The 144,179-nt window shown below is 39.2% G+C and overlaps 2 protein-coding genes across 2 annotated transcripts; both read right to left on the bottom strand.

Moving 5' to 3' along the window:
• Nucleotides 1-65,949: 65,949 nt before the first annotated feature.
• On the bottom strand, nt 65,950-124,307 carry LOC139478260 (cornifelin homolog A-like). The gene is made up of 5 exons (XM_071260676.1): nt 124,236-124,307; nt 94,467-94,530; nt 93,315-93,462; nt 90,829-90,968; nt 65,950-67,529 (listed from the first exon to the last, which is right to left on the bottom strand). The coding sequence occupies exons 2-5, from the start codon at nt 94,515-94,517 to the stop codon at nt 67,428-67,430; spliced, it is 441 nt and encodes a 146-aa protein (XP_071116777.1). The 5' UTR covers nt 94,518-94,530; nt 124,236-124,307; the 3' UTR covers nt 65,950-67,427.
• A 7,339-nt stretch (nt 124,308-131,646) lies between these two features.
• On the bottom strand, nt 131,647-132,544 carry LOC139464673 (uncharacterized). Its single transcript, XM_071246198.1, has one exon. It carries the CDS (start codon nt 132,513-132,515, stop codon nt 131,853-131,855), a length of 663 nt encoding a protein of 220 aa, XP_071102299.1. The 5' UTR covers nt 132,516-132,544; the 3' UTR covers nt 131,647-131,852.
• Nucleotides 132,545-144,179: the final 11,635 nt, after the last annotated feature.

The following is a 144,179-nucleotide window of genomic DNA, read 5'->3' as shown; positions in this document are numbered from 1 at the left end:
TTTAAGGTGTGCGGTCCCTTGCTAATTCCCCGACAGCTAATTCCAGGAATAATAATTAGCCTTGACCAAACATAAACCTTTAAAGGTTATTATGGGTCATAAGGTTTATTATGATATTATTCACAAAAATTGTGAACATAAACAATGGTGAAAACTTGTCACAGATTGTTACTTAGACCAATAATTGGTAACTGATTATCATCATCAATCTTGGCTGCATTGAATTTCAAGCTTTTGAGTGAATGAAGATGGCAAAATATTTACTCATCATTGCAGTCACTGTTAAAAAAAAGTGCTGTTGTACTAGAGTGTCAATCAATAATTACATACCATTCAGGGTTCCAGTCACAAGTACACATCACACAAATCATGGAGATGAGAACACTTGGTTTCATACACAGAACATGAGTTTTTCACGAGCTGATAAGTCAACCAGGGAAACAGTTATAGTATCATTGTTTAAGCCGTTGGTGTTTAACTGTCTTGTTTGAGTCGGATTCGGATTTTGAGGGAGTCGATAAGTTCGTCCATCTGTGATTGTCAGGTAGTCTTCAATATTTGCTGATCGTGTGTTTTGATGAAGATGAGTCTATCATGGAACTGTTCTGGGTGAACAATACCTTCCAAATGGTTTTCTTGGGGAATTAGTCAGCAAAGAGCCAGAGTCACAGGAGACTAATCACAATTTTATTTAAAAGAACAATTAACAATTTACAATATACTTAGAAAATAACTGAGGGTGCCACAGAGAGTCGGTACACACTCTGGGCTGTGGGAGAGAGGTCTGCTTGGTAAGAGAGTCAAACCCCTTCTCTGCTTAAAACCTTACTTACTTATATTGGAGATTTAACGTGCGCTTTCCGACTGCAAGCGTATGTCGCACATGGGCCCGGCCAGGCCATTTAATGTGTTTCCAAAAAGGGGAAAAGTGAGTTTGTGCAACCCAGGAGGGGGCTTTAGGGGTTACTTATATAGTAATTTTGAAATTTTGAGATTTGGAAAGAATGCCAAGAGTGGGTGGGGGACGAACTAAGGGAGCTGTGTGTGTTGGGTGGTTATCAAATAAGGTAGTTTTGGTTTTAATATTTTATTTGGGGTTTAAATGCGACTAATTAGTCCTGTTTTTATTAGGTATATGCCTAAGGCTTTGAATTTTTCTAATTTATTTTGTGGATTTAGGATTGATTCTAGTGTAAGTCCGGTTTTAAGATTTAGGGTGGTCTGTAGTGTTGTTCGGTGTGTTTGGTAGTGTGTGCAGTGAATGAGTACGTGTTCTGGTGTTTCTTGTTGTTTGCAATGTGGGCAGTTTCCTGTTGTGTGTAGTTTAGCTATTTTACGGTGATTATTTAGTTTGGTGTGGCCTGTTTGTAGTTTGGTAATTATTCTGTCGATTTTTTGGATGGGTGTAGTATTTTGGGTTTATTTAGGTTTTTTTTGAGTACTTTCCTGATTTGGCTATTTAAGTTTTGGTATATATTTTGCCATTTTTTGTTGATTTTTTGTTTAGTGACACTTTTGATTTCTGATTTTGAGCTGGGTAAGTTTAAGCTTATTTCTGGGAGTTTAAGGGATAATTTTGCTGCTTTATCTGCCTTTTCATTTCCAAAGATTCCTACGTGGGCGGGGATCCAAATGAACTCTATCTGTTACCTACCTTAGTTAAGTTGTTTGAGCTATTGAGTATTTGATTTATTAGTTTGGGGCGGTTTTTAGTGTTTTTATTTTTGAGGGCCTGTAGTCCACTGAGGGAGTCGGTTAGGATGAGGATTTTTTGGTGTTTTTTAGATTGCTGATTGTGTAGTGCTGAGGCCATACCCATTAGTTCGGCCGTGAATATGGATTGGTTGTTTGGGAGTCGGTAAGATTGTGTGTCTTTGGTTGGTTGTGCGATGTGGACTCCGAAACCGGTGTGTTTTGAGATCGGATCTGAGGATCCGTCTGTGTATATGTGACACCAATTTGGCCAATTTTCATGTATGTATGCTAGTGTGGTGGTTTTAGCGATGTTAGGATCGGTCTGTTTATTTAGTGTATCGGCTAGTGTTGTGTCTATTTTTGGTATTTTAAGTTTTGGAGTGAAGATATTGGATGATTTATTGTTTTGTTTAAGATTATTTATTTTGTGTTCGTTTAGGTAATTGGTTATTCTTTGGGAAATTGGAGTAAGTAGTGGATGTTTCCGGGCTAGGGCTTGGTTTCTAGGACTAATATTTTGTTTTATTAAGTTTTCGATTAGTGGGTTTGATTGGGACGCGGCCCAGAAGTTTAGGGTAAGTTGTTCCCTACGTAGTTTAAGTGGCATTTCTCCTGTTAAGGCCTGGAGTGAGGTGGAAGAGGTGCCATGTTGAGTTCGTGTGATTAGTTTTAGGGCCTGATACTGGATTGAGTCTAGTTTTTTTAATGAGAGAGTTGTTTAAGGTGTCGTAAATGGCACTGCCATAGTCTAGTTTGGACCTAATTAGTGATATATAGAGTGAGAGGAGGGTGTTTTTAGAGGCCCCCCCAGTTGGAGCCGGTTTGGCATCTTAACGTGTTTAGGTCTTTGCTGCATCTGGTTACAAGGTTTTTAATGTGAGCATCCCAGGTGAGATGTTCATCGAAGATTAATCCTAAGAATTTGGTTTGTTTTTGGAATTTGATTGGTTTGTTGTTTAGTTGGAGGTTTAGGGTGGCGGGTTGCATATTTTTGTGTTTAAATACTATTCCTGTGGTTTTTTCTGATTTTGGGGAAAAGCCCCATTTGTCAGCCCATTTTTGTATTTTATTTAGAGATTTTTGTAGTAAGTTTTGGGTCATTTTAATGCTTTTAGTGCGGATCCAGAGGGCTCCATCATCCGCGAATTTTGATGTGTTTACTTTGGGGGATAGTCCCTCGAATAGATCGTTAATCATAATATTGAAGAGTGTTGGGCTTAGGATGCTGCCCTGGGGAGTGCCATTTTCTAGGGGACATTGGTCCGATAGCGTTTGGTCTATGCCCACGGTAATTTTGCGGTTTGTTAGGAAACTTTGGATGTAGTTAATTATTTGACCTTTAAGTCCTATTTTTTGTAGTTTTTGTATTAGCCCGTTATGCCAAACCATGTCGAATGCTTTGGAGAAGTCTAGAAAGATGCCTGTAGTATATTGTTTGTTAAGTTGGCCTGTTTTAATGTCCTGCTCTAGTCGGGCGAGGTTATCTAAGGTTGAGCATCCAGGAGTGAAACCGCTTTGGTCTGGATTTATTATGTTGTTTTGTTCTTAGTAGTGTTGTAACCTGTTTTTAGCCATTGATTCCATTACTTTGCATAAGTTAGAAGTTAGGGAGATTGGTCTGTATGAATTAGCCTGGTCAGCTGGTTTATTGGGTTTGGGGATTGGTATGATTGGCTTGTTTCCAAGGTGATGGGACCTGTCCGTTTAGATATATGAGGTTATAGAGTTTCAGAAGAGTTTGGAGTAGTTTGGGTGGTAGTTGTTTAATTATCTGGTATGAAGTAAGGTCTAAGCCTGGGGCTGTGCCCTTTTTCCTATTTGCTTAAAACCTGCCTACAGTATGTATTTAACAAAAACATTGAACAATAAAAAGGAATGTGATTGGTTGATACACGATTGGTTGTGTCCTAAGCTAAATGGATGGCTAGACAGAGGGGAATACTAAATCCTGTTTATCCTGTTGGACTGGCACTAATCTTGTTGACATATTTACTGGATGCTTTGAAAGAGATTAGGGTGTCACTATAGATGAGCTTGTGTGGGAGCTAATCCTTAATGCCCTATAGACGAGCTTGTATGGGGGCTAATCCTTAATGCACTATAGACGAGCTTGTATGGGGGCTAATCCTTAATGAGTCTTAATTGAAGTAATGTTATTCTAATATACCCCGGTAGGTGATGACAGATATACTTAAATAAATATCCTTTGTCTGGGAGATGGGATCTTGATACCTTAGGCTAGCAACCATCTAAAAAGCTATAACTGAAACTACTGATATTTTATATATGCATTTTACCTGATGATAATTATTACTTGCTAAACTATAATTATATGAAATGGTGTATAAATATTACACCATGATAACTCATAAAAGCACTTGATGTATATCTAATTATTATAAGATAACTTAGTATAAATGTTGTACCATGATAATATTAAAGTAACGCTTATCATTACGTTCTTCATAACTAGCAAAGATCATGTAAGATTATATTAGTTATTGGTAACACATGTAGTACGTGTCTTACCGAAGAGTTATTCTATTTATCTAAAATACATTGTCCTTAATTGCGCTATATCACGTGTATTATATTTTCAACCAATTGTAAAGTGTCTTCGTTTCATTGTTAAATGCATTTGTTTATTGTATGATATATCGTAAGATTTATACTGTAACTGTTAATTCATAATTTTCGGAATACTTCAATTGTCTTAGGTTGTACTTTGTTTATGTTTTATTGTGATATGTAAATGACTGATGAGACACACGGAATAAAGACTGGCCACTAATAGATGCTTCTCTTGGTTGTTTTAAGGTGTGCGGTCCCTTGCTAATTCCCCGACAGCTAATTCCAGGAATAATAATTAGCCTTGACCAAACATAAACCTTTAAAGGTTATTATGGGTCATAAGGTTTATTATGATATTATTCACAAAAATTGTGAACATAAACAATGGTGAAAACTTGTCACAGATTGTTACTTAGACCAATAATTGGTAACTGATTATCATCATCAATCTTGGCTGCATTGAATTTCAAGCTTTTGAGTGAATGAAGATGGCAAAATATTTACTCATCATTGCAGTCACTGTTAAAAAAAAGTGCTGTTGTACTAGAGTGTCAATCAATAATTACATACCATTCAGGGTTCCAGTCACAAGTACACATCACACAAATCATGGAGATGAGAACACTTGGTTTCATACACAGAACATGAGTTTTTCACGAGCTGATAAGTCAACCAGGGAAACAGTTATAGTATCATTGTTTAAGCCGTTGGTGTTTAACTGTCTTGTTTGAGTCGGATTCGGATTTTGAGGGAGTCGATAAGTTCGTCCATCTGTGATTGTCAGGTAGTCTTCAATATTTGCTGATCGTGTGTTTTGATGAAGATGAGTCTATCATGGAACTGTTCTGGGTGAACAATACCTTCCAAATGGTTTTCTTGGGGAATTAGTCAGCAAAGAGCCAGAGTCACAGGAGACTAATCACAATTTTATTTAAAAGAACAATTAACAATTTACAATATACTTAGAAAATAACTGAGGGTGCCACAGAGAGTCGGTACACACTCTGGGCTGTGGGAGAGAGGTCTGCTTGGTAAGAGAGTCAAACCCCTTCTCTGCTTAAAACCTTACTTACTTATATTGGAGATTTAACGTGCGCTTTCCGACTGCAAGCGTATGTCGCACATGGGCCCGGCCAGGCCATTTAATGTGTTTCCAAAAAGGGGAAAAGTGAGTTTGTGCAACCCAGGAGGGGGCTTTAGGGGTTACTTATATAGTAATTTTGAAATTTTGAGATTTGGAAAGAATGCCAAGAGTGGGTGGGGGACGAACTAAGGGAGCTGTGTGTGCTGGGTGGTTATCAAATAAGGTAGTTTTGGTTTTAATATTTTATTTGGGGTTTAAATGCGACTAATTAGTCCTGTTTTTATTAGGTATATGCCTAAGGCTTTGAATTTTTCTAATTTATTTTGTGGATTTAGGATTGATTCTAGTGTAAGTCCGGTTTTAAGATTTAGGGTGGTCTGTAGTGTTGTTCGGTGTGTTTGGTAGTGTGTGCAGTGAATGAGTACGTGTTCTGGTGTTTCTTGTTGTTTGCAATGTGGGCAGTTTCCTGTTGTGTGTAGTTTAGCTATTTTACGGTGATTATTTAGTTTGGTGTGGCCTGTTTGTAGTTTGGTAATTATTCTGTCGATTTTTTGGATGGGTGTAGTATTTTGGGTTTATTTAGGTTTTTTTTGAGTACTTTCCTGATTTGGCTATTTAAGTTTTGGTATATATTTTGCCATTTTTTGTTGATTTTTTGTTTAGTGACACTTTTGATTTCTGATTTTGAGCTGGGTAAGTTTAAGCTTATTTCTGGGAGTTTAAGGGATAATTTTGCTGCTTTATCTGCCTTTTCATTTCCAAAGATTCCTACGTGGGCGGGGATCCAAATGAACTCTATCTGTTACCTACCTTAGTTAAGTTGTTTGAGCTATTGAGTATTTGATTTATTAGTTTGGGGCGGTTTTTAGTGTTTTTATTTTTGAGGGCCTGTAGTCCACTGAGGGAGTCGGTTAGGATGAGGATTTTTTGGTGTTTTTTAGATTGCTGATTGTGTAGTGCTGAGGCCATACCCATTAGTTCGGCCGTGAATATGGATTGGTTGTTTGGGAGTCGGTAAGATTGTGTGTCTTTGGTTGGTTGTGCGATGTGGACTCCGAAACCGGTGTGTTTTGAGATCGGATCTGAGGATCCGTCTGTGTATATGTGACACCAATTTGGCCAATTTTCATGTATGTATGCTAGTGTGGTGGTTTTAGCGATGTTAGGATCGGTCTGTTTATTTAGTGTATCGGCTAGTGTTGTGTCTATTTTTGGTATTTTAAGTTTTGGAGTGAAGATATTGGATGATTTATTGTTTTGTTTAAGATTATTTATTTTGTGTTCGTTTAGGTAATTGGTTATTCTTTGGGAAATTGGAGTAAGTAGTGGATGTTTCCGGGCTAGGGCTTGGTTTCTAGGACTAATATTTTGTTTTATTAAGTTTTCGATTAGTGGGTTTGATTGGGACGCGGCCCAGAAGTTTAGGGTAAGTTGTTCCCTACGTAGTTTAAGTGGCATTTCTCCTGTTAAGGCCTGGAGTGAGGTGGAAGAGGTGCCATGTTGAGTTCGTGTGATTAGTTTTAGGGCCTGATACTGGATTGAGTCTAGTTTTTTTAATGAGAGAGTTGTTTAAGGTGTCGTAAATGGCACTGCCATAGTCTAGTTTGGACCTAATTAGTGATATATAGAGTGAGAGGAGGGTGTTTTTAGAGGCCCCCCCAGTTGGAGCCGGTTTGGCATCTTAACGTGTTTAGGTCTTTGCTGCATCTGGTTACAAGGTTTTTAATGTGAGCATCCCAGGTGAGATGTTCATCGAAGATTAATCCTAAGAATTTGGTTTGTTTTTGGAATTTGATAGGTTTGTTGTTTAGTTGGAGGTTTAGGGTGGCGGGTTGCATATTTTTGTGTTTAAATACTATTCCTGTGGTTTTTTCTGATTTTGGGGAAAAGCCCCATTTGTCAGCCCATTTTTGTATTTTATTTAGAGATTTTTGTAGTAAGTTTTGGGTCATTTTAATGCTTTTAGTGCGGATCCAGAGGGCTCCATCATCCGCGAATTTTGATGTGTTTACTTTGGGGGATAGTCCCTCGAATAGATCGTTAATCATAATATTGAAGAGTGTTGGGCTTAGGATGCTGCCCTGGGGAGTGCCATTTTCTAGGGGACATTGGTCCGATAGCGTTTGGTCTATGCCCACGGTAATTTTGCGGTTTGTTAGGAAACTTTGGATGTAGTTAATTATTTGACCTTTAAGTCCTATTTTTTGTAGTTTTTGTATTAGCCCGTTATGCCAAACCATGTTGAATGCTTTCGAGAAGTCTAGAAAGATGCCTGTAGTATATTGTTTGTTAAGTTGGCCTGTTTTAATGTCCTGCTCTAGTCGGGCGAGGTTATCTAAGGTTGAGCATCCAGGAGTGAAACCGCTTTGGTCTGGATTTATTATGTTGTTTTGTTCTTAGTAGTGTTGTAACCTGTTTTTAGCCATTGATTCCATTACTTTGCATAAGTTAGAAGTTAGGGAGATTGGTCTGTATGAATTAGCCTGGTCAGCTGGTTTATTGGGTTTGGGGATTGGTATGATTGGCTTGTTTCCAAGGTGATGGGACCTGTCCGTTTAGATATATGAGGTTATAGAGTTTCAGAAGAGTTTGGAGTAGTTTGGGTGGTAGTTGTTTAATTATCTGGTATGAAGTAAGGTCTAAGCCTGGGGCTGTGCCCTTTTTCCTATTTGCTTAAAACCTGCCTACAGTATGTATTTAACAAAAAAAATTGAACAATAAAAAGGAATGTGATTGGTTGATACACGATTGGTTGTGTCCTAAGCTAAATGGATGGCTAGACAGAGGGGAATACTAAATCCTGTTTATCCTGTTGGACTGGCACTAATCTTGTTGACATATTTACTGGATGCTTTGAAAGAGATTAGGGTGTCACTATAGATGAGCTTGTGTGGGAGCTAATCCTTAATGCCCTATAGACGAGCTTGTATGGGGGCTAATCCTTAATGCACTATAGACGAGCTTGTATGGGGGCTAATCCTTAATGAATCTTAATTGAAGTAATGTTATTCTAATATACCCCGGTAGGTGACTTAAATAAATATCCTTTGTCTGGGAGATGGAATCTTGATACCTTCGGCTAGCATTTATCTAAAAGCTTCAAATCAATTAAACTATGTAGACGTAACTCTTGTTTTATTGAATAGTATGTCTAGAAGATGTGCTCCCATTACCTTAGGCTAGCAACTATCTAAAAAGCTATAACTGAAACTACTGATATTTTATATATGCATTTTACCTGATGATAATTATTACTTGCTAAACTATAATTATATGAGATGATGTATAAATATTACACCATGATAACTCATAAAAGCACTTGATGTAGATCTAATTATTATAAGATAACTTAGTATAAATGTTGTACCATGATAAGTCCATCACTGGTCCACGTATCTATTATCTTACTCTCCATCTGTAGCTTTCGAGCTGTGGCAGCGATCTTTGATCTGTATTTAGACAAATCGTCATAGATGTATACTCTTCAAAAAAAAGAAACTCGACACTGACTTTCAAAATGTAATATATTGTTTCAAAATAGGACACAGAAACCATAATTGAAACACTGTTTGAAGATCAATGTACACAATGTTCAAAACATTAATCGTGTCACCTAGACAGACACACGTACACGATACAGTTAATGTCACAGGGGTACAAAAATGTCAGTATCGGTTGTGCCCACCACGTGCATCAATCACCGCTTGACACCGACGACCCATAGATGCAGTCAAGCTGTCAATAACACGCTGTTGGATGTGCTGCCATTCATGTTGAAGTGCATCAAGAAGCGCCGGAAGTGTTTGGGGCAGTGGATTCCTTCTGCGAACGCGTCGATCCAACTCGTCCCACAGATGCTCAATCGGGGACAAATCTGGTGACCGGGCTGGCCAAGGTAATGTCTGGATGTTGTCGTGCTGTAAGAAGTCCTGACAAACACATGCAATATGCGGTCGAGCGTTGTCCTGCTGGAACTCTCCGCCATGAACGTTGACGTGAGGAAGAACGTAAGGCTGTAGGATCAAGTCTCTGTAACGCACACCTGTCAATGCACCTGCCACATGCACGAGAGGCGTCCTACCACCGTGATGAATTCCGGCCCATACCATAACACCCCCGCCGCCAAATGGGACAACCTGCTGCACACAGTTGGGGGCGTAACGTTCATCCCGACGTCTGTAGACACGTGCGCGCCCATCAGCACGTGTGAGTAGGAAACGGGACTCGTCAGTAAACAGTTCATTTCTCCACCTTGAACGTGCCCATCTAACCCTCTGTTGGCACCAAATCAGACGGTCCGCAAGATGACGTGGGGTCAATACATGACGTCGAACAGGTCTTCGTGCAAAAAGTCCAGCTTCCCTCAGTCTGTTGCGTACCGTTTGAGGGGGCTGCATGCCCAAATGCAGGATCCTGTGCTGCACGTTTTTTACAGGCGGTTGCGTTTGGATAAAGCTGTAAAATTGATCCCCAAACCCTACTTTTATGTGCTTTGCATGTGTTTTCGCGAATTATAGACACATCATCTTTCTGTTTGACTTATTTGGTTCTCATTTAATGTAATTATGTTAGATATTTGGCAAAAAGTGGTTTTACATCTATGTCAAGTTTCCTTTTTTGAAGAGTATATATTTTCCCTTTGAGCTTGGATCGTTGCTTGATGAATTCCTTCTTGCTGTGGTAAGACAGGAACTTGACAACTATTGGCCTAGGTTACCTGTCAGAGTAGTAGGTAGGATCACCTGGCCTATGACTCCTCTCTTTATCTCTCAGGTCAAGTATTACCTCCATTTTTTAGCAAAATCCAGCACCAGGGATACCAAAGATGCAGACATTATTTCGTCTGCTATATTGTCTCATCTCATCAATCTCTATATCTTTGGATCTCAGCTTCAGATTCAACTCGGAGATGGCGCTTTCATTTGCTTTAATATCACACTGACACTCTGATATCTTATCCAGCACCTGATCAAATTTATTATCAAGCTTTTTGATAATCTGGTCTGTAAGCAAGTCTTGAACTTGCGGCGATTTCAGGGCCTCGATTAAGTCTGATTTAACTGACATTGTTTGACTTGGCGATAGTGCTAAGTCAAAGTCAAGTGTCACAATATCGGATAATGACCGATAACATTTAGTAGGTGAAGTTCATATTGCTCAAAATACAGGTGAACTGTCAGTTGTACTTCGTTGTCGTTTGGTGGAAAAGATGTTTCAGTCATAAATAATGTTTAAGTTCTATATTACAATATGGTGTTGATGGAAGTTTCAAAGTTGTGTATGAGATAATCCACCTTTATCAGTTAATATCCAAGATATTGGGTAAAAACACAGTTGGAAGTCTGTACACACAAACCGGTCAGCATGCATATGGCTGATCTTACCCTCGATTAGGCTGAATCACAATCCAGACTTTTAGTCACTCAAAAGTTGACATCCATCGTTTCTTTCTTCCCAAACTTGCATAGTTAATATTCAAATGAATTTAATTAAATATTATGTCAATATGAGAAAATAGAATTAATATCAACACAAAACCAGAAATTATGTGAACACCAAACTCACAATAAGTATATGTATCCTACTCACACACAGGACTCCCAAAGAGGGACAGGTCAGCCGAAAATTGCTTAGGCAGAAGGCGACCTCTTAAAGCCCCATCTGCGGTAGTAACTACCGCACTCTAGTGGGCGGAGCTTATACAAGTGATCTGACAGGTCAATATGACGTCATGATAACACATACATTTCATTGGTTAATGCGTAAACGGGTGACGTCATGTAAACACCCACCCACCTGGGTCGTTTGACAACAAGGACGTAAGTTTTAATGGTAATATAAATATCTACCAAACGATTCCAAGACTTTTCAACAAACGCGTACGTCTTTGGTTTCAAAACCTACCTGCCATGTCGTCTTCACATCTTCATAAAATGATACAGTGGAATGTCCACGATTTATCCAACACAGTCCAACACACAAATTATATTTCTAGATCTCTGGACGAGAACGAAATACGTTTGTCGTGATGCATATGAGCAGTGTTAATGAACAAGAAACATAATATGTGTTGGGGCACCAATCGTTATCCTGTGATGTACAGTATATCTGCAGTTCATAAATAGCATTTCTCACAATATATACGGCAATCAGTGATTTCAACAATGTTTTTCTTCGTTGTGTTCGTCTTGCCTTATCTGGAATCTGGATCACAACGATCGTGTAAAAAACCCTGGCAATGGTCAAACATATTTTCAAGTGATCAAAGTAGTTTTTTGTCGTTTCCGTGACATTTTTTCATTGCCAAGTAGATCTAGCAATGTATTTTGGCAAAGTCACATTTGTCCGATGAAGCCCTTATGCTGAAGTAACTCGATCCGTGAAACTTGGCGGGTCCCAGTGACCCACATCCCTGTTGATTGGCATGCCAAGTGTCATTTGCATAAGGCCATCCATATTGTTTGTATGTGTTTCTCCCCTCAAGCCTGAACTAACCAGAGAGCGGGCGGACGAAATAAAATATATTACTTATAAAAAAATCTCTTTCAATAATTGTGTAAGTTATTTTATGACATTTAAAAAAAGGGTTTAACACTTGGTACTAGAATCTAGTCTATGAATTAATTTATGATGTAGATCGATTCGCTTTGCTTCGGAAACGAATTTTTAATAAACAACGGAACAAAGATAAAGTTGACCTGGTTCTTTTATGAGGGTGCAATGGTAAATCTAGTAGTATTTCTTTTATTAGATCGGTGCGCAATTTTCCACAGCGGCAGCAAAATTGAGACACGAAGACATATTATTTCACGTCGGAATGGAGATATAAATAATAAAATACGGACAGCCTCACAGACTTCGAAACGATGTTCAGATAAATATTAGTTCACATTAATTCTGTCATGTGAAAATGGGTTTTAACATTATTTTCATCAAGCTTACGTTCAGGTCGCTGGCTACTTCGGCATTAACACACGTTTTGTCTCGAAGCTCAAAGCAACAATGTTTCTCTCAGATACATTTTTCTCTCCATTCATGACGAACATCTGTCAAAATGTCAATGCCTCAACAATCTTCCTGGGCAGTTGAATTCAACAATGTAATACACACGGCCTCATTCACGGCGTCATCGCAAAAATTCCTTCCAAATACCCACCACGTGATCAGGGTTACGACCTTTGGATAAATTAATAAATTAATTTGCATTTTTAGAAAAGATTTTTTTTTGTGAATATTATTATTAAAAAATATCATGTACATGGTAGTTTTGGATTGCACTGCGTATTTCTTTTATTACTTTCTAAAAAAAATTGTTTTCCCCTTTCTGACCACGCGATCTCCTAGCAACCACGCCCCATGAGCGCTTCGAGTTGCTGCTTACAACTGTCAAGAACTTTGCAATTTCGCTTGTCTTCAATATGAGCAACAAAACATTTTCATGTGAAGCCTAATTTGACGAAGAGTTGTTGAGATAATCAGGGAGCCTTTGGTCATTTCGATTATGACATTGGTGACTTTATCGTGGAGAAAGTTCCAATTCAAGATGACATCATTCCGATTCACAACTCGAATCGACAAGATGGCGCCTCTCTTCCCGCCCTTGGAAGTGCAACAGAAACTTTGATAAATTCAGTGCCGATTCTTGGGATTAGTGAATCAATGTGACAGCTAGATTTCATTGTGGAACCAGATGAAGCCGAATATGTATGTTCACACTTCTTTTGTCAACCATGCGTGACACGGCACAGGCAATCGCAGTTGGGGAATGGTGCGGCCACCATGTTGCAGAAATTCGTCGAATAAAGTCACCAATGTCATAATCGAAATGACCAAAGGCTCCCTGATTATCTCAACAAATCGTCGTCAAATTAGGCTTCACATGAAAATGTTTTGTTGCTCATATTGAAGACAAGCGAAATTGCAAAGTTCTTGACAGTTGTAAGCAGCAACTCGAAGCGCTCATGGGGCGTGGTTGCTAGGAGATCGCGTGGTCAGAAAGGGGAAAACAATTTTTTTTAGAAAGTAATAAAAGAAATACGCAGTGCAATCCAAAACTACCATGTACATGATATTTTTTAATAATAATATTCACAAAAAAAAATCTTTTCTAAAAATGCAAATTAATTTATTAATTTATCCAAAGGTCGTAACCCTGATCACGTGGCGGGTATTTGGAAGGAATTTTTGCGATGACGCCGTGAATGAGGCCGTGTGTATTACATTGTTGAATTCAACTGCCCAGGAAGATTGTTGAGGCATTGACATTTTGACAGATGTTCGTCATGAATGGAGAGAAAAATGTATCTGAGAGAAACATTGTTGCTTTGAGCTTCGAGACAAAACGTGTGTTAATGCCGAAGTAGCCAGCGACCTGAATGTAAGCTTGATGAAAATAATGTTAAAACCCATTTTCACATGACAGAATTAATGTGAACTAATATTTATCTGAACATCGTTTCGAAGTCTGTGAGGCTGTCCGTATTTTATTATTTATATCTCCATTCCGACGTGAAATAATATGTCTTCGTGTCTCAATTTTGCTGCCGCTGTGGAAAATTGCGCACCGATCTAATAAAAGAAATACTACTAGATTTACCATTGCACCCTCATAAAAGAACCAGGTCAACTTTATCTTTGTTCCGTTGTTTATTAAAAATTCGTTTCCGAAGCAAAGCGAATCGATCTACATCATAAATTAATTCATAGACTAGATTCTAGTACCAAGTGTTAAACCCTTTATTTAAATGTCATAAAATAACTTACACAATTATTGAAAGAGATTTTTTTATAAGTAATATATTTTATTTCGTCCGCCCGCTCTCTGGTTAGTTCAGGCTTGAGGGGAGAAACACATACAAACAATATGGATGGCCTTATGCAAATGACACTTGGCATGCCAATCAACAGGGATGTGGGTCACTGGGACCCGCCAAGTTTCACGGATCGAGTTACTTCAGCATAAGGGCTTCATCGGACAAATGTGACTTTGCCAAAATACATTGCTAGATCTACTTGGCAATGAAAAAATGTCACGGAAACGACAAAAAACTACTTTGATCACTTGTAAATATGTTTGACCATTGCCAGGGTTTTTTACACGATCGTTGTGATCCAGATTCCAGATAAGGCAAGACGAACACAACGAAGAAAAACATTGTTGAAATCATCACTGATTGCCGTATATATTGTGAGAAATGCTATTTATGAACTGCAGATATACTGTACATCACAGGATAACGATTGGTGCCCCAACACATATTATGTTTCTTGTTCATTTACACTGCTCATATGCATCACGACAAACGTATTTCGTTCTCGTCCAGAGATCTAGAAATATAATTTGTGTGTTGGACTGTGTTGGATAAATCGTGGACATTCCACTGTATCATTTTATGAAGATGTGAAGACGACATGGCAGGTAGGTTTTGAAACCAAAGACGTACGCGTTTGTTGAAAAGTCTTGGAATCGTTTGGTAGATATTTATATTACCATTAAAACTTACGTCCTTGTTGTCAAACGACCCAGGTGGGTGGGTGTTTACATGACGTCACCCGTTTACGCATTAACCAATGAAATGTATGTGTTATCATGACGTCATATTGACCTGTCAGATCACTTGTATAAGCTCCGCCCACTAGAGTGCGGTAGTTACTACCGCATATGGGGCTTTAAACACTTAAATGTACAGCAACATATAAACCTATCCATTTGAGTCACAGGTCCGGTACTGTACACAACCCTCCACGCCCACTAAGTTTGATTCGCTCACCAAGTTTAAACTGCAGGGTCGTCAATCTCCCAGGCCCCTGGGACTGACAAATATGAACTTGGAAACTTGAGACGGCGGACATATGTCCAGAAATTACAATTGTTGAGAGTCTGCCCAACTCTCAGGAGAACCAGCCCAGTTCTCAAAAGGGTCAGCCCAACCCAAATGAAGGGAATCCTTTCACTCTGGTCACCAGAAAAACTGCCCAAAAAAACAGCCAACATCACTTATAGTGAGTGAGTGAGTGAGTTAAATTTTACATCGCATCGGCAATATTGCAGCCATATCGCGATGAGAACAAGATAATAATTTCGATACACTTATAGTCAAGCCGCGCTAAATGTCCCGACCATTTTCACAACAGATTCACATTCTCCGGAACTAGAAACAAGGAAAATATCGATCCTCTAGCCCACCTAAGGCTAAAATAGTACAGACAAGTCAAAGAATGGTCTCATCAGAGTCGAAGACACAACAGAATAGAAGACCACAAACCAAATTGTAAAGAAAGTAGTCTTTAGTGCAGTCTTCTTCTAAGATCTTAATAAGATCCCAACAGCTCAAGATATTGGCAAAGAGCTGAAGCACAAAAATATTATTAGAATAAATAAATGTGGAAGAGGGTATGTTGTTGTCGGGGACAACCTCACAGAGTCAATTGACATGCCCAAAAGCATAAACGGGATCAAACTAAAATGGGATACACCAAAGTGGCTAAGTAGTATAGGTAATGATGGTTCTGCCGCAACCTCACTGGAGCCAGATTTATATACCTATACTGCTACTACAGATGGAATATTTTATGTAAAACGCATGATATGATTCAACGATTATCATGACTCTTATTAAAAGAATCATCAACATTAATTAATAATGGATAAAATTTTCTATAGCCCATGAGGATATTGGAAAGGTATAGGAGCAATACAAAAATTAGCCACCGCGGCTAAGGTATCTAAAGATGTGGCCAAGGATTGGTTAAAGAAACAAGCAATGTGGCAAATATACTTAACGGCACCGCGTTATATACCGAGGAAGAAGTTTGATATTTTTACAACGATGAAGTTCATCAGGCTGACCTCATGTTTCTTCCCCATGATAAGGTAAGATGCAAAACATATAAATACGTTTTAATCGTAGTGGATGTGGCTAGTCGATACAAAGAGCCTGAGGCATTAATATCGAAAGATTCAACCAAAGTAGCTAATGCACTGAGTTGCATATATAAAACGCAGACCGCTAAAATGGCCCAAGTTATTTCAAGTAGATCCCGGTCGAGAGTTTATTGGATCAGTAACTAAACTGTTAACAAAGCACGATGTCGAAATCAGGCATGGTGAAAAAGAGGCCCATCGCAGTCAAGTTATCGTTGAATGATTTAACCGGACATTAGCGGAACGTTTGTTTGGATATCAGTTTTGGATTGAAATGAAATTGGAACGATTGAGATCAAGCGAATGATGACACGATTATCAGCTGTTGTATCAGTGCTGAATAATGAAGTAATGAGATTAATCGGGAAGAAACCATCCGATGCGATTAAAATTAAATCTGTGACTTCCGAGGAGAGGCAAAGAACAAAACCTTGCTGATAGAGTCAGCGTAAGATATTTATACCAGCCGGTGAACTCGAAGGAGGTAAACGTCACGCAACCGATCCGTTTTGGTCCCTTAAGATTTATAACATTAGTCGACTGGTTATTAAAGTGTTCATCTAGTGTTTGAATGTTCTGGTTTGATATGCTTTTTTCAACATACTTCTTAACACCCTTAGCTTTGCTTATCTCTCCATTATCGGACTTCTTTATAGAATACATCTTAGGTATTAATCCGACATACTCCGCAATAGGGGTCCCAGCACATTCATCCTTCATCTTACCTAATACCTTTTTATTTATTATGCTGTGCAGTGGATTATCTTTTGGGTAATCGCTCATATCGTACATATCTATTTTTTCTGCCATATCTTTATACACATCCTTGGTTTGTATTTCCATCAACAAAGAACCTGTGTCAGTATATAACACCTCACATCTATCACTGTACTGCTTCTTAAGTTCGTTGTAATAAAAGTCATACACTGGTCTGTTGAATTGTATATTACTCTTCTGCATATGTAGTGCGGCTAAGTCGTTATCAAATATCTTGCTTCTGTTAAAAGCTGGCTATAAGTTTCCTAAGTCTTTCTTCCTCATTAGATCTGACCAATTTAACATCAACACACTTCCTCAGATTCTCCATAGTTTTACCAAATATTGACTTATTCATGAGCTAATATAGATTCTTTTCGAAATCGCTGGGAGCCATCTTTCGTAAATCTGTGTTCAACCTTATATAGGGCTCCATCCAAGGGCTTTGATCAAACTTTAGAACTCTGTGTATTTTCTTTAGTTTCATACCTAACAATAGATATAACTAGAGATTTCTGTTGTGAATTATATATTTTGTCTTATCCATCAAATTTGATATGTGTTATTCTACGTTAGCTAACCTAGTATTACCCATCAAGGAGTGTTGATATTCCAACATCCAATCCTTATTAACCATTAATCTTTCGGGAGCTAGCAGATATCTGTTATGGTCTTTATGTAACTCTGTTGGATATTCCAAATCAACTTCTAGTATGTACCCTTTATTCTCACTGATATCATTCACATCGACCCACTCAGAACCACCCGTGTGTAAAGGTTGACTCGTAGCCCATCCGTACAAATTGTTGGCGTTGAGATATAATATCTGCATATCAGGTTTACTCGGATCATATCCTTCCACAAATTTATTATTAGCCTTAGAATACCTTTTCCCTGCCATCGCTATACCACCTCTTAATCCTTTCTCAATAAACAAGTGCATATCGTAATCGGTGAGTACTTTTAGTTCTACACCGGTCTTTTTCAACAATGCATCCCACGATAGTCCAGGACTGGAAAAGTACCATGCCGGGTCAAAACCGTATTGTTTTAAACATGTCTTTCTAAATATCTCGAATATATCGGCAAGTAACAGAACATCGGTTTTTAAGTACAGATCGTGATAATCACCTAAATTCTTACAACCTAATTTATCCCATACCGTCAGAGCGTGTTCATAATCAGCATCGATTATTTTAGATTTTGTTAAGTTACTATAGAATGATTCAAGGGGTGGTAATTTAGTTTTGTCGAATCTAGACCAATCATCCATATATTCGTAAGGATATTCACCTTTTCTCAACAACAAATGACGAGTTAACTGATCAGTACATTGATTTGTTATTGCAAAGTCATCGGGATTGTTCGCATTAGCTAAATTGTCCATGGAAGATAACAGAAACTGTACAAAGTCTATGAATCTAAGCCCATTACTTTGCTTTATTCTAGCTTTCCGATCCTTGTCCGTATAATTTCTTGTTTTAGTCAACGAGAACGATATGTATTTTTCCATATTATTTATGAATACACGTTTAGCCGCCGTCGGTCTTTAAGAAAGATGAGAATCATATCCTCTAAGGTTGTGAAACACAACGGGGATGGGTATTGTTTGAGAATTCATTTTTAGTTTCAAGTTCCACTCTTTATGCCCGTGACCTGGCAATGATCTTTTATGGTATCCCCATTCAGGGGTTTATTAAAAAAAATGACAACTCTTATAGGCCCACCAATCATCCCCAGTCAAACACATGGGTTTCTTAAACAATAAATTTTCCCTTATCATTCTGTCTTCGTTTTGTAGATATTCTAGGAACTTTCCCGCTGCATCGGGACCTAGTATTTTCTATAGGTTTTATAAGTGCTTCGAAGTCAGCATAAATCATATGTATGGTACTGGCATTTGATTACAATAATGTTCAAATTTAAATATATTTTTTCCCTCTTTAGGCATATCGATCCTGATAGCAGTCTGTCCAACACCTCTGCCATCTTCTTTATGCGCTTCTAATAGATCTTGTCTGTGTACCCATGTAGGCATCTTTCGCAGAAATATTTCTTTCTCGCATGTTTTGTTTGATTGTATAATATAGCCTGTTTAAACTCTTTATCCACGTATAATGATATTTACCATCTATTGTGATCAGAAATGAATTGATTCTGGGAATATGTTCTGGAGCGGAGCTTATCCTGTGTGCAACAATTCCTCTAGAAGAATGTCCGAAAACATTTATGGCTAAATTATTTTGCTTTTCTGCCTTATCAATTTGTGAGATTGGTGTAGGCTCGTCTATACCATCAAGGTTGAGTCCGTCGTTTTGGGATAGCTAGAAGGCCTATTTGCAATTTTAGAAAGCCTTCTTAAGTTTCCTGTGTCCGTTGAATTGATGTATCTAATGATGTGTTTATCATATCGGATTCGGTTATAACTTCTTGATTGCTGTGGAAATAAGGTTCGGTATATTCAGAGTCATTTTTACTCAATGACATTTTAACCGTCAGCTGGTATTTAATACTATTTAAATCATCTAATTTCTCATTCAGTTTGCTCGATACGATGGGCTTAACATCATTAACATCCATGTTGGAATTAATATCCATCTTCCAACCTCTTAGTATTTACCAACGCCGTCTGTGGATACAAATCTTAACTCATCAACTGATCGATTATTATCTAGTAAATCAATCAATTCAGTTTTTCTCATTCGAGAATAACCTATCAGTCCACCTTTTTTTGCTAGAGCTTTGAGTTCTCTAATGGTCTGGGGTTTGTTGTATTCCAAACTGAATAACTAAACTGAATCAATTAAACTTTTCTCATTCTAGAATAACCATGTAGACCATGTTGTTTTGCCAAAGCTTTCAGCTCTCTGGCATAAGTCATTGTGTTATAAAACTTCATGTGAACTAATCTCTAATTGGTTTGAATTCTACCCAATCTATTTATCTCATTTCGGTAAGCCTTTTTCCTCTCATAAATAATCTGAAACCGTTTCTTGTCAGCACTGTGACTCTTACATAAACAATAACAAACTTTGACCCCAATCCCGCATACAGAACAAGTATAATTAATATGCCCTTTTCTAATTGCAATGGCATGGATTCCACAAAAATCTGCCACACAACTTTTTTCACAATTTTGTAATTGGCCCATGTGTATTAATTTACATCTTGATGTGCCCCTCGCCATTGTGATAAATATACACTTCTAGTATCATTTATCTAAATGCGTGTCAGCCTAGGTGTCATGAACAGTCAGCCAGTCTGCGCTATTTATAGCTGAGTAGTCAGGGTTATTATTGATAGCTGATATGCAATAGATCTTGGCTTATACATAATAACATAGCTAAATATGGACACACCAGTCAATCACAAAACTATAAACACTATCTCGGGGTCTTTCTGAGCCTCTGACGGTGTATAAAACTGAGAGAGTGTTGGCCTTGGTATTGGGTCAAGTTTCTTTCCATAAACAAGGAAGTATTCGTGCATGGTAGATTCAACATCCTTAAACGTTTGAATTGAATGTCCTTGTTTACGCAATTCATCATTAATCAAATCTAATCTTAACATCCTATTTCTGGCCCATTGTGACTGGGCTGCTTCGAATTGTTCTAATGCTTTATTATGTCTTTTCTGCTCATCTTCTCTCATGCTAGAAAATAAAAAATTACTCCCCGAAAAAGCTAGAGCATTAACAATAGCTCCACCGTCCATCATCGCAATTGATGCCATGATGTTATGTTTATCAGATATTCAAATGTTTAATTACTTCATTATGTCTTCTGGGATAAGCCCTTGTTTGATGAGCATATCTTTTGTTGACATTGCTAATCCTGTATCAAGAATCATCATACCGATATCATAACCATTAAAATCTAGCTTGGGTGGTGTGGCTTTAGTAATCATTTTGGCTATACGGGCATAGCCAATTGCCAAGCCACTGACCACTACTGAATGATAAGTTGCATTTACCAACATTTTACCGTCTGTAACTGGAATAGTCATGCTTTTATAACATTACATGAGGGTTTAACTCTAATTGAACTTGTGATGCAATTGCTTGTTGTGATTGTGTAATCGCTGGTGATGTTTTCTCTTCTCCGGTCTTATAAAAAAATACCACTGCTATACCAACAATCGAGGATTCTTAGTCACTCTGGCTTGTGATGCAAATGCTTGTTGTGCAATCTGAGTTTGTGGTGTTTCATCATTCACTTGTTGTGCAGTCGTGGTTTGTATGTCCGTCTCCATTATTAGTAAGTGGGCACGTATGTTTAAACTGACAATACCTAGCCGTTATTAAAGCGGTGGTCACCAGCACTAAGAACATTCCGTATCTATGAAAAAACTCATAACTTACTGAGCTTATAGCGTAATCTTGGGGTTGTAGAACTTCTCGGTATCTCTTGCAAATGCTTCAGAGGGGTCCACGAACACCATTAAAATACCCTTCAACGATCTATCGGGGGCGTTTAGATTGATATTCCACGTCGTATGTCTTTGATTCCTGGTGATCTTTCAGTGTCGAAGCACGAGATCATATAAAATGGCTAAACCTCCGGTAAACTGGTTGTCTGGCTAATTCAGGATCTGTTATCATATCATACTCCAGTGAGATATTGTCAATAGAATAGCTAGCATCTTCAGTAGCTTTGATTACTCTGCCGTAGTCATTAAAAGTGAGTTCGTATTCTAACCATTACCTAGGGATGCTTGATAAAAGGGCATGTGACTATCTAGTAGTCGAGCGGAATATAGAATCGGTTACCTAATGCATCAGCAATGGCCTTATCTCCGACGACGGTATTATCGCCACTATCAGCACCTACACGCAGTCTCAATGCGTTCCGATTACAAATACCTTGATACTGTAAGTTTTCCCGTTTAGCTGTTCTCCAGAGATCCATGTAACAGGAATATACATCGCTGTCGTCAATACTCAAAACTTCATTACCGCTAATTTTAATCGTGATATTCTTAACAATCGAACAACCTATGTTCTGAATGAGCTCTCTGCTAACGTTGGTAGAATTCAAACTAATTGTAAATGATAGTTGGGCAGTTCCCGGAACTAACACATCGTCTGCGCCGAGATTAGGAAAGCGAACCAGAATTGTTTGATTCTGATCAATGGTACTCAGGTTATTAGTTATAGTTACAGACTGGCGAATTGCTTTGACCCCTAATGGATCCTGAAGTCTACCTTGTGGGTTTAACTTGCCTCCATATTGTGAAGACATTGTTATATTGAAATTATGTAACCTGGTGTTTAATATAAAAATGGATGATATTAATCTCAATAACTTTGATAACCCGAGTACAATCGAAGAGGGTACTGATGAAACCAGCTTTATGAATCTTAAGGATGAACTTTTGAAATGATTATTATGATGCCTTAAAAGAAAATCCTATTGGTCGTGACTATTCAAAGTTTAGGATAGATAGTAAAGGAATATTGTTCTGCATGCTCTCCGCATATTGATCTTATGAATTCTCATACTCGTAAGCCCTAGCTTTGTCTACGATAGCTAGTAAACACGGCATCAACACTGTTCATAATGAATTAGGTTACTCATGAGAAAAACTTTCTGCGAAGACTGCTAAAGTTCTTCAGACTGTGCATACTGAACTCAGTGCCATAGATAATTATAATTTGGAAGAAAACTCAAAGCGGGCCTCGAATGGACTCGGAGAAATCTTGGATACCTACTATGATAATTCCATGTTACAGGTACCACCATCCTTTGAGTACAATATAAGGGGATTACGAGGTCTTGACAAACAATGCGTGAGAACTCATCAATAATATAGCCAAGCTATCTGAACTCGACAAGCATATAGATCAAGAGGAAAGAAAACTTGAACAGGTGGGCTATGAATTCGGTAGTAAAATATTTTCTGTTTCGTCATCAAGAAATGCATTCCAAGCATTTGCTGTATCATTTAGTTGCACAAATTTTGTAACAATATAAGCTAAACCACTTTTAAAACTCATAAGATCTCGTCTCCAATCGTTACTTGAAAGTTCCCAGCCATGATTAAGATTATGCAATCTTACAAAAAGATTGTTTTTCTGTAACAACTTAAATGGATCGAATGGTTGATGAGTTTTTTTAACTAAATGATCACTTTCTTCTTTAACAGTGTTTTGTCCGCTGTACGGAACACCCAGACCATGATTATCTCCTTTATACTGGAAGAAATATTAAATTCCTGATAAATACACTCATACATGAACCTATTATACCGTTTTTTTTGTGGAATTCCATGCTCGATCCTGCGGTAATGGGGCACTAATTTCTTTAAGTATACATCTAATCTGATAGTACAGGTGAAATGATAAAACAGACTTATTTAGTTCAAATCCTGGGGCATTAAGAGATACACCACATCCTGTTGTGGCACACCATATGGCAAAGTTTAACTGATTCTGCCAAAATTGCATTAGATTTTGAAACCAATCATGCACCATTTTTTCGCTAGTTGCCGTGACCATGTATTTTTCAGAGATATCAGGGAATTTAACACACACAAAAATAGCACAAGAGGCACTTACTAAAATAGACTGATTAGTAATGTAAGTTGATTTCATATCTAAGTAATGATATATAGTATCTTTGTATATTTAATATGTATGTTACACTCCTAGGAATAACAAATGGCTAGTCTATTCGACTGCTTCATACTACCGATAACTCGGCTGGTCAACTTGAAGTCGCTCTCTGCAATGTAATGTATTACCCGCGATGGACCAATATAAGTACTGCGAGAAGAAATAGTAGTTTTTTACTAAATAGATAACAACACACTATACCTGATGGGTATTACAGCCTATGCTCACTCAATGATGAAATTTTTAAGCCTTTGGGAGTAAGTCTCACACAAAATGAGTCTAATGGGATGCTGATTTCAAGCACTGGAGAAAAGGGTGTAATTCCTGCCCCAAACTTAGCAGAAACACTTGGACTTATTATTGGAGGAATAATAATAATACAACCCAACAAAACAGTGCATGGAATTATATTGCCCGATTTAGTTCCCTATAAAGAGTTGTGCATCCATCTTGATCAGATCAGTACGACGAATAATAATCAACTTGAAAGTCCTTCAACTCTGCTGAGAGTTATTACAGTGAAAGAAGAAAAATACATAGCTTTAGAAGGGAATCTTTCTCATCATTACAATACAAAAAGTTAAAGCGGGGTATTATTTCAGACCTCAAAATTTCTGTATTAGATGTAAAACATCAACCTGTACATATAGGATACTTGAGTGTAACACTCCATATTATAAATAATGGTTGATTCATCAGGGCCTGGAATGCATAACCTTAGACAATGTAATACAATAGCGCTTTCCGATCTTGGAGACACAGAAGGATTTGGTAAACCTGGTACCGATGGCAAGTTATACGCTTTACACTTACAAGATAATGTATACAAGCGGAAAGAAGTTACATTCACAGGTAATCTAGGAGATTTAAGCGATGTCGACGTTAGTAGACTCAATAAAAACACTTCGTACAATCTTACTCGCAATGATGATAATAAATGGACTATGGTTTAAGCAAAAATCGAGTGGCTATTGAATATCGTCATTACCCCACCATATGTGATGATGGGTAAGGGACATAATTTAACTAAGGTAATAAATAGTGGGGTCGTACTCTGGGCTAATATCCCAAATTTGGTTACTGAATTCAATGATATAAAAGATAACTTGAATGCTATACCTGATCTTTCTACAATTATTATTGAAGTCTTGTTTGGAGATGCACCAGAAGATGCATTCAAAATATTACCAGGTCTATCAATTAAATGGCTTCAGAAACACGAGCATCATCGTTGCAGTATTATTTACCGGTATATGGGAGTATATGGGTCCAAGTTGATAAAGGTGACAGCATTTCTCTTACTAAGAAATTTATGCTACATAATATACATTTGATAAGGGTGATGTATACTCTCAAAACATTGAAGCAAGACCAATTAAAGACTATTATATGATATATTAATATACACTATGGGTTTATATCCGGTGCTCGATGAAGCATCTGAAAAGATGGATAATGTTGATGTATTCGATTACATCAAATAAGCGACATAAAACATTGAATAGAGAAGGAGAGGGAGTTTAGACTTGGATTGCATAAAAAGTATCGCAGAGCTGTGAATGCTCTCGGCCGAGTTGACACCGCGCTTGTAACAGCTGGCATGGGACTACAACTGCCATGCCTATCGTACTTGGGATTGAAGTAGCTGCCGGAGTCTCAGGACTGGCAGGAATAGCGATAAAATTCATTTCTTGTAAGTTGCCAAAGAAAGCATTAAAACATGATAATATTTGGATACTCGCCTTAGCAAAGTTGAACAGCATTGAGGATCATATCTCAACAGCACTGGCTTATTGTAAGATATCCGAGGATGAGTTTCGTTTAGTGCTGTCGAACTCACCAAATAGAACATAATGAAGCAGGAGATTCGATCCAATTATCGTAAGACCAGTGGTATTAGCGAAAACGAGAGAAAAAAGTTAATAGAACAGGGGAGACAACAAGCGCATCAATTATTCTGTGCCAAAACCAAAGAACTAGTTGGAGATTAAAAATAGATTGTTTACTATGGTTGGATCACACCACAATAATTTAGACGAATGCTTACATAAGTATATGATAATGGAGAATTACAAGCCAATCAAATGGAGGGAATTACCACAGAGTATATATTATATCAATGATGTCAAACCAACCAAATACGGTTGTCAATTGTTTCTTTCCAATTTCAAAAAAGAGTATATAGTCTGGTCTCGTTGTAAAATGAACGAAGAACTTAGTAAAAATGTTGAATATCACTTTGTTCAAAATAGTGGTATGTGTATGAGTTAAAATAATAGAGAATATTTTCATTACAATTTAGTTTAATCTCATGACGATCATTATCTTCCCGAGGCAAGAGAGTTGACTGACTATAGAAGTCCAGTTTTCACCCTTGCCGAACTAGGCTGGTATTATGGAGTTACATTTTGGCTGGACTAACGGGTCTATGCACAGTCCAATCAAAATCACGCACCGAAATCGAAATCCGGTTCGTAAAGTGTCATGCAGATTTCGGTCGACTGCAGGATTTGCAACGCATGTGCACCGCTAACTCGTCATCAGATATTTTCTAAATCTTTTCCAGTTTTTCATCAAGGTGCTCACGTGATTTGATGCACTTCGCGATGTAAGACTCGTTTTATCACAATATAGATCTTGATTATCGATCAGATCGTCTTGACTGGGCGCCACCGTTTTGTTTGAAGCAAATGCCTGTGATATGAGAGGTTGAATCTGATTGGTCAATATGAGAGGCATAGAAAGGACATAACTCGTAATTGCCACTGGTGGCGCTATGATCGAGCCCAGGAATTCCAGCCTAGTTCGGCAAGGATGGAAACTGGACTTTTAAAGTCAGTTCACACTCTTGCCTCGGGAAAATGGACGATCGTTAAATCGCATCATCATTTTTGCATAAAAATTTCCATCTGTAGCAGCAGTATAGGTATATAAATCTGTCTCCAGTGGGGTAGCGGCAGAACCATCATTACCTTTACTACTGGCTAAGCAATGTCAGATGCGCAGATGTGTTGTGAACACTGTACAGTGTTGAGTTGCTGTGTTGTGAACACTGTACAGTGTTCAGTTGCTGTGTTGTGTACACTGTACAGTGTTGAGTTGCTGTGTTGTGAACACTGTACAGTGTTGAGTTGCTGTGTTGTGTAAACTGTACAGTGTTGAGTTGCTGTGTTGTGTACACTGTACAGTGTTGAGTTGCTGTGTTGTGTACACTGTACAGTGTTGAGTTGCTGCGTTGTGTACACTGTACAGTGTTGAGTTGCTGTGTTGTGTACACTGTACAGTGTTGAGTTGCTGTGTTGTGTAAACTGTACAGTGTTGAGTTGCTGTGTTGTGAACACTGTACAGTGTTGAGTTGCTGTGTTGTGTACACTGTACAGTGTTGAGTTGCTGTGTTGTGTACACTGTACAGTGTTGAGTTGCTGTGTTGTGTACACTGTACAGTGTTGAGTTGCTGTGTTGTGTACACTGTACAGTGTTGAGTTGCTGTGTTGTGTAAACTGTACAGTGTTGAGTTGCTGTGTTGTGTAAACTGTAGTGTTGAGTTGCTGTGTTGTGTACACTGTACAGTGTTGAGTTGCTGTGTTGTGTACACTGTACAGTGTTGAGTTGCTGTGTTGTGAACACTGTACAGTGTTGAGTTGCTGTGTTGTGAACACTGTACAGTGTTGAGTTGCTGTGTTGTGTAAACTGTACAGTGTTGAGTTGTTGTGTTGTGAACACTGTACAGTGTTGAGTTGCTGTGTTGTGAACACTGTACAGTGTTCAGTTGCTGTGTTGTGAACACTGTACAGTGTTGAGTTGCTGTGTTGTGTAAACTGTACAGTGTTGAGTTGCTGTGTTGTGAACACTGTACAGTGTTGAGTTGCTGTGTTGTGAACACTGTACTGTGTTGAGTTGCTGTGTTGTGTAAACTGTTCAGTGTTGAGTTGCTGTGTTGTGTAAACTGTACAGTGTTGAGTTGCTGTGTTGTGTAAACTGTACAGTGTTGAGTTGCTGTGTTGTGAACACTGTACAGTGTTGAGTTGCTGTGTTGTGAACACTGTACAGTGTTGAGTTGCTGTGTTGTGAACACTGTACAGTGTTGAGTTGCTGTGTTGTGGACACTGTACAGTGTTGAGTTGCTGTGTTGTGAACACTGTACTGTGTTGAGTTGTTGTGTTGTATACACAGTAGATCGTATGTATGTTGTATAGGCAGTAGATCGCATATCGTATGTTGTATACGCAGTAGATCGCATATCGTATGTTGTGTACACAGTAGATGATTGAGTTTCTGTGCTCTGCACACGGTAGATCGTATATGTGTACAAAGTTCATAAATTGATAGTCAGTCAGTCAGTTTCTTAGTTTTAACGACCCCTTCTAGCATAGCTAATTTCGGGGTCGGGTGGCCCCGTACTAGTAGATAGGGAGAATTTGAAAAATAAAGTCCTGATAATGACGTGAATAGTGGAGATATGCTAAGGTAGCCACCAAAACAAATGTAAGGTGTTATGGGGCAGGGGAATGGGGTGGAGGCCTGGGTGGTTGGTGTGTTGGGACGGGGCCTAGCTATAGTATGATTTATTTGGAGTATTTATAGTTGGTTATGCTTTGTGTGGTTTGTGGAAGAATTAGAAATTATTTGATAGTTTTCTTAAGTTGTTTTTGTCTCACGTGGGTTTTGTTAGGAAGGATAGTAGGCAGTGAGTAAATAACGATTTGGGATTTTAGGGTGTTTTTGTTTGTTTTTGTTTTTTTGTTTGTTTGTTTTGTTGTTTTTTGTGGGTTTTTTTAAATGTCTTGGGGGAAGTGCATTTGGTTTATATCCGTTAGGAAGTTGGATGGATGATTGTGTCGCTTTTATGGGTGGTGTTAGATTAGTTTTATGATATCTGTTTTTGTGATATAATTTATGATTTTTTTTTGTATTTGTGGGGGGATAGGAGTGTGTGGATAGTTTTTGTGTATTTTGCATCTAGTGTGTTGATGTACTGTATTCTGTGTGGTAAGTAGAGTGTGCACGTGTAGAATAGGTGTTGTATTGTTTGGGGAACTTGACATGTGGGACAGAGCCCAGTGGAATGGCGAAAATTTAATTTTGTGATGCCTACATATAGCCTGTTTAGTGCGGATTGTATATTACGTGAGTTGCTAGAAAGATTTACTTTATTGATTTGTTTATTTATTGTTTTGTATGTCCATGTGGCGGGGGAGGTGTGCAGTTGTTTGAAGTTTTCTTGGGTTATTAGTTTATTTATGATGGATTTATATTCCTGTTTGCTGTATGTCAGTGGGTAATTAATATGTTTATTTTTTGCTGCTTGTTTGGCCGCTTGATCTGCGTTTTCGTTTCCCGTGATCCCAATATGTGAGGGTACCCATACAATATTGATTTGTTTATTCTGTTCTGTTAATGTTTTCGTTAAGTGTAGTATTCGGTGTAGTAGATGTGGCCTGTTTGTGTAATTTCTGTTTTTAATTGATTGTATTGAGCTAAGTGAATCTGTGAGGATTAGAAGTTTGTTTTGTGTTATTGTCTCTGCCATTTTGAAGGCCATATAGATTGCTGTTTTTTCGGCGGTATGTATGGATAGGTGGTTTGGGATGCGTGCTGATGTGGTGGTTATGTTTGGTTTGGTTGTGTGTACTGCGAAGGCTGTTGTGTGGTCCGTCGGGTTGTGTGACCCGTCTGTGTAGATGTATGTCCAGTCTGGCCAGTGTTGTTGTATGTAATCCATTGCCATTATTTTTTGTTGGTGCTTGTTTGATGTTATTTTTGCGATGTTTGTTAGACCAGTGTCTGTATGAGGAGGTGGCAGGTGATATGAGTAGTCATGAATGACAGGGGTGAGTTTTATGTTTTTAAGTTTGTATGTTTTGAGAAGGTGGTTTAGCCGAATGGTGAATGGGAGTCTTCGTCTTTTTTTGATTAGTTTGACTTTCTGTCTTAGTGGTAGATTTTCTGTTGTTATTATCAGGCTGCTTAACAATGGGTTTGTGCATGCTGTAGCCCAGGAGTTTAGTGTGATTTGTTTGCGTTTAAGGGGGAGAGCTATTTCCCCAGTGAGCTTTAAGAGAGATGTGAGTGCGGTGCCTGATAGTGTACCTAGTGAGATTGAAAGTGCTTTGTATTGTATTGAGTCTAGTTTCTTGGAGTCTGTTTGTGTGAGTGCGTCGTATGCGGGTGCGGCGTATTCTAACTTGGGTCGGATGAGTGTTTTGTAGACAGTAAGTAGCGTGTGCTGGTCTGCTCCCCAGCTTGTTCCCCGTATGCTGCGCATTAAGTTAAGATCATGGTTGCATTTTGTGATGAGGTGTTTGATATGGGGTGTGTATGTTAGGTGTTGGTCGAGTATTAGGCCTAGAAATTTTGTTTGTGAGCTGTAGTTGATTTGGGAGTTATTTAGAGTTAAAGGTGGGGAGTAGTTTTGCATGTTAGGTGTTTTGAAGAGTATGGCTACTGTTTTGTCAGTATTGATTTTAAAACCCCATGCCTTTGCCCATGTTTCAATATCATTGAGTGCATGTATGATGTGTTCCTGTGCTGTACCTAGTGTTTTGTGTGAAGTCCAAAGTGATGCGTCATCTGCAAATTTAGCTGGTTTGATTGTGGAGCGGATGTCTGTGAATATGTCATCGATCATAAGATTGAAAAGTGTTGGAGAAAGGACACTGCCTTGAGGTGTACCGTTTTGGATGGGATGTGGGTCAGAAAGTGTGTTGTTTACTTTTACAGTTATGGTACGATTTTTGAGAAAGTTGTGTATGAAGTTTAGCATACGTCCTTTAATATTTTTGTTTGACAATTTAGTGATTAGGCCGTCATTCCAGATCATGTGAAAGGCTTTTGAGAAGTCGATGAATACAGCTAGGAGATAGTGTTTGTTAGCCTGGGCTACTCTGATGTCGTGTTCAATTCGAATGATGTGATCTAGGGTGGTTCTGTTTTGCATGAACCCGCTCTGGTCTGCATGTAAGAGATTGTTTGAGTCTATGTGGTGTTGAAGTCTTTTTTTTATTATTGTTTCCATGATTTTGCATATATTTGATGTGAGTGATATGGGTCTATACGATTCTGGGCTCTGTGGGGGTTTGTTTGGTTTTTTGATTGGGATTACCAGTGCTTGTTTCCATGTCGTAGGTATTTGAGCGGTATCCCAGACTGCATTGAGGAGTTTCAGTAGAAGAAGTTTTCGTGCATGCTGAGGTTTTTTAGTAATATATAAGTTATGTCATCTGCTCCTGGAGCAGACGACGTGGTTTTGCTTTGGAGAGCGTGTGTCAGCTCGTGTATTGTTAAGGGTGCGTTGTAGGGTATATGGGCTTGGGGTGGTTGTGTGATGTAATCAGGTGTAGTGAGTAGTTTCTGTTGGAGTGAAGTGGGGTGGTTTGTGTTACTACTTATATGTTGGTAGTGTTGAGCTAATGTTTGCGCTTTTAATTTGTTATCAGTAAGGTTGTCTATTTTGTGGATGTGTGATGATTTTTTGGTACCGTTTATTGCCTTTAGTTTGCTCCACATGGCCTTTGAATTGTTTTTTGTTGTGTTTAAGGTACTGCAGAATTTTTCCCAGTGTTCTTTTCTCGTGTTTTTTATTAACATGTGTGTACTGTTTCGTAGTTGTTTTGCGTGTGGGAGTTCATGTGGATGGGTTTTTGCGCGTCTAAATGCTCGTTTTCTTTGTCTTCTAGCCTCTTTTATTTCTGGGGTCCACCAGGGAACTTTATTTCGTTGGGGGTTGGGGGTTGTTTTGGGGATACACTTAGTGGCCAGAGTGATAATTTCTTTCGTTAATTTTTTGGAAAAGATTTCAGGGTCTGAATCTATAGTTTGTAGGTTGTCAATTTGGTAGGTTAAGGTTTTGTATTCCTCCCAGTCTGCTTTTTTGTAGTTAAATTTTGGATCTCGTGAAGTTTGTTCTGATATTTAACTTGAACCAGTTTTGATATTTATTGAGATTGGGAAGTGATTCTGCCCACGCATATAGTAGATTACCAAATTTGTCTGTGTGGTCTCTAGTAGTCCAGCTATGGTGGTGCGCGTTTAAATCTCCTAACAATATCGTATTTTTTGTGATGTGCTTTGCTAGGATTTCAAGGTCTGTGTTGTCAAAAGGGTTTGTGGTTTGATGGTATATGTTAATCAGTGTTATATTAGTGTTTTCTGTCGAGATTGTGTACGCTTGTGTTTCTAAGTGAGGAGTGTCAATTGGAACTTGTTGGTAACCAAGTGTGTCGTGTATCAGTAGTGTTAGGCCACCATGTGGAGCGCTTAGATTTTTTGATGTGCGGTATTTGTTTATTGTGGTGTAATTTGGTATAGTGAATTGTTTGTTCTTTGGTATCTTAGACTACTGAATGGCTATTATTTGTGGGTTGAGCTTATTTAGTTTTATTAGTGATTTAATTTCATGGGATTTGGATATGATGCCATTTGCATTCCATTGGATTATGTGCATGATGAGTAGTAGCAGTAGGAGTGTGTGTATTTGCGTGTGTTTGTGGTGTCCCATCATAGTTTGATTGATTTGACATTGTGTTTAAATTGCACTAGAGGGAGAGTGTATAGTGAGGTTTGGAGAAGAAGGAGAAGGGCTAGTGCAGTGATGAATTCTATGAGATTTTGTTGCATGTTTTGCAGTTTGATGATTGCGTCCTCGTCGTCATGTGAAGATTCGTAGGATGAAGGTGGGGGGTCAAAATCCCTGTCGTACCAGTTGTATATTTTGGAGTTAGGGTTCCTTGCAGGGGTAGGGAGGTCAGATGCTGTAAGGTGTTTATTTATTGATAGAATTTCGTTTTGGCGGACTGGGCAGGTGTTTGAAAAGGCGGTATGATCATATTGGTCACAGTTTATACAGTAGGGTTGTTGATTGCACTCAGTGCTGTTATGGAACTCGGAGCTGCATTTGGAACATCTGTCCAGGTTTTTACAATTTGATTGTGCGTGTCCAAAAAGGTGGCAGATGGTACATTGGACTGGGTTTTTTCTCGTTTTGTGCACTTTGCAATATATTGATCCAAAAGTAATTTTGTCAGGAAGTTTGGTTCCTTTGAAAGTCAGGATGATAGTTGAGGTGTTTGTTGGGGGACCTTGTGGGTTTCGTCTGGTGATCCTTAGAAGATTTGTGATTTGAGGCTGGGTTTGGAGTTTATTTGATTCAATTACGTAAGCTTTGAGGTCGTGGTCAGACTCTGAAGGGTCGGTGTAAATGACCCCTTTTGTTTCAGATAGCCAACGAGGAGTCTGCCACGACAGATTGATGCCATCTATTGATGTTTGTTTCATTGCCACATTGAGGTCATATTGTTGGTTAAAGTTTATTTTGAAGGCTCTGCCGCAACTGTTTATAAATTTGAATTTTAGATGGGCTTGCTTTAGTATAAGCCCAAATCTGTTTTTGGTGTACAGTGAAGTGAGTGGGGTGGGACCTGTATTGAATGCTAGAAGTACAAGATGTTGACTGTTGTTTGAGTTAGGTTGTGTACAACTCTGTCGTTTCTGTATCTTTGACTGTGTTTCAAGATCTTCGGGTGATTGTAGAGGGCGTTTTCCCCCAATGGCTGTGTCTGTGGCTAAGTTATTTAGTAGATTAGACTGAGAGTTGCGGGGAGTAGTCATTGAGATGCTGGGCGAAATTGGAGGGGATTTTCCGAAAGTGGGAGGGATGAGGTTAGTGGGATTACTTAGATCGAGTGGAGGGTACTGGGAACTAGTGGAGATTTTAGCGGGGGTTGAAGTGAGTGAAGGGGAAGGAGAAGTGGTGAAGGTAGATGATAGTAGCTTACAGTCTTTTCTTGAGGGACGTTTGTCTTTCTGTTTGTCTAGGGTTGAAGTTGATACTGATGCTTGGGGTGTGGACAGCGGGCGGTCATGTCGGTTTTCCTGCCGATTGAGTGATAGGGTCCGATTTGCCGCCATGTTTGAAGTTCGAATGGTTGGCCTCCTTCAGCTTGATTTCAGCTGAGGCGACCTGGTTGCGAGCGATAGCTCCGAGGGGAGGAGGGTTTCTTAAAGCAAAGCTGATTACTGCTTCTTGCTGATCTTGGTGTAAAATGTGGACACGATCTATGGGGAATCCAATGTCTGGAGCGATTGAGCACGAGCAACATGTAACCATGAGTGATTTGAATCGAATGCTAAATTGATAGTAAACAAGTGTCTACCTTTATTGTAAGAGGCAAATAAACAACTGTAAAAGGCGAGTTATTCCGTTCGCCATTTGCAAAAACATGTGATCAGCTGTTTCCTGTGACGTCACAAACGGTGACACTGTGATTGCTTCCTGTTGTTTAAAAAGCAACACGGTACACAAGGAAATGAGCATTGATAATAACGGGCCGATTGGTATTGTCATGTTGTTTACACAAACATTTTCAAGTTGTGGGTGCTTAGCGATCGTGTTGGGAGTAGGGGCTTAATTCCTTTGTTTTCGAGAGATTAGTTTAATAAACTGGAGAAGCCTGTGAGTAAGTGATGGTCATTCAATGTGTTCATAGTATGATAGTTTATTTAATTCAATTGGATTAACATACAATAGTGGTGTAAAGGGGGTTATAAAAGTTGGTATATTTTTACTGACCGAAACGCTATCGGACCAATGTCCCCTAGAAAATGGCACTCCCCAGGGCAGCATCCTAAGCCCAACACTCTTCAATATTATGATTAACGATCTATTCGAGGGACTATCACCCAAAGTAAACACATCAAAATTCGCGGATGATGGAGCCCTCTGGATCCGCACTAAAAGCATTAAAATGGCCCAAAACTTACTACAAAAATCTCTAAATAAAATACAAAAATGGGCTGACAAATGGGGCTTCTCCCTAAACTCAGAAAAAACCACAGGAATAGTATTTAAACACAAAAATATGCAACCCGCCACCCTAAACCTCCAACTAAACAACAAACCAATCAAATTCCAAAAACAAACCAAATTCTTAGGATAAATCTTCGATGAACATCTCACCTGGGATGCTCACATTAAAAACCTTGTAACCAGATGCAGCAAAGACCTAAACACGTTAAGATGCCTAACCGGCTCCAACTGGGGGGCCTCTAAAAACACCCTCCTCTCACTCTATATATCACTAATTAGGTCCAAACTAGACTATGGCAGTGCCATTTACGACACCTTAAACAACTCTCTCATTAAAAAACTAGACTCAATCCAGTATCAGGCCCTAAAACTAATCACACGAACTCAACATGGCACCTCTTCCACCTCACTCCAGGCCTTAACAGGAGAAATGCCACTTAAACTACGTAGGGAACAACTTACCCTAAACTTCTGGGCCGCGTCCCAATCAAACCCACTAATCGAAAACTTAATAAAACAAAATATTAGCCCTAGAAACCAAGCCCTAGCCCGGAAACATCCACTACTTACTCCAATTTCCCAAAGAATAACCAATTACCTAAACGAACACAAAATAAATAATCTTAAACAAAACAATAAATCATCCAATATCTTCACTCCAAAACTTAAAATACCAAAAATAGACACAACACTAGCCGATACACTAAATAAACAGACCGATCCTAACATCGCTAAAACCACCACACTAGCATACATACATGAACATTGGCCAAATTGGTGTCACATATACACAGACGGATCCTCAGATCCGATCTCAAAACACACAGGTTTCGGAGTCCACATCGCACAACCAACCAAAGACACACAATCTTACCGACTCCCAAACAACCAATCCATATTCACGGCCGAACTAATGGGCATGGCCTCAGCACTACACAATCAGCAATCTAAAAAACACCAAAAAATCCTCATCCTAACCGACTCTCTCAGTGGACTACAAGCCCTCAGAAATAAAAACACTAAAAACCGCCCCAAACTAATAAATCAAATACTCAATAGCTCAAACAACTTAACTAAGGTAGGTAAACAAATAGAGTTCATTTGGATCCCCGCCCACGTAGGAATCTTTGGAAATGAAAAGGCAGATAAAGCAGCAAAATTATCCCTTAAACTCCCAGAAATAAGCTTAAACTTACCCAGCTCAAAATCAGAAATCAAAAGTGTCACTAAACAAAAAATTAACAAAAAATGGCAAAATATATACCAAAACTCAAATAGCCAAATCAGGAAAGTACTCAAAAAACCCTTAAATAAACCCAAAATACTACACCCATCCAAAAAAATCGACAGAATAATTACCAAACTACAAACAGGCCACACCAAACTAAATAATCACCGTAAAATAGCTAAACTACACACAACAGGAAACTGCCCACATTGCAAACAACAAGAAACACCAGAACACGTACTCATTCACTGCACACACTACCAAACACACCGAACAACACTACAGACCACCCTAAATCTTAAAACCGGACTTACACTAGAATCAATCCTAAACCCACAAAATAAATTAGAAAAATTCAAAGCCTTAGGCATATACCTAATAAAAACAGGACTAAATAGTCGCATTTAAACCCCAAATAAAATATTAAAACCAAAACTACCTTATTTGATAACCACCCAACACACACAGCTCCCTTAGTTCGTCCACAACCCACTCTTGGCATTTCAAATCTCAAAATTTCAAAATTACTATATAAGTAACCCCTAAAGCCCCCTCCTGGGTTGCACAAACTCACTTTTCCCCTTTTTGGAAACACATTAAATGGCCTGGCCGGGCCCGTGTGCGACATACGCTTGCAGTCGGAAAGCGCACGTTAAATCTCCAATATAAGTAAGTAAGTAAGTACTGACCGATTTTTACTGATGGAGTCATCTGGATCCGCACTAAAAGCATGAAAATGGTCCAAAATTTACTCCAAAAATCTCTTAATAAAATACAATGGGCTGACAAATGGGGCTTCTCCCTTAACTCGGAAAAAACAACAGGAATAGTATTCAAACATGAAACCCGCCTCCCCGATCCTCCAGCTAAACAATCAAACAATCAAATTTCAAAAACAAACCAAATGCTTAGGACTTATTTTCGATGAACATCTCACCTGGGATGCTCACATCCAAAACCTAACAACTAAATGCAGTAAAGATCTAAACACCCTAAGATGCTTAACTGGTTCTAACTGGGGAGCCTCCAAAGATACCCTCCTCTCTCTTTACATATCACTAATTAGATCAAAACTAGACTACGGCTGCGCCATATACAACACCCTAAACAACTCTCTATCTAAAAAACTTGACTCAATACAATATCAGGCTCTCAAACTAATTACACGCACCCAACATGGCACCTCCTACACCTCACTTAACAGGCCTTAACAGGAGAAATGCCACTAAGTCTACGCAGGGAACAGCTAAGCTTAAATTTCTGGGCCGCGTCCCAATCAAACCCTCTCATCCAAAACTTAATAAACCAAAACATCAGCCCTAAAAACCAAGCTCTAGCTCGTAAACACCCCTTACTTACCCCAATATCCCAAAGAATAACAAACTACCTAAATGAACACCAAATTAAAAATCTTAAACAAAACTGCAAACAATTAAATAACTTCACCCCTAAACTTAAAATACCCAAAATAGACACAACACTAGCTAGCCAAATAAATAAACAAACCGACCCAAACATAGCTAAAACTACCACACTAGCATACATACACGAAGATTGGCCAAATTGGTGTCACATTTACACGGACGGATCCTCAGATCCGACCTCCAGACACACAGGTTTCAGAGTCCATACCACACAATCCTTCCGACTCCCAAACAACCAATCAATATTCAAGGCAGAACTAATGGGCATGGCCTCAGCCCTTCATAATCAAGAATCCAAAAGCCACAAAAAAAAATCCTAATACTTACCGACTCCCTAAGTGGACTGCAAGCCCTCCAAAACAAAAATACCAACAACCGACCTTAATTAATAAATAACGACCTAACTAAGGCAGGCAAAACATCCGCCCAAGTAGGAATATACGGTAATGAAAACGCCGATACAGCAGCTAAACTATCCTTCAAAATCCCAGAAATAAGCTTAAACTTACCCATCTCAAAATCAGAAATTAAAAGTGTAAACAAGCAAAAAATCACCAAAAAATGTCATAACCTATATCTAAACTCAAATAGCCAAATCAAAAAAGTACTCAGCAAACCACTAACCAAACCAAAATTTCTCCATCCATCAAAAAAAATCGACAGAGTAATCACTAAACTCCAGACAGGACACACCAACTTAAATAACCACCTAAAAAAAATTAAAAAACACACTACAGGTAACTGCCCACACTGCAAACAACCAGAAACCCCAGAACACGCACTCATCCACTGCACACACTACCTAACACATCGAACCGCATTACAAACCACCCTCAATCTAAACAAGGCTCTCACTCTAGAAGCAATACTAAACCCACAAAATAAACTAGAAAACTTCAAGGCCTTAGGCGTATTCTTAATCAAAACGGAACTAATAAAACGCATCTAAATACACAATAACCTACCAAATCAAAATCAAATAAACAAACAAACATCCACCATACCCAACTCCCTTAGTTCTCCTCCCCAACCCCATCGGCACCCATTCCATAGACCACTTTCGCCCCTTTCGGAAACACATTAAATGGCCTGGCCGGGCCCGTGTGCGAAATACGCATCAGTCGGAAAGCGCACGTTAAATCTCCAAAGTAAGTAAGTAAGTATCTGACTGGCATTCTCATCATGAGTTTGAAACGAAAACGCCATGCTTACGATGCTGAATTCAAACTGCGAGTCTTCGCTCTAGCTGATATATTTTCTCACGGGTTCATAATTCTATATACACCGATTCACAAAATGGCGCTTGTTGTTGATGGCAACATATAAATAACGATCATTATGAGATTAAAAAAAAACACGAGAAACAGCTTCCCACATTATGAAAGTGGATGACTGGTTTGTTAAATCTTTATTAGAAATAATAATGACTTTTTCAATATAATTAAAACTTTTTTCATCTTACATTTTTTAATATCTGCGAGTACCGGTACATGTCTTCCAGTCCAACTTCGCAGTGTTTTTTTGCCTTTCACTTCCTGGTTAGCACCTCGGCTTATCTACGGGGTCAGCTTATCCGCGGTCGCATACAGTAGTCTGTACACAGTTGAGTGTTAGGTTGATATGTGGTACACACAGCAGAGAATTGAGTTTATCCCAGGTCACAATTTCGGTTTCAGTCCTTTCCTTTTCTGTTTTTGTGAGAGAACAACATTATTAAAATACGTCTACAATACTCTAATTGAAAGGCCTGGTCTAGATTTTAGTTAAATAGTATTTCTGTTTTGTTGTCTAGCTCGATTCGGTGCCTATGCTTATCCAAGATGATGGGTCATTCCCTGAAAACGTCACCGTGGTCACTGCCTTCGGCAATGGCGGATCGTATCTATAGGGAACGGCTAAATTGAACGTCTCAATGGCCAACTATCTGGAATGGGTGGACCGTTCGCAGACATGGCGAGCCCAGTTGTTGTGTACACAGACACTGGTCTGTCCAGCAAGTGGTTCCAGCGTAGGAGGCAAGCTGCTATAACTAGGATAGTTCGACTTAGCAAGAATGGAACATGGCCTTCTAATATATTGACTCCATGAAAAGGCTCTACTCGGACCCAGGATATCCCAACACCTTGTACGCCACATACTCTTATTCCCAACATGCGAAATATGATTTCATGGATCAAGCAGTCCGCCACGATTATTTCAACACAGAACTGTTTTCCTGGGTGGACATAGGCTACTTTCGAGGCCTTGCGAAACAACAAAACAATTTATGAATAACAGGCCCACCAAATTTCAATTCCTCGAAAATGGCCTATAATGTGTTGAATTCATCATATTTCAATTTGAGTCTAGCAAATATTTTCCTCAGTGATATTATTCGTTACGTTGGAGTTTTTTTCTTGGCACCAAATATGTACTCCAAGAGTTTATAGGTCATTATAAGTTGCCATTTTAAGTGTTTCTCAAGAGGAGCGTAAGTAATACTGATCAGCAGGTGGTGTATTCAATGTATACACAGCTGCAGAGAGAAGCATCACCTCCGCCCGTGGATATACAGGAGTATGTGTCCGTGTACACATATGGGAAGACTGGTTCTATCTGGGATACCCGTGTCTGCGCGAACGCAATGAACATAGATTTTGCATAGATTTAGTTTGGACATGAGTTTGTAAATTTTTGCAATTTCATATTTAAAGTGGTAAAGTTTCTTTTGGGCATAAGTTTAGTTACACTGGTGTTTTCGATGTTAGATCAGGTGTTTGACGGGGATGTTTTGTCGCTGACGTTAGTTTCAATTTACATCAATGATTCGCACATGAAATCAACATTATACAGTCTGGCATTAATATTGACAGTTCCGTGTTAAATACATTGCTTTATGTTGACGATATTGGAACATTAATATTGACAGTTCCATGGTAAGTGTACTTCTTTCTGTTGGCGACATTGCAACATTAATATTGACAGTATGATTACATTTCTTTATGTTGGCGACATTGCAACATTTATGGTGGAAGTATGATTACATTTCTTTATTTTGGGTACATTGCAACATTTATGGTGGGAGTATCATTACATTTCTTTATGTTGGCGACATTGCAACATATATATTTGCAGTATGATTACATTCCTTTATGTTGGGTACATTGCAACATTTACTGTGGCAGTATGTTACATTGCAACATTTATGGTGGCAGTATGATTACTTTTCTTTATGTTGGCGTCATTGCAACATTTATATTGGCAGTATGATTACATTTCTATTTGTTGGGTACATTGCAACATTTATGGTGGCAGTATGATTACATTTCTTTATGTTGGCAACATTGCAACAATTATATTGGCAATATCATTACATTTCTTTATGTTTGGCGACATTGCAACATTTATGGTGGTAGTATGATTACATTTCTTTATGTTGGCAACATTGCAACATTAAAATTGACAGTATGATTACATTTCTTTATGTTGGTGACATTGCAACATTTACGGTGGAAGTATGATTACATTTTTTTATGCTGGCGACATTGCAACATTTATGGTGGCAGTATGATAACATTTCTTTATGTTGGAGACATTGCAACATTTATGGTGGCAGTATGATTACATTTCTTTATGTTGACGACATATGCAACATTGATATAGGCAGTATGATTACATTTCTTTATGTTGGCGACATTGCAAAATTTATGGTGGCAGAATGATTACTTTTCTTTATGTTGGCGACATTGCAACATTTATGATGGCAGTATGATTACTTTTCTTTATGTTGGCGACATTGCAACATTTATGGTGGCAGTATCATTACATTTTTTTATGTTGGCGACATTGCAACATTAAAATTGGCAGTATGATTACATTTCTTTATGTTGGTGACATTGCAACATTTATGGTAGAAGTATGATTACATTTCCTTATGTTGGCGACATTGCAACATTTATATAGGCAGTATGATTACATTTCTTTATGTTGGTGACATTGCAACATTTACGGTGGAAGTATGATTACATTTTTTTATGTTGGCGACATTGCAACATTTATGGTGGCAGTATCATAACATTTCTTTAAGTTGGAGACATTGCAACATTTATGGTGGCAGTATGATTACATTTCTTTATGTTGGCGACATATGCAACATTGATATAGGCAGTATGATTACATTTCTTTATGTTGGCGACATTGCAACATTTATGGTGGCAGTATGATTACTTTTCTTTATGTTGCCGAAATTGCAACATTTATGGTGGCAGTATGACTACATTTCTTTATGTTGGCGACATTGCAACATTTATATTGGCAGTATGATTACATTTCTTTATGTTGGCGACATTGCAACATTAAAATTGGCAGAATGATTACATTTCTTTATGTTGGCGTCATTGCAACATTTATATTGGCAGTATGATTACATTTCTTTATGTTGGCGACATTGCAACATTTATATTGGCAGTATGATTACATTTCTATTTGTTGGGTACATTGCAACATTTATGGTGGCAGTATGATTACATTTCTTTATGTTGGCAACATTGCAACATTAATATTGGCAATATCATTACATTTCTTTATGTTTGGCGACATTGCAACATTAATATAGGCAGTATGATTACATTTCTTTATGTTGGAGACATTGCAACATTTATGGTGGCAGTATGATTACATTTCTTTATGTTGGCGACATAGGCAACATTAATATAGGCAGTATGATTACATTTCTTTATGTTTGCGACATTGCAACATTTATGGTGACAGTATGATTACATTTCTTTATGTTGGCGACATTCCAACATTTATATTGGCAGTATGATTACATTTCTTTATGTTGGCGACATTGCAACATTTATGGTACATTTCTTTATGTTGGCGACATTGCAACATTTATAGTGGCAGTATGATTATGATTCTTTATGTTTGGCGACATTGCAACATTTATGGTGGCAGTATGATTACGTTTCTTTATGTTGGCGATATTGCAACATTTATGGTACATTTCTTTATGTTGGCGACATTGCAACATTTATGGTGGCAGTATGATTACATTTCTTTATGTTTGCGACATTGCAACATTAAAATTGGCAGTATGATTACATTTCTTTATGTTGGTGACATTGCAACATTTATGGTGGAAGTATGATTACATTTCTTTATGTTGGCGACATTGAAACATTTACGGTGGCAGTATGATAACATTTCTTTATGTTGGAGACATTGCAACATTTATGGTGGCAGTATGATTACATTTCTTTATGTTGATGACATGTGCAACATTAATATAGGCAGTATGATTACATTTCTTTATGTTTGCAACATTGCAAAATTTATGGTGGCAGTATGATTACTTTTCTTTATGTTGGCGACATTGCAACATTTATGGTGGCAGTATGATTACATTTCTTTATGTTGGCGACATTGCAACATTTATGGTGGCAGTATGATTATATTTCTTTATGTTGGCGACATTGCAACAATTATGGTGGAGCGACTGGATTAAAGTCTACCGTGATAAAGCTGAAATGGCATTGACTGAGGCGTCAAACAACGTTCACTCACAATAAAAGCAGATCTTTACATGACATAAGATAAGATACGATTTATCACCAGAGAGGTCTCATATGGATCATGTTGCCACTCACGCTACTGCAGAACAACCGAACACACCACCCACATAAAGGACTAAAAACAACCAAACACACCACCCACACAAAGGACTAAAAACAACCAAACACACCACCCACACAAAGGACTAAAAACAACCAATCACACCACCCACACAAAGAACTAAAAACAACCAATCACACCACCCACACAAAGGACTAAAAACAACCAATCACACCACCCACACAAAGGACTAAAAACAACCAATCACACCACCCACACGAAAGGGCTATATAACAACCAAACACACCACCCACACGAAAGGGCTATATAACAACCAAGTACACCACCCACACAAAGGACTAAAAACAACCAAACACACCACCCACACAAAGAACTAAAAACAACCAATCACACCACCCACACAAAGGACTAAAAACAACCAAACACACACCCCACACGAAAGGGCTATATAACAACCAAACACACCACCCACACGAAAGGGCTATATAACAACCAAACACACCACCCACATGAAAGGACTATATAACAACCAAACACACTACCCACGCAAAGGGCTATATAACAACCAAACACACCACCCACACGAAAGGGCTATATAACAACCAAACACACATCCCACACGAAAGGGCTATATAACAACTAAACACACACCACCCACACGAAAGGAATATATAACAACCAACACACCACCCACACGAAAGGGATATATAACAGCCAAACACACCACCTACACGAAATGACTATATAACAACCAAACACACCACCCACACGAAAGGGCTATAAACAACCAAACACACCACCCACACGAAAGGACTATATAACAACCAAACACACACCCCACACGAAAGGGATATATTACAGCCAAACACACCACCTACACGAAAGGACTATATAACAACCAAACACACCACCCACGCAAAGGGCTATATAACAACCAAACACACCACCCACACGAAAGGGCTATATAACAAACAAACATACCACCCATGCAAAGGGCTATATAACAACCAAACACACCACCCACACGAAAGGGCTATATAACAAACAAAAAAAACACCCACACGAAAGGACGATATAACAAAAAAAAACACCACCTACACGAAAGGACTTTATAACAACCAAACACACCATCCACACGAAAGGGCTATATAACAACCAAACACACCATCCACACGAAAGGAATATATAACAAACAAACACACCACCCACACGAAAGGGCTATATAACAACCAAACACACCACCCACACGAAAGGAATATATAACAAACAAACACACCATCCACACGAAAGGGCTATATAACAACCAAACACACCCTCCACACGAAAGGAATATCTAACAACCAAACACACCACCCACACGAAAGGGCTATATAACAACCAAAGACACCACCCACACGAAAGGGCTATATAACAACCAAACACACCACCCACGCAAAGGGCTATATAACAACCAAACACACAACCAACACAAAAGGGCTATAACAACCAAACACACCACACACACACGAGAGTATTATATAACAACCAAACACAGTATATTGTGAGCAAGTGGATGATGCCAGGCGGGTGCCGGTGTGACATTGAAAATGGACCCGCGTTGAAAAGTGACCCAGAAGTCAGTATTCAACATTGAAAACATACCCGGTCTCAGTTTTCAACAGAGCAGGGTCAGTTTTCAACAGTTGAAAATTGACCCTGTCAGCTTACCAAGTCGTTGAATAGTGACCCGGGCCTCGCGTTGAAAAGTGATTCCGATGAATTGTGACTTCTAGTGTAAATAAAAAGATCTAATGTTACAATCGATGAAATCTTTTTAGTGTCTTTATCCGGGTGTTTCTGAGTGCGTATCTGTCGGCTTGCATCAGTTGTTTTACGTACATGTATGTCTTTTTGAGTGCGGTAGAGGGAAGGGTGGGGGCGTTTAATGTTTTATTAAAACAGGAAAATCCAGATTCAAGATTTTCTGGCCAAAACTATACAACCAAAATCCAAGCTACATTTCAATCTTCATTTTTGTTAAGATTTAAGTAATAAACAACGTACTTTTACGAGCGGATATCAAAATGTTTTAAGCCTCACTCACTTAATGTTGAAATTCTTGTTAAACTTACAATTATATTTCAACATAGTCCCCTTCCAGTTTCACAGACATGTTCCATATGGTTTTCCAATCATTAATGTCCAATATAGAGAAGTCAAGAAGTCAATTGTTGTCGTCCTCAAATCTTCAACCCCGCAGGTGCTTTTTCAATTGAGGGGACAAGTTGAAATCACTGGGGGCTAGATCTGTAGGTCACAGGTCGAACCCACGTTCTCGAAAAGCATCCATCACAACCCAGCTGGCGTGTACTGGTGCGTTTTCTTGTTAGACAATCTAGAACAAGTACTAGTATTTGGGTATCCTCCATTGTATTGTATAGAGTCGCTTAATGTGGTAGAGAATGCTCGTCGTTATCTACTTATTACAAGTGTTTTAGGCTCAAAGCATTTGATAACGTCCACATTTCCCAAATTCATTGTGCATTTTTGAAATTCGGCGAAATTCACGGATGTTACTACAATTTACTGAAGTTTTTGAAATAGTGCTGGTTTTGTTTCTTTTCATTTCATTGCGCACACCACTTTCCACAATTAAAACAGTATTTTATAGGAATTGTGTAAAGTGTAACATCATTGTCAATTTTTTAAACGAGTTCAATCGCTTTGATTTTGTGTTTTTTCGAAAGAGTTGCCTTCATTGCCACACCCATACGGAAACAGTTCCCTGACTTAATAGAATATTGCCCTTTTGGTCAGGTTTTCAGCTTTCTTATCTTGAAATACTTATAGTATGCAGATGTGTCTTTGATCTTTACCTTTGTGTGATCTATTAAGTGTTTGACCTTTTCAGAAATAGTAAAAAAGTTTAATCTTTTGAAACCAAACTTGGTATTTTGCTGTTGGCGAGTCTGGTGCCGCCATCGCTCGGTCTGCACTTTTGTTTCAGGTTGCAAATGATGGTAGTGGTCAATGTAACATATGTGATCAGAAACTTCTAGGGTTTATAAACTTTCTTTTTTGCTTCACCCGCCTTGCATAAACCGTTGTTATTCCTAATCCTGATGATGATGTGATCCACCCTTCCAACAGAGATGCTAATTACCCAGTTAACACAGGGGGTCCAGGCAACGTTGCATTCGTAGGTTACTATTTGGTTACTATGTAGACTCCCAGTAATGTCACGAGAACGTTCCCGTGGAACCATGCAACGTCTGTGCAACGTTCGACTTATTGGCTGCTTTAATACGTTGTAGCAATATTACGACAACGTCACGTTGGATGCCACTTTGCTTAAACAAAGTAATGTTCTTACAACGTTGTGGGCACGTCCTTTTGTTAGCTGGTAACACTTCAGTCTGTCCTTTCAGACCTTTGTCATGCATTAGTTTAATTAATGGTTTCTTTTGAGTTCGACCGAAAACGTCCCCATGCATCGAATGCGAATGGTGCTTTTAATGTTAGTGTTTTTTAACTAATCTCATTGATACTAACTTCTCACAGAATTGTTTATTCGTTTGTGAAGTGGGATTTTACATTTTGAAATATAAAATGGGGTTGAAGATTGTATATAAATATACCAACTTGCGTGCCAACGCAATATATATTTGCATCAATATAATTATATCAGAATGACTTCAAATTACAACATTTATATATTCTTGTACTGAAATATACTTGACATCATGTTAACACTTCGAAAATATAATCATTAAACGATAACACCACCATGAACATGGGGACGTTTTAGGTTGAGAACGCTTTCGGTGTGCCTCTTTCTATTTACGGCTTCCAGATTGTAGGTGTCTCTCTCTCTCACACACACATACATACATACATACATATATAATACTACCCAGCACCCACATACTTGCTCTAACACACATGCACCCACCGGGCCACTTTCGTTCAGCCCGAAGACTGGTGCCCCATTGTAACCAGCGTGGCGTTAGGGTTGAAATACTACCCAAAGCCACATAAAACTCAATCAAACAAACATAACACACGTGCAAGCGTACGCACAGGCAGTCACTGGACAGCTGTACATGCACACACATTTTTGGACATTTCTAAAGTGAGTGAGTGAGTGAGTGAGTTAATGCTTTACGTCACATCGGCAATATTTCAGCCATATCGTGACGATCATTTCTAAAGCCAGGAACCATGGCAATTTGTATATGTATACGTTTACACATGCCTATAAATGTGTGTTACCTCCAACCCTCATTCCGAACACACTGATAAATATTTGCACCAATTTAGACATGCTATAAAGAGTCTTCTGGTAAGCAGAATAAACCACAAGTCATAATTCAACGGAGTCACTCTACAACGCGAGGCCCGGATCACTATTTGAAATTTGACCCTGCTCTGTTGAAAAGTGAGACCTGGTATGTTTTCAACCTTGAATACTGACTTCTGGGTCACTTTTCAACGCGGGTCCATTTTCAATGTCACACCGGCGCCATCTCTGAACTATGAATGCATTTGTAACCTTGATAAGCAAGGATACGGAAGCGTTGTTCATATGTAACAAACTCAATATTCACTAAAAACTATTAGCCATGTTGGATGATTAGCAGTGGTGACATTCTCTATTTGAAGGTAATATGACATTGATCAGTGATTACTCAACTGTAATCATTTCCCTTAATGTCTAAAGTTATGGCATATACAATGTGATTGGTGATGAGCTGTTTTCAGCTGAGTTCGTTAGTGAGCTCTTGGATCGGCACACAAATATGCCACTTGTGATGTGGCCCTGCTCTTAAAATAACATGGTTTCTGGTACTCCCCAACAAGCTGCCTGCACACTGATGTTACTCCGATAGAAAATTTTGAGCTGTCCTAAGGTCAATCCTGATTGCTACGAGCGAACCAGTAGGTGAGTGAGTGAGTGAGTGAGTCATAACGGTACTTCCTTTATGAGGCAGGTCGTTGATATGTTGACATCGAGCATGGATCAGCAGTGAGGGACGCAACACGGCGAACAGAGACCAATAGGCTTAGGCTATGTTCTGTCTCTGAATAGAAGTTGAAATAGGGAGCTCATGAAATGGGAAATGCATTTTCAATTTATTCAAAGTGTTTTTGTTTTTTTTATCGTTTGGTTTAATTATTTATTAAAAAATATCAAGTATAGTATTAAACGTGTTGAATTCCAGTATTTCTACAAGAATTTCTCTGCAATAGTGAGAGGTAGACATTATTTTCCAAGCAGCCACGTGTTGCCAGACGAATAGATTGTACGTATGCTTCAGCGACTATCATTGTACATATTTTTCAAGATCCTTTGACTCGTTATTTCGGGGCTGGCGTTATATTGTGTATCAATTTTGTATTTTCAATATCTCTCCTCGATGTCTCTACGGTTATTATTGAGTTTAAAAAGGCAGGGTTCGCGGTTTTGGAGCATAACGTGAAAGTGCCTTTTGCCATGTTCCCATAATGTACACTAAACTTAAAACAATGGTCTATGTATGTTTTATTGTTTGCGCGCCAACACATTTGGCAATTGGAGTTCATAAGTTGTTTAGTGTTAATTGTGAAACTTGTATACCCACCATACAACAGTCAGATTGATGCACTTTGCTGAAGAGGATTTATTTTTAAATGTACTGTTGGAGTTTCCAAGGCAACACGTCGGACACTTGTTCAGATGAGAGAAGGGTTCATTTCCAGAGCATTTAGGATTTGTATTTCAAAGGTAAATCGTTCAAATGTAGAAATGGTTCGTTTTAGGAACAGAACTCCTGTACATTGCACGGCACAGTGCGTTTCATAAAAAATGTAATCAGTCTTTTGCTGTTCAAAACTTACCATTTCAGTTTTTGCGCTTCCTAGTAGAAATTTCAACAAAGGGTAGGGTTGTGTCCAGTGCCAAATAATTTTGTACCTTTACATTGCGAGGACAGGTCTTAAAAGTATAAAAGTGTTGAAATATCAGAAATATTCCAGCTATATGACAGCGGTCTGTAAATTCTCGAGTCTGGACCAGACAATCCAGTGATTGACAGCGCGAGGATCGATCTACGCAATTGGGATACGATTACATGCATCAACCAAGTCAGCGAGCTTGACCACCCGATCACGTTAGTCGGCTCATTCGACAAGCACGGGTTGCTGAAGACCAATTCTAACCCGGAATCTTCTATGGACAAGTATACTCGCATGCAAAAGAAACGCAAGTGGTTTTAAGCAAATAGGTAACAAACACGGAACCATAAATTGATACGAGTTTTAGCATGTAGTGAAGCCTGATGGTGTTATCAATATATTTGGTTGCATTTTGGAAGCCCAAAGTAAAAACGCAACATAAAAACACGAATCGCCAAAACGCACCATTTCAATGAATATGTGGGTATCATGCACCAATTTCTTGCGAAATCGAAAATGCAAGAACTGTCACGAACTATTGTGGGTATAAAACTGTGGCTGATTCTTGGACCTACCACTCCTTGGTCAACAATGCCACGCCTAACTCAAATTCAGAGAAACCAGGCTATCGGACGTTTGGAAGCTGGAGAGTCTGTCCAAGATGTTGCCCGTCATTTCAACGTTAACATAACCACAATTTACCGTCTCCTGCATCGATACAATGCTACACAGGCAACAGATGACCTTCCTCGGAGCGGACGTCCTAGGGTCACCACACCTCGACAAGATCGGCAGATTACCCGTCAACACCAGCGACATCCGTTCCTAAATGCAAGTGAAAGTGTTTGAGAGACCATAGGAACACATAATCGACACATTAGCCGGGACACTGTGATCCGACGTCTCCGTTCCAACAACCTCAGATGTCGCCGACCAGCACGTCGTCCCAATCTCATTAAAATCAGATCTTAGTTCTCGCTACCGCTGTTTAATGAGATTGCACGTCGTCCTGTTCTCCAACCACGGCATCGACAAGCACGACTTCAGTGGGCACAGGGTCATCGCAATTGGCGTCATCGTGAGTGGAGGCGTGTCATCTTCTCTGATGAAAGTCGCTTTTGTGTCTCCCATGCGGACGGTCAGAATTTGGCGGCGTCGAGGTGATCGTTTCGCTGACAGAAACGTTGTGGAAAGGGATCCATGGGGTGGACCTAGCGTCATGATATGGGCAGGGATTGGACTTAATGCGAGACTTGGACCCATGTGCTTTCTGAATGTTGGTCAAGGTCGGGGACACGGCGTCACTGCTCAGCGGTATATCGACCAAATGATCACACCCCACGTTGTTCCATTTTTTGCACAACATCAACAACACATTTTCCAGCAGGACAACACTCGTCCCCTTGTTGCCAGAGCTACCTACATGGCCTTTCTGCAACAACACAACATCCGTGTTCTACCGTGGCCAGCCCCCAGCCCTGATCAGAACCCCATCAAACACTTGTGGGATGAGGTTCAAAGGCGTCTGCAAAATGTGCGCCCAGTCCCTACAACTGCCGACGAACTACGCACAGCTGCTCTGGATGTGTGCAGTAAGATCCCTGGGGCCTCCTCAAATCGTCTGATCCACTCAATGTACAGATCTGTGGCAGTGATCAACGCTAATGGTGGTCACACCTGGTATTGACTGACATTTTGAGAATTGACCCGAAACTGTGTAAGCCCTTAACATTTGGAGAAAAAACCCAATTATGTCATCTGCCTTTTAATCTATTAAACTGTCTTCAGTCAATTTTTGTCAATCTTGCCCTATTAGTATTTTTTGTCTTAACTGTTGAAAATAAATAACATGTATACTGCATACTCGACTTGGGTTTCTTTTGCGTGTGAGTATATATTGTAAGTGTAGGAGCATTTTATTTATTTATATATTTTTATTCAATTCAATATATGATGTAACATATTTTCACATAAAGTAACATGACACATAATATTATAGCTATTAGGTGTAGGTTCCATACCTGTACAGCAGAGAGCAAATTACAGTTGGCTAGTCAGGATACAGGTGTACAATATCATGTCAACAGGTGGTAAAAGAGCAAGCTGTTTGCCATACTTATTGGGGTCATCATTAACTAATACCCCGTTCACATGCCACCTGATACTCATGTGAGTATCTTTACATATGTGAGTAAATTTACTCCTGGTGTGCAAATGGGTCATGTGAACGCATTTACTTACATATGTAACATTGCTCCTGGAGTATATTTACATGACCTAAAGAGGTCATGCAAAAGTATATTTACTTATAAGGATATTCACATGGTATGTATTTTGTGACATGTGAACGCAAAATACTTTTGCTTAGGTACGCAAAACTGATTCATCATGACTAAAAATAGCAACAGGTGACAGGATATCTATGAACAGCTCGGATCAGGCGATCATTCAAAGCATGAACATAAGTCAAGTTGCTTACAAGCTGAACAGAGGTAAAATAACCATCAGAAAATATAAAAACGAGGTACTTCTTGGACTGATGAAGAAACCGAGGCTCTTCTCGGCGTTTGGAGTGATGAAAACATAGAAAACCATTTGGACGATCCAAAACTGATCAAAGGTGCAATATATGAACATTTGTCATCTGAATTGCAGAATCGGGGCTTTGAAAGCGAAGATTGATCGAATCTGATGAGATTGATAACTCTGATATTGGTAATGGTGATGATCTGGAGATGGAGACAGACATAGTAGATACTGAAGCAAGAGAGACCGGTACAGATTTAGTAATTGAATCCAGAGAAGACGAACAGAATGAAGGTCGTGGAGAGAATACTACAGAGGGTGGAGAAATAAAGGTTAAGGAAACTGAAAGGAGATTCCTTCTATATATCCTACACAGTTCGGATATCCCCATCCGATTCAAAGCCATCCAGCACTGCTTTCAGATCATCCTCCTTTGGAAATCTGACATAGTTCAACATCATCGTGTCATTAATTGCTTCACACACATCTCTCGGGCACTTCCAAACAGTTGATTTCCCAACTCCAAAGATTTCCCAAGTGTCCTGAACTCTGCAGAGGCTGCAACACTGTAAAACTTTGCCGTAAAATATACGGTAACATAACGTGAAAATGCAACGGTAGGATTCTGTTATGACACTTGTACGCTGGAATGCCGTGAACGTCAAATATTTTTACGGCGTTTCACTGCATCAAGCGATGTTTACGCGACGCTACCGTTTGGCCCCAAGGCATTGTGGGATACTGCCATCCAAGCTGCCGCCATTTCACGTTGACCTGAGAAGAATCGTTCCAGAATCTGATGTCACAAGACTCATCTGTTGGTAATTTGTACACATTCGATGTCTAGAGTATGCAAATCAAGGATTCACATGTTTATTATTTAGGTTTTCTATTGTGTGCTTCTGTATTTTTGTTCTTGACAAATGATATGACGTATCATTGCAAAGAATGTAATTTTGAGACCTGTATTTTACGGCAGTATGTCAGACATTATCGTTTACACAGACATGTACCAAATATTTTATTTCCCTGTTGCCAAGACCTTTGTGTAAGAAAATTTCGCACGTACAGTGCGTTTCGGGCACACATATTACGTGATCACAAGCTTAACACAAACATAAGTCAACCAAGGTCAATACACGGCCAGTCACATTTACGTATTGTGTGCAGGCAAAGCTTTTGTGAACATGAATTCTCTTCTATTGATGAGCTCTTGAAACATTTGCGACAACATTTAGAGAGACGAGATGCCATCATTTGTCCATTCAAATCATGCAATACCAAAATTCAAAATAAATCAACATTCTCATCTCACATAAGCAGAAAGCACAAGCATCATGCTATATCAGAGTTATCGGATTCAGTTCACAGGGCTAATATCACAAATACAAATCTAGATGATCGTCAGAATTGCATGTCTGCACAAACCGACAACAGGCCCACTGAAATTGATCATGATGAAAATGAAAATTAGGATGCTGATTTAGATGACACCACACAAAATCAGTTCCTGACAAATATTTCTCAGTTCTACTTAAAGCTGGAAGCAAAACACTTGCTACCCGTATCTTTGATTCAAGATATTATAACAGAATACCAAGCTCTTCATGAATTTAGCAATAACATTGTAGTGAGCCGAATCATAGAGAGGCTTAAGTCAAATGGGATTTCAGATGTCATCATTAATGACATCAGAGATGACATCAGAGCATCGGATGTCTTTTCTTCTTGCAATACAGGCCCTTTAAGATCAGCAAAGTGTAGGTCAACTTTCTACAAACAACATTTTCCATATGTACCCCCACAGGAAGTAGTTTTGGGTTTCAGTGAAGAAAGTGGGAAGGAACAAACATTTCAGTATGTCACCATTCTCAAAACATTGTCAAGCATATATATACTTACCAGAGATCACACATGGCAAACCATAATAACAGTGGTGTATCTTGTGGTGTATCTTGTGGAAACCATGTTTGTAGATACTGCCTTGTTGAAAGATCAGAATTGCTTCATGAATCCTTTGCTATTAGAGGTGAGAAAAGAACCCAAGAAAATTATCAAGAAAGTGTCCAAATAGTGCTCAGTGAAGGTCTTAACAACCACAAAGGAATAAAGCAAAGTTCTATCTTTAATGAGTTACAGCACTTTCATGTAGTAAGCGGACTGCCACCCTGTATAGGGCATGACCTATTTGAAGGAATTCTTGCCTATGATATGAAGTTGGTCACTGATTACTTTGTGATCACCAAAAGATGGTTTACCTACGACCAGCTAAACAATAGACTGATTGGGTTTCCCTACACAGGCTATGATGCCCTTGACAAACCCTGTGCTGTAAACCCCACCTCAGATAGAATGCCAGGACATGCAGTACAGAACTGGGTATTCATCAGACTGTTTTCCCTGTTTGTTGGAAAATATGTTGCTGACACAGAGGACAGGGTTTGGGCCTTTTTCCTTTTAATTAAAAAGTTGGTAGAAATTGTCTGCACACAAAGTTTTGAAGTTTGCCAAATTGCAATTTTGAATTCTGTCATAGAGGATTATTTGCATGAAAGGAAAGAGATTTTTAATGTTCAGATGCGTCCAAAGCACCATTATTTGGTACATTATCCAGAACTGATTTTGAAGTTTGGGCCTCTGATCCGCCTCTGGACACTTCGATTTGAAAGCAAACGCTCCTACTTCAAGAAATGTGCTAGGAAACTTCAGAATTATAAAAGTCTAGCAAAAACACTCTCCCAGAAACACCAGCTTTTGCAGGCTCTATACAATTCAGGTAGTCTGTTTCCAAATGAATTTGAAGTGGAAATACTATTACCCTTTCACCCTGAAATGTATTCAGAAAACATCAAAGCTGTTCTGTCGGGGTGTGGCTTAACTGGTTCAAACTCTATGAAGGCCACAAAGGTTTGCATAAGAGGTATAACATACAAATTGGGAAACACACTGGTGATCAGCCAACCAACTTCTTATGAAATGTTAGTTGGATGCATTCAAGACATATTTGTAGAAGGAAATACAGTGTATTTTTTGGTCCATGAAATTTTATGCACATATATTGATGCTATGGATCTTTATGCGTATGAAAGTTCACTTGATCATGATTATGATGTGCAGTGTCTAACTCTCTCTCAGTTTGCAGATTGTTATACAGTGGAGATCTATTTTGAATCAGGGACGAGCTACATTTCCCTGAAGCATTCATTGTCACAGTGACTGTCAATGCTGACAATGGCCAGTGGGATTTCTGAGGATGAGAAATGTCTCAAGAGACATGTACTTGATCTTATTGGTAACCTGGATGAGGACACTTTGAACAGTATTGTTGATGTTCTGAATACCTTAGGCGTCACACATGTGGATGACCTGAAGTGGGTGACACCGGATGATCTGGTAGGGAGAGTCAAACCTGTTCATGCAAAGAAGCTACTTAGCCATTCAGTGTGTGAGTAGTATTATATTTATTTCATAGCTAATGCATATTCACACAATTTAATGTTTCGTCTTTCAGCTTCTTATCATGGTTAACATTTATACTAAGTTATCTTATAATAATTAGATCTACATCAAGTGCTTTTATGAGTTATCATGGTGTAATATTTATACACCATTTCATATAATTATAGTTTAGCAAGTAATAATTATCATCAGGTAAAATGCATATATAAAATATCAGTAGTTTCAGTTATAGCTTTTTAGATGGTTGCTAGCCTAAGGTATCAAGATCCCATCTCCCAGACAAAGGATATTTATTTAAGTATATCTGTCATCACCTACCAGGGTATATTAGAATAACATTACTTCAATTAAGACTCATTAAGGATTAGCCCCCATACAAGCTCGTCTATAGTGCATTAAGGATTAGCCCCCATACAAGCTCGTCTATAGGGCATTAAGGATTAGCCCCACACAAGCTCATCTATAGTGACACCCTAATCTCTTTCAAAGCATCCAGTAAATATGTCAACAAGATTAGTGCCAGTCCAACAGGATTAACAGGATTTAGTATTCCCCTCTGTCCAGCCATCCATTTAGCATAGGACACAACCAATCGTGTATCAACCAATCACATTCCTTTCTATTGTTCAAACTTTCATTAAATACATACTGTAGCCAAGTTCTAACCAAAAAACTAGACTCAATCCAATACCAAGCTCTTAAAATAGTCACACGTTCCCAACATGGCACCTCTCTCACTTCACTTCAGGCCTTAACAGGAGAAATGCCACTAAACCTACGTAGGCAACACTTAACCCTTAATTTCTGGGCCTCGTCTCAATCAAACCCTCTCATCCAAAACCTCATAAACGAAAATATCCGCCCTCGTAACCAGGCTCTAACTAGGAAGCACCCTTTACTTACTCCAATATCTCAACAAATTTTCAACTACCTAAACGAAAACCAAATAGATAACCTCCAACAAAACTGCAAACCATCAAATATATTTACCCCAAAACTAAAAATCCCCAAAATAGACACATCTCTGGCAAACTCAATAAACAAACAAACCGATCCAAACATAGCTAAATCCACCACACTAGCTTACATACACGAAAACTGGCCAAATTGGTGCCACATCTACACAGACGGATCTTCCGATCCGATCACAAATCGCACTGGTTTCGGAGTCCACATAGCACAACCAAATAGGAACACTCAATCTTATCGACTCCCAAACAACCAATCCATCTTCACTGCAGAGTTAATGGGCATAGCATCCGCCCTCCATAACCAACATGCTAAAAAACATAAAAAAAATCCTAATACTCACAGACTCACTAAGTGGACTACAGGCCCTCCAAAATAAAAACACCAAAAACCGCCCTAAACTCATTAACCAAATACTCAAAAGCGCAAATAACTTAACAGAGGCAGGCAAACAAATAGCATTTATCTGGATCCCAGCCCACGTAGGAATATATGGAAACGAAAACGCCGATCAAGCCTCCAAAAAATCCCTCAAAATTCCTGAAATAAGCCTTAATCTACCAATATCTAAAGCAGAGATCAAAAGCATTAACAAACGTAAAATCACCCAAAAATGGCATAAGACATACCTAAAAACAAACACACAGATAATCAAAATCCTCAAAAAACCTCTAACCAAACCTAAAATCCTCCATCCATCCAAGAAAATTGATAGAATAATCACCAAACTCCAAACAGGTCACACTAAACTAAACAGTCAACTCCTAAAAATAAAAAAACACGCAACCGGGAAATGCCCACACTGCCCACACCTGGAAACAATAGAACATGCACTCTTACACTGCACGCACTACCAAACCCACCGAGCAACACTCCAAACAAATCTAAACCTAGATAAAGCCATAACCCTAGAATCAATCCTAAATCCACATAACAATATAGAAAAATTTAAAGCACTAGGCGTATACTTAACTAAAACCAATCTAATGATCCGCATCTAAAAACACTCAACCACACCACATAAACAAACAAACACACACCAACACACTCCCTTAGTACACTACCACACCCCTAGGCATGCATTCCAAATTTCAAAATCTCCAAAACTTATATAAGCAACCACTAAAACCCCCCTCTAGTTGCAACACCTTTATTTTCCCTTCAAAACCACGCTAAATGGCCCGACCGGGCCCGTGTGCGAAATACGCTCCAGTCGGAAAGCGCACGTTAAATCTCCAAACGTAAGTAAGTAAGTAAGTTCTAGCAGAGAAGGGGTTTGACTCTCTTACCAAGCAGACCTCTCTCCCACAACCCAGAGTGTATACCGACTCTCTGTGGCACCCTCTGTTATTATCTAAGTATAAATTGTAAATTGTTAATTGTTCTTGTAAATAAAATTGTAATTAGTCTCCTGTGACTCTGGCTCTTTGCTGACTAATTCCCCAAGAAAACCAGCACGTCATTTGGAAGGTATTGTTCACCCAGAACAGTTCCATGATATTCTTATGGTAAAAAGGGGGCACGGGTGGCCCAGTCGTCTAAGGCGCCGCGATTCGCTGTGCAGAGTTCCGTCCCTTGGTAACGCCAGAAACCTATGATTGTGGGTTCGAATCCAGGTTCGCCCCGATTATGTTTCTAGGTTTGTCAGCACCATACCTGTGCTCGTGGGTTTCACCGAAGTGGTAAACGTCTGAGACCTGCATCACTTCGGGCTTTCCTCCCACATTAAGCTGACACGCCGCGATATGACTGGAATACAGTTAAAAGAGGCGTTAAACCCAACTCACTCACTCACTCTTATGGTAAAAATGGTTATTCTTGAAAGTTGTTGAAGCTGAGTACATAGTGTTACATGCCATTACATTTTGTTGTGTTGTTGTCTGCCCTTCCACTAATAATTACATACCATGTAAGACATGGCTATTGGAAAACAAAATACAGTTCTAAGTCATTATGTATGATAAGGTCACAAAAAAACTTTTGTGGTTCTGATAACATGGCTGCTGTCAAAAATAGGGTAGCTGTGTAGGCAGTTTTGTTTTAATACAATTGTGGTAGGGGGTGGAGTGTATCTTATCCTGAATCAAGTAATTTTTAATTGTATTGATTCTCCTTCAGAAATGTTATGTAAATGCTAATAAAAAAGTTAGGGTAGTCACATATATTTGGGGTAGGTCAAGTAATTGGAATCACAACTATTTTTGCTAAGCCTTAAGGGTTATATGTTTGCAATAACTAATTTTCAGTATGATACTACTAAATTTGTCCATTTAAAAATAGTCTGTAATTTCAGCACAACCATCAAGTAGTGTCCCCTCACCTTCATCCAGTGTGGATTCATCCATGTCATTCTCACCGAAGAGTCCGGGTCCAATATTGATACACAACATAAACACTGATCCCAACTGGCCTGTCAAATTAGAACTCCCATGGAGAGATGTTAGTGCTGCTGTGAGAAATGATTTGGAAAGGGGGAAGAGACTACATCCAAGTGCTAGACAGGACCTTGTCAGATTGTTTGTTGATGCAGTCAGGAAGAAGACTCAACATGCATCGAGACCCCAAATGTCTGTCATCGCCCAGAGGATGACTGCACGGTATCCTGATAGTCTACAGGATAAACTGGATGGGTCTATAATTGGTTCGGGATATGACAGTATTCTAAATAAACTTGTCTCCAGGAACGAAAACCTAAACAGATCACTGAATGCAAGTAGGATGTGTCTTTCTCGCAAGAAAGACCACTCGCTAGTGATTCAGGTTCCAGTGATAACTCAGATAATCCTGAAGGTGATTGTGCTGCTGCAGCAGCTGAACGACAAGACTCTTATGGCTGTATCAACTGGATGCCAGTTCTCACAGGGGACACCGAATGCCAGGATATGGAACATCACAAGAATAATTTAAAGGCAATGTATGAGAATTCAGAAACAGATTATGAGAAGGTATCACGCTCCATGAAAGCTAGTTATGCTCGACAGCGCAAAGAGATTAATAGTGGAACTTCGATGGATGAACTGAAGAAAGAGTGGCCTTATCTGTTTGAGGTCAAGGGTCTTTTGGCTCATGCTAATGAGCTTTTGGGAATAGACATAAGGAACGCCTTAGGAACTGCTTATAGAGACAAAGCGGTGAGAATAAATAGATTCTTCAAAACTAAATCCAGTTCCAAGTGTGAGATGATCTACGAGGAAGCCAGAAGGCAGAGTGAGAAGGATAATGTCAAGGCTTGGTTGGTCGCAGTGATTCTGTGTGTTCTGAACCATTTTGGTGAAAAGGAAAAAGAGTCTTCTTTGTTGTTGATGCAAGATGTATGTTTAATACTACAATTACCATCACAAATCGTTCAAACTTGATTTCAAGATGAAAGTTTAAACTTGACTTGACATCTATTCATTGCTAATGTTTCTCTAATGTCTTCAGATTCAGTATGAGACTAATAACATTTCTGAAAAACATGCTGTTTCTTGAATATCATACAGACAGAATATTATATTTTTCACCATCTGTTGGAACAGGAAACAACAAGTGTTGGAGCAGCAGAGAAGTCCACAACAAAGGAATCACTACAGCTGATAGTTTTTGGTAAATGTTTTATTCAGTCATTCAAATGTAATATTGGGCTCTCTTGGTGCTATTTTTTTTGTAGAACATACTTGCACAGCAGAACAGTTTTTCATACATACTGTAACAGTCTTGCTAAATCTTATTGAAATTTAGTAGTAACATTATAAGTTTCACTGTGAATAGTTACGGATGGTTATATAATGTATTTTAGATTATCAGACACTAACTTCAGAATACATCACTATCCAGTCAGTTTATAATAGAATAGTATTCTTCACCCACTATATCTTTTACTTTTTGTTCCAATAAACAGGTGATTCAGTCCTTGCAGGCAAGACATACATGTTGATGTGTGACAGAATGGTCATTTCACCCATGGACAGAATCCCAAGTTTCATGGACGCCTTCTCTGCATTCTTTGCATCATTCTATGTGTTCAATCTGGAGTATCCCCCTGGGGCTTCAACAACCATGGAGTTTATTCAGAGGTATTCCACATTCAGGCTTTTTTGTAGTCAGAAGTTATGTGAGAAAGTTTGCTCAACTACAAATTGATTATGTCAGATTTTTTGTTTTGGATAACACTTTCTTAGTAAAGTACAGTTTCTTGTAAAAAAATTTAGCTGAGTCCCCCCTCCCCACCCACCCCCCCCAAAAAAGTAGAAGAATCTGTTCTTCACTAAGAAAGTGTTATCCAAAACATAGCATTAGTTATACTTGACCACTTTCTGATTGGCATTGTGTGCAGCGTTAGAAATTGGCACTAGTCCTGTAGTCCATACCAAACTGCCCAATAGTAAAGATATCCTAAGGAGTAGTAGAAATTGGCCCATTTTAAGGGTTTTGCTATGTTATCATTATAAGGAGTAGTGGACAAAAACTGTTAGTTTCTAACCCTGGTGTGTTTAAAGCTTTCGGCCATAGGAGCTGTGCCAATTTACACTGGTCAGAGGGGTACACAAAGTACATGCATTGATCTAGTTGTCAGACTTTAATTTTGTGGAATAATAAGGGTGAGTGACTCTGTGTGATGGCCATTAGGTGCCTCACTAGGGCAGTGTTGGTTTGAATCCCGAATGGAACTCTTCCCCCAAAAGTACTAGAATATGTACTTTACTAAGAAAGTGTTATATTGACCACTTTTTAAATGGCATTGTGTGTTCACACAAATTGATTGCTTGTTTTGAAATTCAATTTATTCTTGCCATGTTAGTCACATGTAGTACATTTAGTATTTAAATGTGAAGCTCAAGTATACAATGCACTCTGCACAAGCAAGGCAAGTTTTGTTCTGTGTTTAAAGATAAATAAAGAACTCTGGACAGTACAATATTCTTGAATAAAATAATCATACATGAAACACATCTCTAAGTGAATGTTTAGTTGTATTTTAATGTGATTCAGGTGTTTCATTGGCATCAACCCAATGATCGAAAGGGAGCCAAGGGAAGAGGAAGAAGACAAATATTAACCCCAAGGTTCTCAGCTTAATCAACGCTCTTGCGGATTTTGAGTGGCTGGAATCAGACATATAGCCTGTTCAATATGCAGCAGAGATTTTGTTAAAGTACACAGAGTGTAGGAGCAATTGATAGTCTGATTGTCTGATGGTGTCTATCTATCAGATAATGATCAATTTTGTTTCTTGTATGTAGTTGGTGCTGTTTGATTTTGTTTATATCAATATTGTGAACTGTTCATGGTATTCCATTGTCTTTTGAGAGTAAGACAGATAATTGAAAGTTTATTTTCTATAGAAGTTATTCATACCTTGTCAGTGTTCGTCAAGGATGTGAAGTAATAGGAGCAGTTCAAAATGTGTGTTTGATACTGTATGGTCCGAGATTGCTGATAAAGTTAAAAGTTCAATGGGCTTTTTCTGAGAAATTTAGCTGTCTTCATTAATAATACTCTGAAAATCCTAGTTTAGACATGCTTATTGCCTGTTCAAAATGCAGCAGATATTTTGTTAAACTTGAGGAAATATCAGTACTGCTTGTGAGTGTAGTATGCTTATTGATATTTCCACAAAGGAATTCCTTTCAGAATTGTGAGAGAGAGTTTTGTTAACTGAATGTTGTGATTTAAGTGGAGAATTTCACTGCAAACTGACATCATACCGGCTTTCAGATTGGAAATATTTGAACAGCGTGTAGGAGCAATAAATGAAAGGAACAAGTTTGTACAAAGAAGGTCCTGTTTTGTCAAACTCTTTCTGTTATTGCATGCTAGAGACTAGGTCATATTGATTGATTGTGTGTCATTTAGTAAAACATGATTCGACAATAATTGAAATTCATATTTCCAGGTTTCTCTGTCATAGCATATAGTAGTGTTATCACGATTGTTTCTTGTTGAAAGTTGTCAAAACTTAAATCTTCTGGGATTTTCAATTTGATGGGTTTTTTTCTGGATTAGTCTCCCTTTGTGGGTTTCTTTAAGACTTTACTTTTTTATCATTTAAGGTGACCATCATCCATGTTAGTGTAATTGGATTCTCTAGAAACACAGGACACTGGCTTAATTGGCTACATTTCGATCTGGGTTGTGTTCAGGTTGTATTGAGCAACTGTGCAAGAGGCATTCCATGTTTTGGTAATGTAACTCTGGTTGTGTTTGGAGTCATTCAAATAAGATTTTTTGTTCATGTTACACATGTCCTTCACATCCCAGTTTAGGCAAATTCAGATGGATTAGTCAGTTATATTGTGACAGACTTCATGATTATTAGTAAACAATTAAACATGTCTACTCAGATATTTCGGAATTTAAAAGAGATGGCCATATGTTACTGTTTACATACTTGAAGGTTCCAGAATATCAGGAAACGTCTCTTCTCATGTCAACCTACAGTTGCTATTCACACAATGTTGTGTTTTGTCATTTTCCTCCTTAAACTGACCAAAATACAAGAGGGTGTATCTACTATGATGTGAACTAATCTTTACATTGTAATACGAACTCTGTTGTAAAAAAGAATAGTTTCACACTACAAAAAATAAAACATGAATCATCTGGTTCAAGGATTCCAGTAACACAGTTGTGTCTTATTTTTTTAATAGAATGTGTTCGAAGCTTCATCACCATACATGATGAATCTTCAGAAAATGATTGTGGCTGTCGTAACAGCTTGTAAACAAGACCATATTTGGACAAAGCGATTCTAGGATTACAGCAGTTTTAAGTCCCCTGCTATAGCTGTGGCTTAAACTACTGGAGCCTTACAATTGCCAGAATTTTACCGTATTTGTCACAGTATAAATAATTACGGCATACCGTAAAGCTACTGGCTTTGTACCGGCAGCATGGCTGCCAAACTTTTACCATAATAATGCACGGGAAAGTTTTACAGTGAAGCCAGTAGACTGCTACAGCTACTTTATGGTCATGTCCAAACTTTCCCTAACTGGCATGGGCTCATTGGACAGGAATTCCTGCAGTTCCTGACAAAGGAAGTAGAATGTTTCCTTTGTCATCCGACCCGTGAAGATCCGTGGTGCGATAGGTCTTAAGCAACCCGTAACAGGCGACTATGCTTGTCGTAAGAGGGATCGGGTGGTCAGGCTTGCTGACTTGGTTGATGCATGTCATCGATCCCAATCGCGTGGATCGATGGTCATGGCGTCAATCACTGGATTATTTACAGACCGCCGTCATATAGCTGGAATATTGTTGAGTGCGGCGTTAAACAACAAACCAACCAAATCCTTTGTCATCCGAAAATTTTCCACCCAATCTTTGTCTGTCAACTTTCCTTTTACGATGTCATTCCATGTTTTACCTCTGTTGTATCCACCCTTTTCTATAATGAGAAAGACCCAGTACTAAACCAGTACATAGAAACATAGGAAAGTCTCGTCTTCTCTTCACAGTAAGTAGCCTGTTCATCTTGGTTTTAAGAGCGAGTGAGTGAATGAGTTGTAGAGACCGAATTACTCTGAAACTTACATTAGCAAATATATTTTGCACACGGCGCATTTTCTTCACGTGAACGCAAAATATTTTTACTTTTGCTTATATATGTGCAAATTTACTCTGTATGTAAAGATACTCATGTGTGTATATTTTGGCATGTGAACAGGGTATAAGTGTGAAGCTCAATCCTTACAGCACCTTAGTGGTAATTGTTCATGCTCAATATAGAGAGACATTATAACCAGACATATCATTTGCCAAATTTTCCATTTTCTGTCAAACTGTCTTATATCCGAAATATATCGATTAAAGTCTTCGGAAAGTTTTCAAGTGACAATTTGTTTTTCTTAATACATGTATATATTTTTGGTATGCCAGTATAATGTGATTTATCAGAATGTTAGAGTTGTACCCATGTAAAACAACATTTTTTTAACGTGAATTGTTTTGAAATTTTACATTCAGAAAACATTCTACTTTGGCCCCAAACTCTTTAACATGCTTGCAATCCCAATATACATGAAGTTAGTACTCAGTACCAGTTTCACAAAATGAGCACAGATCATCATTGAGAATTTTCATTCTCATCAGTTCTTTCTTTGTATTGATGATGCGATGAATCAATTTATATTGAAAAGCAAGTAATCTTTTGTACATTTTCTGTATCTGATATAAACATCCTTCCATGATATATCCAAGTCAAGCATGGTATCCAATTTTTCACAGACTGGAGCCTTTAGGCGCTACAAGTAAGTCTGTCGAAGTTGTATTTAAATGTTGATTATATAACATAATGTGGTTATTTCTAATAGCATCTTTCCAGGTTTTTGGTATGTTTGATAGAACCTGGTAATAGTTGATAATTGTGCCTTTAATTTGGTATTTACCTTTTAGTTCAATGAAGGGCATTACTTCTCAAAAGGCTGTGGAGTTAATTTTATGTCTTCTATAAAACGTTCCCCAAGCAGCCAAAACATCTCTCCAGTAAGGTTAGCTAAGTGTATAAAGTTTTCAGAATTGGCCCCAAGTAGGAATATATACTCTTTAAAAAAAGGAAACTTGACATAGATGTAAAACCACTTTTTGCCAAATATCTAAAATAATTACATTAAATGAGAACCAAATAAGTCAAACAGAAAGATGATGTGTCTATAATTCGCGAAAACACATGCAAAGCACATAATGGTAGCGTTTGGGGATCAATTTTACAGCTTCATCCAAACACAACCGCCTGTAAAAAACGTGCAGCACAGGATCCTGCATTCAGGCATGCAGGCCCCCCTGCTGAATTGGTATAAAAATCCACATCAACGGCTGTTCATACAGTCCTTCTAACGGCAGTAGAGGCGGTGACAGAATGCCAAGAGTGAATGCAGCTTGCAACCACCGTGATGAATTCTGGCCCATACCATGACACTCTGCTGCACACAGTTTTGGGTGTAACGTTCACCCCGACGTCTGTAGACACGTGCGCGCCCATCAGCACGTGTGAGCAGGAAACAGGACTCGTAAGTAAACAGTACATTTCTCCACCTTGCACGTGCCCATCTAACCCTCGGTTGGCACCAAAGCAGACGGTCCACCAGATGACGTGGTATCAATACATGACGTCGAACAGATCTTCGTGCAAAAAGTCCAGCCTCTCTTAGTCTGTTGCGTACCGTTTGATCTGTTATTCTGCGTACCCCAGGGATCTGTGTGGCTGTGGTAGTGCGGTCTTGGAGGTGTCGCAGCCGGATGTATCGATCTTGTGCTCGGGATGTCACCCTTGGTCTTCCTGACCTTGGTCTGTCGTCAACTTTGTTGGTGTTGTATAGGGTCCAAAGTGCAGAGATTGTCTGTCTGGATACGCCAAAGTGCCTGGCCACTTCTTGCCGAGTTGCTCCAGCTTGTAATCTCCCAATGGCGTTGTTCCGTTGAGCTGCATTCAGTCTTGGCATTCTGTCGACGCCTCTAGTGCCGTTTGGACTGTATGAACAGCCGTTGTTGTGTAATTGTTTATACCCATTCAGCTGGGGGGGCTGCATGCCTAAATGCAGGATCCTGTACTGCACGTTTTTTACAGGCGGTTGCATTTGCATGAAGCTGTAAAATTGATCCCCAAACGCTACCTTTATGTGCTTTGCATGTGTTTTCGCAAATTATAGACACATCATCTTTTTGTTTGACTTATTTGGTTCTCATTTAATGTAATTATTTTAGATATCTGGCAAAAAGTGTTTTTACATCTATGTTAAGTTTCTTCAAAAAAAGAGTATATATAGCTTGCGGAGTGTGGTGTCAAATGAACAAGCAATCAAATCCGTGCTGATGTCATTGAGATATTCCCGAGCCATAATGATCCGCATGAATGTCATGTTATTAATATGGGCTCGTATAATACGTTAGAGACCTATAACAAAAGTAAAATTAGTATTTTAATAAACCTTTGATCGGGAATGTTGATAGAGGACAACTGGTAGATATCACACTAAATGTAACTTAAATACATGGTCACTTTAAAATACAAGAGTGAGTGAGTATGGGTTTACACCCCTTTAGGGAAAATTCCAGCAATATCACGGCAGGGGACACCGGAAACGGGCTTCACAGACTGTCCCCATGTCGGGAATCTAACCCGGATCTTCGGCATGACAAGCGAACGCTTTAACCACCAGGCTACCCGACCGCCCCTTAAAATACAAGAAGAATGTCAGGCACCAATACTCGTTTGAAGTCCACATGCAAGGTGTGCAACCGAATGAAGACAGTGAAAGCGTCTCAGGCACCATATGTGGATTACACCCACACTGCAGTATGAACAGCATCGGGTCTGAAAAGCAAAAACTGTGAGTTCTTGGATAACAAACAACCTATATGAAGATGCCTTTAATGCAACGTAACAAAACAAGTTCTCAATATCATTTATTTTAAAAAGTCAAACCCATAAGAACATGTATGTACAAAAAATACTACATGCATCTGTATAACAACACTTATGTTTATCTCTCTGGTCGATTGGGCCAATATTCAATGTGTAAAAATTATAAAATTCTTATACTTCAGAAACGGACGGAGAAGTGAGCGTCTCCATAAGGTCAAGTCAGTTGTAGCATTGGGGTGATCTTGTTAGGAAATAAAGTTTGCTCTAAAATACAAGGTACAAGGCTATAGCATCACATACTTGACACAACACAATGCATGTACATGGCTATAGCATCACTTACAAGATGCAATGCAATGTACATGGCTATAGCATTAAGTACAAGACACAATGCAATGTACATAGCTATAGCATCACGAACAAGACACAATGCAATGTACATAGTTATAGCATCACGTACAAGACACAATGCAATGTACATGGCTACACCATCACTTACAAGATGCAATGCAATGTACATGGCTATAGCATTAAGTACAAGACACAATGCAATGTACATAGTTATAGCATCACGAACAAGACACAATGCAATGTACATAGTTATAGCATCACGTACAAGACACAATGCAATATACATGGCTACACCATCACTTACAAGACACAATGCAATGTACATGGCTATAGCATCACTTACAAGACACAATGTGTGTACATGGCTGCATCATCACGTACAAGACGCAATGCAATGTACATGGCTATGGCATCACGTACAAGACACAATGCATTGTACATGGCTATAGCATCACATACAAGACACAATACGTGTACATGGCTACAGCATCACATACAAGACACAATGCAATGAACATGGCTACACCATCACTTACAAGACACAATGCAATGTACATAGGGAAGTTGTTTTCGGAGGGATAGAGGGCTGCTCGTTAAATGGCAAATAAGTCACAGCATAATGTAGAACATAAAAGCATGTCTATCAATGATAAAAAGAGATAAACGTTTCAGTGAAACTATTAGTAGAGCATACACTGACCTTCTGTCTGAGCTATGTGTGAAGGCTCTTGGTTATAATGTAATGCTTGAATATATATCCTCTCCCAAAGTAAGAAATATCTATAAACAGGAAGTAAAGATAACAAAATCTCCCAAACCTAATATTAAAGTTTAAAATGGTCCATTTACTTATCAGATCTGCTATACATCTGGAGGACAGTTTAGAGTCCTGCTCAGTTGACTACAGATGGTAACTGAGTATTTACATTCATTTGACGTCACCGTTCCTTTCTCACAGCATGGACTGTTTCCATTCATATCAGCACTTTCACTGGTAACGTGGGTCATAATGTAGACAGGGGTACATATGATTGCATAAATGTTAAGTGATTTCAATGAGATTGTTTCTCTTAAAGATGAGCTGTAGGTCATTAGAAGGTCTTATCCTTCGTGAGTGGAGGGTCCTGTCTTCGAAACTTGACCTTGACCTCACTGTTGCATGTTCCGAATGTAGTCCATCTCACGTGACATCTGACACAAAGCACATGGGCCGCAAAACGTTGTCATGCAACAATCATCCATCACAGTTCCCTGCAGAAAGGATGAGCTTGGATTGTGAAATTCCTCTCATAGGAAGGAAAACAACATAAACAGTTTTTTTAGTTAAGATAACTTTGTATTCATGACACAATTCAATTGTATACATATCAACTTGTTCTTGTCCCTAGATGGCTGAAATAATGCTGATGCCACGTTAAATTTTAACACACTCACTGAGGTGGTTTGTTGCAAAAGCTGATTACTTATGCGTTTATATATACTCAACAACAAAAGTTCCTGTGACATCAATATTTTAGTGTATTTTTCAAACAAGTAAAGTTTGGTTTTCAGTATTGTAGTACATGTATGGAATCAAGTCACAAAAAATGCAACTGCTACAGAAAAGCATGCATTCCATGCAAAAGTTGACTTTTATGCAAGCCCCATGCATTTCACTACCCAAGAATGGGTATAAAAACGTGCGTTAACGGGATTCCATATGCATTGTTTAGCATCGTGCTGACAACAACCACCCAGAAAAACAACAAAATTACGCAATTATTCAACATTACGAAATGCCACACCTGTCCGAAAATGAGCGTCTGCAAGCCATTGGTATGCTTGAAGCAGGATCAAATCAACGGGATGTTGCAAGACAATTTAAAGTCCATAGAAACACCATTTGGTGTTTATGGCAAAGTTCGCAACAGACAAATGCAGTCAGAGACCATCCTCGGAGTGGCAGGCTACGAGTAGTATAGGTAATGATGGTTCTGCCGCAACTCCACTGGAGCCAGATTTATATACCTATACCACCACTACAGGGGGAATTTTTTATGCAAAAATGATGATGCGATTCAACGATAGTCATGAGATTAAACTTAATTGTAATGAAAATATTCTCTATTATTTTTACTAATACTGTACGTATACCATTATTTTTAACAAAGTGATATTCAACATTTTTACTAAGTTCTTCGTTCATTTTACTAGGAGACCAGACTATATACTCTTCTTGGTAATTGGAAAGAAACAATTGATGACCGATTTGGTTGGTTTGACATCACTGATATAATATATACCTTGTAATTCTCTCCATTTGATAATTTTGTCCCTGAGCATAAATGCTTCGATAGCTTTTTCGAGATCTTCCTTTGTTGGTTTGTAATTCTCCATTATTATATATTTACGTAAGCATTCTTCTAAATGAATGTATGATTATTTATGCTGTGTGATCTAATGATAGTAAGCAATCTATTTTTAATCTCCAACCAGTTCTTTGGTTTTGGCATGGAATAATTGACGCACTTGTTGTCTCCCCTGTTCTATGAACTTTTTTTTCTGGTCTTCGCTTATACCACTGGTCTTATGAGAATTATATCGAATCTCCTGCTTCATTGCATTGTATTTGGTGAGTTCCGACAACACTAAACGAAACTCCTCCTCGGATATCTTACAATCAGCCATTGCTGTTGAAATATGATCCTCAACGCTGTTCAACTTTGCTTTGGCGAGTATCCGAATATTATCGTGTTTTAATGCTTTCTTTTGCAACTTAAGAGAAATGAATTTGATTGCTATTCCTGCCAGTCCTGAGACTCCAGCTGCTATTTCCATGCCAAGTGCGATAGGCGTGGCGATTATAGTTGATAATAAGCCAACATGCCAGCCGTTACAAGTGCGGTGTCAACTCCGTCTAGAGCATTCACGGCTCTGCGATACTTTTTATACAATCCAAGTCTCAACTCCCTCTCCTTCTCTATTCGATGTTTTATGTCGTTTATTTGATGTAATTGAAATCTATCAACAGTATCCATCTTTTCAGATGCCTCATTGAGCGCCGGATATAAACTCATAGTGTATATTACGGTCATATAATAGTCTTTAATTGGTCTTGCTTCAATGTTTTGAGAGTATACATCAACCTTATCAATACGGCATGAATATCTTAGTAAGAGAAATGCTGCCACTTTTAATAATTTGGACCCCCTCAAGGGTTGCAACGGGTGATGCTCCAATATGAATAATACTGCAACGTTGACGTTGGTGTTTCTTTAGCCATTTAATCGATAAACCTGGTAATATTTCAAAGGCATCTTTCTGTGCATCTCCGAACAAGACTTCAATAATAAGCGTAGAAAGATTAGGTATTGCACTCAAGTTCTGTTTAATATCATTGAATTCAGTAACCAAATTTAAACTAACATTTTTTTATGCCGGACGACTAAATAACATATGACCTGGGTTTTCTCGCAGGGTAGAGACTAACACACTTTTTCGTTTTAACGGGATATAAGCCCCGAGTATGATCCCACTATCTATTATCTTAGTAAAATTATGTGCCTTACCCATCATCACATACGGTGGTGTAATGACGATATTCAGTAGCCACTCGATGTTTGCTTCAACCATGGTCCATTTATTATCATCGTTGAGAGTAAGATTGTACAAAGTGTTTTTAAGATTACCTGTGAATGTAACTTCTTTCCGCTTGTATACATTATCTTGTAAGTGTAAAGCGTATAACTTACCATCGGTACTGGGTTTACCGAATGCTTCTGTGTCTCCGAGATCGGAAAGCGCAATTGTATTACATTGTCTGAGTGTTCCAGGGCCTGATGAATCAACCATTATTTATAATATGGAGTGTTACACTCAAGTATCCTATATGTACAGGTTGGTGTTTTACATCTAATACAGAAATTTGGAGGTCTGAAATAATACCCCGCTTTAATTTTTTATATTGTAATGATGAGAAAGATTCCGTTCTACCGCTATTGGATTTTTCATCTTTGACTGGAACAGCTCTGAGTAGAGTTGAAGGACTTTCGAGTTGAATATTATCCGTTGTACTGATCTGATCAAGATGGATGCACAACTCTTTATAGGGAACTAAATCGGGTAATTTAACTCCATGCAATGTATAGTTGGGTGGTATTACTTCTCCGCATGCAAATCCAAGTGTAACTTCTAAGTATGGGAGAAGCTTTACTCCAGCCCTTTCTCCAGCTCTAAAAATCAGCATCCCATTCGACTCATTTTGTGTGAGACCATGTCCCAAAGGTTTAAAAATTTCATCATTGAGTGAGCATATGCTGTAATACCCATCAGGTATAATGTGCATGTCTACATCAAATATTAAAAACTCATAATTATGTCTCGCAGCACTTATATTGGTCCACCGCGGGTAATACGTTACATCGCAGAGAGCGACTTCAAGTTGTCCATCCGACTTATCGATAGTATGAAGCAGTTCAATAGACTGACCATTTGTTATTCTCGGGAGTGTAACATACATATTAAATATACAATGATACTATATCATAACTTAAATATGAAATCAACTTATATTACTAATCAGTCGATTTTAGTAAGTGCCTCTGATGCTTATTTTTTTGTTGAATTCCCGGATTTCTTTGAAAAATATAGGTTCATGGCAACTAGCGATAAAATGGTGCACGAATGGTTTCACAATCCGATGCAATTTTGGCAGAATCAGTTAAACTTTGCCATATGGTGTGCAACAACAGGATGTGGTGTATCTCTTTATGTCCCAGGATTTGAACTAAATAAGTCTGTTTTATCATTTCACGTGTACTATCAGATTAGACGTATACTTAAAGAAATTAGTGCCCAATTACCGCAGGATTGAGCATGTAATGCATCAAATAATCCGTACAATAGGTTCGCGTATGAACGTATTTGTCAGGAATTTAATATTGCTACGAGTAAAGATTGGCGTATTAAAGGAATTAACCATGGTCTAGGTGTTCCGTACAGTGGACAAAACACTGTTAAAGAAGAAAGCGATGATTTAGTTTATAAAACTAATCAACCATTCAATCCATTTAAGTTGTTACAGAAAAACAATTTTTTGTAAGATTACATAATCTTAATCATGGCTGGGAACTTTCGAGTAACGATTGGAGAGGTTCTCTTATGAGTTTAAAGGGTGGTTTGACTTATATTGTTACAAAATTTGTGCAACTGAATGATACCGCAAATGCTTGGAATGAATTTCTTAATGATAAAACAGAAAATAATTTTACTAATCCAGGAGTTGTAAGAGTTCATGAATCAATAAGAACTTATGTATGGGCAATTCTCAGTGCACAATCGCAAACACGAACATCCATTATCGGTTCTGGGACAGCACTCGATGGACAAAAACAGTTTGTCGCAAGCGTGGAGGATGCTATTTATTCACCAGTTGACATACCATCTTCTATAAAACCTTATCAAGATGTATTACAGTACGCTCAATCCAAAGTAGACTTCGTTTATGCGCCGGGACTATACATGCAGGGGTTGAAAAATACCATTGCCCGACGCCCGTGCCAAGAAAGGTTTAGATGTCGGGCGTGTATTATCTAGCATGCCCGTGGACAAGTACAGCACACAAAATGAACTGGGTCAAGTTTCACGCGAATGTAACCATGTGATCATGTTACGGTATTTGATTGGCTAATATTTTGTTAGTGTCCCAGACTGACAATGTAATTTGCATACAGCTACACCAGTCAATCAATGGGATTAATACATTTCTATGTCAGACAGGTCAACAACGAGAACCAGGCTTGTTTCATTGTTAAATCGTAGTAACATTTCCATATATGGCACATGCTTCTTGGAAATGGAAGGACAGACAGTTGACATTTCTTGGAAATTGTAACGCGAGGTTGAAACATTTTCCGACTTTATTCGCCAAAATTGATCTAAACTGTATTGAATGAAATTTTGAATAAAATTAATAAAATATGCTACAAACATATGTCAAGGTACACAACAAACATGTTGTTTTTTTATAACCAGATAGTGTAATAATAGGAATTAATTGCGGAATTTGTTGATTGGTATTTCCGGTGTTGCGTGCAGGTGGTAATGTTTTTGCGATGGGGAAATGACATTGTGTCAGTGACTTGAGTTTACTAAAAGTGTATATAAGTTTTGGGAACATTGTGCTACCGCACACAATAACCGAGTTAGCGCTATATTGAAGAGTGCAACAGCGAGTAAGTAAAAGTTTCAAATGAGTAAGCTAGTAAAGGAAAGAGTAGCCTCCCTTTGCCTCATTAGCACCCAGAGGGGTATCTGCAATAACAATTTTTATTGCCAGTACCGCACATGGCTGATCATGTCTCAGCGGTCTATTTTAAGTTTCTTTGGCGGTGGGGACGAACTTAAAAGGAAGGCAGAGGGAAATTCTGAAAGTTGTATATCGTCCAAGAATAAGAAGTATGACGAATGTAAACGAAAACGAACATTCATCGCTGGGTGGAAAGACCAGTTTCCTTGGGTTGCGTATGATGACACAGCCAAAGTCATGAAGTGCACCATTTGTTCAAAGTACCCAAACATACACGCTCGCAATCGTAAGAGACCTTTTATTATTGATGGATGTTCAAATTTCAGAATTGAGTATTTGAAAAGTCACGATACATTAGATGTACATTTGGAGGGTATGTCATATGAGAGAGACGCTCAACGCTGAAGTACAGCAAGTACCAGCGGCAGCTGCGATGTGACCACGCCCTTGTCTTGGCCCCCATGTAGCACTGACAATGTGAGTCCTATTGTGAAAGAAAATTATTCATTACTGCATTCCATGTTGCTTACCGGGGGAAACAGCTCAGTGATTTTGAGTTTAATTTGGACCTACTTGACTGTGTTGGTGTTGACATTGGGAACAAGTATAGGAACATTGCAGGTGCAAGCGAGTTTATCAAAGCCATTGCATGTTCTCTCCAGAAGGAATTTATTCCCGAACTGAAGAAAGCCAGATTTGTGACAATTGTAAGTGATGGAAGCACAGACGGTGTCAACTTGGAACAAGAAACTGTCTTTATGAGATATGTAAGCCATGGTCAACCAGTTTCCTTCCATGCAGGAACAGTACCTCTCGAACAATGTCATGCTGATGGTATGCTTGACGGAATTAGAAAAGCTGTTGAATCAGTTGACATTTGTTTTGATGATCTGTTGAGTACTACAGAAGCTAGTGGTCCTAGTTTAGTATCCGTGAATTTTGATGGTGCTTCAGTCATGCTTGGCAGCAAAGGTGGTGTAGCAGCAAAAATATGCAAACAAGCAAAACATGTTGTACCAGTGCATTGCGTAGCACATAAGCTTGAACTGGCTGTATTGGATGCTATCAAACATCTTCCTAGTCTGTCAAATTTTGAAGATGTCTTGAAACAAGTTTTCAAGTTCTACCATTATAGTCCAAAAATGAGAAGGGAACTCAAGTCGGTGTATGACATATTCAATACTGATCTTGCCAATCTGTCTAATGTGAAACAGGTGAGATGGCTTGCGAGCAAAATCCGAGCTGTTACAGCACTGAAGATAAGCTCAATCACTTAGAAAGTGTGGCCGCTGGTAGATCAGATCAAAGTGCCAAGTGTCAGGGATGGCTGAGGAAAATGAAGACAGTTTCATTTGTGAAAACTATGTGCATCCTTCTTGATGTCCTTCCTATCCTCACAGAGGTATCTCTTCTCTTCCAGAAGGAAGACCTTCTCATTATTGAAGTCCCTTCAGCAATTGAAGGTCTTGTTATGAAGCTCTTAAACTGTAAAATTGATCCTGTTGGAGCAGGAGAGAGTATGGAATACTTTTCAAAAATGTACAACCATGAGAAATCCTCTTTTGATGGTGCCCCCCTGTCATCTTTAAAGATGATACATTCCTCATATCACTTGTTGATGGCATCATCACCTACTTAGATAAGAGATTTTCATGCTTCAAACAGAAGCCTCTCAAGCATTTCTCTGTGTTTGACTTCACAGAATGGCCAACTCAAAGAGAGCCCCTGTCTGTGTATGGTAGCACCGACCTGACTGAGCTGACCTAAAAGGGCACCTGAAAGGCTGCACCAGACCAGTTCTTGATACATAACAGCGGCTGCTTGAAAATACACCTGACGAGTTCTAACATATCTGTAAACTTGTTGAACTCATGCTTGTGGTTAGTCAAGGAACGTCTATTTGTGAGAGAATGTTTTCAAGCATGAACCTAGTTAAAACTCACCACAGAACAGCTCTAAACCAAAAGATACTTTGTCATACACTGACAATTATGACACCTGGTTCAAAGAAACGTTCAGATTTTGATCAAAGACCTGCCATTATGGAATGGCTTCACAACAGACCAAGATCAAGGCATATCTTGTCTTTAGTGAAAGAGGCTAAACCTGAGCCTGTACCAATGCTTGGTCCATGCAGCAGCAAATGTGTTGATTACCGTATTTTCTTGAGTATAGTGCACACATTTTTTCGAAAAAACACAGCTGTGTAGAAGGGGGTGCGCATTAAACACGAATTATGAGTTTAGATGTTTTTTTCCCCCATGGAAAGACATTACCGTGAGCACGAAACACCGGAAATACCATGTCAACAAATCCATACTGAAGTACGCAAAATAATTATGTAATTACACTGTCTGGCTATAAAAAGTGTTCTTTGTATATCTGGACTTATGTTTGTAACTTACTTCATTAATCTTATTCGAAATTCCTTATAATATTGTTTTTATTAATTTCGGCGAAATCGTGTGTGACAATCACTGCACAACTCACCGTTATTAACAGCAACCACGGTCAGAACACCGTTATTGACGCCTTGAAACGAACTTTAGTTGACAGAGAATGGAATGGATACATATATCATAAATGACATACTTTGACTCGTTAAAAGTCATATTTGTTTTTGTTTGACGATTCTATGTTAACATGAAATTCTCGCGATCACGTGATCACGTGCGCGTGAGCCGTAACAGTGACTGGTCAGACATGTTCCATGTAAAAAATAATACCCGGGAACAGCGATCAGCTGCTTCGCTTAGGGTTATTATTATTTTAAATATGTTTAGTAAAGGCTGCATATAATTAAGAAAATAACGGAATATATTATTCCTGATAAATAAAATAGTTTCAGATATAATTGTTGCCGATCCTTGCATTAAAAATCCAATAAAGTTATATCATTGGGTGTGTCTTGACCGAATCACCGGTCGATTCCAAGAAAACGTGTGTACAGCTGATTGCTGTTTCCGGCTTAGTTTACGAGAAAATACACAAGGTAATCTTAATCCCTAGATATAAAACAATGCCTAGCAGAACAATAAATACTATTTAAACGGTAAATAAACATGTCTGGTGATTTTTTATCTCAAATTTCGAATTTGTACTGACGAAGTTTCTCAGCACCCGTTCGTTTGCTGGACTTCGCTGAAAGGGTATGGTGTAATTTTTTTCTGCGCATAATATTCAAATTTTTTTTTTTCCAAAAAATATTAATCCTGCTAGATGGGGGTGCGCATTATACATGGGTGCGCACTATACTCAAGAAAATACGGCAGACTGTCACTCACTGTGTACATGAGATGTAGAGTAAACATGGTAAATATATGAGACAAAAGGGTTAGTTTTAATCATTTATCACAGAAATCCAAGGACAGGTGTATCTCTTATTCTCAGTTCTGCAGCAGTAACATTTTACTGAATTTATTAGCTTGATTTTGGGCTAGTAGTAATAGGGCAAGTGAGAATGTTGGTCATACTTGCCCTTGGTCAAGTAACATTTTTAATAATTTTTCAACCCCTGACATGTCTCCGAGTAATATGGAACTTAAGATCGGTCAAGTGATAGGTTATAATAATAAAATTGTTATTGTAGCGATCAACAAAAACCAGGTATAAATTCAGATATTAACACCAAATTAATAACGCAAACAAACACAGGCGAAACGGGAATAGTCAAGCCACAGACTAACACATCTACTAACGCACAACCCCAAGTACCACCACATATTGTAGGTAAAAATCAACAACATATCGATGAAAAAACAGCGCTTGTAGAAGGTGGAGTCGCGGCTGGTTTACTCATGATTTGGATAAACAGTTCTTAGCGAACTGATTTGGTTAAATAGTTCTTAGCGGATACGTACAACAGCCCTGCAATTGCTATGATCAGTGCCCACCAGTTTTGACTAAGCCAAGTGGTGGTCTTAGCTAATAAATTCAAGAGCCAGGAAACTATACTCCCTATTATACCAGGAAGTGCAGACGCTGCTTTCCCAGTGCTGAACCTAATGCTTTTAAATGCTTTTTATCCATTCTTTTATACCATCCCTATCACTAGGCGGTGTACCACCCCCTGTACCACCGGTTAACGCGAGAGTCAAAGTCGATATAATAAATCCCAATGCGGTTAAAATACTGGCAATGGTTATTCCTTGTTCTCTGAACAATGTTTTAATTTTATCGGCCAGTGTAGTATCATCGTTGAGGACTTGATCGATAGTTTCTCGAATTCGACTGATTTTTGAAGGAAGTGCCTTTCTATTACTGGAAGCAGCCTCGAGGCGGGCGGATCTTTCGTCTTCTAAGTTACGCAATCTTTCTGTAATGCGGCGTCTACTGAATTCATCACCCGCTTGTTCAAGTTTTGTTTTCTCATAAGCTATATGCTTGTCGAGTTTGGATAGCTTGGCTATATTATTGATGAGTTGTCCCCGCATTGTTTGCATTGCCTTGTCAAGACCTCGTAATTCCCTAATACTGAAGTCTGAATATGGTGATACACTGACTGTGGAATTATCGTAGTAGGTATCCAAGATTTCTCCGAGTCCGAGGCCAGCTTCGAGCTTTCTTCCAAATTATCTATGGTACCTAGTTCATCAGGCACAGTCCGAAGAACCTTAGTAGTCTTCGCGGAAAGTTTTTCTCGTCGTGAGTAGTCTACAAAACCTAATTCATTACGAACAAAGTCGATGCCATGTTTAATGGCTATTGTAGACAAGGCTAGGGGCTTACGAGTATGATAATGCAGAAGGTCAATATCCGGAGAGCCACGCAGTCGCAATATTCCTTTACTATCTATCGTAAACTTTGAATAGTCACGACCAATAGGACTAACATCTTCAAAGGTATTGTAAAAATCATTAACGGTTGATTGTAAAAGTTCATCGTTAAGATTCATAAAGCTGGTTTCATCAGTACCCTCTTCGATTGTACTAGGGTTATCAAAATCATCTAGATTAAAATCTTCCATTTTAATATTAAACATAAGGTTACATAATTTCAATATAACAATGTCTTCGCAATACGGACGCAAGTTAAACCCACAACGTAGACTTCGAGATCCATTAGGGGGCAAAGCAATTCGTCAGTCTGTAACTATAACTAATAACCAGAGTACCATTGATCAGAATCAAACACTTCTGGTTCGCTTTCCTAATCTCGGCGCACACGATTAATTTGACTTCTGCCGACGTTAACAGGGAGCCTGTTCAGAACATAGGTCGTGCTATTCCCACATGCCCTTTTATCAAGCATCCCTAGAATATGAACTCACTTTTAATGACTACGGTAGAGTAATCAGAGCTGCTGAAGATGCTAGCTATTCCACTGAAAATATCTCGTTGGAGTATGATATGATAACAGATCACGAATTAGCCAGACAAATTCGTAACAAGTATACCGGAAGTTTAGCCATTTTGTACAATCGCGTGCTGCGACACTGAAAGATCACGAGGAGCAAAAGAGATACGACGTGGAATATCAATCTAAACGTCCCCATGAGGTCGTTGAAGGGTATTTTAATGTTGTTCGAGGACCCCTCCGATGCATTTAAAAGAAATACTGAGAAGTTCTACAATCCCAAGGTTACAAAAGCAGAATTGACTATCGAGGGCGTTCCTAATCAACTATATAGACAAGGAATGCTAGCGTATCAGTGGGATGAGATTAAAAAACTCCCTTCTATAAAACGAAGCCCAGAAGTTAACGCAGTCGTGAAAGATCTGTCTCTCGGGGATGTATCGATGGGTGCATACCTCACCACGAAGTACGCGCTATGGCTCAACACGGACGATGACCAACTACACGGCAGTGTGAGGAGAATAGAAAATGATTATCATTATGGATGCGCAACTTAATATACAGAATGGACGATTCGTGCAAGCAATCTATTAATAATCTTTTACCTAAAGAACCGCACTACGCTATCATCTGCAGGCAAACGGGTTGTGGAAAAACAGCTTTTATTCTAGATATTTTAGAAAGTCATTATCGGAATGTTTTCGCCCATATTATTATTCTGTGTCCGACCATAAGCGTTAATAAAACATACCTATCAAGAGATTGGGTAATGAATGATCCCGGGGTGTACAAAGTTGATCCAGGCGATCGGTTACAAGACTGTTTACGAGTATGTCACGAAAAATACAAAGGAGAATCAAAGCTTTTCATAATAGACGACTGCAGCGCAAGTAAAGAACTAACCAAAAAGAAAGATATGCTTTCATATTTAGCATTCTCCGGACGGCATACTCAACATAGCATTTGGGTACTTACCCAAAAATACAACTCTGTCCTCAAAGATATCAGAGAGCAGACCAAATGGGTTGCCTTGTTTCATTGCAAAGACCGAGATTCATTCGAGGAATGTTAACACGAAAATGATGTTATTTATACCAAGTCCGAACAAGATAAAGTCAGAAAACTGTTAGCAGCAACGAAGCACTACAGGTTCTACTACACCAAATCAGTACCAGTTTGGAGAGTGCGGTTTTTGTAGGGAGCCTTCAGTGCAGATCGAGAGATATCTGCAGGCTGTGATTGGAGGATATTCTGTAAGATTTTTATGTCTTTCAAATGTACATCCATCCAGTTATTAAAACTGACCATGTTTTTCTATATTTAGTACTGTCTTTTTCAACATGATGACTTATGCTGAATGTGACCACAGCTATTTTCAAGTCGGTGACATTTGGTGCGAAACTGGGGGTGGTGTGTTTAGCTTCCGGTACTCGGAAAAGGAGCTGGCTAAGCTAGTCATTTTTATTTTTTTTATTGCTGCTCTAAGGCCAAACTGTGCACACACGTACAGGTAATAGCTGTTGAATGCTTAGTTATTTTTAAAAAAATCATAACGTTACTATAGAAGTCTATGGGAAAACATTTGGTTGTGTGTAACCTGTAGGGTGAGTGCACATTTCAGTAATTCATACTTTACATGCTTTTCTGTTTATATTTCACCATGGATACACCATGGAGGCAAATTTAAAAATAATGACAGTGAAGTTGGGGACATTTTGGGTTGAATGGAGCATTTGGATGGGCTGGAAATGAATGTTGCTTCGTATTGTGGTCGAACTCAGCACGAACCCCCCAGGGTACCTCTGTCCAACAAACCCTCCTCCTGCCTTCTGAATTTGTTGAAACTGATGAATTTGACAACAAATTAGGATAAAGTCACCACTGCCACAACAATTTCTGCCTTGTGTCAATCGCTTGCCAGTCAAGTTACGCGATGCCGTTATCTTGAATATGAAGCATGTACACTGCTGACAGCAGAATATGTCAAACATCCCCTTATTTATAGTAAACAATGTAGCATACCAATATGTCTTTCTGTTAGGTGCTCTTGTGTGAATGAATGATGCTATTTTTCTATTACGTTTCTTAAAACAGACTTATTTTTCACTCATATAACTTTCAAATAATTATTTTGTCCCCTCAAGAACTGACTCCTGGCTGTTATATCCAAACTGGTTTGCCATTTGATATTGTCTGAACACTTTTTTCAGCTTTTCACATGCCTGATGTTGACTGGGGAGGTATATGTGCACTCATGCAGAAGAAGTAGGAGTTTCGACATCGAATTTGGCATTTGGAGAAGCTGATCCGAAGTCCGGTGTTGGCAGTGTGTGATCGACAACCCTTGTTTTGCCTCGCTGCGCTTTATTACCTTGTAGAAGTTGTGGAACTTGGACATGTAGGTACAGTAAGTACATTTAAGACCCCCAGTCCACTTGAGGCCCCTCTGTTGCTCACTATCAAGTGCCATAATAAGATCACCCTCATGCACTAGACATTTCTGACAGTGCTCCCTTTAAGGGCAAGTTCACACGGAAATGAACCATTTTTTCTTGTACTTTTTCCACATTAAAAGTGTTAACATAGAAGTGTCATAGACAAAAATATAAAAACATCATATTTAATTAACATATTTATTGCACTAAAACGATTTATATTTTTCACGTTTACCAAGTGTTCTATTTCCATAACAAAAACACCATGGCTTATGCCCCTTGCAATATGACGTCATTGGTGCCAATTGATAAACATTATGACGTCATCATGCTTTGTTAGAGCCGCTTCACGTGGTGTAGGTACAGTTTTGTGATTCTAGCATCTCAGATGCCAGCCAGAATTGTGTTATGCTGAGTCACCACTGCGCCGGAGTGTGTCGTAGACCATGTTGTTTTACCGCAAACTGGTCCTTGATATCATTTGTGTTGAGAATAGACAGGGACCCAGTTGAATTGGCACCAATTACGTCATAATCTAAGGGGGATAACTCAGGCCTATTTCGCTCGTAAAACGAAGGCCTCATAACGGCATATCATTTTCACACTATTGTGAGCTTCCTACTTTCACTGTGAAAAAAAATTAGTGTATATTTTCAAACACAGATACTAACTAATTCTAAAATTGCGTTTTGTTTAGAAAAAGAAAGAAAGTGATTTTTACGTGTACACTTCCCCTTTAATGCCTCACTGTGCAGTTTTTTAGTTTGCAAACATGAAGTAAGGGCTATACACCAGTCCCAGAACCTGCTTAGATGAAAATAATATCCACTGGCTCTTTTGGAATGTAACATTATGGTTCTGAAATCATCTGTAAAGAATGTGATAGTGTTCGACAAAACTAAATTATCTCCCCTGTGTAGCAAAATGCATTGTATCTTTCATTCCCCTATAATCCCATAAATTATTGGAGAGAAACACTATTTTAAGCTGGTATTGCATGACACTGTTAATTGTGAATAAAAAGAATTACATTTATGTCAGGATAAGCTGTACATTTTCAAAATTATATGGAATTTTAACTTTGTTTCATTGAAACTGGCAAATAACTGAAATAAGCAAGTTTAGCCACCTTGAAACATTAAACAGTAAGAATGTTTGATGTCCTGTGAGTATTTTAAAGTCTTAACTAAATAAATCAATAGAGTTAAGTGTAATTTCCTTCCATGTTGTGGTTTCAAAAAGCTTTTTTCTACTTGAGGGTCCATTTCAATTTCTCGGCTTTAATAGGCGGTATGGTTCACTGGTCAGTGTCTGAGATTGCTGTTAACAATGCACCCCTTTATTTCCTATTTTCTGGTAAAGTTCATTATCCAGCCTTACATATATGATGACTTTAAAGCTGCTAAATGTGTCCCTTGCTTATTGTTGGCCTGAATTCCATGCTCTCTGTCCAATTTTGAGATTTTTTTCTGATTCCTTTCCATGTGTACTTATGTCATCAGCCTATATCATAGAGGATTATACTTTTGATTTTTGGAGTATATGAAAGCACAAACATTTGTGATAGCCCCTCCATAGATGATTTACCAAATGCTGACAGCCATTTGAGTGTTTAATTATATAAACAATGGATGGTGTAAGTTCGAGCAATCTCAAACAATATCAATCGCATCATGTCATGAGTGTCAAAACCATATTCCATGAATGTTGCAGACTCTGCTATGTTCTGATGATGTCAGCAAAGGAAGGCAAACAACAGACCACTACTCAATTTTAAATATGTATTGTAACTGGTTTTGAGGTTTAAAGATTTGTTCAATTTTTTTAGTCGAAAAAATATTTTAGGGTGATATGATCTATGCAGCCTCAATCATTTATAGAATTGACCCCTGACCACCATATTTTATGAAATATAAATGAACTTCCATGGTCAGTGCATGAAGGTAAAAACTTCTTTATTAATACAGAAATACCTTTTGTAAAACATTGATGAAGTGTACATCATTAAACTCTCACAACTCTTTCTGTGCATCAAAACTATGTATTCTGGTGCCATATAGACATGCTGGATAGGAACAAGTAGTGAAGTTTAATCCAATTTCCATTTTTTTTCTGAGAAGCTACATATATATACAACATATAAATCACAGATTTGACAAGTGCAAATATATTCTGATTTGTCTACAGGTTCTACTACACCAAATCAGTACCAGTTTGGAGAGTGCGGTTTTCGTAGGGAGCCTTCAGTGCAGTCTTTCAAATGTACATCCATCCAGTTATTAAAACTGACCATGTTTTTCTATATTTAGTACTGTCTTTTTCAACATGATGACTTATGCTGAATGTGACCACAGCTATTTTCAAGTCGGTGACATTTGGTGCGAAACTGGGGGTGGTGTGTTTAGCTTCCGGTACTCGGAAAAGGAGCTGGCTAAGCTAGTCATTTTTATTTTTTTTATTGCTGCTCTAAGGCCAAACTGTGCACACACGTACAGGTAATAGCTGTTGAATGCTTAGTTATTTTTAAAAAAATCATAACGTTACTATAGAAGTCTATGGGAAAACATTTGGTTGTGTGTAACCTGTAAACTCGTATTAAAAAACGATCTACCAGCTGCTTATGCAATTGCTTAACAAAATATAGCAAAAAGATAGCAAAATTATAGCAAAAAATATGGCAAAATTACAGCAAATATAGAAAAATTATAGCAAATGTAGCAACTGTTAGCAAAAATATAGCAACTGCTAAGCAAAATTATAGCAAAAATATAGCAAAATATACCACCAAAAAATGCGATAAATTGAACATTAGCAGTTATTATGACATAATGTGGCTTGAAATCCTCATTCTTTCGCAACAGTTTATTATTACGGGCTGTATTGGATATGTCATATTTTATTATGTTAGACTTAAATATCTCCTTAGGTATTACATTATGGAATGCGACGAACTCATCGAACAAATGCTCAAAGAATCATGCTGAAGTAGTTACAGATAAATCTTTAGATAAACATAGAGAAAGACGCACCGCTTTGGCAGCCGGTGGAAAATGGTCCCAATATTTGGAGGAAAATTATACCATCAAAAAAATTGATAACATGACCGATGAAGAAATTTAAAAACTGTACACGCGTTACGAGTCTAGACTGGGAGCTACCATGACTAAAACAATAGGGTCGGCTATGTTTCAACTATACATAGTCAAAGCTAGTACCTTTCTTCCTATCTCGGCAGAACATCGCATGTATTTATGCGAATCTCTCGAGAAAGACCCATTCATCGAACACGCTATAAGCTCAGTAAGCTGTGAGTTTTATCATAGATACGGAATGTTCTCAGCTCCACTCACCACAGCTTTAATAATGGCTAGGTATTGTCAATTTAAACATACATCCCCACTTAATAATATTGGAGACTCAACAAGTGACACCACAACAAGTGAACAAGGAAATAACCCCGATTGCACAATCACAACAGATTGCGAATGAGGAAATACAATCACAACAGATTGTGAATGAGGAAGTCAGTGTGACTCAAAAGAACCTAAAAAAGAAATCGCAGCCAGAAGAAAGGGCGGGCTGGAGAGGAAAGCAAAACTAATGCATAATTCAAATATTGATCCGATTAAAACATGGGCACTAGTAGGAGTTGTTGCTATAGCGGTGGCATGGTTGTTTTATAAGACCAGAGAAGAGAAAACGTCACCCCCGATGTCACAACAGGTTCAATTAGAGGTCAGCCCCCATATAATGCTATATAAAGCATGACTACTCCAGTTACAGACGGCAAAATGTTGGTAAACGCAACATATCATTCAGCGGTGGTCAGCGGCTTGGCCATTGGTTATGCCCGTATGGCTAAAATGGTTACTAAAGCCACACCTCACCTCCCAGGCTAGATTTTAATGGTTATGATATCGGTATGATGATTCTCGATATTGGATTTGCTATGGCTACAAAAGATATACTCATCAAAAAAGGGCTTATCCCAGAAGATATAATGAAGTAATTAAACATTTGAATATATAATATTCATATAAACATGGCCACAATTGCGATGATGGTCGGTGGAGCTATTGTTAATGCTCTAGCTTTTTCGGGTAGTAATTTTTTATTTTCTATTTTGAGAGGTTCGGAGAGTAAACAAAATAATAAAGCATTAGAACAACTCGAAGCAGCCCAGTCACAATGGGCCAGGCGCAGAATGGAGAGATCAGATTTTATTAATGAAGAAATGCGTAGACAGGGACATTCAATTCAAACGTTTAAGGATGTTGAATCTGCCATGCACAAATACTTCCTCGTTTATGGGAAAAAACTTGACCCAATGCCAAAACCAACAATAAGTCAGTTTTATACACCGTCAGAGGAACAAAAAAACGGGAGGTCATATTCATCATGTTTGGCTTATCAGTCATCGCTATTTTTAGCTACACAATAACTACACATAAACCATGACCTAGTTAGGGCGGGAGAGCGGGCGAGCGAGTCACTCTGACTGCTAATCAATAAATCAGCAGTGGAGATGTGATTTGCATTTAGACAAATGATATGATAGATGTATAACCATGAATCTGTGCAGATTTACACTCATTGGGAAGCCGACTCAATGACACCGACGTTCTGTTGGTATTTACTGTGGTATCCACTCTTATTACATCAGGCGGGGAAATGTAAATTATACATGTACTGTATGTAGGATAGGGGTCAAAGGTCGTTATAGTTTATGTAAGAAACACAGTGCTGATAGGGTCAGGAACCAGATTATTTATGCTAGGAAGAGAGATTACATCAGTGAAAAGAATAGGTTGGGGAGAATACGTATTTAGATATATGAAAAACAACCAATTAGAGATTTGACTCATTTTGCATATACCATTAAACCACAATGGTTTTTGTGAGAGAGTTGAAGGCTTTAGCAAAACAATGTGGTCTACATGGATATTCTCGAATGAGAAAAGCTGAATTGATCGCTTTACTTGGTTTGGAATACAACAAACTCCAGACTGTTAGAGAACTCAAAGCTCAAGCAAAAAACAGTGGGCTGAGAGGTTTTTCTGGAATGAGAAAAGCTGAATTGATCGCTTTACTAGATAATGATAAAAAAAAAGATGACGTTGAAAAAACAACAAGAATTAAAATTTGTACCCACATCCGCCGGCGTTGTTAAATAGAGGTTCGGGTTGGGGTGTGGATAAAATCGATAGTTTATATTTAGATATAGCAAATTATATGCCCTTCAAAGGTGGATCTTATATAGATTTACCTCCGTATTATAAAAAGAAAAAAGCCATAATTAATGTAAAAAATAAATCCAATGACTGATTAAGAATGATGATAAGATCTGCATTGTTCCCCGTAGATTCTAAAATTGCAAATAGACCTTCGAGCTATCCACAAAACGATGGACTCAACTTTGATGGTATAAATGAACCTACACCAATATCACAAATTGATAGGTGGAAAAGCAAAATAATTTAGCTATAAATGTTTTCGGACATTCTTCTAAAGGAATTGTTGTACACAGGATAAGCTCAGCCCCAGAACATATTCCCGGAATCAATTCATTTCTAATCGAAAAAGATGGTAAATATCATTATACGTGGATAAAAAGTTTAAGCAGACTATTATATGATCAAACAAAACATGCGAGAAAGAAATATTTCTGTGAAAGATGCCTACATGGGTACAGCAGACAAGATCTATTAGAAGTGCAAAAAGAAGACAGCAGAGGTGTTGGACAGAATGCTATCAGGATCGATATGCCTAAAGAGGGGAAAAATATAATAAAATTTGAACATTATTGCGATCAAATGCCAGTACTGTACGTAAATTACGCCGACTTCGAAGCGCTTATCAAACCTATAGAAAATAATCAAGATAATAATCAAGATAGTAGTTTTACGTACAAAACTCAAGAACATATTCCTTGTGGGTTTGGATATATACTTGTAAGGTATGATGGTAAAACAAACCCGCCCGTGATTTACAGAGGTCCCGATGCAGCGGGAAAGTTCCTAGAATATCTACAAAATGAAGAGAGAATAATCTGGGAAAAATTATCGCGTAAGAAACCAATGTGGATGACGAGGGATGATTGGAGGGCTCATAAGAAGTCAAGGAGTTGTCATGTTTGTAATAAACCCTTGGATGGGGATTCTGTAAGATATCATTGCCACGTCACGGGTAATAATCGGGGAGCCGCGCATAACGAGTGTAACTTGAAACTAAAAATGAATTCTCAAACAATACCCATCCCTGTTGTGTTTCATAATCTTAGAGGATACGATTCTCATCTCATCATGCAAGCTATCTCAAAGACCGACGGTGGCTTAACATGTATTCCTAATAATATGGAAAAATATATATCATTCTCATTGACTAAAACTATACATTATACGGACAAGGATGGGAAAGCCAGAATAAAGCAAAGTAATGGACTTAGATTCATAGACTCCGTACAGTTTCTGTTATCTTCCCTGGACAATTTAGCTAATGCGAACAATCCCGATGACTTTGCAATAACAAATCAATATACCGATAGGTTAACGCGTCATTTGTTGTTGAGAAAAGGTGTATATCCTTACGAATATATGGATGATTGGTCTAGATTCGACAAAACTAAATTACCACCTCTTGAATCATTCTATAGTAACTTAACAGAATCTAAAATAACTGATGCCGATTATGAACACGCTCTGACGGTGTGTGATAAATTAGGTTGTTAGAATTTAGGTGATTATTACGATCTGTACTTAAAAACCGATGTACTGTTACTCGCCGATATATTCAAGATATTTAGAAAGACATGTTTAAAACAATACGGTTTGGACCCTGCATGGTACTATTCCAGTCCCGGACTATCGTGGGATGCATTGTTGAAGAAGACTGGCGTAGAACTAAAATTACTCACAGATTACGATATGCACTTGTTTATTGAGAAAGGATTAAGATGTGGTATATCGATGGTAGCGAAAAGGTATTCTAAGGCTAATAATAAATTAGTGAAAGGATATGATCCGAGTAAACCCAACACGCATATATTATATCTCGACGCCAACAATTTGTACGGATGGTCTATGAGTCAACTTTTACCCACGGGTGGTTTTGAGTGGGTCGATGATATCGATGTGGATGATATCCATTATATGAAGATGCTCATGATGTCAATTTTTTGATTGTCTGGTCCAGACTCGAATATTTTCAGTCCACCATCATATAGCTGGAATATTGTTAAACAACAAACCCAACAACCAACACCAGGTAGCACATGCACTACAGGCTGAGTGGGCTAACATTCTCCAAAGTGTGATCCAAAATCAGGAGGTGCCACTAGCTAGCACATGCACTACAGGAGCCCTATATAAGGTTGAACACAGATTTAAGAAAGATAGCTACCAGCGATTTCGAAAAGAATCTATATAAGCTCATGAATCACTCTGTGTTTGGTAAAACTATGGAGAATCTAAGGAAGCGTGTTGATGTTAAATTAGTCAGATCTAATGAGGAAGAAAGACTCAGGAAACTTATAGCCAGTCCGGCTTTTAACAGAAGCAAGATATTCGATAACGACTTAGCCGCGTTGCATATGCAAAAGAGTAATATAAAATTCAACAGACCAGTGTATGTCGGTATGAGTATTCTCGACTTGTCAAAACACTTAATGTATGACTTTTATTACAACGAACTTAAGAAACAATACTGCGATAGATGCGTGGTGCTTTATACCGACACAGATTCTTTGTTGATGGAAATGCAAACCGAGGATGTGTATAAAGATATGGCAGAAAAATTAGACACGAGCGATTACCCAAAAGTTAATCCACTGCACAACGCAGTAAATAAAAAGGGATTAGGTAAGATGAAGGATGAATGTGCTGGGACTCCTATAGCGGAGTATGTAGGATTAAGACCTAAGATGTATTCTATAAGGAAGTCCGATAATGGAGAGATAAGAAAAGCTAAGGGTGTTAAGAAGTATGTGGTAAAAAAGCATATCAAACACGAACAGTATAAAGAAGCATTATTCAATGGTCGAACGTTTAAACACAAGATGAACTCTTTAAGAAGTTACAATCATAGGATGTATGGATTAAGAATGAACAAGACATCATTATCCCCCTTAGATACAAAGAGATGGATTGATAAGGATGGTGTAACTACCTATGCTTATGGTTATGGTGGTAAAACTGTATTGTTGGGAACTATGAGCAACTCTTCTCATACAAATGCCCTGCCCGGTCCATCTTTAAGATAATAAAGAATAGGCTCTCCTTTTTTCATAACCAATCAACTAATGTTATATGTCTTAGGAGACCATATGGGATCGGTTGCGTGACGTAGGCCTCCTTCGAGTTCACTGGGCTGGTATAAATATCTTACCCTTACTCTATCCGGAAGTTTTTGTTCTTTGCATCTCCTCGGTGCTGAAGATTCGGAAGTCACGGATTTCATTTTAATCGCATCGGATGGTTTCTTCCCGATTAATCTTGTTACTTCATTATTCAGCGCTGATACAACCGCTGATAATCGTGTCACCCATTCGGTTGATCTCAATCATTCCGATTTCATTTCGATCCCATACTGATAGCCAAACAAACTTGCCGCTAATGTCCGGTTAAATCTTTCGACGATAGCTTGACTACGGTGGGCGTCTCTTACAACACGCCTGATTTCGACATCGCGCTTTGTTAACAGTTTAGTTATCGATCCCATAAACTCGCGACCGGGATCTACTTGAAATATTTCAGGCCATTTTAGTGGTCCGCGTTTATATATGCGGCTCAGTGCATTAGCTACTTCTGTTGAATCTTTCGAAGTTAATGGCTCAGCCTCTTTGTATAAACTAGCCACATCCACTACGGTTAAAGCGTATTTATACGTTTTGCGTCTTACCTTATCGTGGGGAAGAAACAAGAGGTCAGCCTGATGAACTTCATTTGTTGTAAAAATATCAAACTTCTTCCTCGGTATATAACGCGGTGACGGTAAATATATTTGCCACATCGCTTGTTTCTTTAACCAATCCTTGGCCACATCTTTAGATACCTTAGCCGCAGTGGTTAATTTTTTTATTGCTCCTACACCTTTCCAATATCCTCGTGGGCTATAGTAAATTTTATTCATTATTAATTAATATTGATGTTTCTTTTAATACATATTATGACTATCTATGAATCGCATCATCATTTTTGCATAAAAAATTCCCCCTGTAGTAGCAGTATAGGTATATAAATCCAGCTCCAGTGGAGTTGCGGCAGAACCATCATTACCTATACTACTCTACGAGTAACCAATGATCGACAAGACAACTGGATTTGAACAACACACCTACGAAATCGATTCCAGCCAGGAACAGTGACTGCAAGAAGCATCCCTGGCCTGCGCTGAATATCTTCACAAATCGTACGTCGTCGCCTCAGATGTGCCGGGATTGTCGCCAGAAGACCCACCAGACGTCCCATTTTGACAGGAAACAACAGTCAAGCAAGTCTACAGTGATGCAGACAGCGTCTGCAGTGGGGACAAGTTCTATTCACTGAAGAGTCTCGTTTTCACCTTAGCCACAGCGATGGACAGATTCGAGTGTACAGACGTCGAGGTGAACGTTACGTCAATCATTGTGTCATGGAAGATGATCGGTTTGGGGCGGCAGCATTATAGTATGGGATGGGATTACAGCAAGACAGAGGACCCGTTTGATAGTGGTAGAGAGAAATCTTAGTGGACAGTGCTACCGTGACGAGATCATCGCGCCCTGTTGTTCGACCGTTTTGGCGTCGTCATGGCCCAGGCATTACCTTATAACATGACAACGTCTGGCCTCATATTGCTCAACTTGTTCAGGATCCTCTTCAACAAAACAACGTGAATGTAATCCCCTGGCCGGATTGCTCCCCTGATCTCTCACCAATCGAGCACGTGTGGAATGAGATGGACTGACGCCTTCGACGTCAACCATTTGTTCAACAGACACTCCAGGAACTTCGAAACTTTCTCCAGCAGATATGGACAGATATCCCACAGGACTTTGTGCGATGCCTGGTCCATTCCATGAGATAAAGATGTGTTGCTTGCATCGCAACCAAAGGTGGACACACACACTATTGATTTGTAAATTGACATTTTGGCATGTTCATGTTTTTAATGAAATCACACATTTTCTGAAGTCAGTATGGCAAATGAAACCATTCGAACACTTACAGGAGTCTTTTATCTGTTGCAAACCGAAATTGTTTCAGATTTGGTTAAACAAGTGCAAAAGTGAGCGTGGCTCACTAATACCCCTGACCCGCCTTGTGTGTCAGTAGTTACAAATTAAATAGCTAGGATAGGTTAACTTAGGGTTTGAAAAATTAAATTAAACCATTTGAACACTTACAGGAGTCTTATATCTGTTGCAAACCGAAATTGTTTCAGATTTGGTAAAAACATAACTTTGCATTAAATCTTATTCAATGTCACAGAAACTTTTGTTGTTCAGTATATTTAACACTTAATCCAGTCATTTAAACATGTCGTCCCAATGACATACCTGTATGTTCTGCTCGATTCGTAGCTTGGTCCTAAGGACGACGAGTGCCCCAGGTACACAGCATGGGACGCAGGCGGACTCCCCCAGCTGCCCAGACACCTGGCAGGCCAGGGCTAGAGGACACACTGCCCCCAGCAAGCCTGTAGTGTAAGCAGATGCAGGTAAGCAGGTTCCACTACCGTTAAGGCTCGACTACACTATGCTACATGTTACAAGTTGGTATGTTTGTCCTATATGTACATAAGCTTCCCTACAATGACAAATAAAAAATCATGACTTAGTGTAATTGAAATGTTTGTTTTGTTTGTTTGTTGCCTTAAGGCGACATTTTTTTTATTTGTTGGTTTACGGATGCGCCGCTCTTTCAAAGTCCAAATGTTAAAAAAAAAAAAAAATGAAAATTACCCTTTTTTTTATTACCGCCGATCTTTTCGACAAAAAGTTCAAACAAAAAAAGATTTCTTTTCCTCGTCGAGCGTAAAGCAAAGGGAAGTCACTCTGATATTTCTTGCTGGGATCCTTCTTTATACCATCAAAGCTTGTCAACGCAAAGCGCAGTGGTGACCAGTTTAAGTATTTCAACACTGTTGGCCGTTCAAAGCCACAAGTCACACCGCACGGTAAACCGTCCAAGCCACGTCAAAATAGTTTATAATTATATTAACCTACTTGCCATATCATTCATTTATTAAATCTATCACATTTCACAATGTCTGAAATACCTATTCCATTTGATTTTATCATTTTTTTATCTATAGATTAAAAATATATTCACTTGACACTATTTCCCGCAATGTTATTGAAAATAAAATTCTCGGACACACTTCGACAACGGGTCCTCACGGGCTGAAACGTCTTTATTTACAAAGTAATAAAATCATCAAAAATGTATCTATAAAAGTTGCCAAACTGACATCTTAGTTATTATTTCCAACTTTTCGTGCGATCGCATATCGTAAGTCAAATGACATCTCGGCTTTCGTCGCCTGGATTTCTCGGCTCGGACACGATGTCTTAATGCCAAAATATATGCATAAGAAATCTTTGTCATAGCTTGTAACCTAGCTCTATGCATCCATAAAGTTCCATATTTTTAATATAGATCGCGATTTCATGCTAAAACGTTCAGAATAACATGATTTAACACAAACCTTTCGCCAAAGTCTGAAAATTATCTTTGCTGTAATTTGATTAGCTGCCTTAGGTCACGTGCTTAAATTTGACTAATCGCTAACCTTGTAGCAGATTTTGTCGGTGAAACAATATAAGTTTTTTTAATGTATACTGACATGGCAGGACGTATGTGTTATTCATACGAAGCTTTGAAAACCGAGGTATTTCCTCATGTTAGTGAGCGGACAGCCATCATCGGGAAATGGGTGATGACAGATATTATTTGTAATTCTTTTTAAAATAATGTTCAACGTAAACAAATGAAAATTAAAAACAAATAGGTAGATGAATTCTTATATTTGCCGAAAAAATCGTTAGATTTGCGCTAAATTTGGACGTTATGAATGTTTTAGCTTACATTATTATTTATTTAAAACGAACTTTATTTAGTTGTTCATGAATTATTTAAATAATGAAATACACATAACTTTCATATTTATAAACAATAGGATTAATTAGACCTTTCAAATAGTGTATGGCCAAACATGTAGTAGCAAAGATGTTAATTTCAGCAGATAATTCATTGATAAATGTTGGTTTCATTTATCACACAACAGTCTCTGGGAACTTGGTGTCACAGCAGTAATCTTCTGGTTGGCTGGTGTTGAAAGAGTTAAACGTTGCCCATGCATTTGCTGCCAAAATAGCAGCGTCTTTCATGCATTTCCACCCATGGCATGAATATTGTTATGTTGTCATCCCTGCACAAGCTGAGTGCAAGGGATATAATAAAATGTTCTTGAAAAATTGAGTTATTTTACTTTTATTACGACAGGATATTTCTTTTCATACCTACCTAACTTTTTAGGACAAAATTCAGGTAAAAAAAATGTGAGAGGCTTTTTTTTCTTTTTTTTTTAATTGGCCTGTCTCACTTTTGAAATGAGTTTGAAATCCGTAAACCAAGAAATAAAAAAAGTGTCGCCTAATGCTGCACTCAAAAATATTTCAGCTATGTAATGGTGGTCTGGACCAGACAATCCTGTGATTGACATTATGAGCATCAATCCACACAATTGGGATACGAATACATGCATCAACCAAGTCAGTGAGCCTGACCACCCGATCCCGTTAATCGACTCTTATGACAAGCATTGTCGCCTTTAAGGCTAGCATTGGTTTCTGAAGACCTATTCTACCCTGGATCTTCACGGGCTATAATTGGATCTTTGTGGGTCCTCAAAACGATTGTGCCCTTGTGTGTGACCAAGAACAAATAATTCTATGAACTGTATAAACTTTCTGGGCTTGAAATCATCAGGTTAAGTGTCACTGATGTCAAGATACACAGGGTTACAACTGATATCACTCACATGAGCCGATGTCATCGAAACATGAGCATAGGTCGGAGCTCCACACTCGAGGTCCCATGTCCCTCATCATGGTCCCGGGCTGCTGGACTATCACCGTGGTCTGGTTGATTGGGGGAGGGGGGCCGATAGGGTAGCCACCTTGAACAGGCTAGATGAACAGGCGGACAGCATCCATCAACCAGTCAATACAGTTATTGCACAAAAGGTCACATACATTGAGCCAATCTAAGTTACAGATTACGATCATTATTGAACAATAGGGACACAAACGAATAAAAACATACATATATGAATAACACTGCCCTTGGGACAACAAATTTTGGGAATCAATGGTAAAAAGGGTTACTTTCAGAGAATATTTAGATTAAATAGTCTGCAGAAACAGCGACAAGAACACATTACAGTGTTCTTTTCAAATTCATATTTCATGTTTGTGTCCATGGTAAGCGCCCCTTTTCCTTCTGTAAGAATATATGTTCGACAGGTCAGAGGAGGGATATGGTTCACTTTGTGAATGAATCTAGACACATGCTGAGCTGGGACTGAGACCATGTTATATGTAGGTCTAGATTGCCCAAAGCAATTAAATCCATATAAATATACATTCTCCTGGTCAGATATCTCCCATCTTCATAAGGTTCAATACTTCCATTGTCTTTAGGAAAAAGATTTCTCACTCACAGTTATATGTAAAAGAATATGTGAATATTAATTGTGTATGTAAGTTAGTATTTTATTTTTTTCAAGTATTCTAAATAGCAAACATTCCTCAAAAGCATAAGGGGGGCACGGGTGGCCCAGTCGTCTAAGGCGCCGCGATTCGCTGTGCAGAGTTGCGTCCCTAGGGCACGCCAGAAACCTATGATTGTGGGTTCGAATTCCGGTTCGCCCCAATTATGTTTCTAGGTTTGTCAGCACCAAACCTGTGCTCGTGGGTTTCACCGAAGTGGTAAACGTCTGAGGCCTGCATCCCTTCGGGCTTTCCTCCCACATTAAGCTGACACGCTGCGATATAACTGGAATACTGTTAAAAGCGGCGTAAAACCCAACTCACTCACTCACTCAAAAGCATAAGAAATGAATAATGAAAAGTAAGAAATTAATTGATGTAGTGAAGTATGATACACAATGCCTGTGATATGCCACATTTACCTGGGATGTAGTCACAGTCACTTGACCAGGGGAGGTAACTGGCTGCTCCATCGTGGTGTTCTCACTGAAAGAAAACGTAGCAATCACATTTTCAAACACAGTAAAATGACTTGGATGATTCAGTTTTGGTGATAACTGGCTCGTAGCTTGCAAAGAGACTCACGGGTATCTCAGCGCAGCAACACAAGCGCTTTAATGAAGCCCAATGTCCTTGAACGTTAGAAATAGCCTTTTAATTTTGTTTTGATAACCAGGCAATGAATCTTCTTTAAAAGGGTCACCACGTCAGCCTGGGGCTGCTAGTTGGTTGCATTGTTTTCCTGGATGACGTAAGTGTTTACATCAAGAGAGGCACAGGTGTCAACATATAATTCTCCTCTCCAAACACATCTGGCCTCATCAAGTCCTGGAGCCTGTTCTACGAGGCGAGGGTAGCACTACAAGTGTCGTAAGTCTATGTTAAAGCATGTAATGACCTATTCGAGGGAATACCCAATAAAATTCAAACTTCCAAATACGCGGATGATGGAGCCATCTGGGTCCGCACCAGAAGCATAAATATGGCTAAAAAGTTACTGCAAAATGCATTAAATAAAATTCAAATATGGGCAAATAAATGGGGTTTCTCACTAAATGCCGAAAAAACCACAGGGATAGTATTCAAACACAGAAATATGCGCGCAAACACCCCTTAACTACAACTGGATAAAAAAACCACACAATTCCAAAAAGAAACCAAATTCCTTGGACTAATCTTTGATCAACACCTCACCTGGGGCGCTCAAATTAAAAACCTAACAAATAGATGCACTAAAGACCTAAACACACTACGCTGCCTGACAGGTTTGATCTGGAGGGCCTCCGAGGAGACCCTACTATCACTTTACAAATCACTAATTAGATCAAAAATAGACTATGCCAAATATACAACACCTTAAACTCCTCATTAAGCGATAAACTAAACTCAATTCAATATCAAGCACTAAAGATAATCACAAGCAGTCAGCATGGCACACACCGCATGTCGCTACAGGCACTAAGTGAAATACCCCTGGATCTACGCTGAGAACAGCTAACAATAAATTACTGGGCCTCAACCCAACAAAACCTTAAAACTAACTATAGCCCCAGACTCCAAGCTCTAGCTCCCAAAAACCCTCAATTAACACCAATCTCTCAACTCATAATAAACAAGAAAGAAGTGAGCAAAGCTCACATACCCCCGTTATACAACAAATACTAAATAATATATATTTCTAACTGATTTTAACTTCAAAGTTTAAAAAACTAAGATTGAGTTCCAGTGACAATTGACACCCCCCCCCACCCCACCCCCCAAATCTCCCATGTTACCAGTGTTCACTAAGAGGAAGTAGATCACCATGAACACCTTTAAATAAAAATTTGATTGAGGAGTTACATAAGAAGAATTATCAGAAGTACCAAAAATTGTTGATATAAAACCACATAAAAATTGGAACAATATCATATAAGAAAATCAATAAATTAATAATTTCAATCTAGCCTTAACAGATATGGTAAAGAATTCATAAATTCAAACAAACACGAAGCACAGATACTTATGATGATCTACATGTGTGGAGACAATTTTGGAAAATATATTAGCTATACAAACCAGTCATCAAAATTTCTAAATTCCATCATGTTTCAATGAAAACAGCAAAAAAGAAAACTTTCAGAATCTTATAATAGATAAAAAACAATCATAGTGGTTAATGTAGCAAGTTTGCTGAAGCTAGGATACATAATACTGTAAACATGGATCGTACAAAAACTCTACCCAAAATTTATGTTTCACCATGATTCCATGGAAAACGGCAAAAATTAAAAAATTCAGAATCTTCAAACTAGCAAAAGGCACAAGTACTCATTGTGGTAAATGTGTGTAGCAAGTTTGGTGAAGCTAGGGTGCATGGTTAAAAAGTTATGGGCCGTACAAAAGCTCGTTCGGAAGGACGGACGGACAGAACGCTATATACCCCTGATTTACTTCGTAAACAGGGGTATAATTACCTAAATAATATACACAACCTAAATAATTTACAGTTAAACACTGCCCCAAATAACACCTTCACACCCAAACTCCAAACCCCCAAAATCGACATATCTCTCTCCACCAGACTAAATAAAGAAACTGATCCAAATACCACTAAATCAATCACATTAGCATATATTCACGAAAAATGGCCAAATTGGTGTCACATTTACACAGACGGGTCCTTTGACCCAGGCTCAAAACGCACAGGATTCGGTATCCATATCAACAAACCCCAAAAAGAAACACAATCATATAGGCTCCCAAATAATCAATTTTCACAGCCGAATTAATGGGGATAGTAGCAGCCCTGCACAGCGATAAAAAAAACCCAACAACACAAAAAAGCGCCCAAAACTAATAAAACAGATAATTAAAAGCGCCAACAATCTACGTAAACGAAGTAAAGACATAGAAATAGTTTGGATTACTGCCCACGTTTGAGTGTTTGGCAACGAACACGCAGACAAAGCAGCCAAATCAGCACTTAAATTAGAAGAAGTAAGCATCAACCTACCAATATCAAAAAACGAAATTAAAAGTATCAGAAAGGAAAAAATCTTCCAAAAGTGGCAAAATAACTATCAGAAATCTGATTGCAAACTCAAACACCTGCTACAAAAGCCACTCAAAAAAACAAAAATCCATTATAAAACCAAAAAAAATTGACAGAGTAATAACTAAACTACAAACAGGCGACACTAAGTTCAACTCCCACCTTCACCAAATTAAAAAACACCAAACTGGTAAATGCCCCCCACTGCAAGAAACGCCTGAACAAGTAACATTATATTGCACACATTACCAGCAACACAGAACAACACTCCAATCCACACTTAATTGCAACAATCAAATGACACTAGCAAGGGTTCTTAACCCCCTAAATGACTTAAAAACCTTTAAAGCACTAGGCATATATCTAATCAAAACAGGCCTACTTGGCCGCATTTAAAAATAAAAGTACAAAAAACAAGCTGCCAATAAACCCTAAAATTCTAAACCTATAAAAACACATAAACTCCCTTTAGTCCACACACACCCTCCACCTTTTGCATGGCATATCTCAAAATTCCAAATTTGTTCTCCAAATTAAGTAAGCAACCCTAAAAGCCCCACCTAGGTTGCCTCACCTTTTCGGACATACCCTTTTCGACCAAACACTAAATGGCCTGGCGGGCCTGTGCGCAAAACATGCATCTGTCGGAAAGCGCATGTTAAATTCCTAATTTGAGTAAGTAAGTTAAAGCATAGGAGTTACGATAATCTTAGCGCAACGATTGCTTTGTTGAACAGGGCCCTTCAGTCACAGTCTCCTTGAATCCGACATAGACGAAACGTGGACACTGTGATCTTTCCCTTCTTTATGTTACAAAATGAGCAAAGTAAGGTTAGGACACTATTTTATATACGTTGTTCCCTCATGAGGATTATATGGTGTGTTTTGCATTTCATGGTTAAAAACTGCTCACTGTAGCACTAACTTATTTACATTCTCCCCTAGTGCTCTTACCCATTCACGGTAAACTGTATTGCTTTTAAAATGCACATTCATTACTGTCTTGGCAAAAGTTATCATTCAGTGATAACAAGAGCCAGAAATAGCACAGGTGTGTTGTCTTTTCTGTTGTCAAGCCAGGACAACACCTTTCTCTCTGGGGCAGGTAACATACGACTTTGCTCCTCACACATTACACATGACACTGAATTCATGTGAGTCGTCTTAACCCACTGCCTTAAAAGAGGAAGAGTAATAGCAATGTACGAGCGGTTTGTTCTGGGCAGAATAAATCTGGGCAATCTACACCCTTTCTTGAAAGTGTAGTTTTTTAATTACCATTACCCCATATTAAAAATAACCAGAACCTATACTTGAATTGGGGTGTTCATAAATAACACGGGTTGTATTTTAGGAGGATTTATTCTCGATGGTCAGAACAATTGATCCACGCTTCCTACGCTGTTGCGTGAATGCCACTTATGGTATGTTGTACCTGCCACATATTGGGAGTTATCTCCCTTGGATAAACGTGCTTTAAGTCGGTAGCCATTAAAGTGAGTTGTCTGAGAGGGTTCCCTCCCATAACGTAGACCTCCCAAAAAGCAGTTAAAATTACAGCCCGTTTGATTCCAAATGAGAACGACGAATTGCAAAATAACTCAAAATCCAGAAAAGTGTGTGAAACATCAATACGGTACTTGACCACGAATACCCTGTACCCAACAAAATCTGAATTTTGTTTATTTTAAGACCCATGACGGATGAAGTTCTTTAAGAAACTATCATGTAATTTTGTATAGAAATGTGTACATGACACGTAGGGGGACAAACTGTGGAAGGCACAGCGCAAGCACGCATGAACTGCACGTTCTGTGGTAGGGGGAAATGACAGAGCGTTAGAGGGGCCGTCTCATGATAATTTCAGTCGCAATCTGACTCGCTCATGCCATAGATCTCGTCGTCGGAACTGCTGGTGCCTGAACCGACTGCCACTATTATAGGTTGGACTGTTGCTGGCCGTAGTCCATCTCGTGACCAATAACGTGGCTCTATCTCGTCAACTAATGTGGCCACACAACGCCTCCATGTTTCTACTGTTACCCGACCAAGGGATTCCTTTACGAGTTGTTCAACGTCTCGTAATTTGAATGTTGTGTTCGATCGTCCAACGTCACCCTTGACGATGCCCCATACCAACTCGATTGGATTCAGGTCGCAGTGATAAGGTGGCAGTCGTAAGACCGCGTGACCCAGACCCTTGATGTAACTGTCAACTTTATACACTGGGTCAGGTTTCATAGTTTTGATGATTTCATAGAGCTGTGGTTTCGTCGCTCGAGAAGGAAAGGTAATGTTCTTCCGTTGCAGCCAAGTAACCATGTCTCCTTTACGGTTATTAGAGGTTGGAGTCTTGCTTTCTGGATCCTGCACACTATGATACGGTGCATTGTCCATGACAATGAGAGACTTGGTAGGCAAAGCAGGGACTAATTTATCTTTCACCCACTCCAGAAATACATTGCCGTTCATTTCTGTGTGGTAGTCCCTGTTGTCTTTGGCCTTGGCTCTAAAGACGAGGTCACAGTCTGGGAGAAAACCCTGACTAGCAGAACCAGCATGGAGAACTATGAGTCTTTCACCCTTTCCCATTGGTAACTTTCTACCAGACTCCTTACAGTTACCACTGGGTACCCACTGACTGCTGGCTGTGTGTGACGCATTTACCTATGTCTCATCTAAGAAGACGGGCTCATATCCTTCTTCACGTTTCTGCTTGATGGTACGAAAGTAATGATTTCGGAGACGAACAATGTCAGACCGTTCACACAACACAGCCCTATTTTCTCCAGTTATCTTTTTGTATTTGTAACCAAATGTATGCAACAGCTGCCATAGTTTGTACTTTGTAACACGTAAATCATGGTCAGTTTCAAGGTGTTTCTTCAAAATTCTTAGGGACAGGTACTTATTTTCTGAGTGCAGTTTAACAATTGCATGTCTGACTTGATCCCTCTGAAAACTGTCTAATTTATCAACCTTGCGTGGTTTTGACATGTTCCCTACCTCCTTGGCCTGACTATTTGTATCTCGTCGACTAACAACATTTTTAAGTTTCTGAGGGGACATACCAAGAGCTTTTCAAGCTCGTTTCAAGAATTTATTAATTGCATAAAAAGGCTTTGCTCTTTCTGCTTCACTTCTAAAGAAATCATACACATTATTCAACATTAACTGTTTAACATCTGCTGAGTAGGGCATCTTGTCATTGAATGAACACAGTCACTGGGTAGCACGTGCAGACCGTGCTTGCGCTGTTCCTTCCACGGTTTGTCCCCCTAAGTGTCATGTACACATTTCTATACAAAATTACATGATAGTTTCTTAAAGAACTTCATCTGTTATGGGTCTTAAATTAAACAAAATTCAGATTTTGTTGGGTACAGGGTAATCATGGTCAAGTACCGTATTGATGTTTCATACTGCAGTCCGCAGATAAGATCTTCATGGATGGAACATTCTCTACCGGCCCTCCTCTGTGGAACCAAGTATACATTATTCACGCGATGTCAGGTTCCACCATGTACCCTCTGGTCTACACTCTCCTTCCAGATCGCCAGAGAGCTACATACATCAGACTCTTCAACCTCCTCAAGACCCTGGTTCAGCAGACCCTCGGCCGACCCCTAGCTCCATCTGTCCAAACAGACTTCGAACTTGCTGCATTTCCTGATGTAAAAGGCCGTCTATTCCATTTCTGTCAGGCAATATGGCGCTAAACACAACACCTAGGACTTGCAGTTGCATACAAAGAAGATGTGGAGATGTGGATACGACTAGTTGCAGGTCTGCCATTGCTGCCCCTTCTCGAGGTCCAAGATGCCTGGCTTGAAGCCATGAACCAGTGCCCTGATGTGCGCCAATCGTTATGACATGGGTGGATGACGATGCCCGGTTCCCACCTCGACTGTGGAATCACCATGCGACACAAGAGCCCCATACAAACAACAACCTAGAAGGTTTCCACTCCAGAATCAGCAAGTCCAGCACAAGCATCCAAACATCTTCAGATTTATCGAACTGATCCAGAAGGTAGAAATTTCGGAGAGAGCGAAACTAGCACAGATTCAATTTGGAGCAGCACCGCCACCCAGGAAGGTTGTCTACAGAGAGAAAGAACATCACCTTGTTCGACTCAAGGAACAGCTTCATCGCCGTGAAAAGACACCCCTTCAGTACCTGGATGCAGTTGGTCCAGTGATGATAAACAAGTGAAAATGACTGATAATCATAAATGACAATGAAATAACATTTGAATAAAAAATTGTGAACTCTACCCAGCTTTCTTTCTTGTTACATGGGTGATACCATTTTACTTAAGGGTACAGGGTACTAAATACTGATGCAACCAGCCATAACGAGTGTTGTTTTAACGGGTCTACGTTTTGGGAAGATACCTCTGAAAGACACACGTCTGTCTCGTGACTATATTGCATGGCATTGAGCATGTAACATGCCCTACCCAACAGCCAGTAGAAGTTAAATAAAAAGAAAACTCCAGGCAGAGATTAAGTAATTATTCTGCAGAAAGCAGCAGCTATACAGGTTTATTTAATGCAATACCGTAAAAGGTCAAAACATCATTTCATTACAAAACATTATATGTATACATATATGTAAAAGACATACATACAACACTGCCACAATCGTTTCTTGAGTGATTTGGGTATTTCACTTGCATCCCATCGTGCCCATTAATCATGTTAATGTGTAAGGTAAGCCTGAAATGACCCAGATTGTAGATGTCTACCTCTCTGGAAACAAACTTGAGCCAGGGTACATTGCTGACAAACCAATGTTCATCCTCAAGCATATCTGGGACTCAAACACACTTTCCAAAGTTAGAAATTGGCACCAGTCTTGTGGCCCTTGCCAAAGTGCACAATAATTAAGGTATCATAAGGACCAGTAGAAATTTGCCATTTTTAGGATTTGCTAAATGTATCATTATAAGGACCAGTGGACTAAAAATGTTAGTTTCTAACGCTGCCATCGCATATAGTTTGACAGGAAAAGGTCGCAACCTTTCGGCTAATTGCAGCATCTTAGACCATGGAGGCACCTGTATCACCTTCATTTCTTAGTCGATTCTCTCCATGGCCCATCTCCGCTGCAGCACTTACAAATTAAATCGTGTACTCCACTGCAGCCACAGAATTCTGCCTATACCCAGTACACATACATAACGCATGCAAAACAATTTGTCAGACTCGTAAACATACAGATGGATAAAGTGACAGCATAGTTGAATGTCTGTCACAACGTGTAGACATAGACTGACGATTTAGATGAATGTCTGTCACAACGTGTACCGTATATGACCACGGATAAGCCGACCCCGTAGATAAGCCGAGGTGCTAACTTGACCATTGAGAGAAAATGATATGACCCGCAGATAAGCCGAACCAGGAATTGAAAGGCAAAAAACCACTGCGAAGTCGGACTGCAAGACATGTGCTGGTACTCGCAGATATTCAATGATATAAGATGAAAAACGTTGTAATTATATTGAAAAAGTCTTTATTATTTCTAATAAAGATTTAACAAACCAGTCATCCACTTTCATAATGTGGGAAGCTGTTTCTCTTGGTTTTTTTTAATTTCATAATGATCGTTATATGTTGCCATCAACAACGAAGCGCCATTTTGTGAATCGGAGTATATAGAATTATGAACCCGTGAGAAAATATATCAGCTAGAGCAAAGACTCGCAGTTTAAATTCAGCATCATAAGCATGGTGTTTTCGTTTCAAACTCGTGATGAGATTGTCAGTCAGTAAAAATATACCAACTTTTATAACCCCCTTTACACCACTATTGTATGTTAATCCAATTGAATTAAATAAAAATCATACTATGAACACATTGAATGACCATCACTTACTCACAGGCTTCTGCAGTTTATTAACTAATCTCTCGAAAACAAAGGAATTAAGCCCCTACTCCCAACACGATCGCTAAGCACCCACAACTTGAAAATGTTTGTGTCAACAACATGACAATACCAATCGGCCCGTTATTATCAATGCTCATTTCCTTGTGTACTGGGTTGCTTTTTAAACAACAGGAAGCAATCACAGTGGTCACCGTTTGTGACGTCACAGGAAACAGCTGATCACATCTTTTTGCTAATGGCGAACGGAATAACTCGCCGATACAGTTGTTTATTTGCCTCTTACAAAAAAGGTAGACATTTGTTCACTATCAATTTATGAACTTTGCAAATCGTACGTAATAGCTATTGGCGATTTCATCTGGGGATTATATATTATAGCTGTGAATTACATATATTGTTACATCTAAAGATTGTTGAGTTTATGAAGAACGATAAACTTTGAGCATTCAGTTGAAAACTTATTATCGGAAGTAGTAACATGCATAACATTTTTTTAATAATGACAACATTGGTGTATAATAATAACTTTATTGATAATTTATAACAATAATGGCTCTAGTCCTGGCAACTTCCAAACTTTCGAGAAGTTGTAATCTATCTAATCATCGTCATTCAGGCGATGTTTCTGACAGATCACGATCTGAAAAATACTATCATGAAAGTGTATCCCGGGGACAAGCCGAGCCCTTTCTGCAGAATCTTTTTTCTGGTCCTCAAAATTCGGCTTATACGCGGTCATATACGGTACATGTTGACTGACGATTAAGATGAACATCTGTCACAATGTGTAGATATAGACTGAATGTCTGTCACAACGTGTAGATATAGACTGAATGTCTGTCATAACGTCTAGATATAGACTGAATGTCTGTCACAACGTCTAGATATAGACTGAATGTCTGTCACAACGTGTAGATATAGACTGAATGTCTGTCACAACGTGTAGATATAGACTGAATGCCTGTCACAACGTGTAGATATAGACTGAATGTCTGTCACAACGTGTAGATATAGACTGACGATTTAGATGAATGTCAACCTCCATGATTTCACTAAAAGAAAACTAACAGAAGCAGTCCACATTTGCTGCCACAAGCCATCAACAGAGATCAAGGCTCTTTCATCCCATCCGCCTACTATGAACTCATTAAGCAATAATCACTACACCTATACAAACTTGTCCTGTTTAATTGGCTTCATGTCCCATTGGCTTCCACCTATGTGTTCTCTGTCCATCACGTTGTGACAGTATTATCCTTCTGTTGTCATTACTTACTCAAGTTATCCCACTCATGTATGTAATTGTTGTTAACCTTAATCCTCTACTGTTAATCTTCCACCTACTATATATATTCTGTACAATGTCCCTCATTCATACATACACCACCCCAACCAAACCAGCTAACTCGCCACCACAAAACACCAAAAAACGCAAACTCGACACATCCACTCCACCTCCATCGCCAACACCCTCCCCGGCCGCCTTCCTCACCACCTTCGCCCTCTACTTCTTCTCAGCAGGCTCAGGCACCACTCTCTCACTAGAACTTTCGGCAGACAAAATAGGACTTTGGTTCAAAAGACAAAAAATAAATTACAACAATATTAAAAAAGCCAACAAAGGATACCAGATAATCTTTCCTAACCGAGAATCTTACAACGCAGCAAATAAAATAACTCAAATATTCCACGTCACGGTAATCAAACAAACACCTAATTGGCAACAATATACACGAGGCGTAATTAGGGTTAACCCAAGGGAAACAACTGAGGACTTACAATTATACTCTCTAGAAGCTAACATAAACCAAGACCAAAACCCTCAACCCCTAATCACCAGCACGCGCAGAATAACCTCAACTAGAAACGGAAAAACGGTCCCAACCTCCATTGTCATAATCAACTTTAAAAAAAACGCTAAATTCCCTGAAGCCCCCAAACACATATCCTTCGGAGCCCACACCAACTTAGAAGTCAAACCCTATATAAAGCAGGTTAAGCAATGTTCAAAGTGCCTCAAATACAACCACACTGCTTCCCAATGCACCTACCCTAAAACTAAATGTAAAAAATGCGCACAAACAGACTGCACAGGCACATGCACACCCTGGTGCATCCACTGCAAATCCACCCAACACACCTCACTTTCAAACCAATGCCCACACAGACACACACTCACCCAGCAGGCCAACAAACACATAAACATAGAAACGGCTAAAATCCAAACACGAAAATTTGCTACACCTGCATCTAAACCACTCCTCCCTACACCACACCCAAACACCATCCCACAAACAAACACCACACCCATAACCGACAGCTCTGTCTGGGACCCCTACCGAGAAACCGCACCCACCTCACACACACAAGCAGCCACTCAACCAACCACGAACCCTCCCAAAACATCAACCCCCGCATGCAAAACAAACCTCAAAATGACCACCACAACACGACCCTCATCCAAGCACCCTACAGCCCATATGGCAACAACACTCTCCCACAAGCAAGCACAACAACAAAACACAAACACTAAGAAAACATCAGCTACACCCATCCCGCCAACACCTTCACAACCCTCCACATCACATGCCTCCCCCATGGAAACTCAACCAGCTAAACCTAATCCAACCCATGACGAAGATTTCTCCACTACTGAGGAAACAATAGACACTACTCCAACTAAAACAAACCAAACTTCCCAACCAGCCAACACCCCAAACCTAAATAACCTCACCTTACTCCTAGCATATATGCATAGTCAAAACTCACCAAAAGCTAGTATGGAATCCTTCCACAAAGTAGCTTTCAATCTAAAATTAACCGATCTTCCCTTCTTCCTCTTTAACCTCCATCTAAAAGAACTCACCGAATAAAATAAAAACTAAAAACTAAATCACCAATCACCCGAAACCAATAATGGAAGGACTAAATATTTTTCAGTGGAACGCCAACGGACTCACCTCCCATGGCCATGAACTAAAAACTAAATTTAAACTAAATAAAGGCCCTCACATTGCTTGTATACAGGAAACCAAATTCTCAAAAAAATCGAAATTCACACTACCTAACTACAACTCAGTTAGAACTGACAGAGCTAAACCGAAAACAAGAAGAGCCGCAGGAGGACTAATCATATTTATCAGGGAAGATATAAATTACGAAGAAATAAAAATAGACACGCCAAACCTAGAAGCCAACGGCATTAAAATCACATTAAATAACCGAAACATAAACATCATAAATATTTACCACTGGGCGGAACAAAAAGTCCAACCTGAGGATCTAAACAAACTACTCAAAATAAGCGATAAATCTACTATATTCCTAGGAGACTTTAACGCTCACCATCCTACATGGAGCATAGATGATAAAATAGATAATCATGGCAAATTAATCTCCGAATGGATAGAAACAAACGACCTAGTACTCCTTAATAGCAACCAACCCACGAGGTACGATAAGATAAACAAAAAAATGTCGGCTATCGACCTAACCATATGCACCGCAGATCTAGCCCAAAGCACTCAATGGGAAGTACACGACGTCCCGCTAGGTAGCGACCACTTCCCCATAAACATAACCATAGGAAATACAAACGTACCAATCCAAACAGAAAACCAAGAACCAAAATTCCATTACAACAAAGCTAACTGGGACCAATTCCAAGATATCTGCAACGAAGCTAACTTAAACGAAATAGAAAATAATGATCCAGAAACCTATTGTAAAAACCTAACAGACTATATAATAAACGCAGCCAAAACCTCCATCCCCTTCAAAACATCTAAGACAGGCAAACCGACGGTACCATGGTGGAATGAGGAAATAGAACAGACTAGACGAAAACGCAAATCAGCCTTCAATAAAGCAAAACGCGACTACAAATATTTAAACATAGCCCACGAACTAAACCACCAGGTTCAAAAACTAGTCCAAATAGCCAAAAGTAGAGACTGGAAAAAATTCTGCGAAGGTATAAATAACCGTACAGATGCCAGAACGGTCTGGCGCAAAATCCACGCCATTAGAGGCTTAAAACGACATAAAAAAAACCCTAACATTAACAACTCAACCAACCCCGCCCAAAAAGCAAATAATCTCGCCAACCACTTTTCGGCCGTTAGCAGTAACAGCAACTTCAGCCAAAAATTCCAAGATAAACTTAAAACAGAAAACAAACCCACAAAAGAACCAAACAATAACAATCTAGAAATAAATCAACCCTACACAATGGAGGAGCTCCTCTACGTAATCCAAAACAGGAAAAAGGGCACAGCCCCAGGATTAGACCTAACCTCTTACCAAATAATTAAAAAACTCCCCCTAAAACTGCTCCAGGCACTACTCAAACTATACAATCTCATCTACCTAAACGGACAGGTTCCTACTCCCTGGAAACAGGCCCTAGTCATACCAATCCCTAAACCTAATAAACCAGCTAATCAAGCTAACTCATATAGACCAATATCCCTAACTTCAAACTTATGTAAAGTAATGGAATCAATGGCTAAAAATAGATTACAACATTACTTAACCCAAAATAACACCATAAACCCAGATCAAAGCGGTTTCACTCCTGGCCGCTCAACCCTAGATAACCTCGCCCGACTAGAACAAGATATTAAGACAGGACAACTAAATAAACAATATACCACAGGCATCTTCTTAGACTTCTCTAAAGCTTTCGACATGGTATGGCACGATGGGCTAATACAAAAACTTAAAAAAATAGGACTCAAAGGTCAGATAATAAACTACATCCAGGACTTCCTAAACAATCGTAAAATAACCGTGGGTATAGACCAAACTCTATCGGACCAATGTCCCCTAGAAAATGGCACTCCACAGGGCAGTATCCTCAGCCCCACCCTCTTCAATATAATGATAAACGATCTATTCGAGGGTCTATCCCCTAAAGTAAACACATCAAAATTCGCGGATGATGGAGCCCTCTGGATCCGCACTAAAAGCATGAAAATGGCCAAAAATCTACTCCAAAAATCTCTTAATAAAATACAACAATGGGCTGACAAATGGGGCTTCTCCCTTAACTCAGAAAAAACAACAGGAATAGTATTCAAACATAAAAACATGAAACCCGCCTCCCCAATCCTCCAGCTAAACAATCAAACAATCAAATTTCAAAAACAAACCAAATTCTTAGGACTTATTTTCGATGAACATCTCACCTGGGATGCTCACATCCAAAACCTAACAACTAAATGCAGTAAAGACCTAAACACCCTAAGATGCCTAACTGGCTCTAACTGGGGAGCCTCCAAAGATACTCTCCTCTCTCTCTACATATCCCTAATTAGATCAAAACTAGACTACGGCTGCGCCATATACAACACCCTAAACAACTCTCTATCTAAAAAACTTGACTCAATACAATATCAGGCTCTCAAACTCATTACACGCACCCAACATGGCACCTCCTACACCTCACTTCAGGCCTTCACAGGAGAAATGCCACTAAGTCTACGCAGGGAACAGCTAAGCTTAAATTTCTGGGCCGCGTCCCAATCAAACCCTCTCATCCAAAACTTAATAAACCAAAACATCAGCCCTAAAAACCAAGCTCTAGCTCGTAAACACCCCTTACTTACCCCAATATCCCAAAGAATAACAAACTACCTAAATGAACACCAAATTAAAAATCTTAAACAAAACTGCAAACAATCAAATATCTTCACCCCTAAACTTAAAATACCCAAAATAGACACAACACTAGCTAGCCAAATAAATAAGCAAACCGACCCAAACATAGCTAAAACTACCACACTAGCATACATACACAAAAATTGGCCAAATTGGTGTCACATTTACACGGACGGATCCTCAGATCCGACCTCCAAACACACGGGTTTCGGAGTCCATACCACACAACCAACTAAAACCACACAATCCTTCCGACTCCCAAATAACCAATCAATATTCACGGCCGAACTAATGGGCATGGCCTCAGCCCTCCACAATCAAGAATCCAAAAACAACCAAAAAATCCTAATACTTACTGACTCCCTAAGTGGACTACAAGCCCTCCAAAACAAAAATACCAAAAACCGACCTAAATTAATAAATCAAATACTTAAAAGCTCCAACGACCTAACAAAAGCAGGCAAACAAATAACCTTCTTGTGGATACCCGCCCACGTAGGAATATACGGTAATGAAAACGCCGATAAAGCAGCTAAATTATCCCTCAAAATCCCAGAAATAAGCTTAAACTTACCCATCTCAAAATCAGAAATTAAAAGTGTAAACAAACAAAAAATCACAAAAAAATGGCATAACCTATATCTAAACTCAAATAGCCAAATCAAAAGAGTGCTCAGCAAACCACTAACCAAACCAAAAATTCTCCATCCATCAAAAAAAATCGACAGAGTAATCACTAAACTCCAAACAGGACACACCAACCTAAATAACCACCTAAAAAAATTTAAAAAACACACTACAGGTAACTGCCCACACTGCAAACAACCAGAAACCCCAGAACACGCACTCATCCACTGCACACACTACCTAACACATCGAACCGCATTACAAACCACCCTCAATATAAACAAGGCTCTCACTCTAGAAGCAATACTAAACCCACAAAATAAACTAGAAAACTTCAAGGCCTTAGGCGTATTCTTAATAAAAACGGAACTAATAAAACGCATCTAAAACCATAATAACCTACCAAATCAAAATCACAAAAACAAACAATCATCCACCATACCCAGCTCCCTTAGTTCTCCTCCCCAACCCCATCGGCATCTATTCCAAATCTCAAAATTCCCAAATTCTATATAAGCAACCCCTAAAGCCCCCTCTTGGGTTGCACAGACCACCCCCGCCCCTTTCGGAAACACATTAAATGGCCTGGCCGGGCCCGTGTGCGAAATACGCGTCAGTCGGAAAGCGCACGTTAAATCTCCAAAGTAAGTAAGTAAGTAACCCTCATTCAACAACAAACAAACACCCCACACATCCCACAAACTCACACTCTCACCCTCCCCGCCTCTCACCCTACAATTACCACATCTACACCCGCAAGCAAAACCCAACGCACAACGACCACCACACAACCAGCACCAACACAAGCCATCACAGCCACAAGGGCAACAACACTCCCAAACCTACAGGCACCCCCCGAACACCCAGTCAACAGGGAAACTACAGAAACCACTCAGACTCTCGCACCCAAACCCAGCATGCAACCCATCACCGAACAGAGTGACCAAACTAAAGATAACTTAACCAAAGAGGACGAGTACACATCCTCAGAGGAAAGAAACGATCTTACCTTGTCAGCCCCAAAAACCAAAAGCTATAGAAAAAAACTCACCCAAAACGTAGCAAGCAAAAAACTAAACATCTTAGTCCTCCTACTAGCTTAATGTTAAAGCAGTCTAATGCAGAAGCCAGCTCCAAAGCTTTCTTTGGTGTAGCACATAAACTAAAACTCGTCACCACCTCTTTCGACCGTTTCAGCAGCAACCTTAATAACCTACTAAAGTAAATACCTAAACCAAACATAAATCCACCCAGTTTCCCAATGGAAGGCCTAAACATTTTTCAATGGACTGCCAATGGCCTCGCCGGCCATGGTTCTGAACTTAAAGCTAAATTCAAAATAGATAAAGGTCCCCATGTAGCTTGTATTCAAGAAACCAAATTCTCACATAAAACTAAATTCAACCTACCAAATTATAATGCAGTGAGAACGGACATGTCCAAAACCATGCCAGGCAGAACAGGGAGGTCTAATCATCTACGTTAAAGATGATATTAACTACGAGGAAGTTAAAGTAAACACTCCTAATCTAGAAGCTAATGGAATCCAAGTCACCATCAATAACTAAAAAATAAAAATCATTAACATCTATCAATCAACACTAAAACCAATTAAAGATACAGACCTAGATATCCTTTACCAATTAGGAAATAAATCAACCATCTTCCTAAGAGACTTCAATGCCCATCATCCTACCTGGGGCATTGCAGATAAACTAGACAACCATGGACAACTAATATCAGAGTGGATCGAAAAAAATGACCTAATACTATTAAACAATAACCAACCAACTAGATACGACAAAACCCACCACACCTTGTCGGCTATCGACTTAACAATATGTACGCCAGACTTAGCACAAAGTCTGATGTGGGACGTCCACCCAGTACCTCTAGGCAGCGACCACTTTCCCATAAATATAACCCTAGGAAATATAAAAATACCAAATCAAACCCCTAAACAGGAACCTAAATTTCAGTACAAAAACGCCAACTGGGACCAATTCCAAGAATTATGCAACGAAGCTAATCTAAACGATTTAGAAACAACAGACCCCGAAACATTCTGTCAAAACCTAACTAACTTCATAATCAACGCAGCCAAATCCGCAATCCCCTTCAAATCATCCAACCCAGGAAAACCCACTGTCCCTTGGTGGAATGAGGAAATAGAGCTAACTAGACTAAAACGCAAATCAGCTTTCAACAGAGCTAAACAAGACCCCTCTCATCTCAAAACAGCTCATGAACTTAACCATCAAGTCCAAAACCTAGTTAAAACTGCTAAATCCAAAAACTGGAAAAAATTCTGTGAGGAGCTAAACCACCACACCGACGCTAGGAAGGTGTGGCGCAAAATTCACGCCATCCGAGGCATCAAACGGCACAAAAAAAGCCCCAATATAAACAACTCAACTAACCCCACCCAAAAGGCCAACAACCTAGCCAAACACTTCTCTAAAGTTAGCAGCAACAGTAACTTCAGTAAGAAATTCCAAGATAAACTAAATAAAGAAACCAAATTCTCCAAAGAAAACAGACAAGACAACCTAGAAATAAATCAACCTTACACCATAGAAGAACTAAATCACGTACTAAACAATAGAAAAAAAGGAACAGCCCCTGGCCTAGACCTCACCTCTTACCAAATAATCAAACACTTACCTACCAAACTACTCCAAACTTAACTTAAACTATACAACCTAGTCTACCTAAACGGACAGGTCCCATCCTCATGGAAGGAAGCTCTAGTAATCCCAATACCTAAACCAAATAAACCAGCAGATCAGGCAAACTCCTATAGGCCCATCTCCCCAACCTCAAATCTCTGCAAAATAATGGAACTTATGACTAAAAATAGGCTACAGCACTACCTAGACCAAAACAACATCATAAATCCCGACCAAAGTGGCTTCACTCCTGGCCGATCAACTCTCGATAACCTTGCCCGACTAGAACAGGATATAAAAACAGGACAGCTAAACAAGCAATACACCATACAGTGATTTTGACACAAAAAGCTGTATACAGGTCAATGACCCAAGAAATGTAATAAGTCAGTGGCAAAAGTCAGTAAGTCACTTAAACTAAAGATGCCGGATGCAGTAAAATTTCGAAGTTAAATCAGTACTTTTAAAAAGTCGGGCATAGCTTCCGCACACCCAGCTACCCGCCATCCCCCAGACACAAGGACAACTGAGTCTCGATTGGCACTATACTTTATGAGAGCATTAAAATCGATGGCTACAAAATAATCCTTACTAATTACTATTTAATCATGAAATTATGACACGTGTGATGCCTTGCTTAGCATTTCTATCGGTCAAAAGTCCGACAACTTAAACAAACCATCAGTCAAATAGAAAGTTTATCGGTCTATGACCGGTGACCGAGGGCCATCTGAAACCCTGCCATAGGCATATTCCTCGACTTCTCTAAAGCTTTCGATATGGTATGGCACCACGGGCTAATACAAAAACTAAAAAAAATAGGATCCGCACTAAAAGCATTAAAATGGCAGAAAACTTAATCAAAAAATCTTTAAATAAAATACAACAATGGGCAGACAAATGGGGCTTCTCCCTTAACTCAGATAAAACAACAGGAGTAGTATTCAAACATAAAAACATGAAACCTGCCTACCCAATCCTCCAGCTAAACAACCAAATAATCAAATTCCAAAAACAAACCAAATTCTTAGGACTTATTTTCGATCAACACCTCACCTGGGAGGCTCACGTCCAAAACCTAAAAACTAGATGCAGCAAAGACCTTAACACATTAAGATGTCTCACCGGCTCTAACTGGGGAGCCTCCAAAGATACCCTCCTCTCACTATATACAACACTAATTAGATCAAACCTAGACTACGGCTGTGCCATATACAATACCCTAAACAACACTCTTTCTAAAAAACTTGACTCAATACAATATCAGGCTCTCGAACTAATTACATGCACCCAACATGGCACCTCCTACACCTCACTTCAGGCCCTTACAGGAGAAATGCCACTAAATCTACGCAGGGAACATCGAAGCCTTAATTTCTGGGCAGCGTCCCAAACAAACCCTCTCATCCAAAACCTTAGCCCAAGAAACCAAGCTCTAGCTCGCAAACACCCCTTACTCACCCCAATATCCCAAAGAATAACTAACTACCTCATTGAACACCAAACTCAAAATATTAAACAAAACTGCAAAAAATCAAATATCTTCACCCCTAAACTCAAAATACCCCAAATAGACACAACGCTAGCTAACCAAATAAATAAACAAACCGACCCAAACATAGCTAAAACCACCACACTTGCATACATACACGAAAATTGGCCAAATTGGTGTCACATATACACTGACGGATCTTCAGACCCGATCTCCAACCACACAGGCTTTGGAGTCCATACCACACAACCAGTTATATCCACACAATCTTACCGACTCCCTAACAACCAATCTATATTCACGGCCGAACTTATGGGCATGGCCTCAGCCCTGCATAACCAACAATCTAAAAACAACAAAAAAATCCTAATTCTCACTGACTCCCTTAGTGGACTACAAGCCCTCCAAAACAAAAATACCAAAAAACGACCTAAATTAATAAACCAAATACTTAAAAGCTCCAATGACCTAACAAAAGAAGGCAAACAAATAACCTTCTTGTGGATCCCCGCCCACGTAGGAATTGACGGCAACGAAAGCGCCGATAAAGCAGCTAAATTATCTCTCAAAATACCAGAAATAAGCCTAAACCTACCCATCTCAAAATCAGAAATTAAAAGTGTAAACAAACAAAAAATAACCAAAAAATGGCATAATCAATATCAAAACTCAAATAGCCAAATCCAAAAAGTGCTCAGAAAACCACTAGCCAAACCTAAAATCCTACACCCCTCTAAAAAAAGTGACAGATTAATTACAAAACTCCAAACAGGACACACGAACCTACATAACCACCTAAAACAACTTAAAAGACACACCACAGGCAACTGCCCCCACTGCAAACAACCCGAAACCACAGAACACGCACTCATCCACTGCACCCACTACCAAACACACAGAACCACTCTACAAACCACCCTCAATCTAAATAAGGTTCCTACTCTAGATGAAATACTAAACCCTCAAAATAAACTAGAAAACTTCATGGCCCTAGGCGTATTCCTAATCAAAACAGACCTAATTAAGCGCATCTAAAAATTAATTAATCTACCAATCCAAAATCCAATAAACATACAAACACCCACCTCACCCGGCTCCCTTAGTTCCCTCCTCCACCCACCTCGGCATTTATTCCAAATTTAAAAAATTCAAAAAATCAATATAAGCAACCCCTAAAAGCCCCCTCTTGGGTTGCACACACCACTTTCACCCTTTTCGGAATACACTAAATGGTCCGGCCAGGCCCGTGTGCGAAATACGCTGCAGTCGGAAAGCGCACGTTAAATCTTCTATATCAGTCAGTCAGCCCTCATTCATAGGTGATGAAGCTTCATGTCTTTCCAATACAGGAGACTAAACTCAGTGTAAAAGCCAAATTCACACTACCTGGGTACACCCAATATAGGAAAGACAGAAAAAGACTTATGCCTGGCAACAAGGGAGGAGGACTAATCACCCTTGTCCACGACAGCTGTACCTCCAAAAATATTGAAGCAAACGTAGGAAATCTTGAAACGCAAGTAATCTCCTTAAAACTGGCAAATGGCAACGAATTACGCATAGCTAACATATATCACAGGGTTACCCATGAAACGAACATGGAAGAGTTAACAAGACTAGCTCAAATAGTAGGCAAAAATGGGATAATCCTTGGTGACTTTAATGCCCACAGCCCTCTTTGGGAAGACAGGAATGATTCATGCAAATACGGCGAAATGGGTTGAGGACGACAATCTCATAACTCTGAACACCGGCAGTCACACACATTATGACCAAGTCCACAACACGTGGAGTTCAATTGATCTCACAATTGCCACCAAAAACCTTGCCTCACATTGCCAATGGCAAGTCCATGACGACACTTGGGGAAGCGATCACCTTCCTATACTCACCTACATAGGTAGCCCACCACAATTAGAGGAACAGCCCAATCCTCAGCCCACATGGGACTATGCAAAGGCTGACTGGCCTAAATTCAGGAAGGAATGTATATCATTCAAGTCCTCAGAAATTGCCTCAGATGATCCTGATCTTTTTTTGCCAAAATCTCACCTCAGCAATTATTGCCGCAGCTGAAAAATCAATTAAAAAAAAAAGACCACAAAACTGGCAAAACGCCGGTACCATGGCGGAACAGGGAAATAGCAAAAGCTAGGAGAGTGAGAAAGAAAGCCCTAAATAGGTCAAAAAGGGATAAATCAGCCTTCGCCCAAGTCCGAGCAGCCAGGTCAAAAGTAAGACAACTCATAGACGATTCTAAAAAGTCATGGCAGACCTGCTAATCCCTTAATGTGAAAACAAATGCTAAAACAGTCTGGAGCAAAATACACGCAATCAGGGGTTAGCGTAAACCCACAAAAATTCCTAAGTTAGCCAACGCCCGTACAGTCAAAGAAAAGGCCAACATTCTAGCTGAGCACTTCTCATCTGTCAGCAGCAACACAAATTGCAGCGAAGAATTCAAACACGAAAAAATGCTTATGCCTAAGATCTCAAAACGGCCGCAAAGCAAGCATCTGGTATACAATAAACCATTTACTGTGACAGAGTTTGATGATGCGATACAACATAGAAAAGGCACAGCACCTGGTCTTGACACAACCAGCTACGAAATATTGAAAAACCTACCTTATCAAACCAAAGGCTTACTCACTGGGTTGTATAACACGATATGGTCCAAAGGAGAAGTCCCAAAAGCATGGAAACATGCTGCGGTTATCCCGCTGCTAAAGCAAGGGAAAGACGAAGACCTACCAAACTCTTATCGACCGATCTCACTCACCTCAAACATGTGCAAAGCCATGGAAGCCATGGTTACAAAAAGGCTCATGCATCATCTTGAAACTGGCAACCACATAAAACCTTAGTAGTATTTCTGGACTTCAGCAAAGCCTTCGACATGGTATGGCATGACAGACTCCTCTCAAAACTAGCACAAAATGGAGTAGAAGGGAACATGGCAAACTTCATAGACAGCTTCCTGCAAGACAGGTCGCTATCAGTTAAAATAGGGAACAATCGATCGGATCCTATGGCACTTGACAATGGCATGCCACAAGGCAGCATTATAAGCCCAACCCTGTTTAATATCATGATCAATGATCTTTTTGACCATGTCAACTCTCCTACCCAAACTTCTAAGTTTGCTGATGACTGAGCAATATGGGTAAAGCACAGAGATATTTCACAAATCAGAAAAAAACTCCTGTCAGCCCTGGACGGAGTAGATCAATGGTGCAATAAATGGGGATTCACCCTTTCAAGTGAAAAAACTGTTGGAGTTCTATTCAAACACCGGGGAAAAGATGCTATGATACCCCGTGTCTCCATAAAAGGCAAACCTATCAAATTCGAAAAATCTGCAATATTTTTAAGGGGTGATCCTTGATCAACACCTCACTTGGCGCAAGCATATAGAATATGTCGAAAACAGATGTTAAAAAGACCTGAACGTATTACGGGCAATTTCAGGCACATCTTGGGGCACATCGAGGCTGGACCTCTACAAAGCTCTTATCAGATCAAAAATTGACTATGGTTGTGAGGCTTTTCATTCAGCATCAAATACTGTCTGGGGCGCCTTGACAGAATACAATAAAGAAGCCCTAATCACGCTAATTCTAGCCACAGGCGCAGCGACAGGCACCTCACTAGAAGCACTACAAGTAGAAACGGGAGAACTCCCATTGAAACTAAGAAGAGAGCAGACAATATTATCGTTCTGGGGACGAACATCAAACCCTTTGGTTAAAAAGATATGGCAAGACAAAAACACTCGAGATGAAGCCCTAGCTCGAAAAAATCCCTCACTAAAGACATCTGGGATATTAGTAAGTGAACTCATTCGAAGTCACAATTGCGATGACATTCAGCCTCCAGAAAGTCACTACAAAGGGTTACACCTTCCCTGGACTTTAAAAACTCCCAAAGTTGACACTGCTTTAACATCAGAAGTCACTAAAAGAGAAAACCCAACCCTACTACGATCAGTAGCTATCACTAAAATTCAAACTACCTGGGACAGCTGGGCCCATATATACACTGATGGATCCAAGAATCCTATCAACAACAGTGCTGGTTACAGGATCCATATCCACAGCTCCAAACCCCAAGCACATTCAGTTCGCTTGCCTGATGGTCAGTCAGTATTCACGGCTGAATTGGAGGCAATTCATCATGCACTCAAACTCATACCGGACCTCCCGGAAGCAAAGGCAGTCGTCCTATCAGACTCGCTAAGTGCACTTCAGGCCATCAGTGGCAGAAACTCAAACTCCAGGCCAAACACACTCAACAATATTCTATACGAATATACAAAACTATCGGACCAAGGGCAACAGGTGGAGCTGTGTTGGATCCCCTCTCACATAGATATTCATGGAAATTCCCTTTAGTAAACTAGAGATAAAAAGCAAAATCAAAGCCTCCATAGCAGAAAGATGGCAAATGGGACGCAAGTAAGATCGGCAGATGGCTATACAAAATTCAACCCAAGGTCCAACAAAAGCCAAACTCATACTCAAATGAAAAGAAAATTGAAATTGCTATCTCACGCCTCAGACTTGGTCACAGAAAGCACTGACAAGGTTTGTTCATCTTGCAATCAGGCTGAAACCATTGACCACCTGTTAGGCGACATTTTTTTTATTTGTTGGTTTACGGATGCGCCGCTCTTTCAAAGTCCAAATGTTAAAAAAAAATAAAAATGAAAATTACCCTTTTTTTTATTACCACCGATCTTTTCGACAAAAAGTTCAAACAAAAAAAGATTTCTTTTCCTCGTCGAGCGTAAAGCAAAGGGAAGTCACTCTGATATTTCTTGCTGGGATCCTTCTTTATACCATCAAAGCTTGTCAACGCAAAGCGCAGTGGTGACCAGTTTAAGTATTTCAACACTGTTGGCCGTTCAAAGCCACAAGTCACACCGCACGGTAAACCGTCCAAGCCACGTCAAAATAGTTTATAATTATATTAACCTACTTGCCATATCATTCATTTATTAAATCTATCACATTTCACAATGTCTGAAATACCTATTCCATTTGATTTTATCATTTTTTTATCTATAGATTAAAAATATATTCACTTGACACTATTTCCCGCAATGTTATTGAAAATAAAATTCTCGGACACACTTCGACAACGGGTCCTCACGGGCTGAAACGTCTTTATTTACAAAGTAATAAAATCATCAAAAATGTATCTATAAAAGTTGCCAAACTGACATCTTAGTTATTATTTCCAACTTTTCGTGCGATCGCATATCGTAAGTCAAATGACATCTCGGCTTTCGTCGCCTGGATTTCTCGGCTCGGACACGATGTCTTAATGCCAAAATATATGCATAAGAAATCTTTGTCATAGCTTGTAACCTAGCTCTATGCATCCATAAAGTTCCATATTTTTAATATAGATCGCGATTTCATGCTAAAACGTTCAGAATAACATGATTTAACACAAACCTTTCGCCAAAGTCTGAAAATTATCTTTGCTGTAATTTGATTAGCTGCCTTAGGTCACGTGCTTAAATTTGACTAATCGCTAACCTTGTAGCAGATTTTGTCGGTGAAACAATATAAGTTTTTTTAATGTATACTGACATGGCAGGACGTATGTGTTATTCATACGAAGCTTTGAAAACCGAGGTATTTCCTCATGTTAGTGAGCGGACAGCCATCATCGGGAAATGGGTGATGACAGATATTATTTGTAATTCTTTTTAAAATAATGTTCAACGTAAACAAATGAAAATTAAAAACAAATAGGTAGATGAATTCTTATATTTGCCGAAAAAATCGTTAGATTTGCGCTAAATTTGGACGTTATGAATGTTTTAGCTTACATTATTATTTATTTAAAACGAACTTTATTTAGTTGTTCATGAATTATTTAAATAATGAAATACACATAACTTTCATATTTATAAACAATAGGATTAATTAGACCTTTCAAATAGTGTATGGCCAAACATGTAGTAGCAAAGATGTTAATTTCAGCAGATAATTCATTGATAAATGTTGGTTTCATTTATCACACAACAGTCTCTGGGAACTTGGTGTCACAGCAGTAATCTTCTGGTTGGCTGGTGTTGAAAGAGTTAAACGTTGCCCATGCATTTGCTGCCAAAATAGCAGCGTCTTTCATGCATTTCCACCCATGGCATGAATATTGTTATGTTGTCATCCCTGCACAAGCTGAGTGCAAGGGATATAATAAAATGTTCTTGAAAAATTGAGTTATTTTACTTTTATTACGACAGGATATTTTTTTTCATACCTACCTAACTTTTTAGGACAAAATTCAGGTAAAAAAAATGTGAGGCTTTTTTTTCTTTTTTTTTTTTAATTGGCCTGCCTCACTTTTGAAATGAGTTTGAAATCCGTAAACCAAGAAATAAAAAAAGTGTCGCCTTACTAGAATGTCAAGACCATGCCCCAGCCCGGGCTAGGTTAAAACAAGAATTGCAGTTAGATCCGCTATCTGTCATAGATCTCCTAAAGCCAAGAGATGCAATAGCGAAGGCCAAACTAACTCTATTTCTGCGAGATGGACAGCTGCTCGAACGTATATAAAGAGCAGCCAAGGATAAAAATGAAATCATATCAATATAAGAAAATAGAAATCATATCAATGCAAAAACAGAAATTATGTGAACACCGAACTCACAATAGATATGTGAACCCTTCTCACACACAGGAGTCCCAAAGAGGGACAGGTCAGCTGAAATTGCCTAGGCAAAAGGCGACCTCTTAAACACCTAATGCACAAACAACAACAACCTCATTCAGTCTTGCTTGACAATGGTGTAAGGATCTATACCGAAACATCGCTTTTTACAGTATTAAAGAAGTTGTTATCCATAAATTGTGACTACTTAGTCAACCTTCAACTTCTAAGTAATGCCTATCAATTTATTTTAATTGGGTTATTACATTTTTCATTGTGTAACCAATATTTTTCCACTCATCTTGTCATCACTCTATTGGGTATTTCCCCAAATAAGTGAACATTTAAAGATTTTTTAAAAAAGAAATAACGTTTTAGATGTACATGTATATAACTGTTCTAATTTTATAGGCTTGACTCGGAAAGTAAATTTTCTCGTAATTGTATTTAGGAAATTAGCTCCTTTGTACCGGTATGCATGCTGAAAAATCTTCATTAGGTATTTATGCGTGCTGTTTTAATAATTTGAGTTTTTCATTTAATGCACGTGATTCTGTATGCAAGTTCTGTACCCAAGTAATTGGGTTTTGAAAATTCCGGGGGGTATTTTATGCAAATACGCTGCTTATCTGTATCACTGGGACTTTTTAAAGAGATTGTATATGGTGCATTTTGAACCGCTTTCTGTACATCAACCATTAAAATCCCTTTCTTACACATACAATATCGCTTTTCTTGTATACCATATGTATATCATGTAATACGATATATAAAATCGGTTTAGTTTCAATTCACACTTTATATAATACATTAAAAGTACCCAACATTTCGTGTACCTGAAGCGCCTGTCATGTATGTACACTATACACTTACTGTTGATAGATTACTATATTCCTATTGATCCAAACTAATAACATATTAACTAGTATTGGCTATATATCAGCCAATGGTTGCAATACTTAAACATCCCTATAAACAATTTAACAGTGTCTATAAATAAACACCATATACAAGTATAATGTGTGGCAGCAGGTTACTCGTCAGGTTCGCTAATCCACTCAGGCACTGGGCCGAAGTTATTTGATTATGCCATGACACTCAATTTAAAAGAGAAAATCGAAAACCTGTTATATTCTCCATCAATTCAACGATATTGCCGATTCGAAGTTAGTTTCTCTGTAAGTTCAATATTCCCCCGATACTGATCAATACTCTAGAAAACAGCTCCATTAGTACTTAAACGCGGTATATCATTCCGCTCACTTTGTATCAATGGTAACAAATACACACATCTAATGATCCCCTGAATGGAGACTGGCATTCTGTCAATGAAGTCACCTATTTCATTTACCCTGGTTTTGTGTAGCAGTTCTGTACATGTGGCATTTTGCGAGAGAATCTCCCTGGTTTTGTGTAGCACTTCTGTACATGCAGCATTTTGCGAGAGAATCTCCCTGGTTTTGTGAAGCAGTTCTGTACATGCAGCATTTTGCGAGAGAATCTCCCTGGTTTTGTGAAGCAGTTCTGTACATGCAGCATTTTGCGAGAGAATCTCCCTGGTTTTGTGAAGCAGTTCTGTACATGCAGCATTTTGCGAGAGAATCTCCCTGGTTTTGTGTAGCAGTTCTGTACATGTGGCATTTTGCGAGAGAATCTCCCTGGTTTTGTGTAGCAGTTCTGTACATGTGGCATTTTGCGAGAGAATCTCCCTGGTTTTGTGTAGCAGTTCTGTACATGTGGCATTTTGCGAGAGAATCTCCCTGGTTTTGTGTAGCAGTTCTGTACATGTGGCATTTTGCGAGAGAATCTCCCTGGTTTTGTGTAGCAGTTTTGTACATGAGGCATTTTGCGAGAGAATCTCCCTGGTTTTGTGAAGCAGTTCTGTACATGCAGCATTTTGCGAGAGAATCTCCCTGGTTTTGTGTAGCAGTTCTGTACATGCGGCATTTTGCGAGAGAATCTCCCTGGTATTGTGTAGCAGTTCTGTACATGCGGCATTTTGTGAGGGAATCTCCCTGGTATTGTGTAGCAGTATTGTACATGCAGCATTTTGCTAGAGAATCTCCTTCGCTTACTAACCCGTGAAAATTCCGGGGTAGAATAGGTCTTCAGCAACCCATGCTTGCCGTAAAAAGTGACTATGCTTGTCGCACGAGGCGACTAACGGGATCGGGTGGTCAGGCTCGCTGACTTGGTTGATGCATGTTATCGTTCCCAATTGCGTGGATCGATGCTCATGATATCAATCACTGGATTGTCTGGTCCAGACTCGATTATTTACAGACCGCCGTCATTTAGCTAGAATATTGCTGAGTGCGGCGTTAAACAACAAACCAAACAAAACCTTAGTTTACTAAGCTCTGACATAGCCTTTAATCATAGGTTGTTCAAGCAAAAAGTATGTTTGGCCAATATTGTCCAAATTCAAGGTTTTAGAGTGTCAGTTTCTATAGTTACATGTCCCATTGAGATACATCCCAACATATCTACATGCCTTCGTCTGGTGCGTTCTTCCTTCATGGTCCTCATTAGATGCGGCCATGATGTGGATGGAATATTGCTAAAAACAGCATCAAACTCCCACCACCCTCATGAATGGTAAATTCTCGACTTATTTCACATCAGCAAAACATAAACAATAAAAATGACCTGATGTATACAAACTGATTTGTAGTTACGCATATACAGTTCTAAAAAAGATTTTGCGAACTCACAGATCCATCATGACCATGAATAACGATAATGTTGACATATTACATCAAGGGATAGGTGATCAAGTCCCTGTGTGTGCAAGTTTGTCACGATATGCTCCACTGACCCTAAAACTGTAAAACCAGGTTCAGGTATGTAGGTCATATATCGCTATCCCCCCCATCTTTCCTGTAACCCTGTACCTGTAAGATAGATGCATATCCACCCATCTTCCCTGTAACTCTGTACCTATAAGGTTTGATACATATACTCCCCCCCCCAACGCAATCGTCCCTGTAACCCTGTACCTATAAGGTGCATACATAAGCAGTGTTTCTCTACACATTCATGTGATGCAATGGTTAAAAATATGGTCATAGATATGCAATTAAAGACAGAAACAAGGGTTTATTATTCCAAGGAGGAACTGAAATCAATTTAAAGAATAATGCAAATTATGATAATTTAATGTTCAACAGCACCACAAAAAGAGTGTCTTATGTTTGGGAATAATCAAGTTCACTGATGCATCTAACGAGCATTCGTGTCCAAATCTCAAGATAGAAATGCTCACATCAGTGTTCACATTACACCGTTCACATCACCGCAAATAAAGACTTTATACATTATATGTTATGCTGTAAACGTTCTCTATGCTGGTTCCATAGCCACGTACCCTTAATTTGTATTGAATGTTACATACGTGACAGTTGTGTGTTGGTCCTTGTTCAAATACCATAGATCTCCCATATATTGCCAACATCAACCATATCCAATCTTGACCGGTATAGTTACAAGGGGTACAGGCTAAAACGGCACCTTTGCAAAACATCACCGACTTCTCAGGCTAAAATGGCAACTCATTTGTTCGACGAAAGCGGCACCTCTATTTATAATAACAATAAGAATGATTAATGTAGAAGTATATATGCTTTATTTACATGTTATGTTGTAGAATATATGATTTATGTACATTGTCATTGTCTTGGACAGTTATTCACTGTTGAATATTGTCTTAAACACAGTTTCAGCTTGACATTGACTTAATTGAGTGAAGGTACTTGAAACTTCAAAGCATGTGATGTTTTCACAATACGTTTTGATGCCTCACGTTTAATTTGTAATTTTTCATTTGTCTTGTTTATACTTGTGGTCTGCATCGAGGAACTGCAGTTTGTCGATGGACGCACGTTTACAACTTCACAAACATAAACAGCCACAAAGTCAGTCGAGCTGAGCCAGCCGACGGGTATATAGCTCTATACCATGTTGGCTTCGTGTGTGAAACCTGTCTGTTGCACTTGTGACGTCATTTCGCAGTAAAGCGGGTGAATATAATTTTGTCACGTGTGATTTCAGTCACCATCATAAACTACACTATCTTCTTGACACTATAAACCTACTATGAAAATCATGATTGTCTTTACTGACCAAATTATGAAGAAAATAACCTACCGTTCTTCTTGTCGTTCTCGTCTTTATTATTCCTGGTCACGTGATCCGTGCTACGAAAGCGGCAAATTTTACAATTGAATCCGGATTAGCACAAACCGGTTTCATTGCATGACAAACAGGTATCCCAGAAAATGACGCGTTGAGTCTCGTATCGGGACTAAGAGGCTATCACTCATTAAAATCATACCTCATGATTCGTAATGAATACTTATTTATTAAGGGCAGAGCTTAAAAACTGATAATATACTCGGTTTTACATCCGAACTACAGCGAAATACACCTGTTAGCGAAAGGATTAGGGGGCTGCGTGTATGTGGGGATAATTATGCTATTTCTTCATTTTTGTTACCATATATACACCTCGCCCAATATACGGCAACTAAAGACACCATTAACTAATAGTATAACACGATAGATGAGAATGCTTAATCACATTCACTAAAGTCATACCGTCAGATACAGTAGTTATTCATGCATAATGAGCATGACTCAAAGGTTATTTCTATTTACGTCAGATGACCGGTGAAGCAAACTGTTGTGTATGTATTATGTTATTTGTCCGACCCGCACATTGGAGGAACATCAAGTCTTCAATACATAACAAAACCGCAGTTGGCTCAATCACTGTTTAATGGAGAACTGTCTTGCCTCACACAGCTGCCTAGGTTACAACAGCATAATGATGTCGCACCTAAAGTGACGTCACTGCATGTGCGCATTGGCGCACTTACAATATAAACATACCTAACATGTACAACATTTCTCCCCTTAAAAGAAATTACTTTCTACTTCTCTAACCAATACATTTACAATAGTCAGAACACAGTACTATGGGTTATTTTCTAAAGTTATAATCTAACAATGTAACAACTTTCAACCACAACTTTATTCAATGACTTAATTGTCAAAACTGTCAGTTTCTACATTGTGTTCTCACAGGGTTATTCTATCGGGAGGTTATCTCACTCTTTCTGAATGTCTCACGGTTTGTTTTGCTGATACATTTGCAATTGTCACCTCACTGTCTTCACGCTGGTGTTCATGACATTGCTGTGATGCACTTGATATTACGATAGGGTCGCCTTTGTTGACCCTGATACTTTCTTCAGTCCCTGCACTACAGTCACTTTGAACAATCATGTTATCGTTACCATGGTTACTAGTTGCATCTCTACACCTTAATTGATCAATATGACCCTTGACAGTTCTATTGCCGATGTCAACATCATAATGTCTTTCACCACATTTTGTCATCACCTTGCCAGCAGTCCAATTGTCTTCTCTGTTGTACTCACGCACCCACACCTTATCATTGTCATTTAGCTGTCTTGTGTCGCCAGGTTGACACAATGAAGAAGACTGTTTTGTAGCAACAACATCAGCATGATTAGGCTTGATTAAGTCAAGTCTACATCTTAGTTCTCTTCCAAGAAAAAGTTTTGGTGGAGTTTCTTGAGTTGGGCAATGGGGACTAGAACGATAGGCTAGCAGAAACCTATCAATCTTCTTCTGTAATGTTGCATCATCCCCTCTAGTTGATTTCATAGCTTGTTTGAAGGATTGAACAGCTCTCTCAGCAAGTCCGTTTGTAGCAGGATGATATGGAGCAGATAAGATGTGTTTTACACCATTACTTCTCAAGAATGTTTCAAACTCATTTGACACAAATTGTGGACCATTATCTGTAACAACTTGCAGTGGTAATCCATATTTCGCGAACAAACCTCTCATCACTTTCACTGTCCCATCAGCAGTAGTTGAATTCATAACAATCACCTCTAATCATTTGGAATGAGAATCTACAACAATGAGGTACATGTGACCCATGAAAGGACCAGCAAAGTCCAAATGAATGCGACACCATGGTTTTAATGGCCATGACCAATGATGAACAGCTTTTGTTGGATCATTTTGAGCTTTCTGGCATGTAATACACATTCTTGCAGTACTTTCAATATCAGCATCTACTCCAGGCCACCACACATAACTTCTAGCAACTGATTTCATTTTCACAATTCCCAAATGACCACCATGTAACTCATTTAGAACACCGTTTCTGAGTTTAGAAGGAATCACTACTCTCATTCCCCATACAATGCATCCTAATTGAATGGAAAGCTCATATCTTCTTGAGTGAAATGGTTTCATTATTTTGTTCTCACTGTGATCTTTATCCCGACCGTTCATCACTGCCATGTTCACTTGTGAAAGAACAGGATCTCGCCTTGTCTCATTTCTCACATCACCTGCTGTAATAGGCAGATGTTCAAACTGACTTGCATAGAACAAATCTACATCATCATTCACACATTTTGTTGTATCAGGTAGAGGTAAACGAGACAACACATCAGCATTTGCATTGGCAGAGAAAGATTTGAACTGAATTTTGTAATCATATGCACTGAGAATCAATGCCCATCTCTTTAGACGAGCAGCAACTAATGATGGTACTGACCGTCCCTTACCAAACAAGGCAGTGAGAGGTCGATGATCTGTCACGAGAGTGAAATGCCTACCATACACATACTGATGAAATCTTTTCACACCAAATATAATTGCTAGGGCTTCTCTGTCAATTTGTGAATATCTCTTTTCAGCCTTGTTCAGTGTTCTTGAAGCAAATGCAATCGGTCGTTCAGTACCATCACTCATCACATGAGACAACACAGTGAGTGAGTGAGTATGGTTTTACGCCGCTTTTAGCAATATTCCAGCAATATCACGGCGGGGGACACCAGAAATGGGCTTCACACATTCTACCCATGTCGGGAATCGAACCCGGGTCTTCGGCGTGACGAGCGAACGCTTTAACCACATCATTTGAACCGGTCACTAGAATATCATCTTGATGACATAATACTTTCTGCAAACCTTGAAGAATTTGGTCCATTGTAGCTTGAAAAATTGCAGGAGCTGAAGCAATGCCGAAAGCAAGTCTTGTGTACCTGTAGAGTCCTTTTAGAGTATTGATGGTGAGTAGTTTCTGTTAGTCTTCATCCACCTCCATTTGTTGATAAGCATGAGCAAGATCAATCTTTGAGAATTTCTGACCTCCGGCAAGTTGAGCGAACATGTCTTCAATCTTGTTTTGTGGATACTGGTTCACATTTAAAGCTGGGTTTACAGTAGATTTGAAATCGCCGCATATTCTGACAGATCTGTCAGGTTTGACCACTGGAACTATTGGTGTAGCCCACTCAGAATGTTCTACTTTGATAATCACGCCATTTTTCTCCATTCTTGAAATTTCGCCAAGGACTTTAATAGTCTTATGCCCCCTTTTTACTACGACCACGAATATCCCAAATCACCCCGAATTGGAAACTTTCGAAATTCGTGATGATTCGGCCAATAATGCAAACTTTCATGAAGAATCGGTAGGAGGTACGAAGCAGTTACGACAAACTTACGACGACATATTTACGAGTAGTTTGCGAAAATCGGTACTTTTCCTGACACTTTGGCATGTTCTTGGGTCCTGAAAGACTAAAAAGCCCCCGGTCGCTGGCCAACACATCATTTCCACCATTTCTTTGGAAATCGTGTTGTTCTGACTTAATTCTTACATGATTCCTAGTTGACTCGGGTCATTCGTGGCTCTTTCGGGATGTTTTCGGGTTGAGGACAAGAAATTTTGGGAGCCACGAATCGCTAAGAATAGCCAAGAATGCAAAAGAAACGATTATGAAGCTGTTACGGAACATAAGAATTAAGTACGAATGGATGACGAATGTTTTGGAATCAAATAAGATTCATTTAAGAACTTCAAGAAATGATTGAGATTTATCTACGAACATGAAACATTTCCTATTCGGGGTGATTCGGGATATGTGGTCGTAGTGAAATTGGGGCATTACGTGGATCAATGCCAACAGAAACATCAACTTTCTAATCAAATGAAATTAATACTGTCGTAACAAGAGAACTATATATGCTGCGAATCAATAATGTAAGTGGGTAATTTATGGATACGATGTATAAATTGATAATTTCGGGTTATACTGTTGAAAAAGGTATCATCCCCTCAGTCATACAGGCCATTTGTCATACAGCTTTTAACAACATAGCATATGCATGACTGGACCACTTATCCCCTGTCTTCTACCTATCCATATGGAATGTTCCACTTAACTGTGTTTATGTTTAAGTTTGAATTATAGGGAACACCAGGATTATAATTATGAATGATCTAATTCATTTGCAGATTTTAGGAAAACAAATTGAAAGGCAGAAAAGTAATTGATAAATTAGTATGATTTATTCAACATAATATCATAAAGATGAACCATGTTTAACAAGAATTAATAACATTCAACATTCAAAGCATCATAATTGCGGATAATGGCTATCCAAGCTTTAATAGGTGACCTGCAACATCAAAGAACTGGATTGGACTTTTCCTTCCTTGGATCAGTTGATCTTTCAGTCTCTGGAGTCTATTGTCAGCCTCACGGTAGACCCGTTTTCTACTTGGTTTAGGTGCACCGAGGTTGATCTGCGCCAATTTCACCATGTCAGCTTTCTCAATCATTCGGAAGACTTCTATCAGACAGTAGATGTTGGGGTGTTGGTGAGGAAGACTCAGCTTGTTTGTGGAAGCCTTCCAGGTTGTTGTTGGTCCTCAGGCCAGTGGTGTCATGGTGATTCCATAGGAGAATTGGAAAGCGAGCATCATAATCTACCCAAGTCAATACCATGTAGTCGTTGAAGGTCTCAGCTCTGGGTAGATCAGGTGTGTGCTGCATCGCTTCTAGCAAGGCGTCTTGGACTTCATCTTGATCTTCTTTATATAGGCTACAGCCAACCCATGGTCTTGTGTCTTCCTCCATATGGCTTGGTGTAGTGGAAGAAGCAGCCCTTGACCTTAGCGTTGGGGAACTCCAACTGGATGGCACGGATTGCTGCTTGTTCAAAATCTGTCTGCAGGCGAGAGGGGGCAAGTTCTCTGTTCAGGGTGTCTGCAACATGGGTCTTTAAAAGGCTGAACAGTCTTCTGTACGTTGTCATCTGGCGGTCGGGTGGCATAAACTACAGGATAGCTGACAGATCCAGTTCTGACGTCAAGTATGTACACTTGATCCTAAAGGGCAGGGCAGGCGGTAAAGGTACCATCCATGTATATCGTCTCAGCACCTTGTAGGATCTGTATCTGCTCATCTGTGGCAAAGGCAAGGACCTTATTTTCTTCTCCATCGCTGAATAGGAGGAAGCGGTCCCCATCTGATGTATGGCTCCAGGCATCATCTAGGTCCACTTGGGCTCTGGTTTGGGGCAGGACAGGTATGGCCTTCCTTCTGTGGCGGTAAAGGGCACAGCTCAAGCTGGGGAAGGCAGGGAGGGCTTGGGCATCATCTTCGTCGGCGACCTGTTGGTTGTGGAGCTGCTGTATCGGGGTTGTTTCCTCTCTTGCCCTCTTCCTCATGTTGCTGACAAAACGAACTCGGTTTGAATTCTGCGGGGGGTGGTTGTGCTCTGACACATTCCTCACAAAAATCACCAACAGTAGTGCACTTGCCGGAGCAAGATTTAATTACACAACACCAGTGTTATGCTGTCTGTCTTGTTGCATTCTTGTTGAACAAGTATCCTTCAAAGAAAACCTGGCGGGTACCGCGGGCTGACGTAACATATTCTACAAGTCGCAGAGCTATGATTGTGAATGATGTAAAAGCAATTGATACAGTATTTATACATATGTGTGTGATCACAAAATGCATCTCATCAGTTAAATAGTTTCTCATCTCAAACATCTCTAGTCTCCTTTCATAGGATTACATGAATTACATTCATAACCTCAAAGGGCAGAGTATTTATTAAAACAACATATTAATTATTTGTTAGTAAAAGAACTTATGGTGACTTTGATCATTTTAATACCCTCTTCTCACAAGATAACCAGCTCACAACAACTCACCCTTTATGAATTTAACATTGTTGTTGTAACAAATACCTTAACTCAGAATGTTGGGTCATACCATCACAGCTTAAGAGTGCTCTAATTTCCTCTACTCAACTGTATGACGATTGGCAATAAAACAAAAAATCAATTTTTAGGGAAATACAAGCAAGTCCCCAAAGTAATATGCTTGTCTGAAAGACAAACTCAGGATGGAAATACCACAGCTTTTCAACACCTAGCAAGCAAATGGGTGAGTGATGCTTAAAGGGTCAGTACGTCGGCTTTTCTGAAGCATTGTTATATCTGGCCAAATATGTGTAAACTGCGTAAAACGCCCAGTATCACCAAAAAATATATGTTTATCTAAATGTGTAGACCTGTCAAAAATGAAACAGAAAAAAATGGCCCGAGAAGGTTCCGGGTTTGAATAGGCTTTCAGCAACCCATGCTTGTCGTAAGAGATGACTGACGGGATCGGACGGTCAGGCTCGCTGACATGGTTGATGCATGTCATTGTATCTCACTACATAGATGGAATGCTCATGATGTCAATCACTTGATTGTCTGATTCAGACTCGATTCTTTACAGACTGTTGTCATGGAGCTGGAGTATTGATGAGTGCGGCGTAAAACAACTAACAAACAGATGAAAAACATGCAATATCTTGAAGGGACTGTGTAAGATGTGATGCCAGTCAGCAACATTCCTGTAACAGCCAGTTAAAAACAGGCCTGTCAGACAAACCAGTGGCTATTAGTATGAAAATCGCCCCACGCTGTCGGGGTACGACGAAACAGTCTGCCCTGTCACCTCATCCTCGTTAAATATCAGTCTTCCTAAACGCCACTACTGGCTACCTATCGTCCTGTACGGAAAGTCTGCTAACGTGCGCAGTAGTGTGTTTACAGTGCAGTCTACACCTTCGATTGGCTACAGATCACAAAACATTGTTTACATATAAATACCAATCTCTTCCCTCCAAATAGAGTGCTTTACTTCATCGAAAGTGAACTTTGTGAAAAGGGATCGAAAAGGAAATACAGTGGTGTTTTTGAGGGGGAAGCCGTCTTGCTTTCCAAAACCTTATCAGTCTGTGTCCTCGAAAAATTATGAATTAAAAGCATTTATTTTCACATGACCTATCCTCATAAATTGGTATCTTCCTAGAACCCAGACTGCTTGCATCAACGCCATGGGATTTAACGTTCAACTATTGAGAAAACACAATAGACTAATGACAAACTTTATAAAACATCTTTCATGAACAAACACATACCTCAGTCTAACATCAAGAGCAACGACAAACTAATACAGTGATGGGATTAACAGTTTGTGTTATTGCAAGATATAGGGATTAACATCATGTAAGCTATATGACTGTTCAAATATACCAGCTTATGTCTCTCAGCTGATTCTTGTCTTACATTGTTATTTAACTATCATGACTGCCCCATAATGACTTGACTGCAGAAATGAAAAAGAAATAAAGACAGCACAATGATTAGGCACAAGTTAGCTTTAATTTAAATAGAACAATATCATGTCAAACTTTAAAACAAGATCGCGAAAGAAACTTTGTCATTGTTAGTCATTAGTAGCTTACACGCGAATAATGAAATGCAGTAATTGAGAGATCATAATCATCTTACACAAACTGATCTAACGATTGAGCAGTTTTTTTACAATTTCGAAAATTGACATAGCCTGTACAAAACAACTACATTTCTTGTAGTGTTCTCGATATGAAACCAAGTCTTTGACGAAGAGCTTCTTTCTGATTTTTCAGTGTTTCCTCCAAACTGACTGCCTCTGAAATTAGTTGATCAAGCTGAGATACACAAAATGTCTCATAGTTTTCACTGTCCTCAAACGTTTCGGCAAATTGCATTGTAGCCATTCGAACTTCTGCAGACAACTCTATTATAAGTTTTGAAACTTTATCATGCTTTGTCGATTTGTCACCCATTCTCTCAGAATCTGAATCCGTGTATATTTCCACACAAGCGTTTTCTGTTACTTTTGCGTCCTCGGATGAAATCACCGTTTCACTTTCTTCGCGTCTCGTATTATTACTTTCTTCATTGGTTTCATCAAAATCGGGATTCTGTCGAACTGCATCTTCTGCAAGTATATCCTGATCATGGTTTATAAGCTTTTCAAATCCAAAAGGCTTTGAGGGGAGCCCATAGCGTATGGACGATTTGGGGATGTCTGGTGTTGTCGGATGGACAAATCCTTCTTCATCTACCTTTCGCTTTCTTGTTGAATTATTGTCTGTTTGATTCCCCTCTGCATCCGAAACTGACAACCCATTTGTAATTTCACCGTCTCCAGATGACAAATTGAAGTTGTTCTGATTTTCATTATCAAACTGGAACATGTTAGGCACGGGTGTGTAAGTTCCATCGAACGCAGACGACAGGAAGTTGTGGTTGGGAATAAGAGTCACTTCCCTTAGGTCAGTAAGCTCCAAGCTCTTCACAGCGATAGCTCGTTCGCGAAGCTCTCTATCTGCCAACAGTCACAGCGGAACACATGCATTATAGACACCAATCCGTTATATTGATGCTTCAAATACAGCCGCACGCGACAGGATCATTATTTGAAAAACAGGGCGATAAATCTCAAAATGAGCAGAACAAATTACCCCGCTGGCATTTGTATGGTTTAATGTGATTAAACTTTGAAAATGAATATCAAAGCCATGCATAAACGTCGAAAATGGGAATAAGATCGAAAAAGTACTCGAAAATAGGTTTCATCATGGCGTGCGACAATCTCATCAGTGACATCAATCCACATTTCAGCGAATACATTGTATTTTGTATCTACTTTAGAAATTAAACATTTCATTTACTTATGGAAGTATTTAATTCAAGCCGTTGAGTAGGGGACAAGCCCAGTCTGTCATACAGACACTGAAACAAATATATCCAATACAGCACATGTAAGTTTATAATGTTTGCCAAGTCTAGATCTGAAAATGAAGAAAAGTCTCTGAGCTCCTTTTTATTATATTCTATAACTATGAAACTGAAATCTCAGCAATGATATTCTAAAACATGAGGCCATTTACAAAATATCACTTTTGCGTATAACAAAGCCAATTCAGATGTGGCATTATGAAACTTGATACGGGTTATGGGGTTTACATTGGTGTATTTTTTGCTTGATCTGGGAGGAACATCTTAGATATTTACCACTTGGTGAAACCCACCAGCGTGGAAATGTTGCTGACAAACCAAGGAAAATAATCATGGCAATTATGGGATTTGAACCCATTGTCATAGATTTCTGGCATATGAAAGAGATGCAGCTTAGTCTCTGAAAATGTAAAATATTGATAAAAACAAATAACTTCATTTTATTTTAAAAGTAGACCCAGTGAGATGGGAAAATAATATGGTTCAAGGACTGTGAGACAGACAGGGATGCAACTCTGCCCAGCAAATTGAGGTGGCTTCTTGGATTACTGTATTACCTGTGCCTTCTATGGCCTTTAACTTTCACATACCTCGTTTTATGAAGATTGTTTGTGTTTTCAATATCTTCTCTGAAAATCATATTTTTAATAAGCTTAGATTTTGTATATTTGATCCCACTAACATGATGCCAATACAACTTCAAGCTGTCAAGACATGGCAACCATATTGAATATATACTTTTCACCCTTTAGAGAGCCACTTCTGCATTTACATTATGAAATTTGATATACAGTAAATATTTGGTAAACCCAACAACAGGGTCATATTTTGCAAGTTATTCTTATATTTGGAACTGCAACATTTTGTCTTCATGTGCTGCTGCAGCCGTGATGAATGTGTTCTTTTGACCCGTTTCATTACCAATTATTATCCCCCACAACATGTTTTGCGGGGGTATTAAAATGGACATGGTCAGTCCTTGCATTCATCCTTCTGTGTACGATTTTGAAAAAACGTTTACTATTTTCTTCACCAATCACGGTACATGGATAGGCCTAGCGGTGACCTGGTGCCTGTTGATAGTTTTGGATTTTTGTAAAATGTATCTTTTTAGTTTCCATGGCAACAACTTTGACTGAAAAAGGGGGGTAGTGTTCGTTCTTGGAACAGACCTAAACCCAATTACTTTCCATTAACTTGTGTACAGAAACGCATGCATTAAATGAAAAACTCAGATTATTAAAACAGCTCGCGTAAATGCCCAATGAAGCTTTTTCAGCATGCATACAAAGGAGCTAATTTCTAAAACACAATTACAAGCTAATTTACTTTCTGAGTCAAACCTATGTATTAAGAACATTATTTAATTTTTCTTAAATCTTAAAATGTTCACTAATTTTGGGAAAGACCCAAGAGAGTGATGAATAGATGAGTGAGAAAATATTGGTTACCCAATGGAAAAATGTAATAACCCAATTAAAATAGAAACCCTAGAGTAAAAACTGAATTGCTCAAAAAGTTATCTGGAGCTCTGTTACATGAGTCAGTTTAATGGCACCAATACAAAGGGCACATCTAGCCTCAATTAGGTTGAATCTGGTAAACTGTGATTATATGAGGTGACGACATTGCAGCCACATTGAATGTTATTTTGTCCAGGTACTCATGTATCATGGTGTTATTCATTTAACAGGCTCTGATACTATATTTCAATCTCCAATGTGCTATGTTTCAGTGATCATATGTTCTATTTGGTCATGCCATCATCTTTCACCTTTTTGTGTCCTAATAATGGAATGTACCAGTAAGGGTACTTTTTACCTGCAATATTTCCTATGAATCTTTTTTGGAAGTGAAGCTATGATTGGTTAAATATGTGTCTTATCATGCACTCCAACAATGGTATAAAATTGAATGGTCAAGAGGTACACGGTAAATCTATCCACGTAGATTACGGCGACGACTCGTCCAGATTGTACGAAACTTACTTAGACCTGTTTCGTAATGGCGGTGGACTGCGGCGAAATTGATTACGCGGTTTAACGGCCGAACAATTCCGTGGCGGTTTTACGCTGTACATTATCGATTTTAGTATCGATCTAGGCGCGGATGAAGGACATCACTACCCTAAACAATCGGGCAAAGTAGGAATCGAACTGTACTTTTCACAACCGCTAGCTCACCCTTTGACCATGATTACCTATTTGGAAATGAATATCTGTATTGAAGTGGACGTTATGATGACGTAAAGATGTTGTACACCTCGGATATAGACGCTTTCGTGCGAGGCGACTACGAGTTACAGGACATCTACAAAGGCACATTACCTATACTAGGGATTATTTACTACGTACGCATAAACGAGAGACTTTACCGGCAGCCTATATCGAGAACACTGCGCCAGCTTCCCATTCGGGATTACACTGGATTTGCTTTTACGTACCGAATAAGGATACCGTAGAAAGTTTTGATTCATTCGGTTTGAATAATTCGCTTATGTATGCGAAATCTATATGTATACGGTAGGCGCGTGTACAAATATTCTGGTAGAAAGCTTCAATGTTACGATAGCGTTGTTTGCGATTACTATTGTCTGTATTTTCTATATTATCCGTGTCGACACAACTCCATGAGTCGCATTTCAAACAGTTTCACCGATGATTGTACTATAAACGATGATATCGTACACTCTTGGTATTGGAATACGTATATGCTACTATTTTGTTGCTTATTCGGATATTAAAGCCACGTACCGCTATAGGTTAAACAGTTGATAATAAGTATGACATGTTCGTACATTCGATATAATCGGGTGTGAATAGCTCTCGTCAACAGTCTCTGGTGCGGTCAGCGCCAATGTCGCTCACGCACGGTGTCATAACTGTTGTTTAGAAGTGTCAGTTTCAAATTGTTCGCGGCTATCGAAGGTAATGAAAACGGTAACATATTTCTTAATATACTACTCAAAAGAAGTTAAAGGACACCAGATATATACTGAGTCAAATTAAAAACTTCACATTTTTAAAAGTAATCCCATATGATATACAACGGACAAATGTATCAGAAGGTAATTTTTAATCATTATAATGTCCCAAGAAGGATTTTAATTAACGGTGGTAACCTTTATTTGTTCCAAGCACCTACGGTATTCGGTAATAACATCAACAGTTTAAATCATAAGTCCCAAGCACGAGAATCTGATGGCACACAAGTTCAGTAGCATGTATGGCCACCATGTGCGTTGACAACTGCCACACAACGCCTCCGCATGGACCTTGTGATGCTTGTGAACACATGATTAGGAAGACGACGCCATTGCTGCTGCAAAATGGTGCCAAGATCTTGCAAATTCTGTGGTTGGTTCTGGAGAGTGCGCAGACTTCTGCCAAGAGCATCCCAGACGTGTTCGATGGGGTTGAGGTCGGGAGACCTTGACGGCCAGTCCATGACGTTGACTCCCGCATTCTGAAGAAAATTCCTTGTCAAAATTGCTGTGTGGGGTCTGGCATTGTCGTGTTGGAAGATCAAACCGGGTCCATGTGCTGCCATAAAAGGCAGAAGTTCTGGTGCCAGTACCTGGTCGCCGTAAGCAGCAGCGTTGAGGTTGCCACGGATGACAAGACGCCTGGAACGTGCATTGCCACAGAAAGCACCCCACACCATGATACTTCCGCCTCGAAATCTGTCAACTTCCTGTACACAACACTGGGCGTAACGTTCATGAAGGTGCCTCCACACCCTCGCCCTACCATCAGCAAATCGAAGATTAAATCGGGATTCATCACTGAAGACGACTTGATTCCAATTCCTCTGAGTCCATCGTAAGTGTCGCTGTGCCCACAATTGACGTTTACGTCTGTGTAATTGAGTCAGAATCGGCCCGCAGTATGGCCGTCATGCTTGAAGGTGAGCAGTTCTCAGACGGTTTCAAACAGTTTGCGCACTCAGTCTACCCCTAAACAGTTCATTTCTGGTTGATGTAGCCGTCAAAAATCGGTTACGGAGGTGACGTAAGACAATCTGACGATCCTCTGCATGTGACGTCACACGTGGTCGACCTGTCCGAGGGTGATCAGCGGTGGTACCCGTTTGCTGTAGACGCGTCTGTAAATCATAAACAGCCCGTCGACTACAACCCATCGTCCTTGCGACTTCAGCTACGGAGGTTCCCGTCTGCAACATGCCGATGGCACGTTCACGTTGCACATCTGAAAGGTGTGGCATGACAAATGGCCGTAAAGACTTTTATTTTCTTGTGTTTTTCTTTTTTTGTTAATGACTGCTAACAAGTATGGCTGCTGTGCACATGATTTTGATCGATTCACCTGCACAAAAACGGGTGTTATCTGAAGACAATAAGTGGCCATTACTGTTTAAATACACAATAAGGGCCCACAATGATAACTGGTCAAAATGTTAAAATTTTAGGATTGTGAAGTTTTTAATTTGGTTCAGTATATAATACACGATTTAGAAAATTGGTCATGGTATTATGTGTTATAACATTACTATCATCTAATGTTTGGCAACATGTTGCACCACGTCTGGGGTATTGCTGGTCCTCCTGACACTTTCTGGAAACACTTCTGGTAGTCGTGCAAATGAATTGAAAACATAAGCAAAACACAGGAATATTGTCGCCTAAACACAACGCTGCACCTGGCTTTAGCAACAACCAACACGATTTTCATGCTCAGCATATGAAAGTGGTGATGTTCATGGTGCACGTGCATGCTTTCCCTTTAAGAAGCCGATGACGATGATCGTGTTATCACACTTTCCAAAACCATGCCACAAGAGACGACATCTGACTGATGTTGATAGAGGACGAGCTATTGCTTGGCTCCAGGATGGCCTTTCTTTCACGCGAGGTGGGCAGAATATTGCAGGTGTCCCCCTCTGCCATTCACACCCTGTGGCATCGTTTTGCTGCCACTGGCAGAGTGCAAGAGCGACACCGTTCTGGACGGCCAAGGTGTACCTCACAACGTGATAACCGATACCTGGTTCTCCAAGCACTAAGGCAGCGAACATCAACAGCGAACATCAACAGCAAACAACCTCAGGTTACAGTTAAGGGTTGTCAATAACACTGTCGTTAGTGATCAGACGGTGCGAAACCGTTTACGAGCTGCGAACTTGAGAAGTCGACGACAAGCAGTGAGACATCCTTTACGTCCAGTTCACAGAACAGCACGTCTGGCTTGGTGTCGACATGTGCGTTGGAACAGACAGCAATGGTCTCGTGTACTGTTTACAGACGAGTCGCGATTCTGTTTGCAGCTCAATGATGGAAGAATACGGGTGTGGCGTCGTACTGGAGAGAGATTCACTGATGCCACAGAACGTCACTTTTGGTGGGGGATCAGTGATGGTATGGGGAGGATTCAGTTGGAATCACAGGACTCCTCTGTACCATATTGTCGGGAATCTGAATGCTGTCAGGTACCGTGATGAGATTCTTGAACCCCTGGTATTGCCCACACTTCGTCAGATTGGTCAAGGTGCTGTCCTTCAGGACGACAATGCAAGACCCCATCGCGCCCGGATTATCACTGACTATCACAGACAAAGGCAGATTACCGTTATGCAATGGCCTGCTTATTCGCCAGATCTGGCGCCCATCTTTGAACATCTTTGGGATGCCTTGGGAAGAGCCGTTCAAGCTAACCATCCACCTCCTGTTAATCTCCAGCAACTGTTAGGATTTCTTCATCAGGAATGGCAAGCAATTCCACAGGCATGATTGCAGCAGCTTGTCCGATCTATGCGCAGAAGATGTCAGGACTGTATTGCTTCCAGGGGTGGGCATACCCGATATTGAAGGAACAGGATTATCCTGAACTGTTGTGTGTGACTTTTGATTTATAGGGTACATGCAGTTCATATTGTTTTGCTCTGGTCAGCTGTATGCCAGCGTTTCTTTTGTCAATGAAATGTCATGATTAAAATACTTATCTTACCCAATCAGTGTTGTTCCTGTGTCCACGATTTATTTTTTGAGTGATTTTGATAACTTATTTGGGTGTTCTTTAACTTCTTTTGAGTAGTATACATAAACGTGCTTAAATACGACATTCGGAAAGCTTAAGTATAAAAACAGTATCTATTCACGACATATTATACGTAGTCTCGCCTATTATGGAAGGTCTACGCTTTCCAGTAGCGTTAAACAATCCGAGTTCAGTCTTTATCAAAGGTAGCAATTGTAGCATCGTTCTCCATTCTTCCATAGTCATAGCTATTCCTTTAATGGTCGCCTTACCGTCCAGAAACATTCTCACGTCCAAGACTGTACGGTTTTCAACTCGACATACGTTTTGTCTGGTCACTGCCGACAATTTGAACTGATTAAGCGAACACTTTTCGTCACGGGTATTCAGACTTTTTATAGTGTCAGATCTGGGTAGATATTTTAATGTCTGGAAAATAGCGTCAGAGGATTCGATCGGAGAATTATTAGTTGTCCTAGTGATCCATTCGGCTACCGAAGAACCGGTTAGAAGACACATCAGGATAGATGTATCTATAATCATTATACGTTTCTTTCCTTTAATGGTCAAATTTCTACCCAACAATCCGCAGTTGGCGGAAATAGTTAGTCGTTCGACGGTTTCGTGTATACTATTTAATTCCGCAAACCGGTGTTATATAAATATAAGTTACCGGGTTTGAGTGCGGGTCATTGACCCGGAACTGTCACGTGATTGTCCGGTGTGGGACGTTCATTGGTTATCCGGCTGGTCACGTGATTTTGATCGCCGGACTGTCATCGCGGATTTATCATTTGCAGCTCGAGCTGTTGGAGATATCGGACGTGAAATGGATTCTCCAGATTTAAGTGCGGATTGCAAACGCTAGTGTCGACTACGGATGTAAATGTTTGGATGCGGATAGCTGTCGGAGTTCGTTGACAGTGGGATCGGATAATATGGATATTCCCGATCATCCTTCCTGCAGGTATTTTAAAAATCGTTTTGATACCTACTACAAATTTCCTATTCAAATTAAGCAGACTCCTCTCGAGCTGGCCAGGTGCGGGTTATTCTACACGGGAATGAACGATTGCGTTCAGTGCTATATGTGCGGTATTAAACTGTACAAATGGAAATATAAAGACAAAATCTTACAAGAACATAGAAGACATTACCCCAACTGCGTCTACCTGAAGACCGTATTTGGCTCACCGCCCACGACGATCTAAGACGTCGTCAACATCCACGTGTACAGCGTACGCACAGGTTCCTTATGGAACCACCAACTCTCACAAAAGAAAACTTTTAACATTTCGCTGAGACGCTTTCAATAAAGATATCCTTCTCTATTTCTTTTTTCAGCTGGAGAATTTCACTTTGTAATCTAGAACTTCTTTTTTATTATTATTATTATTGTATACAGTAAGTCTAAAAAGCATTCACTAGGTTTAATTATTTTGCGGGCAGAAATCATCCAATCACAGGACAGGGTAAAATACACGACATCGTTACTCCGAGGTGGGGGAGGGGGACCCTGCGGGTAGAAATCAGCCAATGAGAGTGCTGCAATATATGACGGGCAGAAATCGGCCAATGAGAGGGCTGCAATTAAAAAACGGGCATAAGTGCTCTATATACTACTTGCGTCCCTTGTTCGGCGAGTGGTATAAAACCTTACGCTGTTCGCATAAAGGATCCGCACTAAAAGCATTAAAATGGCAGAAAACTTAATCCAAAAATCTCTAAATAAAATACAACAATGGGCAGACAAATGGGGCTTCTCCCTTAACTCAGATAAAACAACAGGAGTAGTATTCACACATAAAAAAAACATGAAACCTGCCTACCCAATCCCCCAGCTAAACAACCAAACAATCAAATTAAAAAAACCAAACCAAATTCTTAGGACTCATTTTCGATCAACACCTCACCTGGGAGGCTCACGTCCAAAACCTAAAAACTAGATGCAGCAAAATGGGCTGACAAATGGGGCTTCTCCCTTAACTCAGAAAAAACAACAGGAATAGTATTCAAACATAAAAACATGAAACCCGCCTCCCCAATCCTCCAGCTAAACAATCAAACAATCAAATTTCAAAAACAAACCAAATTCTTAGGACTTATTTTCGATGAACATCTCACCTGGGATGCTCACATCCAAAACCTAACAACTAAATGCAGTAAAGACCTAAACACCCTAAGATGCCTAATTGGCTCTAACTGGGGAGCCTCCAAAGATACTCTCCTCTCTCTCTACATATCCCTAATTAGATCAAAACTAGACTACGGCTGCGCCATATACAACACCCTAAACAACTCTCTATCTAAAAAACTTGACTCAATACAATATCAGGCTCTCAAACTCATTACACGCACCCAACATGGCACCTCCTACACCTCACTTCAGGCCTTAACAGGAGAAATGCCACTAAGTCTACGCAGGAAACAGCTAAGCTTAAATTTCTGGGCCCTCTCATCCAAAACTTAATAAACCAAAACATCAGCCCTAAAATCCAAGCTCTAGCTCGTAAACACCCCTTACTTACCCCAATATCCCAAAGAATAAAACAACTACCTAAATGAACACCAAATTAAAAATCTTAAACAAAACTGCAAACAATCAAATATCTTCACCCCTAAACTTAAAATACCCAAAATAGACACAACACTAGCTAGCCATATAAATAAACAAACCGACCCAAACATAGCTAAAACTACCACACTAGCATACATACACAAAAATTGGCCAAATTGTTGTCACATTTACACGGACGGATCCTCAGATCCGACCTCCAAACACACGGGTTTCGGAGTCCATACCACACAACCAACTAAAACCATACAATCCTTCCGACTCCCAAATAACCAATCAATATTCACGGCAAAACTAATGGGCATGGCCTCAGCCCTCCACAATCAAGAATCCCAAAACCACCAAAAAATCCTAATACTTACTGACTCCCTAAGTGGACTGCAAGCCCTCCAAAACAAAAATACCAAAAACCGACCTAAATTGATAAATCAAATACTTAAAAGCTCCAACGACCTAACTAAGGCAGGCAAACAAATAACCTTCTTGTGGATACCCGCCCACGTAGGAATATACGGTAATGAAAACGCCGATAAAGCAGCTAAATTATCCCTCAAAATCCCAGAAATAAGCTTAAACTTACCCATCTCAAAATCAGAAATTAAAAGTGTAAACAAACAAAAAATCACAAAAAAATGGCATAACCTATATCTAAACTCAAATAGCCAAATCAAAAGAGTGCTCAGCAAACCACTAACCAAACCAAAAATTCTCCATCCATCAAAAAAAATCGACAGAGTAATCACTAAACTCCAAACAGGACACACCAACCTAAATAACCACCTAAAAAAAATACAAAAAACACACTACAGGTAACTGCCCACACTGCAAACAACTAGAAACCCCAGAACACGCACTCATCCACTGCACACACTACCTAACACATCGAACCGCATTACAAACCACCCTCAATCTAAACAAGGCTCTCACTCTAGAAGCAATACTAAACCCACAAAATTAACTAGAAAACTTCAATGCCTTAGGTGTGTTCTTAATCAAAACGGAACTAATAAAACGCATCTAAAAACATAATAACCTACCAAATCAAAATCACATAAACAAACAAACATCCACCATACCCAGCCCCCTTAGTTCTCCTCCCCAACCCCATCGGCATCTATTCCAAATCTCAAAATTCCCAAATTCTATATAAGCAACCCCTAAAGCCCCCTCTTGGGTTGCACAGACCACCTTCGCCCCTTTCGGAAACACATTAAATGGCCTGGCCGGGCCCGTGTGCGAAATACGCATCAGTCGGAAAGCGCACGTTAAATCTCCAAAGTAAGTAAGTAAGTAAGTGCAGCAAAGACCTTAACACACTAAGATGTCTCACCGGCTCTAACTGGGGAGCCTCCAAAGATACCCTCCTCTCACTATATACAACACTAATTAGATCAAAACTAGACTACGGCTGTGCCATATACAATACCCTAAACAACACTCTTTCTAAAAAACTTGACTCAATACAATACCAAGCCCTTAAACTAATTACATGCACCCAACATGGCACCTCCTACACCTCACTTCAGGCCCTTACAGGTGAAATGCCACTAAATCTACGCAGGGAACATCTAAGCCTTAATTTCTGGGCAGCGTCCCAAACAAACCCTCTCATCCAAAACTTAATTAACCAAAACATTAGCCCAAGAAACCAAACTCTAGCTCGCAAACACCCCTTACTCACCCCAATATCCCAAAGAATAACTAACTACCTCAATGAACACCAAACTCAAAATATTAAACAAAACTGCAAAAAATCAAATATCTTCACCCCTAAACTCAAAATACCCAAAAAGGACACAACGCTAGCTAACCAAATAAATAAACAAACCGACCCAAACATAGCTAAAACCACCACACTTGCATACATACACGAAAATTGGCCAAATTGGTGTCACATATACACTGACGGATCTTCAGACCCGATCTCCAGCTACACAGGCTTCGGAGTCCATACCACACAACCAGTTATATCCACACAATCTTACCGACTCCCTAACAACCAATCTATATTCACGGCCGAACTTATGGGCATGGCCTCAGCCCTGCATAACCAACAATCTAAAAACAACAATAAAATCCTAATTCTCACCGACTCCCTTAGTGGACTACAAGCCCTCCAAAAACAAAAATACCAAAAAACGACCTAAATTTATAAACCAAATACTTAAAAGCTCCAACGACCTAACAAAAGCAGGCAAACAAATAACCTTCTTGTGGATCCCTGCCCACGTAGGAATTGACGGCAACGAAAGCGCCGATAATGCAGCTAAATTATCTCTCAAAATACCAGAAATAAGCCTAAACCTACCCACCTCAAAATCAGAAATTAAAAGTGTAAACAAACAAAAAATAACCAAAAAAATGGCATAATCAATATCAAAACTCAAATAGCCAAATAAAAACACTGCTAAGGAAACCACTAGCCAAACCTAAAATCCTAAAACTTCAAGGCCCTAGACGTATTCCTAATCAAAACACGTCTAATTGAGCGCATCTTAAAACTCATTAATCTACCAATCCAAAATCCAATTAACATACAAACACCCACCTCA

This window comes from Haliotis cracherodii, unplaced genomic scaffold (genome assembly GCF_022045235.1).
Source record: "Haliotis cracherodii isolate W230 unplaced genomic scaffold, xgHalCrac1.p SCAF_1, whole genome shotgun sequence".
Classification (NCBI taxonomy): domain Eukaryota; kingdom Metazoa; phylum Mollusca; class Gastropoda; order Lepetellida; family Haliotidae; genus Haliotis; species Haliotis cracherodii.
This window is presented reverse-complemented; position numbering and strand designations above follow the sequence as displayed.

Excerpts from the sequence above, each read along its gene's own strand:
- LOC139478260 (XM_071260676.1), bottom strand. The coding sequence starts at position 94,517 with ATGGAGCAGCCAGTTACCTCCCCTGGTCAAGTGACTGTGACTACATCC. Across the intron at positions 90,969-93,314 it reads TTTCGATGACATCGGCTCAT|GCTTGCTGGGGGCAGTGTGT; the intron begins GTGAGTGATATC and ends CTTACACTACAG. Across the intron at positions 67,530-90,828 it reads GAATCGAGCAGAACATACAG|GGAACTGTGATGGATGATTG; the intron begins GTATGTCATTGG and ends TCCTTTCTGCAG.
- LOC139464673 (XM_071246198.1), bottom strand. The coding sequence starts at position 132,515 with ATGTTCCAGTTTGATAATGAAAATCAGAACAACTTCAATTTGTCATCT.